General features: G+C 37.9%; 1 protein-coding gene and 1 pseudogene across 3 annotated transcripts; both read left to right on the forward strand.

Annotated features, from left to right (window-relative positions):
* The first annotated feature begins 21,480 nt into the window (after window positions 1-21,480).
* Window positions 21,481-86,114, forward strand: KLF8 (KLF transcription factor 8). 3 transcript variants are annotated; one of them, XM_065900496.1, is made up of 5 exons: window positions 21,481-21,546; window positions 56,267-56,831; window positions 59,693-59,798; window positions 60,421-60,560; window positions 85,933-86,114. In XM_065900496.1, the coding sequence occupies exons 1-5, from the start codon at window positions 21,481-21,483 to the stop codon at window positions 86,112-86,114; spliced, it is 1,059 nt and encodes a 352-aa protein (XP_065756568.1). The 3 variants fall into 3 exon arrangements, with proteins under 3 accessions (XP_065756568.1, XP_065756567.1, XP_065756569.1); XM_065900495.1 differs by lacking the exon at window positions 21,481-21,546 and adding an exon at window positions 39,048-39,119; XM_065900497.1 differs by lacking the exons at window positions 21,481-21,546; window positions 85,933-86,114 and adding exons at window positions 39,048-39,119; window positions 61,424-61,464.
* On the forward strand, window positions 26,644-27,389 carry LOC136143089 (transcription factor Spi-C pseudogene; annotated as a pseudogene).
* Window positions 86,115-144,179: the final 58,065 nt, after the last annotated feature.

A 144,179-nucleotide genomic window follows, 5' to 3' on the forward strand; every position in this document is an offset into this window, starting at 1 on the left:
CTCCGGAGGTACAGGCTCAGCAGCCATGGCTCATGGGCCCAGCCGCTCCGTGGCACAGGGGATCTTCCTGGGCCGAGGCATGAACCCACGTCCCCTGCATCGACAGGTGGATTGTCAACCACTGCGCCACCAGGGAAGCCCTGTATTTAATTTTTGACCATTGATTAATATGTGTCTTGACGTATTTCTCCTTGGCTTTATCCTGTATGGGACTCTCTGTGCTTCGTGGAATTGATTAACTATTTCCTTTCCCATACTGGTAAATTTTCAACTACAATCTCTTCAAATATTTTCTCAGTCCCTTTCTTTTTCTCTTCTTCTTCTGGAACCCCTATAATTCAAATGTTGGTGCGTTTAATGTTGTCCCAGAGGTCTCTGAGACTGTCCTCAGTTCTTTTCATTCTTTTTTCTTTATTCTGCTCTGCAGTAGTTATTTCCACTATTTTATCTTCCAGGTCACTTATCCGTTCTTCTGCCTCAGTTTTTCTGCTATTGATCCCATCTAGAGTCTTTTTCATTTCATTTATTGTGTTGTTCATCATTGTTTGTTTCATCTTTAGTTCTTCTAGGTCCTTGTTAACTGTTTCTTGCATTTTGTCCATTCTATTTCCAAGATTTTGGATCATCTTTACTATCATTATTCTGAATTCTTTTTCAGGTAGACTGCCTATTTCCTCTTCATTTGTTAGGTCTGGTGCATTTTTATCTTGCTCCTTCATCTGTGGTGTATTTATCTGTCTTCTCATTTTGCTTATCTTGCTGTGTTTGTGGTCTCCTTTTTGCAGGCTGCAGGTTCGTAGTTCCCGTTGTTTTTGATGTCTGTCCCAAGTGGCTAAGGTTGCTTCAGTGGGTTGTGTAGGCTTCCTGGTGGAGGGGACTAGTGCCTGTGTTGTGGTGGATGAGGCTGGATCTTGTTTCTCTAGTGGGCAGGTCCATGTCTGGTGGTGAGTTTGCGGGTGTCTGTGGACTTATTATGATTTTAGGCAGCCTCTCTGCTAATGGGTGGGGTTGTGTTACTGTTTTGCTAGTTGTTTGGCATAGGGTGTCCAGCACTGTAGCTTGCTGGTCGTTGAGTGAAGCTGGGTGCTCGTGTTGACATGGAGATCGCTGGGAGATTTTCGCCATTCTATATTATGTGGAGCTGGGATGTCTCTTGTTGACCAGTGTCCTGAAGTTGGCTCTCCCACCTCAGAGGCACAGCACTAACTCCTGTCTGCAGCACCAAGAGCCTTTCATCCACACGGCTCAGAATAAAAGTGAGAAAAAGTAGAGAGAAATAATTAGTAGAAGTAGGAAGAAAGAAAGAAAGAAAGAAAGAAAGAAAGAAAGAAAGAAAGAAAGAAAGAAAGAAAGAAAGAAAGAAAGAAAGAAAAGGAAAGGAGGGAAGGAAGAAAGAAAGAAAGAAGAAAAGAAGGAAAGAAAGGGAGGAGGGAGGAAAGAAGGAAGGAAGGAGGGAAGGAAGGAAGAAAGAAAGAAAGAAAGAAGATACAGTAAAATAAAATAAAGTATAATAAAGTTATTAAATTAAAAAATAATTATTATTAAAAAAAAGGGATGGATAGAACCTTAGGACAAATGGTGGAAGCAAAGCTATACAGACAAAATCTTTCACAGAAGCATACATATACACCCTCAGAAGAAGAGGTAAAGGGGAAAATATCATAAATCTTGCTCTCAAAGTCCACCTCCTCAATTTGGGATGATTCATTTTCTAAAGGAGGGAAGGAAGGAAAGAAAGAAAGAAAGAAATAAAGAAAGAAAGAAAGAAAGAAGGTAAAGTATATAAAGCTATTAAAATTAAAATTAATTTTTAAGAAAAAAATTAGGAAAAAAACGGACGGATAGAACCCTAGGACAAATGGTGGAAGCAAGGCTATACAGACAAAATCTTACAAAGAAGCATACGCATACACACTCACAAAAAGAGGAAAAGGGGAAAAAATCATAGATCTTGCTCTCAAAGTCTACCTCCTCAATTTGGGATGATTCGTTGTCTATTCATGTATTCCACAGATGCAGGGTACATCAAGTTGATTGTGGAGCTTTAATCCGCTGCTTCTGAGGCTGCTGGGAGAGATTTCCCTTTCTCTTCTTTGTTCTCACAGGGGCTCAGCTTTGGTTTTGGCCCCGCCTCTGCGTGTAGGTCGCTGGAGGGCGTCTGTTTTTTGCTCAGACAGGACGGGGTTAAAGGAGCCGCTGATTCGGGGGCTCTGGCGCACTCAGGCCAGGGGGAGGGAGGGGCACGGCGTACGGGGCAGGCCTGCGGCGGCAGAGGCCAGCGTGACGGTGCACCAGCCTGAGGCCCTCCGTGCGTTCTCCCAGGGAAGTTGTCCCTGGATCCCGGGAACCTGGCAGTGGCGGGCTGCACAGGCTCCCCAGAAGAGGGGTGTGGATAGTGACCTGTGCTTGCACACAGGCCCCTTGGTGGTGGCAGCAGCAGCCTTAGCATCTCCTGCCCATCTCTGGTGTCTGCAATTTTAGCCGTGGCTCACGCCCATCTCTGGAGCTCCTTTAAGCAGCGCTCTTAAACCTCTCTCCTCGCGCACTGGCAAACAAAGAGGGAAGAAAAAGTCTCTTGCCTCTTCGGCAGCTCCAGACCTTTTCCCGGACTCCTTCCCGGCTAGCCGTGGTGCACTAAACCCTTCAGGCTGTGTTCATGCAGCCAACCCCAGTCTTCTCCCTGCGCTCAGACCAAAGCCAGAGCCTCAGCTCACAGCCCCGCCCGCCCCGGCGGGTGAGCAGACAAGCCTCTTGGGCTGGTGAGTGCTGGTTAGCATCGATCCTCTGTGTGGGAATCTCTTCACTTTGACCTCCACACCCCTGTTGCTGTGCTCTCCTCTGTGGCACTGAAGCTCCCCCCTCTGCCTCCCACAGTCTCTGCCCGTGAAGGGCCTTCCTACTGTGTGGAAACCTTTCCTCCTTCACAGCTGCCTCCCATGGGTGCAGGTGCCGTCCCTATTCTTTTGTCTCTGTTTTTTCTTTTGCACGACCCAGGTACGTGGGGAATTTCTTGCCTTTTGGGAGGTCTGAGGTCTTCTGCCAGCGTTCAGTAGGTGTTCTGTAGGAGTTGTTCCACGTGTAGATGTACTTCTGGTGTATCTGTGGGGAGGAAGGTGATCTCCAAGTCTTACTCTTCTACCATCTTCCCCTCCACCCTTCCTGATCTTATCTTTATGATTTCTTTCCTTCTGCTAACTTATGGGGTTTTTTTTGTTCTTCTTTCTGTAATTGCTTTAGGTGTAAGATTAGGTTGTTTACTTGAGATTTTCTTGTTTCTTGAGGTAGGTTTGTATTGCTATAAACTCCCCTCTTAGAATTGCTTTTGTTGCATCCCACAGGTTTTGGGTTGTTATGCTTTAATTGTCATTTGTTTCTATGCATTTTTTGATTTCCTCTTTGATTTCTTCAGTGATTTCTTGGTTACATAATAGTGTATGGTTTATCCTCCATATATTTGTACTTTTTACAGATTTTTTTCCTGTTCCTGATATCTAGTCTTATGGCATTGCTGTCAGAAAAGATGCTTGCCATGATTTCAATTTTCTTTAATTTACAAGGGTTTGATTTGTGACCTGAGATATGATGTATCCTGGAGAATGTTCCATGAGCACTTGAGAAGAAAGTGTATTCTGTTGTTTTTGCATAAAATGTCCTATAAATATCAATTAAGTCCGTCTGTGTAATGTATCATTTATAGCTTGTGTTTCCGTATTTATTTTCATTTTGGATGATCTGTCCATTGGTGAATGTGGGGTATTAAATTTCCCTACTATGTTTGTGTTACTGTCAATTTCCCTTTTTATGGCTGCTAGCATTTGTCTTATGTATTGAGGTGCTGCTATGTTGGGTGCATAAATATTTACAATTGTTGTATCTTCTTCTTGGATTGATCTCTTGATAATTATGTAGTGTCCTACTTTGTCTCTTGTAATAGTCTTTGTTTTAAAGTCTCTGTTGTCTGATATGAGAAGTGCTACTCCAGCTTTCTTTTGATTTCCATTTGCATGGGATATCTTTTTCCATACCCTCATGTTCAGTCTGTATGTATCCCTGGGTCTGAAGTGTGTCTCTTGTAGACAGCATATATACTGGTCTTGTTTTTGAATCCATTCAGCCAGTCTATGTCTTTTGGTTGGAGCATTTAATCCATTTACATTTAAGGTAGTTATCGATATGTACATTCCTATTTCCATTTTCTTAATGTTTTGGGTTTGTTTTTGTTGGTCTTTTCCTTCTCTTGTGTTTCCTGTCTGGAGAATTTCCTTTAGCATTTGTTGTAAAGCTGGTTTGGTTATGCTGAATTCTCTTAGTTTTACCTCTCTGTAAAGTTTTTAATTTCTCCATCAAATCTGATTGAGATCCTTGTTGGGTAGAGTAATCATGGTTGTAGGTTTTTCTCTTTCATCAATTTAAATGTGTTCTTCCACTCCCTTCTGCCTTGCAGAGTTTCTGCTGAAAGATCAGCTGTTAACCTTATGGCGATTCCCTTGTATGTTATTTGTTGTTTTTCACTTGCTAAGTTTAATATTTTTACTTTGTATTTATTTTTTGATAGTTTGATTAATATGTGTCTTGGCATGTTTCTCCTTGGATTTATCCTGTATGGGACTCTCTGTGCTTCCTGGACTTGATTGACTATTTCCTTCCCCATATTAGGGAAGTTTTCAACTATAATCTCTTCTAATATTTTCTCAGTTTCTTTGTTTTTCTCTTCTTCTTCTGGGATTGCTATATTTCGAATATTGGTGCATTTAATGTTGTCTCAGATGTCTTTGAGACTGTCCTCAATTCTTTTCATTCTTTTTACTTTATTCTGTTCTGCAGCAGTTATTTCCACTCTTTTGTCTTCCAGGCTACTTATCCTTTCTTCTGCCTCAGTTATTCTGCTATTGATTCCTTCTGAAGTATTTTTAATTTCATTTATTGTGTTGTTCATCATTGTTTGTTTGCTGTTCAGTTCTTCTAGGTCATTGTTAAATGTTTCTTGTGTTTTCTCCATTCTACTTTCGAGATTTTGGATCATCTTTACTATTATTACTCTCAAATTCTTTTTCATGTAGACTCCCTAATTCTTCTTCTTTTGTTTGGCCTGGTGGCTTTTCCCTTTGCTCCTTCATCTGCTGCATATTTCTCTCTTTTCTCATTTTGTCTAACTTTCTGTGTTTGGGGTGTCCTTTTTGCTGTCTCAAGTTTGTATTTCCCGTTAGTTTTGGTGTGAGCCTCCAGTGTATGTGGTTGGTTTAGTGGGTTGTGTAGGCTTCCTGGTGGAGGGTACTTGTGTCTGTGTTCTGGTGGATGAGGCTGGATCTTGTCTTTCTGGTGGGCAGCACTGCATCCAGTGATGTGTTTTGAGGTGTCTGTGAACTCATTATGATCTTAGTCAGCCTCTCTGCTAATGAGTGGTGTTGTGTTCCTGTCCTGCTATTTGGCATGGGGTGTCCAGCTCTGAAGCTTGCTGGCCTTTGCTTGTAGCTGGGTCTTAGTGTTGAGACGACAATCTCTGGAAGATATCTTTCCTTTTGATTTTACATGGGCCTGGTTCTTTTCTTGTGGTCCATTGTTATGGACTTGGACCCCCACCTCAGAAGCTGAGGTCTGACACCCAGCCAGAGCACCAGGACCCTGCCAGCCACATTGCTCAGAAGAAAAGGAAGAGACAAAACTAAACAAAAAGAAAGACAAAACCAAAAAAAAAAAAAAAACCATGCAGACTGAACCCTAAGACATATGGTAAAAGCAAACCTATACAGACAAAATCACAAAAAGAAGCATACACATACACATACACACTCACAAAAAGAGAAAAGGAAAAAAAAAGAACAACAAAAATATATATAAAGAAGAGAGCAACCAAACCAATAAACAAATCCACCAATGATAATAAACACTAAATACTAAACTAAGATAAACATAAAACCAGAATCACATTAGACATAGAAAGTACACACCAAGTCCACAGTTGCTCTCAAAGTCTACCGCCTCAATTTTGGGAACATTCGTTGTCTATGTATTCTTCATTTGCAGCCTTTATCAAGTTGATTGTGTGGATTTTACCTGCTGCTCCTGAGGCTGCACGGAGAAATTACCCTTTTACTTCTTTGTTCGCACATCTCCTGGGGTTCAGCTTTGGTTTTGGCCCTGCCTCTGAGTGTAGGCTACCCTCAGGAGCCTGTTCCCTTCCTAGAGAGGAGGGGGTTAAAGTAGCGGCTGATTTGGGCACTTTTGCTCAATCAGTCTGGGGGTAGGTAGGCATATGGTAGTCATAATTGGAATGTGAGGCGAGCCTGAGGTGGCAGAGGCTGTTGTGATCTTGCAACAGCCTGAGGCATGCTGTGTGTTCTCCCAGGGTACTTGTCCCTGAATCACAGGACCCTGGCAGTGGCTTTCTTCACAGACTCCTGGGGGTGTGGATAGTGACCTGTCATTGCACACAGGATTCTTGCTGACAGTGGCAGCAGTGTTAGCGGTTCATGCCCATCTCTGGGGTCCAAAGTGATAGCCATGGCTCACACCTCTCTCTGGAGCTCACTTAGACAGTGCTCTGCCTTCTGTGGGCCCACAAGTAAGGCATCCCCTCTCTTTGAGCCCCCCAAAATAAAGATGTCTTGCCTCTCTGGCAGGTCCAGACTTTTTCCTGGACTCCCTCCCAGCTAGCCGTGACACACTAGCCCCCTTCAAGCTGTATTCACACAGCCCACCCCAGTCCTCTTCCTGGGGTCTGACCTCTGAAGTCCAAGCCTCAGCTCTCATCCCCCACCACCCTGGTGGATGAGCAGACAAGCCTCTCAGGCTGGTGAGTACTGGTCAGCACTGATCCTTTGTGTGGAATCTCCCAGCTTTGCCCTCTGCACCCCAGTTGCTGTGCTCTCCTTCATGGCTCTGAAGCTACCCCCTTACCCACCCCCCATCTTGACCAGTGAATGGGCTTCCTAGTGTGTGGAAACTTTTCCTCCTTCACAGCTCCCTCCCAGAGGTGCAGGTCCTGTCCCTATTCTTTTGTCCCTGTTTTTTCTTTTTTCTTTTGTCCTACCCAGGTACGTGGGGAGTTTCTTTACTTTTGGGAAGTCTGAAGTCTTCTGCCAGCATTCAGTAGGTGCTCTGTAGGAGTTGTTCCACATGTAGATGTATTTTTGATGTATTTATGGGGAGGAAGGTGATCTCCACGTCTTACTCCTCCACCATCTTGAAAGTCTCTACAAATAGACTTTTGAGGACCTAAATTTCTTCCCACATTGCTTAGGCCCTTATTTTCAATGGTACTGTTGTTAGCTTGGGTCGCCTAGTGATAGTGTTATCTTAGATGACAAAGTATATTATGACAAATGACTGCTGCTAATCAGAGACCCACAGACAGTGGGATCCTCACACTGATGCATGAAGTCATTGACCATATCTGAAAATATTTCTATGGCAGTTTCACAGAGACAACAACCTAGTCACCTGATGATGCCTCGTGGTATAGTGAAACGTACATTAAGTTTGAGATCAGTCAGAGCTAGGTTACAATCCTGGCTCTACCAAAAAATAGCTGTGTGACATTGAGTCTCAGTGTGCTAATCATTAAAAATTACCTTCTTAATATGGGCCATATGTATAAAGATTAAATGAAATAATATAGTTAACTTAATAGTTAACATTCATTGAGTGTGCACAATGTGCCAGGAGTTGTTTTAAGTAATTTATGGATGCTCTTTTTTTAATCTTTGCTATAATCCTATAATATAGTATTATTAGTTGAATTGTGTCTCCCCTTCAACTTCATATGTTGAAGTCCCAACCCCCAGTGTAGCAGATATAATTTCTTAAGATAAGGTCACTAGGGTGGACCCTAATCCAATGTGACTAGTGTCCTTATAAACAGGGAAATTTGTATATAGAGATGTGTGTAAAGGGAAGATGATGTGAAAAGACATAGAAAGAAATCACCCATTTACAAACTAAGGAGAGAGACCTGGAATAGATACTTCCTTCACAGCCCACAGAGGGAACCAACCCTGCTAACATCTTGATTTTGGACTCCCAGCCTCCAGAATTGTTAGACAATTAATTTATGTTATTTAAGCCAACAGTTGTGGCACTTTATTATGTCAGCCATAGCAAACTACTATACATAGGTACTACTGTTAGACTCATTTTACAGAGGAAGAAACAGAGGCACAGAGAGATTAAGTAACTTACTCAAGTCATAGAGCCAGGAGTGGAACTCAGGCAGTCTAACTCCAAAGTTTACCCTCTTTACTACTACCTTATACTGCCTTCCATGCACAAGTACATCTCAAATACCAGTTTCATATTTGACACATAACAGGTGCTCAGCACATGTCATTGGCCTTCCAATTTAGAAATATAACTATTGCTAAGTTATATGCTATAGGACAGAGGTAGGTGGCAAGTTTGATCAGTAGACTATGAGTCTCTTGCACACAATGAGCAAATCTTAATTCACTGTGGAATCTCCAGAGTCTATGAAATAAGATGTATCATATATTAAACCCTCAATAATTATTTGCTATTCTTGCTCTTATCAAGAAAACATAACTAACAAATTGAGACTACCACTATTACATTGGTGATATGTATGCTAAATGAACAAGTCCTCACTATTTTAGAGATGGCTAATTCAATAAGAGTTGGTTGGAGAATTCAAGAGAATTTGTTTTGAAAAAAGAAAGAAAAAATTGGCTGCAAACTAAACAAATCTCCCCTAATTAAATGCAAAATGCTGCTAGAAGAGAACCCCAAGTAGAAGCTCCGAAAAAATGCTTTTATATAAAGTAGAACAATACCTGAAGTCTGCAGAAGCAATCAGTGCTCTATAAGGTTTAAGTCCTCTACAGTGAGCATGCAACTCCTCAGAAACCCACATAGCCAATATCTTACTTGGCATTGCCACAAAGCACCTCAAACTCAACACATCCAAAACCAAACTCATTATCTTCCCTCCCTAAATATGGTTCTTTTACATTATTCCTCAGCGAATGACTTCACTATCCAGTTGCTCAAGTTAGAGTTCTAAGAATCATCTTGGACATTTCCCTCTCCCTCACCTCCAATATTAAGTCCCTTACCAAATTCTGTTGATAGGACCTCCTAAGTTTCTCTAAAATCAGTATAATTCTCTGCATCTTCACTGCCTCTACCTAGGGTATAATCTAAGCTATGATCTAAATTATAATAATTTATTGCTGAACTCCTGCACCTCCTAACTTGTTTCCCCTAATTTACCACAGCCCCCTCCAATCTGATCTCCATACTACAGCCAAAGATACATTTCAAAATACATATCTGATTATGTAGCTCCTCTGCTAAAAATATTTGGAGAAAAACAAAACTCTTTAGGATCTCTATGAACTCCTGTATAGTCTGGTCCCTTCCTGTATCTCCAGCCTCAACGTGTACTACTCTCACTCACTTTCCTCCAACCTCTCTGGCTTCTTGGGTTTTTGGACATATATAAAACCCTATATGTAAGACCCTAATGCTGCCAGGCCTTTGCCCATGATATTTCTTCTTCCTGTGTACTCCCTCTTGGCCTAGTTAGTGTTTACTGAACCTCAGGTAAGCTTTCTCTGATCTTCCTTGATACCTCAAATCTCTCTCCAATAACAAATAGTATATGCCAAACAAATATGAACTTGTGCACAATGGTTTTCACAATGGTAGCGAACGTATGTGTTGCCTATTTGAAGAGCATAACTAATAGCAAAAATTAGTACTTGATGATTTTCTGTCTTGGAGGCATACTCAAGGGTAGTAAGCTGCATCCTGGCAATGATTTCGTATGTAGAATGCCCGTTAGAAACCAGAACATCTCCACTACAACTCTGGTGCTCTGGAGGAATTTATTATTGGGAGTGTTTTCCTGATAGAATACATTAGAACTAAATTAGAGGCTAATAGCTCCAGGTTCTAACTAGCTGGGGTTGTAGAATCCAGGATTTTTCCATGTCATTTTCAATTGTACCTTTAAAAGGATGATGATATTCGGTGAACCCAAGAGTTAGAACAAAAGGTATTATGGAGGGGATTTCTGTCCCTCCCAGTAGCCTAGTAGACTCTGCTTCTGGGGATTTCACTGAACTTTCTGAACAGAGGGAATTATGCCTTCGAGATAAGAAAACAACATTGGAGTTAACAGATATTCTGAGAGGCAGAACATTGAAATGAAGAAGTAAATTAGGATTGGTAATATGGAGAGAGATTAATGAGAAAGGGACAGTACACTGAAGAAGGATGGATGGTGGGTAGGAGGTCCTAGCTTATAGGTCCTTGGCTGTAGCTGGGGTCACTTGCTGCAAACCAGGTGGGAATGAAATCACTGCTAGCGATGTAATTGGCAGACTCCCAACAACCAACTGGGTCTGAAATAAGACTACTGATCATCCATTGCAGCAGTTTTCCTAGGAAGAAGCAGAATCATCTGACTCCCATCATATACCAACGGCAGAAAGGAAAACCTGTACCAGTGCCTGTATCTGTAAAGAGAGGGTCCAAAGGGAACCTGTTTCCAGGGGCAGGGGTGAAGAATCTTGATGCTTTGATTAAATTAATTTAGAACTCTGTAAGTGTCTGAGGTACCAGATAGTGTCCAAACTCTCCTCTGTTAAAAACAGAAGTAGTGATTTAATATACCTAGGCTAGAGTTCTGGGACCTGAACCCAGAGTTTGGGTTAGAGCGATGGAAAGCAAAGTGTCCTGCTCAGTAGAAGATATATTTTGGGGTCTGATGAAAACAATCCTTTTTCTGGTTCAAAACATGTTCTGTGGTAAGAACTCATAAGTAAGTTGGCTGTGTCCTATATACAAAGCTAGCAATAAACATACTGCCAATGTCTCATCTTAAAACCAATAATCTTTCCCTTTTATTGCAAGCAGATCATCATTCTACCTGAGCAATATACTATGAAGATCAAAAAGACTCATAATGTTTTAGTAACATAATCAAACTAGAATGTAAAATTTAATCTAACATACGTTTACTGATACACATAGTTGCTATTTAGCCTCACTGTAATTAGGCATAAATACTAAGGAAAGTTGAAAGGCCAAGGAAATTTTTAATTCTTTTAATTTAACCCTAGATAAATTGGGTGGGGGAATCTCCTTTCCAGAAGCTCTCTATACAGGTTTGTAGAAATGCAAAAGGGTTTGTGAGGATTAGGTTAAGCTTTCACTTTAACAGAGTAAAGATGTGGGATAAGAGAATCTAGAGTCAGTTTAGGGAAGGGAGTATACATGGGGCCAAACCTCACAGTGGTCAAAGGAATCTGGTTTACTTCTTTTTGTTGAAATTCTCAGAATATTTTTAAATGAAATATCAGAAATGTCTGCAAAAGTGTGGTATGTTTTAAATTATCACATTAAAGAAAATGACATTTTTAATAAGCATGCATAATACAATGTTATTCACAAGATTTTTAAAAATTCTTACATATAAATATTAAAAATAGTGTATCACAGAAAGTGTGGTCCAATCATGGGCTCCACATTTGAATTTATATGATGAATCTTTCAATCCTGCAATTTGGCAATAAAGGCAAATTTGAAATTCGATGTCTTTAGGGAATGTGAAGCCTTGGCCAAGTGATTTTTTTTTAGGCTCTGCCTGTGATAGGCTATTGAAGGAATCTAAAGCTGTTTGGAGACCTCTCTGAAGAATGAGTATCATCAAACACAAATGATGAGTGGCCAGTTATTACAGCTTCTCCCACAGGAGGAATGGGTCTGCCAGGAGTTCTGTGCAGACAGACAGATGATTAATATTGAGTGGCTCTAAGCCCTAGGTATTAGCAACTGGGGAATGGACCATTGCTAAAACTACCAGAATCATTTTTTTCTCAGACTAAAAATAACCTCCAAAAAATATGATCCTTAGCTATCATAAGGCTAGAATCCATGGATATCCATGTTTAAACCAATGCTAGAGATGCCCACTGACCTCCAGCCTCTCTCCAGTACCTCTCCTTCTCCCATTTACATTGCTGTCTTCCCCATCCACCCAATTCACAATGGGTGAATTAAAAAGCCTGAGACTGAGCATTGGGAAGCAGTAGAGGTTAAGCACACACACGCACACTCTGGCATATACTTGGCTATAAGACTGGGATATTAACTCTGAGGGTGCTTGCATGGATTAAATAAAGTCAGTATTGGGCTTATCACAGTGCTCCACCAATGTTAGATGATGGTGATGATGATGATGATGATGATTTATTCTCTCCAGTTGTGTTCTTCAGAGCCACCTTTGTCTTCAGCTACCTTTTTCATCAGTGGGCCTTCAGCTCCTACCCAGGGCAAAAAAAGAATCTCAGTGATGTAGTGAGGAGTAAATGAGGTAATTTAAATGAGTAAATGACTAAGAAGTGCTTAGCAGTGCAGTAGGTACTCAGAATATGGTGGTCATTATTATTAGCTGCTTCTATAAAATGGAAAAAATTGATTAACTATAGAAAGCATTCTTTGTTCTGAAAATCAACAAAAAGTACTTCCTAAGGATCAATCAACTATTGATTTCTAATACCTGTAGAGCAATACGGGATAGCAGGATATTTGTTCCCATTACCCTAATGAGCAAAACTCAGACCATTAGTTTTCCAAGTATGGTCCCCAGAATAGCAGCATCAGCATAACCTGGGAACTTGCTAGAAATGAAAATTCTTAGGTCTCACCCACAACCTACTAAATCAGAAACCCTGGGGTTGGGGCCCTGCAATCTGTGTTTAACAAGACGTCCAGGTGATTCTAATGCACACTCAAATGTGAGAATCATGATATACTGGAGTTTTAAATGTTGTCACAAAATATTGATTCTGTGCAAGGCACTTTTTCACAAATACTGTGCATTTCTGATACGCTAAAATGAGAACGATAATATTGGCTGGAATTGTCCGGACTAATTTTAAAGCAAATTCATAATGCAAAAATAATTCCACAACAAATGGCCTTTTTGGTCACCATGGAATAGTGCCTCCTGCTTCATTCCTAGTGGGGTCATTAGATGAGACTTCCCTGTTCAAAACTTGTGCAGGTTTAAAACAGGTTCTTATTCATATCTCTAGAACCTATTCCTGAGGATACTGAGGCTTGTCCCATGTTCTTTGGATCCAGATAAAATCAGGATAACTAAAAGGGGTGATATGGTATGTGATCTTGGCAAAGTTACTTAAGTTCTCTCTGCCTTAATTTCCTCATCTGTAAAATAAGGATAATGGCACATATAGGATTGTTGCAGGAATTAAATGTCTTTCTACAGGTAAGGTGTTTGGAAGAGTGACTATACACAATTCATATGTGTTGTTATTATTATTATTACAGCGATGTAGACTAATTTCAGCCCTAAGCTCTTTACCCAATTATTATGAATGGGAAAAACCTACTCCACTTTACCCTACCCCCACTACTATGACCCCTTGCCATCCAGGCACATTCAGGACCTTTATAGAGGAGAGGAGTCAAAGATGAACACTTAGCAAAAAAAAAATTAAAAAAAAGAACAGATGAAGATATTATTCAGTTAACTTGTCAGTGAGGTAACAAATATTCATTGAGCATCTATTCTCTTCCAAGCAGTGGACTACATCTGAGAGTAAAATTGAACTGGATTTTGCCTTCACAAAAAAAGAAGTCTAGGGACTTCCCTGGTGGTCCAGTGGTTAAGATTCTGTGCTCCCAATGCAGGGGACATGGGTTTGATCCCTGGTCGGAGAACTAAGGTCCTGCATGCTGCATGGCATGGCCAAAAAAAAAAAGAGGTCTAGTGGGAGAGACAGGTAAAGAAAAAGTAATCACACAAATGCACAACATACCCGATTAAAAATTGTGGTTATTGCTACTAAGGAAAATTGTTCTGCCAAATGTATAAGGGGGGAAAGGAACATTCAACCAGAATTCCTGTACTTTGGCTTACAAAGCATTGTCCAGAGCAGGTGGCAACTCCTCTAGGGAAAATGTATGAAACATTTATGAAGGCCTTTCTTGTAGGTCACACTAAGAGGTTTTAGCTTTTACCTTGAGGGCAATAAGATACCTTTGAGAAATTTCTGATTTTGGAATAATCAATCCTAGCTGCAGTGCATGAGAGCAAAAGTAGAGACAGGGAGACTAATTAGGAGTTTATTTTGATAAGTTAGGTAAGAAATGATGTGAGTGGTTCCTATTACTAATATTACATATACATGCTACTTGAGTATCCTTTCTTTAAGCTGATGTGATTCAGGCAAGTGAGGGTTATGATAAGATGCTGATTTACAAACAATTCATCCAAGTTGTTTTATTCTAATTATAGAAATAGTAAAAATTTGTTATAGAAAATTTAGAAAACAAAGTATAAAAAAGGAAACAAACTTCCCATAATCCTTCAACTACCTACGACTTTAATTCGACACCCAACTCAAATATTTTTTCCAATTATAAAAGTAATACATGCTCATTATAGAAAAATTTAAAAAACAAAATTGTCTTATAATTCTATTGCTATCCTTTTTTAATACTAAAATGTGTTTATTTCTGTGGTAAAAATATGTGGCATGTATGTTGAACAAAAATGAAATGATAGTGTAAGTGTACTTTTGTGTCCTATTCTTACATTTAACATTATTATACAAATATTTTCCATGGTCAATGAGAGTATTTGAAAACCTTAAATTTGAATAACTCTGTAGTCATATGCATGCATTATAATTTAGCTACCCAACATCTTGTTGTGAACATTCAGGTCCTTTCCAACTTTTTATTGTTATATTTAAATCTAGGATGAGCTTCCTTTGTCCCCATCTCTGCTTTTTTGGTAATAGAGATATACTCATCCTTGCACTTGCTTACCTGGTAAACAATATGGGGAAGTACGTTGATCTCTGTGAGACAGCATCTCTAGCCTGGGAGTTCTGATCATTTTGCTGTAACCAACCAAGAAAACAGGTTGTTGAAAGTATGGAAACCATATTATACAGGGGATAGATTAAGCAATCAGGGATGTTTATGGGAGGGAAAAGAAGGTGAGACATTTCAGCGACCATGACATGGAAGAAGGAGTAGACTTGCTCTTTGTTTTTCCAGGGTCAGTCCCAGGATGCACAGGTAGAAATTTCAGAAAGCATATTTCAGTTCAACATAATAATAGCAAAAATTTGTATAGTGCTTAGTCTGTGCCAAGTTCTGTTCTAAGCATGTTATATGTATATGTACTAAATTACATAATCCTCTCAATATCCTATGAGATAGGTACTATTATTACTCCTATCTTACAGATGAGGACACCAAGGCCCAGATATGTTAAATAACTTGTTCAGGGTCACACAGCTAGCAAGTGGTGAAAGCAGAATTTACACTGAGACATGTGGCTCTAAATTATTCCATTCCACCAACTTTTATTGAGTACTTGTTATATGATAAGTACTGTGCAAAGAGCTAAAAATATAAAGATAATTGAACTACTGATGATTGAACTCCTAACCTCAAGGAACTGACACACAAATGAATGAAACTGCCATATAAAAAGATAGGTGTACTATAATGTGGTGAGTCTTATGAAATAATTATGTCAGCATGCTATAAGGGCTAGAAGAGACCCCCTTAGCCCAAACTAGAGGTTCAAGGAAAACTTGCTGTAGAAGTGTGTTCAGAAACAGTATAAGGTTTCATCCAAGCTCAGTGGAAAACTTCCATGTTATATTAGCAATTCTGTCATGGGTATAGGAGGAGGCAGGATTGCTATACATTTATTTATTTGGGGGTTAGACCCTCCTTTAAACCAAAGTGTCTAATAAAGGAGCTCCTGAATTGGGAAGATAATTGGGTTCAATCATTGTTTGCTAAAGTTCAGTTATTTACATTTCACCTTCATGATTTAGACCATATCTGAGTATTAGCTGTACTGCTATTTACTTAGTATGCTTTCTTAAATAAACTGACTTATTTTACTAAAAAATTGCATTGAAAATAACACTACCATAAGTAGAAAGCCAGTTTAACTCCCCATAAATAGAAGGCAACCATTAAAATACATGCATACTATTAGAAAATAGTTAACTCTGTACTGCCTAAGATAATCCTTCATAACACTAGGGGTATGCCTAAGACATGTTGAAAAATGCTGAATGAAATGATATCTTCAGGCCCTTCCTACAACAACATTCTGTGCTTGGGTGACTAACTTTTGCCTCTAGTGTATGCCTCCAGTGTTTTGTTTTCATCATATTTGTGTATATTTTTCCACCTGTTCTTCACATAGTTCTGATCATTTCAACTATGTGTTTACACCATGTAAACAGGTGTAGTTGCCTATATCCCCATGACATACTATAGATTCACTTCCCAGATCAAACCATTTATCTCACTTTATGAAGTGAGTTACCATTGCTAATCTGCCTGCCTTACACTTTTAAATTCACTACTAACCTGACCTGAAAAGGTAATGTCCTGTCATTGTGACTTAATGGTAGGCTGCTACAACTATATTTGTGATATTGACTTGAGAGGAAAGAGCTACCACAATACAGGGACATTTGGACAAACAAAGAGCAGAGAAAGGAAAGAATAAAGGTGCAATACCTCGATAGGTATGTTAGTGGAAAGGTTTTAAGAAAGCACTGAATACATACTCCCCATCTTCTTTCTTCTCTCCCTCTTACTTTCTCAGGGAAGTAATAAGACTACAATAGGCTGTAGGGTAAAAGCCATTCTCCCACTGGTTTGGGGGACAGTGGTAGATGGACACAACCCATCTGTTAGGAAAGTGAGAGCTACCTGTGGTAATGCAAGGATGATAATCATGAGTCTGCTTTGCGGGGGAGGGCTGCAGGGCCCTGGTGCCTCTCTGAATCCAGCTCAATGATAAAGAAGTTCCTGTTCTATTTATACATTTCCTTTGACAATCTTGTATATTTATTTGTTTAATATGAAAGCAAGAATGCAAGTCTTTTTCTTGTATACTCAGTAGAATCCTTCCCTGACTCAGGAATATACATTTTTGGGACCAGGCCAAGGATGTTATTCCTTTCCTGCAGATGAGGTTGAGGATCTCAGTTTTTCTGCTTTGGCTTTGTTGTTAATTATAAAGCCTCTTCCCTCCTCCAATTTATAGGTGTGGTAGCATCTATGGTCTAAATAGTGAGAAAAGTCCACACACACATACACACACACACACACACACACACACAGACACACACACACAAACCCCTAGTCAAGCTCTGCTCATAAAGTTAGCAGCCTGAGGTACAACTAAACTCGTGGATGGTAGCAGGCCTGTTGGAGCTTGCCTAGGATGGGGCTCTTCCAAGAGAATTTCAAAGCCTGGTCACCTGCTCCTGGCCCATTGGCCATTCCTAAAGTGAATTTAGTCATGCCTCTGAATGTCTCAAGCAAGCAGTTTAGTTATTAATTTTTATAAGTTATTCATATATACAAGTATGGGAGTTATGGGAAACATGGAGGCATGTTCCCAATATCTGTGTCCAGAAAGGGACGCAATCTAAAGCTAGTAGATTTAAGAACTGCCATTGCTAAGAATAATAGTTATCCTATCTTGAGTGCTTTCTTTGTGTGAGGTACTGTGCTTTGTAGGCTATAATCTCATTGCGGGCAGATCCAGGACTTGTGGGGCCTGAAGCTTATACAACGTTGGGGATCCTCTTTAAGAAAAACACAGTTTGATCACTCTCAGTGTCTTGGAAAGGCCATTCAAATGAGGGGCCTCGAAGCTCAAACTTCATTAATTTCACTGTAAAGCCACCTCTGCATCTTTTTAAATCTTTTGACAATTCTGAGAAGTACTAGCGGTATACTATTAAAAGAAATAGGTGAGGAAACTGACTTTTAGAGAAGTGAGGTCACTTGCCCAAGGTTGTACAGTTTGTGAGCTAAGTCACTGTTTTTCTCCCACAATCTCTTTCCAGGTTTTCTCTTCTCAGCTAACTGAATTTCCTTCTCTAAAATATCCTTATCCTTTGCTGGCAGAACTTAGCACTGTCTTCTGGCATGTGTGAGGAACTTAGCACTTGTTCAACATTAGCAGAGGGGCAAAAGGTCTCCTTTTAGCTGAGCTCACAGGGGGAATATTCCCTCTGGGGAACTGCAGAACAAGAAGAAAGTGGGTGAGGAGGGCAATATTTTTCCTATTAGATCTGAGCTATGCGCTACTTTCAGCTACACTTTTGTTGTTCCATGAACAACAGTGACTTAAGAATGCAGGCTTTTCTGTTTATATACAACTTGATTTCCCTAGACCAGCTCTACGCTGTTGGGCCCCTATCTCCCCATGCTCTCCCTTCCCTTCCTCACTTCACCCTATTCTACTCCACCTTCCTCTCAGCCCCAGCTCCCCAAGACTTCTCTTTTGTTGTTGTTCTACTGGGAGCAGGGAGGGTGGAGTCCTCTTACTGAGGCTTTTCCTCCCCTCCCTCCAGCCCTCAGACTGGGCTCCACCCTACTAGTTTGTCAGCTGGCTTTCAAGAAAAGAAGGAGGAGAGGCAAGAGGATGAAGAGGAGGAAGAGGGAAAGGGAAAAACAGTGTTTCTTGGGCCCTGACACCTGGGTTATCTGCATATTTCTTAGCTGTTGTTCATTGGGTCCCTGCTTAATTTAACTCTTACATTCCTCATATGACTCTGGTTATAAAGAGGAAAGCACAGGCTGCTACTTCAAGCAGACAGTCTCAAGCCTTCCGGTTTGATAGAAGGAGTTGAAGGTATTGCAGGTCGCTGTTTGGTTTATTTCTTAAGGAAGCTAATACAAAGGGGAGTCTGTGTTGCTTCCTGGAAGGAGAGGGAAATTGATCTCAATTTCTACTTCTCCATACGTGTTCCCCCATACCCTTTCCTGTGACTTACATGGCCACTTGCTGATTATTGATGTGTCAAAAGGCAAAGAATATAAAGGAAAAGTCCTGCCTTTGCAATTAGCTGTGATATATAAAACATATATATATATATATATATATATATACTCAATAAGTGTATATATGTATACACATATGGCTTAGAACAGTTTGGCACATAGTTAATGGTCAATAACTATTATTATTGTTAATAATAATACCTGGCACTCAGGTTACAGAGATGATAACATCTTGTGCCTAACTTCAGGGACTTTATAGTCTAGTGTGGGCAAGCAATTATATCAACAAATATGTGCCCTGAGGTAGAGAAGGGCACGGAGGAAGCGATGGTTAGTTCTGCCTGAAGGAATTAAGTAAGGAGGGGAGATGATCTTGAATTAGTCCTTTCAAGGAGGTAGACAGAGAGCTCAGGCCATTTGAGAAAGAGAAAGAAAAGTGAGCCAAAGCATAGAGGATGGAAATAACCTGGCATTCTCAGGGATATTTAATACAGGTAAGGCCCAGGAAATCAGCAAAAGCTCTGCTGCTTGAGAGGTAGGCAGGGTCCAGATCACAGCAGATTAAAGGATGAGTCCCAGAGTGTTGCCTTGGATTTTGGGGTACATGGTGATGTCATTCAGGTGAACTACAGGAGGAATAATTGAGTTTGGGGTGGAATAAGAAGAGATGAGATGATAAGAGATTCTGGCAGCAATATCAAGTGAGTGGTCATATATGTGTTGGGAAGTACTGGGCTGTGAACCTCAGTTTTCTTATTTTTAAAAGAGGGCTTGGGAATTCCCTGGTGGCCAAAAAAATAAAGGAGGGGCTTGGAGAATATAATAGCACCTATTCTCCAGGGTTGTTATCAGGAATAAATGAGAAATGATGAATGTAAAAACACCTGGCCCAGTGACTTGCCCATATTAGGTGCTGAATACACAGTAGCTATTATTATTTCTTCTGTCTCTCTGCTCCCTTCCTCTCTCTGCTTTGTTTCTTCTCTCTTCTTTCCTTCCCTTTAAAAGAACTGTGGTAGGAAAGAGGCACTGAAAAAGGCCTGTGGTTGCCTGTGACTTCCTGGCCTCCTATTAAATGGTTTAGAGAGGGACTTTTAAGCAAGGGCAAAGAAATCCTGGAAATGTGGCTGATTTGCTATGGATTCAGCTCCGCAGGGATCTTCCACAATGCCTGGAAGAGAGGTCATCTCAGGGGTTTGAGGACTCTATTCTTAGAGGTCTGGTATTTGGGAGACTAAAAAGAATCTTTCAGTATTCACAGTTCCTTCATCCCCTCCTTCTTACCCTCCCACCCTTTCACCCTCACCTTCTTCCCTTATATCTTGCTAGAAAATGCCCCCAGTTCCATTCTCCTTTGCTCTTAGTCTCCTCCCTGAGAAGATACTGTGACTTCGTTGTCCTTGCTAGTGTCACAGTGTTACCATGCAGAGCTAGGACTGTAAATATTTTTCAGTTGCCAGCTTTCTTGCTTTTCCCCTTCCTTATTCCTCCCTTCCTATACAGCCCCCACCCCCAATTCCCACATCCCTTTCACCCTCCCTCAGCTTAACACGCAAACGGATAGGTGACCAAACGGTGTGCTTGCAAGCCTCTTTAAGAATAAGGAACTGAATTTGTTTGAGTTGTACCTGCTGCTTCTGGAGACTGCCGCCAGGGAAAAGACCAGAGCTCTCCACACTGGGCCCCGCCCCACCCCCTCCCTTCTCCCTCCTTGGTCTCAGCACCCCCCTTCTCCACCTCCTTCCTCTCTTCACTCTCCTCTAGTGTCCGCCTGTTCCTTTTAAGTAACTCCACCCTCAGGATAGTCACACCACTTCTCTGGTTCTAGCCGGGCAGGAGGCAAGTCACCCCACCCACTCGGGTTGCCCAGCTAGCACTGTCGGTACTGACCCTCATGAACGTGAGGTCCCCAGTGGGGCAACTAGGTGCACCCAAGAAACCTCGCTCTAGAGTACTCGCACAAGTTCTTGACGTTTTTTGCTAAAGCCCCTGTCCTAGACTGGGGTGCCCCTATGTGTTTCCACCAATCGTAGGCATTTGCCCCTCCCTTCTTTCTTTTTAGGAAGGCTTTGGAGTGTGCAGCAGCAACAACGGCAGTAAAGGGATCTTTTTGTGGTATATTCTCCTGGGTTCCTGTCTTGAAGGAGTCCTCCGCCTCAACTTTGTATTCAAGTAGTGCTTTGGGGTTTGGGCTGGTTTTCTTAGCTCTTAGCCCCGGCACTCTCCTCAAGGGTGTGTGGAGTTCAGAGGATGGGTGGAGAGTGGGTTTGGCCGGAACTGAATTGGTAGAGGTGAAAGGGGAACGGAGGATCCTCAACCTTGGCCACTTGGGCCCAGCGAACCCACTTTATTTTTAGCCGAGGAAAAGAGCTAAAAGAGCATTGCAGCAAGGGGAAGATTCTATTTAGGAAGTCGGTTTTTCTGGCTCCCCAGTTTAGGGTTGGATGCTTGAGAGCTTTGTTTCCCTTGTTTCGAGGGTGGTCCAGCTGGGTCTGAATCGACTCTGTCGGCTCTGGCCCTCCTCCTCATTTCCAGCCAGGAGAAAAAGAGGAGGTGGGGGGCCGAGAAAGAGAAGGCAAGAGCGAGCCGCCTGGCGCGCTGTCAGACAGGGGCGGGTGTGAGGGAAACAGCTGTCTTGCGATCAGGAGTATGAGCCTCTCAGAGGACCGCATGAGCTCCGGACACTTCAGGAGTCTCCAGCTAGTGACATGGGCGGTAAGTGACTCCGGAATTAGAACCCACCCAATCCCATCTCCTCCCTCTAGATTCTATCTCCCATCCCACCCCCACTCCTCACTTCTATAGGTTTTAGTAGAGGGAGTGCGGCGGGGGCGGTGGGGAGAGAAGGGTACAAACATTATGTGGAATTAAATGAAACTCAAGGGAAAATGACTTTGCTAAAGGGCTGAGCAAAGAGGGGTTCGGAATGGGAGGAGTACTTTGGGGAGCCTCGTAGGAGAAATGAAGAGGGGCACAAATGGATGGATTTGTTTAATTTAATCCGCCCTGGTTTGGTGCTTTCATTTTTCCTTCAGGGGTAAGGTTTGTCTTGACTTAACCCCACACAGCCAAAGTTGCTACCAGAGAGAACGGGATTCGGAAGGCCAACGTTCCAAGGTAACCCCCCTAAATAGTAGCAGGTACCTAGATATGCTTCTAAAAGGAAGAAGAGCAGGGGCTTAAGGTTTGAGCCGAGGCTATTGAAAGGCGAGGCCCTGAAGGCAGCCGCCAGGGAGGAGCTGCTTTGGGCGTGCCGGCTCTTTAAGGAGGGGCTGGGCATGGTTGGAGGAGAAAGCATAGGCCCTGCCCTGGCTCTTTAAAACGTGGCTAAGGCGGTTGGTTTGTCTGTGTAGGTGGAAGATTGGGCCGAATTGCTGGGATTGCTAGAGAGTATCGATTTGCAATGGTCACTTAGAAGAGCTGCCTTTTTGTGGGCTTTTTATGTTTAACTCTAAGAATTTGGGGAAAAATAAATCACAAAATAAATAAAACTTATTCTTTGGAAAAATAAAAAGAAACAGATGGTCAAGGGAATGATCCTTTATTTCCTTTTGTTCTGTCTACATTGTAAAGAAAAGCGTTTATTAAGCAGCAGTCTGATGGCACTCAATGTGATAATAACTAGGCAAAGAGAATAATCTCCAAATTTGGATTTGAAGCTGATGGAGACTATGATGGTTGGGGTAACAGGCAGATCTGCTTTGAAATCCTAATGCCACCACTTACTAGCCGTGTAATCCTAGGCATTGCTTTTCTCTACTAGAGAATGTGGAGTAATAATCTTAAAGATATTTGGGTAGATTAAATACCTTAGTGTATGTGACAGAGGCTGCCACTCCATGTATATCTTAGTTTCACTTCCTTTTCCTACTCTGAGACTCTTTCTTTGGAATACCGCTGATAGAATTAGTGTTTTGCTGTCCTTAAACACCTTCCAGGGGGTGAAAGGAGACCTTGGAATATTGAATTAGTTTGCCCAAAGTCTGAAGCTAGAACATAGGTTTTGCTTGCTACTGGTTTAACATTGTTCCCACTGGACTTTAGCACCTCTGAGAGAAAGGGACACTAGCGTGCCTTTCCCCTCATTCTTTGGACAACTTAACTAGGATGATATAACCAACAGGACCTTTGGACAACAGAAATCAGTGACTTACAAATGACCTCATCCCATTCTTCAGATTTTGGGGGGGCACCCTTATATATGAAGGTTTTTCATTTTTGGTGACTGTTGGGAACACAGAGAATGGGCTGGGAACAGTGTCTTCAGGTTGGTTTGGGGGGCAGACAGGCAGAAAACATAGGAAGGGAAGAAATATAAACTCAAAAGTAAAAGTGATAGATGAATCTAGTCCATCCTCAAGACCGGACTAGTTAATGACTCTATTTTCAGAGCTCTGGGGAGCCATAGGTACCTCTCATTAGGGCTTTCAGGATACATTGGAAAGAAAACTGGGGAAAAAACATGAACTAGATTACCACCACCATTGTTTCAACTCCCCCCAACCCCTATCATCCTAGTATATGCATTTCTGAAATGGGGCCCTTGTTGGTTCAGTTAATTGAATTCCAATAACCAAGTCACCAAGCCTAGTCTAGTCATCTTTCACCTCTCCAGATTGTGTGTATCTGGTGGTGAGGGAGATCAACCTTTTCTCATTCTGGCAGGGGCATTATTATTATGTAACACATTTATATATTCACCCTTGCCTTGAGTCAGTTCTAGTTTATTGTCTCACTTACACTGATGACAATAAGATTGCCTTTGGATATATAATTCATTTAGCAAATATGTGTTGGCATACTGTGTCAGGCACTGATAAAATTGTTAAAAACTCATTTTCTATTCCTCCATCTTAAATAACTTCTTTTTGCCCACCCTCCCATTTAAACCTCAATCTTCCTTCAAGTCCTATTTTAGTCCTTAGCCCCCACATAAAGTTTTCCTTATCTCCTCAGCTATTCCTTAGAAATTGTACATCACTGTCTGTTCTGCTCAGTGGATACTTATAAGTGAACTGCTTTGTAATGTACTTGTTTTTATGATTTTTTCCTTAAAACAGTATTTATAATATTCCTCTCATTATTAATCCCAAATCAAATGCCATTTGTATGAAAATTTACCTGATCCTTGCATATAGAAATAAACTCTTTTGAGTTTCCGTATCACTTTACCCACATTATCTGGAACTTACACAACTCTCTTCCCTGTATTTTGGTCATTTCTGTACATATCTAAGCCCTTACCCCGTTTCTAGACAGAAAGGTGCTTGAGGATATTACTATGATTGTATCTTCAAAGTACTTACCCAATTAACTTTCCCATGTAAACACGGGGTACATATATTATAGATGATCTTCTAAGATTTAGCTCCAAAATGTCATGTTTTTGTCAGTGAAGGAAAACTTGATTGGGATGATTGACCTAGATGATCATCTAGTACAGTTGTCATCTCATTACTAAGTAGAGTGTGAATGAATAACATTGCCATATCAGGTTCATTAGTTTATCCAAAGATGATGTGAACCCTTGTCTGATGTACTTTCTGATTCTCATATAATAATGTGTTCAATTCAGGTTGTATACCTGAAGTTGGGTTTTTGTTGTATTTATTGTCCCTAACTCAGCTTTATCATCTAACCTCAGTTTTCTCACATCTAAAATAATACAGTATTTGTGATTATAAATAATGTAAGTAAAACATTGGACTCCGTACCTAACTTCTAATATGTATTTCTTAAGTGGAGGGTCTCATCATTTTGTTACTTAGTTTATTTTATTTAAACATTGTTTGGTTTTTGGAAAAAAAGAAGGTAATTCAGTGAGACAGCAAGCTGGATTTAAAAGTCTGTAACAAGCTTGATGCTTTGTATAAAAAATTAAAGATATCTGTGTACTTAGACAAAATAGATGTAATGTGGGCAAAGCAAACTCTGGAAGTATTAAACACTTTAAATTAAGGAACTATAACCTAACTCTAGAGCCAAATCCAGGTATTTGATACCAATCCAGGTATCAAATCACTAGCATTTTGATATTTTGTTGTAACCTCAAACTCATCATTTCTAAAAGAGAACCCATCATTACCCCTAGAGTATTCCCCCACCTCTCATTCAAGACTTCTCCTTTTCATTTACCTGGTCCCGCAATTTACCATCATCATAATCTTGGTGAAGTCATTTAAACTCTGAACTTGAGTTTTTTCATCTTTACACTGAGGATAATAATAGAAACTACCTCATAGGGTTGCAGTAAGGAATAAATGTGCTAATTTTGTAAAGCACTTAGAAGAATGCATGATAGTGTAGTAAGAAATGGGGAAACATAGTTGTTGTGGTTCCCATATTCCATGTTCAAAATGCTGGCATCAACCTCTTCCTCAGTTTCCCTGTCTACTTGGTTGCCAAGAGCTATGTTTTTTTTTTCCCTTTGTATCTGGCATCAGTTCCTTTCTTTTTATTCTAATTACCACCACTTTAATTTAGTCCAGAGGTACAGCCAATTAGCCTACAGGCCAAATACAGCCTACGCATGTGTTTTGTTCCCCTTAAATTGATAAAACTTTCATTTAAAAATGAATTTTAAATTAATAATGCATTATACATCCCTCAAAATTTGAAATATACAAAGTGATATACAATGAAGAGTCTCCCTCCTAGTCTTGTCCCCTAGTTGTCTCAGGCAACTAAAGTTATCTGTTTATTGGAAATTCTTCCACAGACTTTTTTTTTTTTTTTTTTGCGGTATGTGGGCCTCTCACTGTTGTGGCCTCTCCCGTTGTGGAGCACAGGCTCCGGACATGCAGGCTCAGTGGCCATGGCCCACGGGCCCAGCCACTCCGTGACATGTGGGGTCTTCCCGGACCGGGGCACGAACCCGTGTCCCCTGCATCGGCAGGTGGACTCTCAACCACTGCGCCACCAGGGAAGCCCCTTCCACAGGCATTTTATGCATATCAAACAAATGAGTATTTTTTCTCCCCCTTTCCTTTTATACACGGATAGTAACACTCTCTGCATATGGTTCTACACCTTGCTTTGTCTACTTAAAAATATACTTTGGAGACCTTTCCATATCTGTATGTAAATAAATATCTCATTCTCTTGTGTGACTGCATAGTTTCTCACTACATGGATGAGCCACAATTTATTTAAACAGTTTTCTATTGAATGTCATTTAAGATATTTACAAACTTTTGCAGTGTTGTTTGTAATAACAATAAACACTGTATAAGTATGTGTATTAGTCTGCTAGAGCTGCCATAACAAAACACTATATAGACTGGGTCGCTTAAACAACAGAAATTTATTTTCTTACAGTTCTGGGGGCTGAAAGTCAAAGATCAGGGTACCAGCATGATCAGGCTCTGGTGAGGGCCCTCTTCCTGGCATTCAGATGGCTGCCTTCTCCCTGTGTGCTCATATGACCTCTTCTTTGTGCTCCTGGAGAAAGAGAGTGAGCTCCCTGATGTCTCTTCTTATAAGGACACTAATCCCATTGGAGGAAGACCCTACCCTTATGACCTCATTTAACCTTAATTACTTCCATAAAGGCCTTATCTCCAAATACAGTCACACTGGGGGTTGGGAGTTCAACATATGAATTTGGGGAGGGACACAATTCAGTTTGTAGCAGTAGGTCAATTTGCCCAGACCCACACTTTTAAAAAATGGTTGATTGCCAACATTTGAAAAATCATACTTTGAAGGGTGTTGCCAACCTGCGCTTGAGAGGGGAAAGTTATTTCCACCTGGAGTATACCTAAATGTTAGATTGGCCTCAGATTGACAGAATTGTCAATTTATTAATGAAGCATGGCTTGTTTTGAACAAGACAAGCTGGGTCAAGCATTTGAAGATGCTTTTGAAGTACTGAGGCAACATTCAACTGGTGATCTTCAGTACTCCTCAGATTACAAAAATTACCTGGCTTTCATCAACCACTGTTCTCATGTCAGAGGAAATTCCAACAGCTATGGTGTGCTGCCCACAGAGGAACCAGTCTACAATTGGAGAACAGTAATAAACAGTGCTGTGGACCTCTATTTTGAAAGAAATATTCATCAGTTTCTGTAGAACGTCCCTGAAAACCAGCTGGTGCAACCTACTCTTCTCCAACAAAAGGGAGGAAAAGGCAGGAAGAAGTTCTGACTGTTTGAATACCTTCATGAATCCCTGTGTAATCCCGAGATGGGTCTTGTATTCAATGGATAGATCAAACCAAAGGTATCTTTCAGTTTGTATCAAAAAACAAAGAAAAACTTGCCCAAATTTGGGGGAAAAGAAAAGGCAACCAGAAGACCATGACTTACCAGAAAATGGCCAGAGCACTGAGGAATTATGGAAGAAGTGGGGAGGTCATCAAAATCCGGAGAAAGTTAACTTACCAATTCAGTAAGGCCATTCTCCAAAGACTGTCTCCATCTTATTTCTTGGAAGAAGAGATCTTCTACTCACAGTATGTTCAACCTGATCAAGGATACCTCAGTTTGAATAACTGGAATACATATTATAATTATACATGCGCCATTTACCATGATCTAAGTCACCCCAATTGCTAAATATACTCTTATATATCAAAATTTTCTGGCATCAGAAATCCCTACAAGTTTTAAGAGTTTTCTCTGAAAGCAAATACTGAAAAACAAAACAAAAAAACCCAAACTTAATTATTGCTATCTTTTATGAAGTAGCATATAATCTATACTAACTTGGTGAAAAATTTTGCCAGTGAACAACTTTAAAATGATCAAGTCCCATTTGAAAATATAGACTAAATGTCCTTCCTTTTACTATTGTCTATGTAATACTTCCTTCTAGATTAATAATGCTAGTGGAGAGGCTTTGATTTACATATTGATGTAAACATTATTTTCCTGTCATACACACAGACAAAAAAAATCATTCTAACATGTATCCAACAGCTTTTGCAACAAAACAAAAAATGATTGCCTGTGATGGTGTTCCTGCTAAATTACATTCATGGCTTTAAAATTTTCAGTGACTAAAACTAGAACTACTATATGATCCAGCAATTCCACTCCTGGGTATACATCCAAAGAAAATGAAAACACTAATTTTAAAAGATATATGCACCCCAATGTTCACAGCTGCATTTTTTTTTTTTTTTTGGCCACACTGCTCAACTTGCAGGATCTCAGTTCCCCAACCAGGGATTGAACCCAGGTCTCTGCAGTGAAAGCGCAGAATCCTAACCACTAGACTACCAGGGAACTCCCATAGCAGCATTATTTATAATAGCCAAGATATGGAAGCAACCTAAGTGTCCACCAACAGATGAATGGATAAAGAAGATGTGGTATATGTACACAATGGAGTACTACGCAGCCATAAAAAAGAGTGAAATTTTGCCATTTGCAACAACATGGATGGACCTGGAGGGTATTTTGCTTAGTGAAATAAGTCAGGGAGAGAAAGACAAATACTGTATGTTATCATTTATATGTGGAATCTAAAAATTGAAACAAACGAATATAACAAAATAGAAACAGACTTAAAGATATAGAGAACAAATTAGTTACCAGTGAGGGGAAGGAAGGAGGGAGAGGGCAAGATAGCGGTGGAGGATTAAATGGTACAGACTACTATGTATAAAATAAATAAGATACAAGTATGTAATGTACAGCACAGGGAATATAGCCAATATTTTATAATAGCTTTGAATAGAGTATAATCTAGAAAAATATTGAATCACTATGTAGTACACCTAAAACTAATATAATATTGTACATCTGAAACTAATATTGTAAATCAACTATATTTCTATAAAATAAATAAATAAAGTAAACACTTTAAAAAAATTAAACATCATACTTTACTTAAAACTCTAGAATTCCAGCTTCTCTTAAATAATCAGAAGATACCAACCCGTATTCCCTCTTGTCAACAACTGCCTGGAGTTGGTGAACTGCTTCCTCCTTTCCCTTTTAGACAGGACATGTGTTCTCAGTTCACCATATTTCCTATCTGGCCTAGGTGATCTTAACCTGCCTGACCCCTCTAGGTATTGAGTTTGTGACACCTATGTAAGCTCTTACCATGATACACATAAAGTATTCCAATAGTTTCTAGTTCTACCTTGGTTCTTTGGCCTTCTCTATTCTGTAGACCACTGCCTGAATATGTCCTCTAAAACACATTTTAAAAATTATGCCACTTTCCTTTGCTCCACAATCATTTACTGGGTGCCTACAAAGTTCCAGGCATTATGCTAGAAGCTGGGGTTAGAGTAGTGAACAATTTAGATGGGACCCTTGCCTTCACAGAGTGTATAGTCTACTCTTCCTCTCTTCTGGATTTCCTTTCTGTCTCTTCTTGATCAAGCTTAGTTCCTCAAGGCTGACCTCACCACAGACCATTTCTTTGGAATTTTTTCTGACTATTCTACTTTCAGTTATCTCCTCTTGTAATTAGTGTTCCTAGCTTCAAATCATAATTAATCACTTTAGCATCTATTATCTTATAATATTTAGTTGTTATTGTTTTATGCATAGTTATGTCTCACTACATAGACTTGGCAGCTCAGATCTCTACAGGGCCCAATAAAATGACAGAAGCATGTCCTGTATAAAGGGGGCAGCCATTTATCAACTCCAGGTAATTTTTCTCTTGTGCCAATGTAGATTCCATGTTGTAAGATCTCTCAACTTTTTCAGAAATGAAATTTAAAAAAAAATATTTATTTATTTATTTGGCTGTGTCGGGTCTTAGTTGTGGCATGTGGGATCTTTCGTTTTGGTGTGCAGGCTCTTAGTTGCAGTGTGTGGGCTTCTCTCTAGTTGTGGCACATGGGCTCAGTAGTTGCAGTGCACAGGCTCCAGAGCACGAGGGCTCAGTAGCTGTGGCACGTGGGCTCTCTAGTTGTGGTGCACGGGCTCTAGAGCGTGTGGGCTTAGTTGCCCTGAGGCATGTGGGATCTTAGTTCCCTGACCAGGGATCTTACCCATGTCCCCTGCATTGGAAGGTAGATTCTTAACCACTGGGCCACCAGGGAGGTCCCAAGAAATGGAGTTTTTTAAAATAGAAATCTGCTTTTAAAGGAGAATGTAAAAAAAGAGAAAAGAATATATATATATATAAAGAATATATATATAATATATATATAACTGAATCAGTTTGCTGTACACCTGAAACTAACACAACATTGTAAATCAACTATATTTCAATAAAAAATTAAAAATAAATAAATATAGGGGTGAGGGAAAATAAAAGATTATCAGCTAATTTGATTTTATTTTTTTAACATCACAGTGAGAACCAGGCCAGCATCTGCAGTGGGCTGCCAATTTTCTCTATCTGACCTACACTGCAAAACTCCCAGAATGTAGAGACCAGGTGGAAGCTTGGTACTATCTGCTCCCCCTCTTGTATATATACACCGTATCTACTACAGCGTTGACTATTTAATAAGTTATCTATAAAGACTTGGTTATCATCAGTAAGTTCCTCTTTAAGTCAACTGTAATCTCCAATAATAATATAGCAGTTCTGTTTTCTCCTAATACCTAACATGTGCCTTTGAAGGCAATTATCAGGACAGCCTTCCTTTCCCTTACTTCCTTTTTTCCAAATGTAACCATCCAAATTCCTTGACCTAGCTCCATTTTTTTCTTTTAAAAAATTATCATTTATTTCTCTAGAGTTTCTTTCATTCTTTTCTGCAATTCTCTTCCATTTCATTTCCCTTGAAATACAAACACAAACAAGGTACAATATCCTCAGAAAGGTCTTCACAATACTGAAGAGAGACTTAACTTTTATTTATTTGAGGCTGATTATTCCAGCTCTGTTGTCTCTTTCTGTGCTGTCAATGATTTAGCTGTTTCATCTTCAATTAGAATAAGAATGTGTGATATGAATCTATTCATTTTCTTTTTTAAAAAACTAGTTCTGATAAATATGTACAATATAGCTCCTCCAGTTTTTTGTAGCGAGATCCTAGAATCAATATGGAGCCTTGAAAATAACAATAATGATTATTGTTATTGGTACCTTCATTTACATGACCTCTGTAGGTCCTATAAATTGAGATGGTCCAGGATTCTTATAAGACTTGGTGCTCTTGAGCCAGGTAGCTCAGGCAGTGAGTGGAGAGACCATTCAAAAGAGAAAGTCTCTGCCCTTAAGCACTGTACTAAGCATGGGCAAAGACCACTGTGTTGTACATTCTTTTTGGTTGCTGGAGTGGCACCATGTTTAATTTGTTGGAGGAGACTGTTGCATGAAACAATAGTATAAAGTAATGAAGTGGATTGCATGAGATTTTACATGATGGTGCAGAGCAGTGAGCTGTATTGCTGTGGCTTTTTGTCCTTTTTCTAAACCAATGCCTCAGTGACAAGCTGGAGCTCTGTATTCCTAGAGATTTTGTCTGATGATTAACATCACAGTTAGTGGGAATCTTTTAATATTCTTTTCAGATGTTCAATAGTAGAGCATACTGCTAATGTGTAAAAAATATCCAGTATTATTATTTTCAACATCATCAAACTATTTCAAAGTGCAGGATAGTAGCAATTACTTTAAGGGAGAAAAAGAGTGTTGCTATCAGACATCATCCCTGGATTCAAATCCCAGTAATTTACCAGCTATGTGACCTTGAGATTACATAATTTCTCTGAGTCTGTATTTATTCATGTGCATAATGGAATCAACAGTAGTACCTACCTCACAGAGATTGTGAAAATTAAATATGTCCCTTTGGAAATGCCATAGGAATGAAATGATATCTGGGATTTGCCTAAAAGTAGCTATTGAGGTGGAGAAGTGAGTTGGGAGTACACATGAAACAAGATTTTCCATGAGCTGAAAATCACTGAAACTGGGAATAGGTGGGAACAGGTACGTGGGATTCATCTTTACTTTTGTACGCATTTGTGATCATACAAAATAAAAAGTTTTTTTTTTAATGTTGTAGGAGTGAACTCAATTTTGCTTAATGGTTTGTGGAGAACTTAATTGTCTTTCTTGATATCAGCTTCACAGATTAAGCAGAAACTTGAAAAACTATAGCTCTTTCATAGATGTCCTCTGTCGTATATCATAGAATGTTATGGAAGAGATCTGAAAAGGGCTAAGTAGTTTACTCAAAATGACATTCCTAGATAACAGTGAACTAGAACCCAGGTCTCCAGCTCCTAGGTAAAAGATTTTCCCATTGTTCATGCTGCTTTCTTTAACTATAGCACTTTTAACATAAGTTCTATCAGTTTCTTGCATGTAAGATTATTTAAAAAAAATAAATTTACCTGTTTGATGGAAGACAAGGGAACTAGTTCTAGAAATCTGAGGTTAATTTATACAATACTTTTAAATCTGTTCTTTCAGTTGATCCTCTCAATGATCCTGTGAGGTTCACAGTGACCTTGTGAGCAAGAATTATTTCTACTGTCTGTATTAAGTGATGGGACTTGTCCAAAGTTATTCAACAATTTGGTAATTAAACTAGAACTAAAACTCAGGCCTGGAGTTCATTGAACCTCAAATCCACTAGTTTTAGACATTTATATAATTCCCTTTAGCTTTCTTCTTTTCCAGAATCAAGAATCTTAATCTCTAGCACATTCCAGGATGATTTTTCTTTCATGCATATTTGGGTTTCTCTGTGGAAAAGAAAATGGAGCTTAACATCAGCATCTGGGGGGAATGAAAGTGGCTGAAAGCACTGGAAGGCTTGCAGGTGATCCTGTAGATCATGAACTCATGTGAGAATGGAGATAAACATATAAAAATTCATAAGATTAAGTATTGTTATTGTGAGTGGTTTGGATCTTTAAAATGTGACTGTATGTATTGTACATATTTTTATGTACTTTAGTTTTGGATTTTCTGACAAAAGTATTCCTAAAAACTTATATGGAGATTTCACATTTACACCTTATAAAGAAATTTTATATGTGTTATCACGATGGTCTTCATAACAACCCTCTGAGGGGTAGGGCCAAGCTGATATATCTCTATTTTGCAGATGAGAAAATTGAGGTATGGAAAAGTCAAATGGCTTGCCCAAAGTCATACAGCTCTTTTCTGGTGTTTCTTATCACCTTATCTTTTTATTACCTCACATTACTTCACTGCTTCAAGCTTAGCTGGCTATTGTAGTAATGATGCAATACTGTTTCTTTCTTTCACATGGTATGTGCTGTCAGTCTTCAGTTTTTTTTGTGGTAATATGTTATTTCCTCTTAAATTCATGTTGTTGTTTTTTTAAAACATTTCAGTTGCCCCTACTGAAATCTTGCTCAGGAAAGCTGAGAAAACAAGCTGCAGGCATTTCTTGTCTTGGAGCCACTTCTGAGTACCTGCTCTGGTGGTGATTCCTATACTTTGGACTAAGTACCTCAGACACCCTCCAGATTTTGTGTATGTTGAGTCTCTTGAATAGAAAACTCATAGTGAGCTACCGGCTGAGATGCCACAAGTGGAGATTCTTTGAGTTTGGGTTGTCCAGTCGTTCCTATGGTGATAGGTATGACCCTGTTTGGAAGAAATGAGAGAAAATGGAGGATCTTGCAATCTCCTTTTATTAAGTATTTATTTTTCTAGCAACCATTTACCCCCTCCCCCATTATGTAATCTTCAAGCAGAGGTTGGCAGATCTCACTGGCACCCAGGTCATGGAGCATTATAGCTTCATTATAGCTCTAGACTGCTGAGGTTCATATCTCAGTTCTACCATTTACTAGCTGGGTGATTTGGGGATAAGCTACCTCATCTTTCTGTCTCAGTTTCCTCATTTTAAAGATGGGGAAATAATGTGCCCATTCCTAGAATTATGAGCATTAAATGAGCTAATATAAGTATTTGTTCTTTTAGCAGCACTGTACCTAGCACATAGTAAGTACTCAGTGACTGTTGGTAATTATTGTTCTTTTATCACCATTCTATTGTTAATGTCATGCTCAGAGTAGCCTCAATCTTGAAGGTTTTCCCAGAGACCCATTGTAAAACTTTTTATTCCCCTGGAAGTTATATAATTAAACTGTCTGAAAATATATGTGTATCTAGTTGTCCTTTAGTTACCTTTTTCTAATATAAAAGACATAAGAAATACTATTTTAAAAATACCTTGGGCTTCCCTGGTGGCACAATGGTTGAGAGTCCGCCTGCTGATGCAAGGACACGGGTTCGTGCCCCAGTATGGGAAGATCCCGCATGCCGCAGAGCGGCTAGGCCCGAGAGCCATGGCTGCTGAGCCTGCGCGTCCAGAGCCTGTGCTCTGCAATGGGAGAGGCCACAACAGTGAGAGGCCCGCATACCAAAAAATAAAAATAAATAAATAAAAATTAAAAAAATAAAAATACCTATAATCTCAAAACCCTAAAACATTGATTTTCATTTTTCAAGCAATTTCAGAATTTCTTATGGGTCAGAGGCTGAAAGTGCATGATTTCTCAAGATCTTCCAAAATAATTGACTTGTTGTCCTTAAACTTGTTTTTCTTTTAGCAAGCAGTTTTCTAGAAATAAGGTGCTCACCAGATTTGGGATATTAGAAAGTAGTTTGGGAGCACTGTAATTTGAGTTAGAGGATAAGAGTTCTGGTTCTGACTCCATCACTGCTAAAATATGTGACCTTGGTCCTCCAAATTCATTATCTGTAAAATGGGAATGATATATGAAAGTTGTCCATTTCCCTAAAGCTATGTAGATGCACATGAGGGATTATTATTTGTATTGTCAACATGCTCTGTCTTGTTAAGTACTAGGTACCTTCATAGGTCAGTGTCAGGATTCCCAAAGCTTTGCTTTCTTTTTTATTGATAGTTGTAGGCTCCAGTGACTCTGCTCTGCTTCCCTCCTTAGAGGCTTAACTTCTCACTTCATCCCTAGACACTTTTTTCCTCCTCAGTGCTGGCCAAAGAGTGGGATGCGTTCTTACTAATCAGTCACCTGCTCCTGTCCCTTGGAGGCACTGTTCACTTTCATAAAACAAGCAGCTCACTGTGGAAAACAGTGGGTAACAAAATAAACTTTGAACATGACAAAGGTAGTATAATCTTATGAAATTTCTATGGTCATGGTCCCTGAAGCATCGTTTGTGAGGTTCTACATATATGAGATGTTGACCTGCTGTGGATAGGGCTCAGTCCTCGCTCTCGCCTCCTTTATTTCCTCCTCCAGTACTCCCTTCCTTAGAAGAAGGACCAAAAAGTCCAGCTTCTAGACCTTTTTTGGGTTTTTCTGGCAATGCCACTCGGCATGTGGGGTCTTAGTTCCCCAACCAGGGATTGAACCCCGTGGCCCCACCACCACCACCGCCCTGCAATGGAAGCATGGAGGCTTAACTACTAGACTGCCAGGAAAGTCCAAGAAAGTCCAGCTTCTAGACACAAAGGCTTGAAGAGACAACTCAAGCAGAATAATGGTTATTATCTTAAGTAGGTAACTTGCATTTCTGAAGCTCTCCTGCCTGTGTGATTCACACCTCAGTGGCCCAGGACATACCCTAACCCCGTTTGGGTATTTCCTGACCAATTATCTCACAGTTTCTGAGCAGCTGTCTAGTCTCAGACACTTAGAATAGCAACTCCAACTCTAGAGGAAAGCAAAAGGTTTATAAAGCCCTTTAAAAATATCCCTGAGCTTTCTTTAACTGTTCTGTAAGCCCTAATTTCCTTCTGTTTTACATTTTGTCTGGCAAAATATTAAAGTAAACATTTTTTTTTAAAAAAGAGAAGCTTATACACCTTCCTGATAGCTTTCCCTTTACTCATTTTTTACCAACATTTAAAGTGTTATCCTGGGTTATCTAATGGCTATTCCAATTGGCTGTTCTATGGAGAGTACGTTAACCAGAAATGGCTGAGACATTCCTAATTGTCAGCTATCCTCCTTGTGCAATTTGACTAAAATATTTGTGATATGGGTGGGACAAAAAGTATTTTTCAGACTCCTTGATTATTGCTATTAAATAATATTATTTTATATTATAGTATTTTGCCATTAAATAACCACTCTTATTCCCATGATCATTCATTCACTGGACATTAGCACATTGTATGGAGGAAGTACTCTGCTAAAAGAAAGGGATACAGAGAAGAACAAGATGAGGTAACTATTGTGGAGCTCACCTTATGGTAAGGGAAACAGACAATGCCTGTGTGCCAGGTACTGTTTTAAACATTTGAACACATATTAAATTGATAAATCCTATGAGCTGGTACTATTATTATTCCCATTTTACAGTTAAGGGAACAAAGGAAAACTTGCCCAAAATCTTATTGTTAAGAAGTTGCAGAACCAGGATATGACCCTAGGCAATGTGATATATGGACTAGAAGGGGAAGTGGCTGCGAGTTGAAGGTCTAGGTTTAAGAGATATTTCTGAAGTAGAATTTATGCTGCTGATAACCAATTGGCTGGAGATGGAGAGAGAAGGGTCAAAGGTGACTGACCCTCAGTCACTGAGACTGAGAATGTGTTGACAGTGGTGCTAAACAATTTAGATTGTAAATGTAGGAGGTGGAGAAGGTTTGTAAGCACGTTGAGTATAAACAACCTGTCTGATTCCTAGGAGCTATTCTTCTGGGCCAGAGAGAAAGAGAGATTCTGGCCATCAACAATAATAATTGTGGTGATGATAACAATAGCTAATTATATTGAAAACTTTTTATATGCCAAGAACTATTTTAGGTGAGTTTACATGTACTAATCCATAGAATCCTCTCATTTACCCCATTAAATCAATGTCATTTCCCCTACCTCTACGCAGGTAGAGAAACTGAGGTTCACAGGGGCTAAACATCTTGTCAAAGTCACTCTGCTTCCTCAACCCTGTTGTTTCATAATCCATAGGAATTGAGGAAGACCAGATAGGAGAGGGCTCTTGTAAGTTGTCCTGGCTAGAAATAACAAGGCTTGGTTGAACCCACGTCCCCTGCATTGGAAGGTGGATTCTTAACCACTGAACCACCACCAGGGAAGTCCCCTCCCCTCCTTCTTAAAATCAGAAAAGGCTGCCCTCTCTGGCATCTCATACTTCACAGTTAATTACACTTCAAACATCTCTCATATATAACCTCTCTAATTTTCTTTTATTCTTTCCCACTCTTGTCCAACTCCTGTACTTGAGAAAACACACTTCATTTTCCTTTTCTGTCATTCATCAAAAACTTTCAGAAATGTATTGAACACCTACCATGTGCCAGACACTATTCTAAGCCCTTGAAATACATCACTGAAAAAACAATCAAAGATGAAAATCTCTGACTTCAAAGAGCTTACAGTCTAATGGAAATTAGAGTTTTCTGCATCTGACTTCTAGTGTGCTTATGCCTTACTATGCTTCTTCCTTCATTAACCCTAACCCCTACCCCTAAAAAGGCTTCATAGAAGCCTTAGGACTCTGCAGAGAACAATTTTAAATCTTTTAATTTTAAGTTGAGGCTTAGAAAAAAAATGCCTTGACAAAGATTATAGGATATAATTCCTGGGCATCTAACTCCCAGGTCAGTGCTCTCTGCTATACTTGCTGACTCTCCATGTCTGGTTGACCCAGATTTAAAACTGATAACAATGTGCCTAGTATAAACTCTGACATGTAGTAATATGCATAAATATTTAGTGAATGATGAATGTATATGTGAGCAGTTCTACTCATATACTTAGATCGAAGAAAAGAAATTGTTTTGAGATAAAATTGGAGATATTTTAGAGTGTCAGAATTCTCCAAATTCTTTGATTGTGGTTCAGAAATTTTCCTCATAATCTCAATAGAAGATTCATTGTGTGTTATTGCCTATCTAATTATCTAATTAGAACTGGTTTCCTCAATTCCTGACAGTTAATAAATAAAGGAATTATTTATAAGTTCATCTTTTACTTTTTTGTGTGACTGTATTATAATTTGTATCCTTGCAGGTTGTTCATTTGCTGTATTTTAACTACATTAGGTCTTAAAAAGGATATTGTGAAGTGACCTGTAAAATGAACATTTCTATGGGTAAATGTAGTTGACATCCAAAACAATTAACTGATTTATGGACTGTCTTTTGAAATGCAACCAAGGCATAAATGAGGAAACTAATTGTAATTGACTTGGAGACAGTGTAATCTGAAATCTGACCAATTAAGTCAAAAGCAAGCTATGAATTCATCTTTCTTACCCAATGTTTTCATCTCTGATGAATGTAGATAAATCAAAGGAAATCTGGTTGAAGAGGTGCTGGTAGCTACTAATGATGGAAATGATTGTGATGGTGTAGGGCAGCTGAATGAAGCCACCAAGTGTTTACTTTCATAAGAGGAAAAAGTAAACACTTGGTGGCTTCATTCAACTGCTCTATGCCATCACAATCATTTCCTTAACTTGGGATTTCTGGTTTTCTTTAATTAACAGTAATCTTTTGATGTTCCAACTACCTGCCCTTTGTTGCAAAGCTCCTATATATCCTAGCTCCCCCCTCACCTCCTCAGAGCAGTTCTCTCAGGGTTACTTGAGATACTGCATCCTGGGCTTGAAGTCCTAAAATTTCCTGCCAAATAAAACGTAACTATCAACTTTTAGGTTGTGAGTATTGTTTTAGTTGACTATATATATATATATATATATATGGATAGAGAGAGAGAGAGAAAACTGAATCACTGTGCTGTACACCTGAAACTAACATGACATTGTAAATGAACTATACTTCAATTTAAAAAAACCTAAAAAACAGAAAAGAAAAACAAAATAAAAAAGAGGAAGAAGTATCTAAAAAGGAAATTAAAAATTGCTTATATTAACCCCACTTGGCTTGTATGTTTAAGAGAAATAGGAAGATAAAATGCTTCTTTAGAGAGATTCGGCGCTGATGTGTAAGCAAGTTCATTAGGGTAAATATCCACACAGGAGCATGGAACTCTTTAGAATGAGAACTAGGCCAGGAAGGGGAGGATTCTGGAAACTATGTAGCTATGATGATATTCCTGTGAAGGTAGTACTAGTTGGACAGGTTGGAAGAAACAGATTCACATGCATACAGGATGTGAAAGGAGGAGGCAGCTAGTATTGCTGGGGACCAGTCAGAGCTATCTTGGTGAGTAGAATATGTAAATTAGAGCGTTGTCCAAATACTGACTTCTCAGTATCTAGTAAGTCCTGAAAAATAATGTTCATAGAATACAAACAAGAGTAACCAGGCGTAAATGGCATACTGTATGTGTATAGTGGGTTAGATTTTATTTTTAAATTATCTTTCCCTTGATTCTTTTCCAGATATGGATCAACTCATAAACAACTTGGAGGTCCAACTTAATTCAGAAGGTGGCTCAAAGCATATATTCAAACAGGTCAGTTATCAAGAAAATGAGATACTAATATTGAGCCATAATAGTGTTGAGTATCTGGTAACTGTCATAGAGCTGAAGCTCATTTTTCTTTCTAACAACATGTTGGGAGCTGAGAAGGGGTGAATGAAGGGAGGTTTCCAGGAGGTACCTGGATGCCTGGGTTTCTGGTTCAAATAGGGAGTAAATCTGGCGTAAAAGAAGCATAGCCTTTGGGATCAAGGCTATAGGGACAAGATTACACACTTCGTAGACAACAGCAGTCATTTATCTAGCACTAGTTCATATTTGGGGCACTCTGAAGACTAAATGCAATGTCTTATTTAATCCTCACAATAACTGTTGGGTAGTGTGTTAGTCAGGGATCTCTAGATAAACAGAACCACCAGAATGTGTATTTCTCAATTTCTCTCTATCTATAGATATACATAAACTATGTATCTATCTATATCTATCTACTGTATCTATATCTATCTGTCTATATATATAATTAATATATATATATTATATAAATATATATCTTTACATATAAAATAAAAATATATCTATATCTATAGATCTATCCAAATATATCTATATCTATCTACCTATCTATAGAGAAAGAATGTTTAAATATTTATTTTATTGAAGTATAGCTGATTTACAATGCTGTATTAATTTCTACTGTACAGCAAAGTGATTCAGTTATACATACATATATATATATATATATATATATATATATATATATATATTCTTTTTCATATTCTTTTCCATTATGGTTTATCACAGGATACTGAATATAGTTCCCTGTGCTATACAGTCTTTGTTGTTTATTCCTGCTATATATAATAGTTTCCATCTGCTAATCCCAAACTCCCAATCCATCCCTCCCCCACCCTCTCCCCCTTAGCAACCACAAGTCTGTTCTCTATGTCCCGGATTGATGCCCAGGAGTGGGATTGCAGGATCATATGGCAACTCTATTTTTAGTTTTTTTGAGGAACCTCCATACTGTTTTCCATAGTGACTGCATCAGTTTACACTCCCACCAACAATGTAGGAGGGTTCCCTTTTCTCCACACCCCAGAGAGAGAAAGATTTTAAGAAATTGGGCTCACATGATTATGGAATCCTAGTGTATCCAAAATCTGATGGGGTAGGCTGCCAAGCTGGAGAGCCATAGAAGTTTTACAGTTCTAGTCCAAAGGCAGACTGTTGGAAGAATTTGTTCTTCCTTGGAGATCAGTCTTTGTTTATTGAAGCCTTCAAGTGATTGGATGAGGCCAACCCACATTATGGAGGGTAATCTGCTTTATTCAAAATTCAATGATTTAAACGTTAATCTCACCCAAAAAAACTTCTTCACAGAAACATTCAGAATAATGTTTGACCAAATATCTGGGCACCTGGCCCAGCCAAGTTGACACATAAAATTAACCATCACAGATATGTATTCTTAATGTTCCCATTTTACAGATAAGAAAGTTGTGACCTTGGTCATTCCCGAACAAGGATTCAAAGCAGATTACCTGGTTTTTACAGCTAAGCACTCTGTGTTAGATGTTGAAGTCCCATCTTGCTCACGGTTGAGTTCTAATGTTATTGCATAAGTGAAAACCAAATACAGTCAAAATTATCCTTGAAAATCCCTTAAATTGCCTGTAAAATTGAGCATACAATTTTGTGTATCCAGTACTGATCTGTTTCTTTACTTAAGTCACCAGATAAAGTATCTGGCTGATATTTAGGGGTCATATTTTAGAAAAAAAATGTTTTTAATCATTAAATGCTTTGCCTTTGGTGTACAATTGAATTTGTTTGTTACATGTGCATATGGATGAGATGCCCTTATACTGTTTTAATGACATTAAATCCAATGCAATGTCTTATTTACCTTACTTGTAGCTGTTGCCATTTAGGAACTATTAGCACATCAAAAGTTGCTAATTATTGCAAAACTTCTGCTGGTTGCGGGTGCTTTGTTGTAGTAAATACTAAGAGGAAGCTGAGTATAAGTGTTAGATAAAAATCGATTAAACTTGTAATAAAAAATTCAGTGAAATGTTGTCAAGCATGTATAGCTATCTTATTTTGAAATCTCAGTACACCTAAATACAATTCAAAAAATGTTTTTCCATGTGTTAAGTAGAGTAAGGTTCCAAAATTTGAGGTCACTTTGAAATTAGTGCAATGTATAGAAAATTCTGGATAGTAGATGATCTAAGCATTTTTTGTTTTGTTTGTTTCTTGACATTTCCAAGATATCTTGTTTTTAGTAAAACTGGGGTACTTGTGGTACATGACCAGAAAACACTAACCATGTCCCAGGGCCAGAGCTTGTGTTCTATAACAGTACAATGTTATATTGTACTGGCAACATCTTAGTGGGCAGAAGCCTCCTAGTTTGGTTCATTACATGATTTGTTTATGTCATGAGGTAGGATTGGTGGATGGGTGTCCAGCTCAGTACACACATCCTGCTCTCACTTCTTTGAATTCCTACATCACCATACCATATAATGAATGAGTACTTGCTTGTCACCTGCCCTTTGTTTATGGTTTCTGATTATTTCCCAGAAGTAGGATTTCTTGGAAAAAATGTACGAGCATATTTAAGGTTCATATTGTATCATACATATCTTCCCCCCTCCAACTTCATATTGTTAACATTTTGGCACATATTTTCACATAGTTGAATATGTTCTCTCTCTTTCTCTGCCTCTCTCTCTGTGATTCTCTCCCTCTCTCTCTCTCTTTTTCACTTATTACCTTTGAAAGTAACTTGCATCAAGAAACTTCAAGCCTAAATAATTCATCATGCATCACTTACAAATAATGACATTCTCCTACATAATTACATCAATACTAATATACCCAGGAAAATTAACAATGTTTCTATAATATTACATAAATGGGTCATTCATTTCTCAATGGTTCTCAGTGCCACATTTTCCCATACCATTCTTTCTTTCTGGAATGTGTTTCATTCAGCCTGTTTAATTTACCATATCGCACACTTTCTGTAGGACCCAAATTCTAATTTCATCTCTTCCATAAAAAACTTTCATTGATAACCCCAACTCTCACTAATCTCTAGTGCCCTGAACTCCTGGAATGCTAAATTATCTGTATCAGTCACTCAACGTGGCTCTGTTTATTACTTGTTTTCTAATTGTCAAGAGCTTCATGTAAATATCTCATTTACACAGTGATATTCTTTGTCTCCCAAACTTCAGTTACTTGTGTACCACTTTCACAATTTCTGCCATATCTTTATCATCAATATTATTTACTTACTTAAAAAATTAGATCAGTAAAAATAAATAAATACCTATATTAGTTTTGTCCTAAGCAGTCTGGAGAATTTTGGGTTTGATGTGGGGTATTAGTTTCCTAGGGCTGCCACAACAAATTACTGCAAATTGGGTGGCTAAAAACAACAGAAATTTACAGTTCTAGAGGCCAGAGGTTCAAAATCAAGGTGTTTTGAGTGCCTCAAACCATCCCAAGGCTCTAGGGAAGAATCTGTTCCTTGCCTTTTCCACCTTCTGGTGGATGCAGATGTTCTTTGACTTGTGGCCTCAGCACTCCAATGTCTGCATGTTTCTTCATATTGATTTCTTCTCTGAGTTTCTATGCGTGTCTCCTCTGTGTGTTTTTTTTTTTTTTACATCTTTATTGGAGTATAATTGCTTTACAATGGTGTGTTAGTTTCTGCTTTATAACAAAGTGAATCAGTTATACATATACATATGTTCCCATATCTCTTCCCTCTCGCATCTTGCTCCCTCCCACCCTCCCTATCCCACCCCTCTAGGTGGTCACAAAGCACTGAGCTGATCTCCCTGTGCTATGCGGCTGCTTCCCACTAGCTATCTATTTTACATTTGGTAGTGTATATATGTCCATGCCACTCTCTCACTTTGTCACAGCTTACCCTTCCCCCTCCCCATATCCTCAAGTCCATTCTCTAGTAGGTCTGTGTCTTTATTCCTGTCTTACCCCTAGGTTCTTCATGACAATTTTTTTTCTTAAATTCCACATATATGTTTTAGCATATGGTATTCATCTTTCACTTTCTGACTTACTTCACTCTGTATGACAGACTCTAGGTCCATCCACCTCATTACAAATAGGTCAATTTCGTTTCTTTTTATGGCTGAGTAATATTCCATTGTATATACGTGCCACATCTTCTTTATCCATTCATCCAATGATGGACACTTAGGTTGTTTCCATCTCCTGGCTATTGTAAATAGAGCTGCAATGAACATTTTGGTACATGACTCTTTTTGAATTATGGTTTTCTCAGGGTATATGCCCAGTAGTGGGATTGCTGGGTCATATGGTAGTTCTATTTGTAGTTGTGTGTCTTTTATAAGGTTATTTATTATTGAATTTAGGGCCTGCCCGAATAATCCAGGAGAATCCCCTAATCTGGGGATTAGGACATGAACATATCTTTTAGGGGAACCATTCAGCCCACTACAATGTGTTATGTATATACTTTTTCTAATATGTAATAAATAAATATATAACTATTTAAATAAAATAATTTATCTATGCACCAACCAAAAACAATCTTAGATGCTCTGAGGAAGAAAAAATGTTTCATCTTATTATCAAATACCTAATACACATATGCATACATGCATACATATGTATATACCTATATATATGCATTTCTGACCTCATTTTGCCTGGATGTAGCTGCTACTATGCTTGATACTTTTTCCCAGTCCCTTAGGATTGCCTACTTCATTAGTTTGTACAAATTGATTAATTCTTTTGTCTTATAGTGTTTAATTTCCTGATGCTATTGTGATGGTGGGACGTAAAATTTGAATTCCCTCTAGGTTTAGATGAGACCTAACTTTCTAATAATATCCAACTCCATCCACCTCTCCTTTCTCTAATACCCAAACACATGATGTCCTTATTGGAGAAGGACTGGAGATTCAGAGGGTTAAAGTGACTTTTTATTTAAACAATGAATGTGCACATATATGTGCATACATGTGTACCTGGGCATGAAAATGATTAGTCTAAACCCAGAGCAAAGCTAGAAGAGACCTGTGTACAAGAGCAACTTTCCTCTTTCTATTTGGGAGGAGCCTGAGCTTTATCTTTTTTTTTGGCTGCGTTGGGTCTTCGTTGCTGTGCGCAGGCTTTTCTCGGCGAGCGGGGGCTACTCTTCGTTGCGGAGGACGGGCTTCTCATTGCGGTGGCTTCTCTTGTTGTGGAGCATGGGCTCTAGGCGCATGGGCTTCGGTAGTTGTGGTACGTGGGCTCAGTAGTTGTGTCTTGCGGGCTCTAGAGCACAAGCTTAGTAGTTGTGGCACACGGGCTTAGTTGCTCCGTGGCATGTGGAATCTTCCTGGACCAGGGCTCAAACCTGTGTCCCCTACCTTGGCAGGCGGAATCTTAACCGCTGTGCCACCAGGGAAGCCCTCTGAGCTTTATCTTATTACCGTCACAATACTCCTTCCTCTCCTTTCCACCTGCTGTGCTGTCTGGAGTATTTTATTCTTTCATTTTCTTTCTAGCCTTGCCTTCCCACTTTCAAGCTCTAAATCAGAGCTGTTTTAAGCAATGGATTTCCCTGACCCTCCACCTCCCAAGGCCTTTCTACCTATCTTCATCAAATGCTCAAGAGCTTAGGTAATTGTGAAATTAACCACCTTTTCTCTGGGTTTCTTTCTAGAATTGAAGGCAGTAGGTGCCTTTATCCAACCTCTGTGGTGATATATCAATAAATAACTCTTTTTTGTCAACTCAAATTGCCTTAAAGTCTGATTAGAATTCTGGACATTTGAGAGGAAGGACTGTGGAAATTAAAACTTCTCTGCAAATTACCCCCAAGTTTCTGTATTTTTCCCATACCTAAGCTCCTTCATATACTCAGAAATCTTTGAAAGCTGCAGCCTGAAGTTTTAAAATATCTAATGGGTAAAGTATTCTCTTTATTTGAAGAGGGAGAGAGAGTTCTGTACTGACTGACTACAGAACACTTGAAACCTGAAGTCATCACACAATACTGAAAATTAAAAAAGTTGATTTAAAGAGAAAAATCTGATGACACAGCTTTAGATCAATCCTCAAATGAGTTTTCAAAGCTGTGGTAATTTTATTCAATGAAAAGTGGAATGGGGAGCCATCTTGAGTCATCTTAGTGAGAATTCTTAAAAATCTCTGAAAGTCTAGGGCTGAAAACATACTCACTTCTTATGTTATATCTTTTTCAGAACCTTCAAGTATAGTATGCTATGTACAAGGAGAAGGTAAACCAGATAGTCTGTGTTTTTTCTTTAACCATAAGGATAGCTATATTCAAAATATGAAAGAATTCAGACAGTATATTGAAATTCTTATTAAAATTACTTTGACCGTATTTAAAGAGAAATCTCAGTGCACACAAAAATCATTCACTATAGTAATATGTAGATATGGAATGCTTATCCTATTATGTTTTCATGTCACAAAGCAAGTAACGGTAAGGTAAACCTTGAGAGCCGCTTTCAAGCACAGTCTGTTCTCTTGAGGGAGCATACGTGCAGAATACAGTATTCACAAGCCGGAGAATCCTTGCTACAGGCTGGATTCACTTAGGCATAACAGGTACACTTGAAAGTGATATGGACAGAACGAAATATGTGATGATATGATTTGAGGAAGTTACCATTAAAACAATACAACCCAAACAACTGGTCTTCCAACATTTCTTTTAAAGTCATGTGGACCTAGAGTCTGTCATACAGAGTGAAGTAAGTCAGAAAGAGAAAAACAAATACTGTATGCTAACACATATATATGGAATCTAAGAAAAAAAAAGGTCATGAAGAACCTAGGGGTAAGACAGGAATAAAGATACAGACCTACTAGAGAATGGATTTGAGGATATGGGGAGGGGGAAGGGTAAGCTGTGACAAAGTGAGAGAGTGGCATGGACATATATACACTACCAAACGTAAAATAGATAGCTAGTGGGAAGCAGCCGCATAGCACAGGGAGATCAGCTCAGTGCTTTGTGACCACCTAGAGGGGTGGGATAGGGCAGGTGGGAGGGAGTAAGACGCAAGAGGGAAGAGATATGGGAACATATGTATATGTATAACTGATTCACTTTGTTATAAAGCAGAAACTAACACACCATTGTAAAGCAATTGTACTCCAATAAAGATGTTAAAAAAAATTTAAAAATATAAAGTCCTGTGATGATGGCAGAAGAAGAGTAATGACTGAAGCCCTATTGTGGACAGGGTTTTTGTTAGACCACAGGGCAGACTTGGTCTACAGAAGGACAACTCATGATGGTTTGCTGAAGCAGGACCCTGCAACATCTTATCTCGTCAAGGCAATAAGAATAGCTTATATGTTCTTCAAGTTCTATACTTTCATCAGTCAGTTTCCATTTTGGATTTTCCTGAATAATATGTTTGTCAATATAATGAATAACTGTGGATTGAGTACTAGCTAATCACAAGGCCTTGAACCCATGACATTATTCCGGGCAACACTCAAGATCTAGGAGATGGCCTCTATTTAGCAAAAGATAGTGAGGTTGACAAAGTAATCTCCATTTTATATTTAACATTCAGAACTTCAGCTTCCTTAGGTTTCTGGGACTAAAGCCGAGAGTGCAGAAAGTCCCTGAAAATGTAACTAGATCTTTCCTTAATGTATACTGGCAGACTGTTTATTTCTATATCTGCACCCACAGTCTATATACTTCTAGAAAAACAATATTATACCTAACCTCTTCTTTTGTTTTTGTTTTTTGTTTTGTTTTGTTTTTTTGGCCATGCCCCACTGCTTGCTGGATCTTAGTTCCCTGACCAGGGATTGAAGCCAGGCCACAGCAGTGAAAGCCCCAAGTCCTAAACACTGGACCACCAGGGAATTCCCAACCGAACCTCTTCTTATGCTTTCTGTTGTAACTCTATTTCTCAGTGTTATCAGGATAATCTCTGTTATCCCAGATATTCCTGGGAGTCTGCCTCTTTAATCTGGGAAAGGAGCTAGTTAGGTGAAGGGACAAGTAGGAAATATGGGAAAAATAGGAGCTTAAGTTTATATGAGGGATTCAGAGGAGAAGGAATTTTTAAGCTCAGCACAGCCATTCTTGACAACTTCTCCACATCCTCCCCCTCCCCACCAACAGAATTCTACTGCTTACCTTACCTGGATGGAGTGAATCCACCCATGAATGAATCCACCCATTACATTAGAAGTATGTCAAACAGTGGGACAAATCACAGAAGACATGTCTTAGAGGGGAAGATTGAAGCAATATGTGGACCACAAACAAGGCGTGAGTTGGGTTGAGGTCTTGTAAATCGAGAAACCAAAAATATCATAGCATAGCAGAGGGAGAAAGCAGATGGCTGTCTGGCTAAATTCTGTGAGTAAAATGTGGGTACTTCTTGGTGCGTTTATTCATGCTCAGCATGCTCTGAGGGTATTTTAAAGAAAGTCAGAACAAGAGAACACTGCCTACTCTTGCCCGTCATCATTCTCTGAGTTTAGGCCCATATTATCTTTCATCTAAAATTTTAAAATCATAACCATAATACCACTTGATAATGATATTGTGGATAATGATATTATGGATTGAGTACTTTAAAAATTACCAATAATTCTTTAATATCATCCAATATGCAGTTAATATTCAAATTTATCCAATTGTCTCATAAATGTCTTACCAAGATTTTTCCTTGTGCTTCCATTTTGACCTCTTTAAATCCTGTCTTATTCCTTCTTTAATCTATCCTTCATTAAGGAGCTAGTTAAATATCACAGAAATAGCTCTGTCCATGTCACTCCCCTCCTCAAAACAATTATCTTTTATCTCACCCAGCCTTTCCTTGAAATTCACTTTCTCTCATATTCCAAAAATAAAGCATAGTCATATTTTGTGTAAGGGCTGCATTCCTGAACATCTCTCATAATTCAGAACTCCTACAGCTCAGTATGATCCTGATAGAGAATGGAGTCTTGCTTGTTTACTGGCTAAGTAGCACTACTATCTCCAAAGCCATCTTCAAGGTCCAGATATTGCTTGGCAACGGCAGTAAACAGTCCACAATATCCTTGACCTTTTTTTATTAATTGAAGCATAGTTGACTTACAATATTATATTAGTTTCAGGTGTACAGCATAGTGATTCAGCATTTTTACATATTATACTCCATTAGAAGTTATTAAAAGATAATAGCTATAATTCCCTGTGCTATACAATATATCCTTGTTGCTTATCTATTTTATACATAGTAGTTTTTATCTCTTAATCCCCTACCCCTAATTTGTCTACTCCCCTTTGGTAGCCACTAGTTTGTTTTCTATATCTGTAAATCTGTTTCTGTTTTGCATATACATTTGATAGTATTATTTATTTATTTTTTTTGGCTGTGCCATGCAGCATGCAAGATCTTATTTCCCCGACCAGCGATTGAACCTGCAGTGAAAGTGCTGGGTACTAACCACCGGCCAAACAGGGAATTCCCTGTATTATATATTAGATTCCTTATATAAGTGATATCATACAGTATCTTTCTGTCTGACTTATTTCACTAAGCATAATATTCTCCAGGACCATCCACGTTGCTGCAAAAGGCAGAATTCCATTTTTTTATGGCTGAGTAATATTCCATTGTGTGTATATGTGTGTGTATGTATGTGTATATATACATATATATATATATATATATATATATATATATATATACCACATCTTCTTTATCTATTCGTCTATTGATGGACATGGGTTGCTTCGATATTTGACTGTTATGAATAGTGCTACTGTGAACATTGTGGTGCATGTATCTTTTTGAATTAGTGTTTTTTTTTGTTGTTGTTGTTTTTCCTGATGCATATCCAGGAGTGGAATTGCTGGAGCATATGATAGTTGTATTTTTAACTTTTTGAGGAATCTCCATACTGTTTTCCATAGTGGCTACACCAGTTGATATTCACAACAGTGCAGAAGGGTTCCTTTTACTCCACATCCTCTCCAACATTTGTTATTTGTAGACTTTTTGATGATAGCCATTCTGACAGGTGTGAGGTGATATCTCTTTGTTGTTTTTTTTTTTGCGGTACGCGGGCCTCTCACTCTTGTGGCCTCTCCCATTGCGGAGCACAGGCTCCGGACACGCAGGCTCAGCGGACATGGCTCACGGGCCCAGCCGCTCCGCGGCATGTGGGATCTTCCCGGACCGGGGCACGAACCCGTGTCCCCTGCATCGGCAGGCGGACTCTCAACCACTGCGCCACCAGGGAAGCCCCTCTTTGTTGTTTTGATCTGCATTTCTCTGAAAATTAACAACGTTGAACATCTTTTCATATGCTTGTTGGCCACCTGTATGTCTTCTTTGGACAATGTCTATTCATCTTCTATCCAATTTTTTTTAATTTTTAAATTTTATTTTATTTTATTTTTTACACAACAGGTTCTTATTAGTTATCCATTTCATACACATCAGTGAATACATGTCAATCCCAATCTCCCAATTCATCACAGCACCACCACCCCACCTGCCGATTTCCCCCCTTGGTGTCCATACATTTGTCCTCTACATCTGTGTCTCAATTTCTGCCCTGCAACACGGTTCATCTGTACCATTTTTCTAGGTTCCACATATATGCGTTAATATACGATATTTGTTTTGCTCTTTCTGACTTACTTCACTCTGTATGACAGTCTCTAGATTCATCCATGTCTCTACAAATGACCCAATTTCTTTCCTTTATATGGCTGAGTAATATTCCCTTCTATATATGTACCACAACTTCTTTATCCATTCATCTGTCGATGGGCATTTAGGTTGCTTCCATGACCTGCCTATTGTAAATAGTGCTGCAATGAACATTGGGGTTCCTGTGTGTTTTTGAATTATGGTTTTCTCAGGGTATATGTCTAGTACTGGGATTGCTGGGTGATATGGTAATTCTATTTTTAGTTTTTTAAGGAACCTCCATACTGTTCTCCATAGTGGCTGTATCAATTTACATTCCTACCAACAGTACAAGAGGGTTCCCTTTTATCCACACTCTCTCCAGCATTTGTTGTTTGTAGATTTTCTCATGATGCCCATTCTAACTGGTGTGAGGTGATACCTCATTGTAGTTTTGATTTGCATTTCTCTAATAATTAGTGATGTTGAGCAGCTTGTCATGTGCTTCTTGGCCATCTGTATGTCTTCTTTGGAGAAATGTCTATTTAGGTATTCTGCCCATTTTTGGATTGGGTTCTCTGCTTTTCTTAATATTGAGCTGCATGAGCTGTTCATATATTTTGGAGGTTAATTCTTTGTCTGTTGATTCATTGGCAAATATTTTCTCCCATTCTGAGGGTTGTCTTTTCATCTTGTTTGTAGTTTCCTTTGCTTTGCAACAGATTTTAAGTTTCATTAGGTCCCATCTGTTTATGTTTGGTTTTATTTCCATTACTCTAGGACACAGATCAAAAAAGATCATGCTGTGATTTATATCAAAGAGTGTTCCTCCAATGTTATCCTCTAAGAGTTTTATAGTGTCCGGTCTTACATTTAGGTCTCGATTCAATTTTGAGTTAATTTTTGTGTATGGTGTTAGGGAGTGTTCTAATTTCATTCTTTTACATGTAGCTGTACAGTTTTCCTAGTATCACTTATTGAAGAGACTGTCTTTTCTCCATTGTATACCTTTAACTCCTTTGTCATAGATTAGTTGACTATAGGTGCATGGGTTTATCTCTGGGCTTTCTATCCTGTTCCATTGATCTATGTTTCTGTTTTTTTGCCAGTACCATATTGTCTTGATTACTGTAGCTTTGTAGTATAGTCTGAAGTCAGGGAGTCTGATTCCTCCAGCTCCGTTTTCTTTCCCTCAAGACTTCTTTGGCTATTTGGGGTCTATTGTGTCTCCATAAATATTTTAAGGTTTTTTTGTTCTAATTCTGTAAAAAATGCCATTGGTAATTTGATAGGGATTGCATGGAATCTATAGATTGCTGTGGGTAGTATAGTCATTTTCACAGTATTGATTCTTCCAATCCAAGAACATTGTATATCACTCCATCTCTTTGTATCATCTTTAATTTCTTTCATCAGTGTCATAATTTTCTGCATGCAGGTCTTTTTTCTTCCTAGGTAGGTTTATTCTTAGGTATTTTATTCTTTTTGTTGCAGTGATAAATGGGAGCGTTTCCTTAATTTCTCTTTCAGATTTTTCACCATTAATGTATAGCAATGCAACAGACTTCTGTTCATTAATTTTCTATCCTGAAACTTTACTAAATTCATTGATTACTTCTATTAGTTTTCTGGTGGCATCTTTAGGATTCTCTATGTATAGTATCATGTCATCTGCAGAGAGTGACAGTTTTACTTCTTCTTTTCCAATTTGTATTCCTTTTATTTCTTTTTCTTCTCTGATTGCCGTGGCTAGGACTTCCAAAACTATGTTGAATAATAGTGGTGAGAGTGGACATCCTCGTCTTATTCCTGAGCTTAGAGGAAATGCTTTCAGGTTTTCACCATTGAGAATGAACTTTGCTGTGGGTTTGTCGTATATGGCCTTTATTTGTAGAGGTAATTTCCCTCTATGCCCACTTTCTGGAGAGTTTTTATCATAAATGGGTGTTGAATTTTGTCAAAAGCTTTTTCTGCATCTATTGAGATAATCATATGGTTTTTCTTCTTCAGTTTGTTAATATGGTGTATCACATTGATTGATTTGTGTATATTGAAGAATCCTTGCATCCCTGGGATAAATCTCACTTGATCATGGTGTATCATCCTTTTAATGTGCTGTTGGATTCTGTTTACTAGTATTTTGTTGAGGATATTTGCATGTACATTCATCAGTGATATTGGTCTGTAATTTTCTTTTTTTGTAGTATCTTTGTCTGGTTTTTGTATCAGGGTGATGGTGGCTTCATAGAATCAGTTTGGGAGTTTTCCTTCCTCTGCAATTTTTTGGATGAGTTTGAGAAGGAAGGGTGTTAGGTCTCCACTAAGTGATAGAATTCACCTGTGAAGCCATCTGGTCCTGGAGTTTTATATTTTGGAAAATTTTTAATCACAGGTTCAATTTCATTACTTGTCATTGGTCTATTCATATTTTCTATTTCTTCCTAGTTCAGTCTTGGAAGGTTATACCTTTCTAAGAATTTGTCCATTTCTTCCTGGTTGTCCATTTTATTAGCATAGATTTACTTGTAGTAGTCTCTTAGGATGCTTTGTATCTCTGTGGTGTCTGTTGTAACTTCTCCTATTTTCATTTCTAATTTTATTGATTTAAAGCCTCTTCCTCTTTTTCTTGATGAGTCTGACTAATGGTTTATCAATTGGTTTATCTTCTCAAAGAACCAGCTTTTAGTTTTATTGATCTTTGATATTGTTTTCTTTGTTTCTATTTCATTTATTTCTCTCTGATCCTTATGATTTCTTTCCTTCTGCTAACTTTGTGTTTTGTTTGTTCTTCTTTCTCTAGTTCCTTTAGGTTTAAGTTTAGGTTGTTTATTTGAGATTTTTCTTGTTTCTTGAGGTAGGCTTGTATTGCTATAACCTTCCCTCTTAGAACTGCTTTTTCTGCATCCCATAGGTTTTGGATCATCGTGCTTGTGTTGCCAGTTGTCTCTAGGTATTTTTTGATTTCCTCTTTGATTTCTTCAGTGATCTCTTGGTTATTTAGTAACATATTGTTTAGACTCCATGTGTTTGTGTTTTTTATGGTTTTTTCCCCTGTAACTGATTTCTAATCTCATAGTGTTGTGGTTAGAACAGATGCTTGATATGATTTCAATTTTCTTAAATTTACTGTGGTTTCATTTGTAACCCAAGATGTGATATATCCTGGAGAATGTTCTGTGTGCACTTGAGAAGAAAATGTAATCTGCTGTTTTTGGATGGAATGTCCTATTAATATCAACTAAATCTAGCAGGTCTATGTGTCATTTAAATTTTATGTTTCCTTATTAATTTTCTGTTTGGGTGATCTGTCCATTGGTGTTAGTTAGGTGTTAAAGTCACCCACTATTATTGTGTTAGTGTTGATTTCCTCTTTTATAGCTGTTAGCTGTTGCCTTATGTATTGATGTGCTCCTATATTAGGTGCATATATATTTATATTTGTTATATTTTCTTGGATTGCTCCCTTGATGATTATGTAGTGTCCTTCCTTTTCTCTTCTAACATTCTTTACTTTAAAGTCTATTTTGTCTGATATGAGAATTGCTTCCAGGTTTCTGTTGATATTTACATGGAATATCTTTTTCCATCCCCTCACTTTCACTCTGTATGTGTCACTCGGTCTGAAGTGGGTCTCTGGTAGACAGTATACATATGGGTCTTGTTTTTGTAACCATTCAATGAGCCTGTGTCTTTTGGTTGGAGCATTTAATCCATTCACGTTTAAGGTAATTATTGATATGTATGTTCCTATTACCATTTTCTTAATTGTTTTGGGTTTGTTTTTATAGATCCTTTTCTTCTCTTGTCTTTCCCACTTAGAGAAGTTCCTTTAACATTTGCTGTAGAGATGGTTTGGTGGTGCTGAATTCTCTTAGTTTTTGCTTGTCTGTAAAGCTTTTGATTTCTCCATCAAATCTGAATGAGGTCCTTGCCAGGTAGAGTAATCTTGGTTGTAGGTTCTTCCCTTTCATCACTTTAAGTATGTCATGCCATTCCCTCTGGCTTGGAGAGTTTCCTCTGAGAAATCAGCTGCTAACCTTATGGGAATTCCCTTGTATGTTAACCTTATGGGAGTTCCCTTGTATGTTATTTGTCATTTTTCCCTTTCTGCTTTCAATAATTTTTCTTTGTATTTAATTTTTGCCAATTTGATTACTATGTGTCTCAGCTTGTTTCTCCTTGGGTTTATCCTTTATGGGACTCTGTGCACTTCCTGGACTTGGGTGCCTATTTCCTTCGCACATTAGGGAAGTTTTCGACTATAATCTCTTCAAATATTTTCTCAGTTCCTTCTCTCTCTCTTTTCCTTCTGGGATCCCTATAATGCAAATGCTGTTGCATTTTATATTGTCCCAGAGGTCTCTTAGGCTGTCTTCATTTCTTTTCATTCTTTATTCTTTATTCTGTTCCTCAGCAGTGAATTCCACCATTCTCTCTTCCACGTCAATTATCCGTTCTTCTGCCTCAGTTATCCTGCTATTGATTCCTTCTAGTGTATTTTTCATTTCAGTTATTGCATTTTTCATCTCTGTTTGTTCTTTAATTCTTCTAGTTCTTTGTTAAACATTTCTAGCGTCTTGTCTATCTTTGCCTCCATTCTTTTTCCACAGTCCTGGATTATCTTTTCTATCATTAATCTGAATTCTTTTTCTGGAAGGTTGCCTATCTCTACTTCATTGAGTTGTTTTTCTGGGGTTTTATATTGTTTCTTCATCTGGTACATAGTCCTCTGCCTTTTCATTTTGTCTATCTTTCTGTGAATGTGAGTTTTGTTCCACGGGCTGTAGGACTGTAGTTCTTTTTGCTTCCACTGTCTGCTCTCTGGTGGGTGAGGCTATCTAAGAGGCTTGTGCAAATTTCCTGATGGAAGGGACTGGTGGTGGGTAGAGCTGGCTGTTGCTCTGGTAGGCAGAGCTCAGTAAAACGTTATTCTACTTGTCTGCTGATGGGTGGGGCTAGATTCCCTCCCTGTTGGTTGTTTGGCCTGATGCGACCAAACACTGGAGCCTACCCGGACTCTTTGTTGGGGCTAATGGCGGATCCTGTGAGGGCTCACACCAAGGAGTATTTCCCAGAACTTCTGCTGCCAGTGTCCTTGTCCTCACGGTGAGACACAGCCACCCCCTGCCTCTAGCACCAGCAGGCAGGTCTGGTTCTCTCTCCCATGGCATCACTGCTCCCTTGTTTGGGTCACAATGCACACACCACCCTGTGTGTGCCCTCCAAGAGTGGAGTCTCTCTTTCCCCCAGTCCTGTCAAAGTTCTGCAATCAAATCCCACTAGCCTTCAAAGTCTGATTCTCTAGGAAGTCCTCCTCTTCTTGCCAGACCCCCAGGTTGGGAAGTCTGACATGGGCTCAGAACCTCCATTCCAGTTGGTGGACTTCTGTGGTATAAATGTTCTCTGGTTTGTTAGTCACCCATCAAGCAACTATTGGATTTGATTTTATTGTGATTGTGCCCCTCCTACTGTCTCACTGGGGCTTCTCCTTTGTCTTTGGATGTGGGATATCTTTTTTGGTGAGTTCCAATGTCTTCCTGTTGGTGATTGTTCCCGTCTACCCATTTTTTAATTGGGGATATCCTTGATCTTTGAATTCATTCAACTCAGAAAAATTGTAATTAGGTTGAGGTTTTATGTTATTTTATATATTACCTATAAAGTGATCATTTAATTAGTATTTATTTTTTGGCCACGCTGCATGTGGGATCTTAGTTCCCTGACCAGGAATCAAACCTGCGCCCCCTGCATTGGAAGCACAGAGTCTTAACCACTGGACCACCAGGGAAGTCCCTTAATTGGTATTTTTAAATTTAAAAGTTGCACAGATATATTTTTCATTTGATAAAACTGACTGTACTGCATCATTATTACCTAAGCATATTGTCTGTTGGTATGTCTCTGTAGATGGAAATTTTTTTTTACCCTTTCTCTTCTTACAGAACTTCTATTAATTCTCTAAGACTCATCTGAAATATCACTTCCTCCTTGAAACCTTCCCTGATCTTCTAGACAGAATGAATCATTCCCTTTTCTTTTTCTAAAATACCTTGCTTGCATATCTACTGCATCACTTATTATGGTGTGACTTATAAGCTACTCATATTATTCTATCATTGTAGTTGGTATGTTAGTATGTACTTCGTGGCTATACCTTATTCATTTGTGCCCTCACTGGGCTTAACACAGTACTAATAGTGGATACTCAGATGTGTTGATTCTAATTAATCTTGCAGAATTATTGTAAAGTTTAAATGAAATAATTTGTATTAATTGCCTTATACAGTGCCTGATGCTGGTACTCAATAGTTTCCCTCTTTTTTCCTCTTTACTCTTGTTTTACTTTTTCCTCTTGCCTCATTTTTCTCAACTCCCTGTATATTCTGTCCATGACAACAGAATAGAGATTTCTTTCTTTCGTTGCTCACATCTCTCTTCTTCAGGATACTAACACTCACTGTTTGCACCTCTCATTTGTTTATGTATTTATTTTAGGTCACTGGCCCTGTTAAAATTAGAGATTCCCTTAAGGCAGCAGACAGAGGTAATATGACATCTCCACCACTCCTGGATGCCAACCCCATGGAGAACCCAGCACTGTTAAATGACATCAAGATTGAGCCCCCAGAAGAACTTCTGGCTAATGATTTCAACCTGCCCCAGGTGGAACCAGTTGACCTCTCCTTTCACAAGCCAAAGTCTCCTCTTCAGCCTGCCAGTATGCTGCAAGCTCCAATACGTCCTCCCAAGCCACAGTCTGCTTCCCAGACACTTGTAGTATCCACTTCAACATCAGACACAGGCACTTCAGCAAACATCCCTACTATTCTGACCCCAGGCTCTATCCTGGCCTCCTCTCAGGGCACTGGTGGTCAGCAGATCTTACATGTGATTCACAGCATCCCCTCAGTCAATCTGCCAAATAAGATGGGTAGCCTGAAGGCCATCCCAGTGATGGTGCAGTCACTGCCCATGGTGTATACTACTTTGCCTGCAGATGGGAGCCCTGCAGCCATTACAGTCCCACTCATTGGAGGAGATGGCAAAAATGCTGGATCAGGTGAGCATCAATCTGCCCCTTTGCTGGACTTTACCTTCCTTCATCTATTCCCTTTTTGAATATTGTATCTCCTATTTCTTTTCCAATTATTCTTGCATACAGCTTTAAGAGCAATTTTTCATAAATACTGTTTTTATCATGTCTCTTCAATGCTTACAAATGTACAAAGAATATTTTTCATTTAGCCCATGTTTCTCAAACTGGGGTATACATATCTTTGAGTGAAATACTATGTATCTTCCTGGAACCTCTATATTATTTGACAGTAAGTAATTTAAAACATTTTATATTTTTAAAATATGATTTTATTAAAGAGAAAATATAATATTTGAATAATATTTTAAAACATGACCTTCAAAAATAGTTTTAAACTACTAAAGCAACTACACTGGGACTTTCCAGGAGGATGTGTTTAGTCTTCTATGCCATTAAGAATGCTTTGGTAGAAAAGTTGAGAATGTTTCTAGCCCTACATACATAGCCAGCCTTATCTCCCAGCCTCTCCCAGCACTGTACCTTTTCTCTTCCCTACAGGTAAAATAGTCTTCTTTGAAATTTTGCCATCTTTCCTGTGTTCCACCTCATTTAGCATCTATCACCTTCCACGTTATTTTTTACATGTCTGTATCACAAGTGTATGGGCATTCTTCCCAATTGAATTGTAAATTTCTCGAGGACAAGACTCCATCTTATTTTTCTTTGTGCATCTCCAGAGAGGACAGTGGTAGATAGTAGTTTTCTTATAAAAAATAATGTGATGAACAAACTTGAAAATTTTTCCAGGAGAGAGTTCATATGCTGTAATCTTACCTTTTATTTATTTTTAAAATAAGTTCAGAATTCATAAAGGTATGTTTATCTCCCTTTCACCACTATCCCCCAGCCACCCAGTTCCCCTCCTAGAGACATATCTAGTTTGTAATAGAGAATGATGGAAGAAAATTATATGGCTTCTTGAAGTGGTTCAAGATATTTACCTTCACCACATCTGTAGAATTACAAGCAGTTTTGGATGTTCAGCTTTAGGAAGGATGTTGGGAAATTGGAGTATAATCAGAGGAGAAAGATTAAGATGGTGAGAGGACTAAAACCCATGTCAGAAAGGAGATGATAAATGTTTAGCATGAATTAAAAAAACCAAAGGGGAGATATGCGGGTGGAAATGACTAGGAACCAGATTTCAGCTTAGTGTAAAAAAAAACTTTCTAAGAGTTTTCTACCTTTGAAATTCAATGCCTTGTGATCTTTCCATCACTAAATGTAGGAGAATGACATACTAAGCATCAAGTTGCTGAGACTCCGCTGTGTTCTTTTGAATAAAAATGCCGTTATCGATTAGTGGTTAGTTGTGGTAATGATAAGTATTCATAACAATCTTGTTTTTGAGATCCCCTGAGGGGTTTATTTAAAATACAATTATAAATTTTCATATAGGGAGAGAGCCAAACAAAACAGGAGATGGGAAAATAAAATCCTTTGTGTGAGAATTTACTGATATCAAGGCAGTGGTAACACCAAGGGATGGTTTGATGGGCTTTGAATTCCCCCCATCATAATATCCATCAGTCCATCAGAACCATTTTATTTATTTTTTTTGTTTTCTGGTTTTTTTGTGGTATGCAGGCCTCACTGTTGTGGCCTCTCCCGTTGCAGAACACAGACTCCGGACACACAGGCTCAACGGCCATGGCTCACGGGCCCAGCCGCTCTGCGGCATGTGGGATCTTCCCGGACCGTGGCACGAACCCGTGTCCCCTGCATCAGCAGGCAGACTCTCAACCACTGCGCCACCAGGGAAGCCCTGTCAGAACCATTTTAAATAAATGGAATAAATTGTAAGGTGTTCAACGTAGTTTCAAGCTAAGACCATTAGCACAGTGGTCTCCAAATGGTATGCTTACACCTTGGTGGGGGGCAAAGGGGGTATTGCACAAAGTATTTGGAGCACAAAAAGAAAGCATCAAAACTTCTATTTGTATTGTCTCACCCTTTACATGATATTTTGTTTATTTTTCATAATGTACACAAAATTTTAGGATGCTAGTACATTTATATCATAAACACACACATACGCATGCAGAGACACAGACACAGATATATGCTTAAAACGTTTTAGTGAATGATACACAATGTATGGAGGTGACTGCTCTAGCCAAATACTCCCCATCCCCAACTTTATTGCCACGCTTAAGTTTCTTCTATATAGAAATTTTGAAGCTTTCACTAGATCTAGATGTCTGACCATATAACTGAGTTTTGTTAGGCGTCAGAAACACCATTGGTTGACAATAAAGATTTAACGGCTTCTGCCAACATAGGTGGAAGGGAAGGACGTTAACATGTATCAAGCACCTGCTAGACATGCATTATGTGTCTCATCTCAATGACTCGTTTCCATTAAGGAACACAAAAGCCAAAGGGGATTTTCTCATCTCTAGCATGAGCCTAGGCATTGATCTGAGGACAGTCAGGGAACTATTTAGAGTTTGATTCAACAAATACAAATTGAACCTGACTTTTCAACAGACACTGTCTTGGGTCCTGGAGATAGGGAGTTGAATCATACCCAGACCTTATTCTAGAGAAACCCACTATCTTATCTTGCTCACTATCCTAGAGAAGCTCATTCTAGTGACAATGCTCCACACTACCCTTCCCTCAAAGGAATTTCTTTATCCTGCTCTGCTAAAATTTTAAATGCTCTTCTTTTCCTTCCATACAAATATACTTCTTCCATCTTTGCTTTTTCTTTATTTCTCTATCTTGCTGCTACTTTTCATTGTGGGCCAAACTGGGAATCCTGAAAATGATTAGAGGTTCATACATTTGTAGCCCACACTGCTCCTTTTCTTTGCTTTTAGTTAAAGTTGACCCCACCTCCATGTCTCCACTGGAGATCCCAAGTGACAGTGAGGAGAGTGCAATTGAGAGTGGATCCTCAGCCTTACAGGGTATTCAGGTACAAGAGTAAGTACTTTTATCTTTACTTCAGGTCTGTCTCTGTGTATATATGTGTGTGTCTGTGGTAAAAGTGGAACAAATTCTCAGACACAATAGTAAGAATTCGAGGACAACAAAATATAAGTAAACTGCCTTTTCAGCGAAGGTATGAGCTTGTATGCACACATGTGCATGGACATGGATGTTATGACACAGTAATGTTTTAATTGTAGATCATCATTTTTTACCCTTGGAAAATATACAAATTTCCTATAAAGTACAGTTGCATTCTGTTTCTCTCTGTAAGTTTAAAGCAACCTTATCATTGGCTTGTGTTTTAGCAACCATGTTGGATGAAAAATACATTGCTTTAAACCTAAGAATGAAGCTTATTAGAGTGAAATGCTCATATTGCTTGGGAACAGAAACCACCCAAAGAAACATTACCACCTTCTGGGACCTGCATTTACTGAGCAGAATGGCTTAGTTGAGGGAATTGCTTGAGCTATTTCAATTATTGGGGGGGGGGCTGGTATTAAATTTGCATAAATTAAATGCATGTATGAGGTGATCCCATTATATGTAAGTCCATTTATTTAGCCTCCACTTTAAAATCACTATTTGGCCTTATCTCTCTTTCTTTGCTCAGGCCAGCAGCAATGAGCCAAATGCAGGGAGAAGAGTCCCTTGACTTGAAGAGAAGACGGATTCACCAGTGTGACTTTGCGGGATGCAGCAAAGTGTACACCAAAAGCTCTCACCTGAAAGCCCACCGAAGAATCCATACAGGTCTGCCCACCTCCACTCTACCCCCAACACACAAACACACACACACACACACACAGTCTCTGAGAGACAGGAAGAGAAGAAAGTCTTGAAACAAAGGTTGATCTAGTTATACTCATGGGCACAGGTTCCATTCATGGCTTTTACCCCTATGTCTTGTTTCTACTCTACGGTAGCTTTCATGAAACCAGCCTAAGAAAACACTAAACCTGGTGTCTTCTGAATAGTTATCATTCCCATTGAGCACCTGTAGGTCTTTCTAATTGGGAAGTCATAACATTTATAAGAAGATTAAGGCAGATAAGACTCCCTCCCTTGCTACCAGAGCCACACAAGTTTTATTAAGTATTGAAAAGTACAGTGAAATTAAAGCAGGCTTTTGGAGCTCAGCATCATTTACCAACCTATAACATATCTTTGTTCTCATTAGAAATGAAAGGTGGACATTAGAAAGAATAAGTAAAGCAGACCTGGGGGCTGAGGGTGGTGCTGAGGGAGTGAGCAAATTGCCCCATCTGAAGGAGAACTATCACTCAACTCCAAATAAGTATTACCAAATCTCCCAAATTAAAACGAATCATGATTTTTTTTTTTTTGTGGTATGTGGGCCTCTCAATGTTGTGGTCTCTCCCGTTGTGGAGCACAGGCTCCGGACACGCAGGGTCAGCGGCCATGGCTCATGGGCCCAGCCGCTCCGTGACATGTGGGATCTTCCCGGACCGGGGCACGAACCCGCGTCCCCTGCATCGGCAGGCAGACTCTCAAGCACTGCACCACCAGGGAAGCCCAAGAATCATGATTTTTATGTGAAACATCCTAGATTTTGAATGTTGTCATGTAATTAAACAAATTTTATAACACCATAGATTCAAAGAAACCTGCCTATGGGCCAGAAATAGCTTTTTAGTCATCAGTTTGTACCCTCTCCTTGAAGACTTCTCATCCCCAATCATCTCCAGCTCAGAAGTGAGATTTGGACACCCTGGACTAGGAAGGGGGCCTCTTTTCTTGTAAACATATACTGTGTTAGAGTTTGTATAGAACCCAACCTTGGTATGCAACCTGGGTATACTTTTTTTCTATTACTGATATTCCACAGGTTCTTTGGAACTGAGACAGCTGAAGAAATGCCTGCTTTATTGCACTCTAAAGATTGGGGTTCATTGCAAGGTGTTCCAGAGAGTGATATCCTTGTCTCTGGTAGATATTCTCAGCAGAGAGCCATGAGGTTCTAGCTTATCTGGATACCACCTCTAGTATGCAATGCAGCCCTTCATCTGCTTTGAGCTTACAATCATGCAAAGCAGAAAGTACAGATACAACAATTTCCATTTAACATACAGTTAAGCCCCAGTTTTTAATAACAGCATCACCCATTCACTCAGGCTCAAAATTAATGATTGATTCTTAACATTCTCTGTGCCCCCAGTTATGTGTTTCTAAACTTCTATTATTTCTTTCTTCAAATAGCTCATTTATTGAGGATGCAAACATAATAGCCAAGAGCATGCACTGTGAAACTACACTGCCTGAATTTGACATCCCAGTCTATCACTCATTAGCTGGAAGTTACTTCACCTTTCTTTGCCTCAGTTTCCTTATCTGGGAATATTAATAGTTTAAACACTTAGAATACTGTCTGACATATAGTAAACTCTCAATATATGTGAGCTATTATTTGTATCCTTTCAATTCCAGTCTCACTTCCACACAGTTAGGCTTTTTGCCTTAATTTATTCTTTTTCTCCTCCAACTTTATAGTTGAAAATTGTTCATATTCAAGATGTAAAAATGGGTGATTTGATATGTATACATTCTGAAATATTCATCACAAACAAACTGATTATCCCATCCATCACCTCACAAAGTTACGTTGTGTGTATGTGTGTGTGTCTCATGAGAGCACCTAAGATACACCCTCTTAGCAAATTTCAAGTATACAATATTGTTAACTACAGTCACATTGTTGTACATTAGACTTCTAGGACTTATTTATCTTGCAGAACTGAAATTTGTACCCACCATTCCTCTTCCCGTTGGTAACCACTAGTTTATTCTCTATATCTGTGATTCTCTTTCTGTTTTGTTATATTTATTCATTTGTTTTCTTCTTTTAGATTCTACATGTAAGTGAAAACTTATACTTGTCTTTCTCTGTCTGACTTATTTCACTAAGCATAATACTGTCCAGGTCCATCTACTTTGTTTCATATGGCAAGATTTTAATTTTTTTATGGCTGAGTAATATTCCACTGTGTGTGTGTGTATTTGTGTGTGTGTGGTGTGTGTGTGTGTGTACCACATCTTTTTTTATTGACGTATAGTTGATTTACAATATTATATCATTTTCAGGTATAAAGCATAGTGATTTAGTATTTTTGCAGATTATACTCCATTATAAATTATTACAAGATAAAGGCTATAATTTTCTGTGCTATACAATATATCCTTGTTGCTTATCTATTTTATACATAGTAGTTTATATTTCTTCATTTCATTCTCCTAATTTACCCCTTCCCCATTTCCTTTTCTGCTTTGGTAACCACAAGTTTGTGTTCTACACGTGTGAGTCTGTTTCTATTTTGCATATACACTCATTTATATTATTTTTAGATTCCACATGTAAGTGATATCATAAAATATTTGTCTTTCTCTGTTTGACTTATTTCACTAAACATAATACTCGTTAGGGCCGTCCAAGCTGCTGCAAATTTCATTCTTTTTTATGCCTAGTAATATTTCATTGAGTATATATATACACTTCTCTATCCATTCTTCTGTGGATGGACACTTAAGTTGCTTCCATATTTTGGTTATTGTAAATAATGCTGCTATGAACGTTGGGGTGCTATTCCAACGTTGAAAATACTAGTCTTTTCAAACTAGCATTTTCATTTTCTTCAGATATATACCCAGAAGTGGAATTGCTTGGATCATATGGTAGTTCTATTTATGTTTTTTCAGAAACCTCCATATTGTTTTCCATAATGGTTACACCAATTTACATTCCCACCAAAAGTGTACTAGGATTTGTTTTTCTCCACATTTTATCCAACATTTGTTATTTGCAGACATTTTGATATTAGCCATTCTGAAGGGTATGAGGTGATACCTCTTTGTGGTTTTGATTTGCATTTCCCTGATGTTTAGTGATGTTGAGCATTTTTTTCATGTGCCTGTTGGCCATGTATATGTCTTTAGAAAAATATGTCTGCAGGTCTTCTACCCATTTTTTCATTAGGTTCTTCTTTTTTTATATGAAGTTTTCATGATACATATATATATATATATATATATATATATATATATATATATATATATATGATTTTACACCTTATTGGACATACTGTTTGAAGATATTTTCTCCCATTCAGTAGGTTGCCTTTTCATTTTGTAGATGGTTTCCTTGGCTGTGCAAAAGCTGCTAAGTTTAATTAGGTCCCATCTATTTATTTTTGTTTTGTTTCCTTTGCCTGGGGAGACAGATCCAAAAAAAATATTGCTACAAATTGTGTCAAAGAGTGTCCCCCATATGCTTTCTTCTAGACATTTTATGGTTTATGGTATTAAATTTAGGTCTTTAATATATTTTGATTTTATTTTTTATATGGTTTTAGAAAATGCTTTATTTCATTCTTTTATATGTAGCTGTCCAGTTTTCCCAGCACCACTTACTGAAGAGACTGTCTTTTCCTCATTGTACATTTTTGTGCCTTTTGTCACAGATTAATTGGCTATATGTATATGGGTTAATTTCTGGGCTCTCTGTTCTGTTCCACTGATATATGTGTCTGTTTTTGTGCCAGTACCAATCTGTTTGGATTACTGTAGCTTTGTAGTATAGTCTAAAGTCAGGGAGCATGACACTTTCAGTTTCATTCTTTTTTTCTGATGATTGCTTTTGCTATTCAGAGTCTTTTGTGGTTCCATATAAATTTTAGGATTACTAGTTCTAGATCAGTGAAAAATGTCATGGGTATTTGGATAGGGATTGCATTAAATCTGTAGATTGCTTTGGGTGGTATGGATATTTTAACAATATTAATTCTTCAAATCCAAGAACATGGAATATATTTCCATTTTTTGTATTATTTTCAAATTTCTTTATCAATGTTTTATAGTTTTAGAGTAGAGGTCTTTCATCTCCTTGGTTAAGTTTATTCCTAGGTATTTTATTCTTTTTGATGTGATTATAAATGGGATGGTTTCCTTAATTTATATTTCTTCTAGTTCATTATTAGTGTATAGAAAATCTACAGATTTCTGTATATTAATCTTGTATCCTGTAACTTTACTGAAATCATTTATCAGTTCTAATAGCTTTTTGGTATAAACCTCAGGTTTTCTATGTCATCTGCAAATAGTGACAGTTTTACTTCCTCCCTTCCAATTTGGATGCCTTTTACTTCTTTTTCTTGTTTAACTTCTCTAACATGAATTTCCAATACTATGTTGAGAAAAAGTGGCAATAATGGGCATCCTAGTCTTGTTCTTTGTATTAGAGCAGGGGTCCCCACCCCCGGGCCACTGACTGGTACTGGTCTGTGGCCTGTTAGGAACCAAACTGCACAGCAGGAGGCGAGCAGTGGGCAAGCGAGTGAAGCTTCATCTGTATTTACAGCTGCTCCCCATCACTTGCATTACTGCCTGAGCTCCTTCTCCTGTCATATCAGTGGTGGCCTTAGAGTCTCATAAGAGCACGAACCCTACTGTGAACTGTGCATACAAGGGCACACTCCTTATGAGAATCTAATGCCTGGTGATCTGAGGTAGAGCTGAGGAAATGATGCTAGTGCTGGGGAGTGGCTGCAAATACAGATTATCATTAGCAGAATGGTTTGACTGCACAGAGACCATGATAAATCAATTGCTTGCAGACTCATATCAAAACCCTATCAATGAGTGGCAAGTGAAAACAAGCTCAGGGCTCCTACTGATTCTGCATTATGGTGAGCTGCATAATTATTTCATTATATATTACAATGTTATAATAATAGAAATAAAGTGCACAATAAATGTAATGCACTTGAATCATCCCGAAACCATCTCCACCACCCCAGTCCATGGAAAAGTTGTCTTCCATGAAACTGGTCCCTGGTGCCAAAAAGGTTGGGGACCACTGTATTAGAGGAAAAGCTTTTATCTTTTCATCATTGAGTATGATGTTAACTGTAGGCTTGCCTTTATTATGGTGAGGTATATTCCCTCTATGCTCACTTTTTGAGAGTTTTTATTATAAACATGCTGAATTTTGTCAAGTGCTTCTTCAGTGCTTATTGAGATTATCTCATGATTTTTATTCTTCTTTTTGTTAATCTGTTTTGATTGATTTGCAAATATTGAACCATTCTTGCAACCCTGGAATAAGTCCCACTAAACCATAGATCCTTTTTTGTACTTTTGGATTCCGTTTGCTAATATTTTGTTCAGGATTTTTACATCTATATTCATCAGAGATATTGGTGCATAATTTTGATTTTATAGTTTCTTTTTCTGGTTTTGGTATCAGGGTAATGGTGGCCTCGTATAATGAATTTGAGAATACTCCATCCTCTATAATTTCTTTGTATGGTTTGAGAAGAATAGGTATTAACTCTTCTTTATTTTTAAAAAATTTATTGTACTTATTTTATTGTTGGCTGCATTGGGTCTTCATTGATTGCGTGAGGGCTTTCTCTAATTGCAGCGAGCAGGAGCTACTCTTCATTGTGGTGCACGGGCTTCTCATTGCAGTGGCTTCCTTGTTGCAGAGCATGGGCTCTAGGCACATGGGCTTCAGTAGTTGCAGCACATGGGCTTAGGAGTTGTGGCTCACAGGCTCTAGAGTGCAGGCTGAGTAGTTGTGATGCATGGGCTTAGTTGCTCTGTGGCATGTGGGATCTTCCCGGACCAGGGTTTGAACCTATGCCCCCTATGTTGGCAGGCAGATTCTTAACCACTGCACCACCAGGGAAACTCTAACTCTTCTTTAAATGTTTGGTAGAATTTCCCTTTGAATTCAACAGACCTTGAAATTTTGTTTGCTGGGAAATTTTTTTGTTTTTTTGGTAACAAATTTAATTTCACTACTAGTGATCATTCTGACTAGGTTGTCTATTGCTTTCTAGTTCAGTTTTGGAAGGTTGTATGTTTCTAGAAATTTGTCCATTTCTTCTAGGTTTTCCATTTTGTTGACATATAACTATTGATAATTTTCTTTTAATTTTTTTATCTCTGTGTAATTCATTGTTATTTCCTCCTCTTTCATTTGTTTTCTTTATTTGTATCCTCTCTCTTTTCTTTTTGATGAGCCTGCATAAAGATTGATCAATTTTGTTTATCTTCTCAAAAAATCTAGGTCTTAGTTTCATTGACCATTTCTATTGTTTTGTTTTTGTTTGATCTCCATGTTATTTATTTCCTCGCTGATCTTTATGATTTCCTTTCTTCTGCTGACTTTGGGCTTTCTTTGTCCATCTTTTTCCAATTCTTTTAGATGGAAGTTTAGATTGTTTATTTGAGATTTTTCTTGTTTCTTCTGGTAGGACTGTATTGACAAAACTTCCCTCTTAGAACTGCTTTTGCTGCATCCCATAGATTTTGGAAACTTGTGTTTCCATTTTCATCTACCTGGAGGTATTTTCTGATTTCCTCCTTGATTTCTTCATTGAACCATTGGTTTTTGTAGAAGCCTGTTGTTTGGTCTCCATGTGTTCGTGCTTTTCCCATTTTTCTTCTTGTAATTGATTTCTAGTTTTATACCATTGTTGTTGGGAAAAAGTACATGATATTATTTCTATCCTCTTAAATTTATTGAGGCTTCTTTTGTGGCCTAGCACGTGATCTATCCTGGAGAATGTTCCATGTGCACTTGAAAAAAATGTATATTTTGCTGTTTTGTGATCGTCCTATAGATATCTATTAAGTCCAACTGGACTATTGTGTCATTTACGACCACTGTTGCCTTATTGATTTTCTGTACAAATGGTCTGTCAATTGCTATAAGTAGAGTGTTAAAGTCCCCTACTATTATTGAATTATTGTCATTTTGTTTTATGTATTTAGGTGCTCCCATATTGGGTTCTTATATGTTAACAAAATATCATCTTCTTGTATTGATTCCTTTATCATTATATAATGCCTTTGTTTGTCTTTGGTTATGGCCTTTGTTTTAAAGTCTATTTTGTCTTTGAGTATTGTTACCTCTACTTTCATATTTATTTCATTTGTATGAAATATCTTTTTCCAACCCCTCAGTTTCCTTCTGTGTGTGTGTTTAACTCTGAAGTGAGTCTCTTGTAAGTAACATACACATGGGTCTTGTTTTGGTATTCAGTCACCATATTTTTTTATTGGAGCATTTAGTCCATTGACATCTGAAGTAGTTATTGATAGGTATGTACTTATTCCCATCTTATTACTTGTTTTCTGATTGTTTTTGTAGTTCTTCTCTGTTCATTTCTTCTTCTGTTTTTCTTCCCTTGTGGTTTGATGATTTTTTTAAAAGTAGTATTATTGTATTCCCTTATTTTTATTTTTTGGGTCTCTACATAGGTTTCTGATTTGTGGTTAGCATGGGGGTCATATATGTTGATCTATAACTATATCTACTCTTTTAAACTCATAGTCGTTTAAGTTCAAACACATTCTAAAAAATCCGCATTTTATACTTCCCTCCCCAATGTTTTGGTTTTTTTGACATCATATTTTACATCTTCATGTTTATCTCTTAACTGTTTATGTAGTTATAGTTGCTTTTATAATATGTTGTCTTTTTAATCTTTGTACTGGCTTAGTTAATTGGTTGATCTTTAATCCTTACTATATATTTGCCTTTCCTGGTGGGATTTTCCCTTTACCATAGATTCTTACTTCTTTTCCACTTAGAGAAGACCCTTTAACATCTCTTTTATGGTAGGATTAGTATTGATGAACTCTTTTAGTTTTTTCTTGTCTGAGAAGTTCTTTATCTCTCTGATTCTGAATGATAATCTTGCTGGGTAGAGTATCATAGTTTGCAGGGGTTTTTTCCCTTTCAACCCTTTGAATATATTATACCATTTTCTTCTTGCTTACAAAGTTTCTGCAGAGAAATTAGCTGATAATCTTATGGATGTTCCCTTGTATATGACTTTGTTTTTCTATTGATTCCTGTATAATTCTGTCTTTAACTTTTGTTATTTGTAAAAATATGGTATGTCTTGGTGTAGATCTGTTTGGGTTAATCTAGTTTGGTACCCTCTGTGCTTCCTGTACTTGTATATCTGTTTCCATCTTTAAGTTTGGGAAGTTTTCAGCCATAATTTACTCAAATACATCTTCAATCCCCTTCTCTCTCTCTCTTCTTCTGAGACCCCTATAATGTGAACGTTGGTATGTTTAATGTTATCCCAGATATCTTATACTGCTTTTATTTTTAAATTTGTTTTTCTTTTTGCTGTTCTGATTGGGTGATTTCCAGTATTCTACCTTCCATATCACTTATATGTTCTTATGCATCACTTAATTTGCTATTCATTCCTTCTAGTGTGTTTTTTATTTCACTTATTTAATTCTTCATTTCTTAATGGGGCTTTTTAAATGTTTTCTACTTGTTAAAATTTTTACTGTGTTCATCTATAGTCTTCCCTAATTTACTTAACATTTTTGTTACCAATGCTTTGAATTCTTTATTTGTCAAATTGTTTATTTCTGTTTCATTATTCATTTTCTTCAGGTATATTCTCTTGCTCTTTTGATTGAGAGCAGTTCCTCTGCCTTTTCATTTTGCTTAAATTTCTCTGTCTCTATTAATTTAGGTGAAACAGTTACCTATTACTTTCTTGAAGGGTTGTTCTTATGTGGGAGTGCCCTGTACAGAATGTGTGTGCCCAATGCCTTTGCTTGGAGAGCTGGATTTGATGTGGATACAAGTCATTTCTTTCCCCAGGGTGTGCTGGCAGCTATCACTTTGGTGGGGTTGGAGATGGAGAAGCTAGAGATGGAGCTGGGTGTGAGGTGGAACTTCCCCTCTGCTCAGTAGCCATCATGACCCTATCAGAGGTGGGGTCTAATCCCATGTTGCTGGAGCAGAAACCCTGAGGGTCAGGCCTGAGCTGTCTCTGTTTAAGTGTGTGTTTTCCCTTCTCCCAGGATTGGGGTCCTTGCCCCAGAGTGGCAGAGTGCTGAAGCAATGTGACTCTGTGCAAGCTCTAGACTCATGTCAGCTACAGACAGAGGATGAAGCTATCTCCATTTCACTGCCTGTGGAGGCACCCACAATTGTTTTCCTTGCTTGGCTCAGACACAGCATTGGATGGAAGTCCCTTTTGTCCCTCACAGCTGATTTAGTCCTTAGCTTCTGCTGCACCCACCCAGTTGTGGAATCATAATGCAGGGCAGGTGGGAGTCCTGTGGGGATTCTCAGCATATACAGGCCATGAGCTGTGGTAGAGTGGCCACTGTCAGAGTTTTGGGCTACATCTGATGCACTGATTGAGTAAGCACTAACAATAGCTACCACCACTCTACCCAGGCTCTCCTCTGGGAATCAGTATCCTCTGCATTCTACAGCCAAGTCTTCTTCCTGGTCATGGCAACCCTAGATCCAGTGTGGCACTGTGGCAAGAAGTGAGCAGGCCAAAGCATTTGCTGGGCTCAGGCTGGAATGCATGCAGAGAAGGCCATGGAAATCTAGCAATCATTAGATCAGTCTTCTCTCCATCCTGCCTCAGAGGCAAGCCAACATACACACGTGCTTATCACTAGTGAAGTCCAGGCTTCCCACAGCCCTCCTGTTAGTCCAATCATTCCTCCAACCAACCAAGTGAGCTCATCTCCCCCGCTCAGGGGTCCAGGACTTGGGTGCCCAATCTGTGGCTCTCATGGCTCATTTCCAAGGGCTGGTGTCTGCCTGTGCATTCTCCTCTTCCTTCTGAGGCCCCTCCCAGGGGCACAGATCCTGACCCAATCACTTTTCTTTCCTTCCTACCACATTACATGTGGATCTTTCTAACAGCCTTAACCAAGGCTGTATACGAGTATACATGTATACGAGTCTTTCTGCCAGTTTTCAGCTAGCTTTCTGTGTGACTTGTTCCATGTATAGTTGAATTTTTGCTGTGTTCATGGGGAAGATGAGCTCGATGTCCTCTTACCCCTCCATCTTGATCAATCCCCCTCTTGCTGCATTTAGAATTCTCTCTTTGTGTTTAATTTTTGCCATTTTCATTATGAAATGTCTTGGTATGGATCTGTTTGCATTCATCTCGTTTAGGACTCTCTGTGCTTTCTGCACCTGGATATCTGTTTCCTTCTTCACATTTGGGAAGTTTTCAGCTGCAATTTCATCAAATTCATTTTTGACACTTTCTCTCTCTTTTCCCCTTCTGGAATCCCTATAATGTGAATGTTAGAACATTTGATATTGTCTCAAAGGTCCCTTAAACTACCTTAATTTTTTAAATTGTTTTTCTTTTTGCTGTCCTGATTGGGTGATATCCATTATTCTACTTTGCAGATCACTTATGCATTTTTCTGTATCACTTAGTCTTCTGTTATTTTTTTCTAGTGAATTTTTAATTTCAGTTATTATATTCTTCAGTCCTGACTGTTTTTTAAAATATTTTCTAGTTTCTAGTGAAATTCTAAAGTGTTCAACTGTTCTTTTTAACTGTTCAACTGTTATTATTATTTTTTAAATATTATTATTTTTTAAATAAAATGTGTACATGTCAATCCCAAACTCCTTAAATATCCCTCCCTGCTACCTTTCCCCCTTGACAACCAAAAATTCATTCTCTAAATCTGTGAGTCTGTTCCTGTTTTGTAAATAAGTTCATTTGTATCATTTTTTTTATTCTGCATATAAGTGATGTAATATAATATTTGTCTTTCTCTGACTTACTTCACTTAGTGTGATAATCTCCAGGTCTATCCATGTTGCTGCATTATTTTATTATTTTTAATGGCTGAGTAATATTCCATTGCTTATATGTACCACATCTTCTTTATCCAGTCCTCTTTTGAAAGACATTTAGGTTGCTTCCATGTCATAGCTATTGTAAATACTGCTTCAATGAATATTGGGGTGCATGTATCTTTTTGAATTATGGTATTCTCTGGGTATATGTCCAGGAGTGGGATTGCTGGGTCATATGGTAGTTTTATTTTTATTTATTTATTTATTTATTTTTGCAGTACGTGGGCCTCTCACTGTTGTGGCCTCTCCCGCTGTGGAGCACAGGCTCTGGATGCACAGGCTCAGAGGCCATGGCTCATGGGCCCAGCCGCTCCACGGCACACGGGATCCTCCCGGACCGGGGCACGAACCCGTGTCCCCTGCATTGGCAGGCAGACTCCCAACCACTGCGCCACCAGGGAAGCCCTATTTTTAGTTTTTTAAGGAATCTCTGTACTGTTCTCATAGTGGCTGTACCAATTTACATTCCCACCAACAGTGTAGGAGGCTTATATTTTCTCCACATCTTCTCCAGCATTTATTGTTTGTAGATTTTTTGATGATGGCCATTCTGAATGGTGTGAGTTGATACCTCATTATAGTTTTGATTTGCATTTCTCTAATAATTACTGATGTTGAGCATCTTTTTTAATGTGCATTTTGGCCATTTGTATGTCTTCTTTAGAGAAATGTCTATTTAGATATTCTGCCCATTTTTTGTTTGGGTTATTTGTTTTTTTGATATTGAGCTCTATGACCTGTTTGTATATTTTGGAGATTAATCTCTTGTCAGTTGTTTCATTTGCAAAATTTTTCTCCCATTCTGTGGGTTGTCTTTTCAGTTTTTTTTTGTTTCCTTTGCTATGCAAAAGTTTTATGTTAAATTAGATCCCATTTGTTTATTTTTCTTTTTATTTTCATTACTCTAAGAGGTAGATGAAAAAAGGTCATGCAGCAATTTATGTCGAAGAGTGTTCTGCCTAAGTTTTCCTCTAAGACTTTTATAGTGTCCAGCCTTTCATTCAGGTCTTTAATCCATTTTGAGTTTATTTTTCTGTATGGTGTTATGGAGTGTTCTAATTTCATTCTTTTACAGGTAGCTGTCCAGTTTTCCCAGCACCATTTATTGAAGAGACTGTCTTTTCTTCATTGTTTTTTCTTGCCTCCTTTGTTATAGATTAGATGACCATAGGTTCATGGGTTTATCTCTTGGCTTTATATCCTATTCCCTTGATCTATAATACTGTTTTTGCACCAATACCATACTGTCGTGATTACTGTAGCTTTGTAGTATAGTCTGAAGACAGGGAGCTGGATTCCTCCAGATCTGTTTTTCTTTCTCAAGATTGCTTTGGCTATTTGTGCTCTTTTGTGTTTCCATACAAACTGTAAACTTTTTGTTCTAATTCTGTGAAAAATGCCCTTGGTAATTTACAAGGAATTGCACTGAATCTGTAGATTGCTTTGAGTAGTATAGTCATTTTAACAATATTGACTCTTCCAATCCAAGAATATCTTATATATCTCCATCTGTTTGTGCCATCTTTGATTTCTTTCATCAGTATCTTATAGTTTTCTGAGGACAGGTCTTTTGTCTCCTTAGGTAGGTTTATTCCTAGATATTTTATTCTTTTTGCTGTAATGGTAAATGGGATTGTTTTCTTAATTTCTCTTTTTGATCTTTCATCGTTAATGTATAAGGATGCAAGAGATTTTTGTGTATCAATTTTGTAACCTGCAACTTTACCAAATTCATTGATTAGCTCTAGAAGTTTTCTGGTGGCATCTTTAGGATTTTCCATGTATAGTATCATGTCATCTGCAAACAGTGACATTTTTACTTCTTTTCCAGTTTGGATTCCTTCTATTTATTTTTCTTCTCTGATTTCCATGGCTAGGACTTCCAAAACTATGATGAATAATAATGGTGAGAGTGGACATCCTTGTCTTGTTCTTGGTCTTAGAGGAAATGCTTTCAGCTTTTCACCATTGAGAATGATGTTTGCTATGGGTTTGTCACATATGGCCTTTATTATGTTGAGATAGGTTCCCTCTATGCTCACTTTCTGGAGAGTTTTTATCATAAATCGTTGTTGAATTTTGTCAAAAGCTTTTTCTGAATCTATTGAGATGATCATATGGGTTTTATTCATCAGTTTGTTAATGTGGTGTATCACATTGATTGTTTTGCATATATTGAAGAATCCTTGCATCTCTGGGATAAATCCCACTTGATCAGGATGTATGATTCATTTAATGTGTTGTTGGATTCTGTTTGCTTGTATTTTTTTGAGGATCTTTGTGTCTATGTTCATCAGTGATACTGGCCTGTAATTTTCTTTTTTTGTGATATCTTTGTCTGGTTTTGGTATCAGGGTAATATTGGCCTGATAGAATGAGCTGGGGAATGTTCCTTCCTCTGCAATTTTTGGAAGAGTTTGGGAAGGATAAGTGTTTCTTCTCTAAATGTTTGATAGAATTCACCTGTGAAGCCATCTGGTCCTGGACATTGGTTTGTTGGAATATTTTTAATCACAGTTTCAATTTCATTACTTGTGATTGGTCTGTTCATACTTCCTATTTCTTCCTGGTTCAGTCTTGGAAGGTTTTACCTTTCTAAGAATTTGTCCATTTCTTTCAGGTTGTCCATTTTATGGACATATAGTTGCTTGTAGTAGTATGTTATGATCCTTCGTATTTCCGTGGTGCCAGTAACATCTCCCTTTTTATTTCCAATTTTATTGATTTAAATTATCTCCCTTTTTTCTTGGTGAGTCTGGATAAAATTTTTTCAATTTTGTTTATATTCTCAAAGAACTAGCTTTTAGTTTCATTGATCTTTGCTATTTTATTTCTATTTCATTTATTTCTGCTCTGATCTTTATGATTTCTTTCCTTCTAAGTTTGAGTTTCGTTTATTCTTCTTTCTCTAATTGCTTTAGGTGTAAGGTCAGATTGTTTATTTGTGATTTTTCTCGTTTCTTGAGGTAGGGTTGTATTGCTATTAACTTCCTTCTTAAACTGCTTTTGCTGCATCACATAGGTTTTGGGTCATCATGTTTCCATTGTCATTTGTTTCCAGGTATTTTTTGATTTCCTCTTTGATTTCTTCAGTGATCCATTGGTTATTTAGTAGCATATTGTTTAGCCTCCATGTGTTTGTGGTTTTTAAAGATTTTTTTTCTGTAATTGATTTTTAATCTCATATCATTGTGGTTGGAAAAGATGTTTGGTATAATTTCAATTTTCTTAAATTTACCAAGACTTCATTTTTGACCCAAGGTGTGGTCTATTCTGCAGAATGTTCCACATGCACTTGAGAAGAAAGTGTATTCTGCTGCTTTTGGATGAAATGTCCTATAAATATCAATTAAGTCTATCTGGTCTAATGTGTCATTTAAGGCATGCGTTTCCTGATTAATTTTCTGTCTGCATAATCTGTCCATTGGTGTAAGTATGGTGTTAAAGCCCCCCCACTATTATTGTGTTACTGTTGATTTCCCTTTTTATGGTTGTTAGTATTTGCTTTATGTATTGATATTCTGCTATGTTGGGTGCATAAATATATACAAATATTATATCTTCTCCTTGGATTGATCCCTTGATCATTATGTAGTGTCCTTCCTTGTCTCTTGCAACAGCCTCTTTTTAAAGTCTATTTTGTCTGATATGGGTATTGCTACCCCAGCTTTCTTTTGGTTTCCATTTGCCCAGAATATTTTTTCCATCCCCTCACTTTCAGTCTATATATGTCACTAGGTCTGATGTGGGTCTCTTGTAGATAGCATACATATAACTCTTGTTTTTGTATCCATTCAGCCAGTCTATGTCTCTTGGTTGGAGCATTTAATTTATTTACATTTGAGGTAATTATCAATATGTATGTTCCTATTGCCATTTTCCTAATTGTTTTGGGTTTGTTTTTGTAGGCCTTTTTTCTTCCTTTCCTCTTTTGTTCTGTTCTCTTGTCTTTCTTGCCTAGAGAAGTTCCTTTAGCAATTGTTGTATAGTGCTTTGGTGGTGCTGAATCCTCTTAGCTTTTGCTTGTCTGTAATGCTTTTGATTTCTCCATCGAATGTGAATGAGAGCCTTGCTTGTTAGAGTATTCTTGGTTGTAGGTTTTTTAAACAAATGCCATAAAGAAAGAAAAAGAAAGACATCATAAATTATAAAGGGATCAATACAAGAACACAATATTACACTTGTTAAATTTATGCACCCTATATTGGAGCACCTAAATATATAAAATAAATACTAAGGGACATAAAGGGAGAAAGGGATAGTAATACAACCATAGTAGGGGCCTTTAATAACCACTGACATCAATGGAAATATCATTTAGACAGAAAATTCAATAAGGCACCAGAGGTCCTAAATGACACAGTAGACCAGTTGAACTTAATTTATATCTACAAGACACAATATCCAAAAAACAAAACTAAGCAAAACATCAAAATACACATTCTTTTCAAGTGTGCATGGAATGTTCTCTAAGGTAGACCATATAGTAGGTAACAAAACAAGCCTCATAAATTTAAGAGGATGGAGATAATTTCAAGCATCTTTATGACAACAGCAGTGTGAATCTAGAAATTAAACACAGAAAGAAAAACAGAAACAGAACAAACATGAGGAAAATAAACATGCTACTAAAATAACCAATGGGTCAAAGATGAAATCAAAGAAGAAATCAGAAAATACCTAAAGACAAACAAAAATGAAAACACAACCTTACAAAAGTTATGGGATGCAGCAGAAGCAGTTCTAAGAGGCAAGTTCATAGCAATACAGGACCTCCTCAAGAAACAGGAATAATCAAATAAACAACCTAACCTACAACCTAAAAGAATTTCAAAAAAGAAGAACAAACAAAACCAATGGTCAGCAGAAGGAACGAAATAATGAAGACTGGAGGGTAAATAAATAAAATAGATTTTTTTAAATAACAGAAAAGGTCAATAAAACCAAGAGCTGTTTTGGGGGGGGGGTTGTTTGTTTTTTAAGATAAACAAAATCAACAAATTCTAGACAGGCTCACCAAGAAGAAAAGAGAGAGGACCCAAATACATAAAATAAGGAATAAAAGAGGAGAAATATCTGATAACACAGACATAAAAAACATTATAAGAAAATACTATGAAAAGTTATGTACCAAAAAGGTGGACAACCTGGAGGAAATGAACAAGTTTCTAGAAACATACAGCTTGCCAAGAGTGATTCAAAAAGAAACAGATAATATGAATAGACTAATCACTAAAAGTGGAATAGAATTTGTAATTTTAAAAACTCCCTTCAAACAAAAGTTGGGGAACAGAGGACTTCACTGGGGAATTCTATCAAACATACAAAGAAGAGATTATATCTATCCCTCTAAAACCATTCCAAAAAAATTTAAGAGGATGGAACACTCCCAAATTCATTCTATGAAGCCACCCTCACCCTGATACCAAAACCAGACACTACAAAAAAGAAAAAGAAAATTACAGGCCAATGTCTTTGATGAATATTCAGGCAAAAGTCCTTAACAAAATACTAGCAAACCAAATACAACAGTGCCTAAAAAGGATCATACACCATAATCATTCCAGATGATTCAACATTTGCAAATCAATCAGTGTGATACCCCACATTAACAAAAGGAAAGACAAAAAACACATGATCATATCAATAGAGGCAGAGAAAGCATGTGACAAAATTCAACATCCATTCATGATAAAAACTCACAAAAGTGGGTATAGGGAGAATGTTTCTCAACATATTAAAAACCATTTATAACAAACTCACAGCCAATGCAATACTCAATGGTGAAAAGCTGAAAGCCTTCAATCTAAATTCAGGAATAAGACAAGGACGCTGACTTTCACCAATTCTATCCAACATAGTTTTGGAATTTCTAGCCACCACAATCGGACAAGAAAAGGAAATAAAAAGTATCTAACTTGGAAGAGAAGAGGTAAAACTCTCACTATTTGCAGATGAAATGATCGTCTATATATAGAGAGAACCCTATAGTCTCCACACAAAATCTATTAGAACTAACAAAAGAATTAAGAAAGTTAGCAGGAGACAAGATTAATATACAGAAATCTGTTGCATTTCTTTACACTAACAATAAAGAATACCATTTAAAGTCACATCAAAAATCTTTAAGAATAATCTAAACCTAGGAGGTGAAAACTATAAAACATTCATAAAGGAAATTGAAGAGGATTCAAAGAAATGGAAATATAACCCATGCTCTTAGATTAGAAGAATTAATATTGTTAAAATGGCCATACTACCCAAAGCAATCTACAAATTTAATTCAATCTTTCTCAAAGTACCCATGTGACATTTTTCACAGAACTAGAGAAAATAATCCTAAAATTTGTATGGAACTACAGAAAAACAGAATTGGCACAGTAATCCTGAGGAAAATGAATAGAGCTGGAGGTATAGCCCTTCCAGAATTCAGACTATGCTAAAAAGCTACAGGAATCCAAACATTGTGGTATTGGCACAAAAACAGACATATAGCTCAGTGGAACAGAATAGAGAGCCCAGCAATACACCCACACACCTATGGTCAATTAATCTATGACAAAGGAGGCAAGAACGTACAATGGAGAAAAGACAGTCTCTTCAACAAGTGGTGTTGGGAAAGTTGGACAGTTTAATGTAAATCAATGAAATTAGAACACTGCCTCACACCATATACAAAAATAAACTCAAAATGGTTTAAAGACCTAAATATAAGACATGACACCATACAACTCCTAGGGGAGAATATAGGGAAAACATTCTTGGACATAAATCATAGGAACATTTTCTTACATCAGTCTCCCAATGCAAGAGGGAAAAAAGCAAAAATAAGTTGGACCTAATAAAACTTAAACTCTTTTGCACAGCAATGAAAATCATAAAGAAAATGAAAAGACAACCTATGGAATTGAAGAAAATATTTGCAAATGATGCAACCAACAATGGGTTAATTTCCAAAATACACAAACAGTTCATATAACTCAATATTAAAAGAACAAACAACTCAATCAAGAAATAGGCAGAAGACTTAAACAGACATTTCTCCAAAGAAGACATACAGTTGGACATGAGGGACATGAAAAGATGCTCAACATTGCTAATTATTAGAGGAAATGCAAATCAAAACCACAATGAGGTACCATCTCACACTAGTCAAAATGGCTATCATCAAAATCTACAAATAGTAAATGTTGGAGAGGGTGTGGAGAAAAGGGAACCCTCGTATATTGTTCGTGGGAATGTAAATTGGTGCAGCCACTGTTGAAAACAGTATGGAGATTCCTTTAAAAACTAAAAGTAAAGCTACTATATGATCCAGCAATCCCATTCCTGGTTATATATACAGAAAATATAAAAACTCTAATTTGAAAAGATACGTGCACCCCATGTTCATAGCAGCACTATTTAAAACAGCCAAGACACGGAAAAAAAAACAGTTACCCATCAACAGAGGATTGATTTGAGAAGATGTGGTATATATATAATGGAATATTACTCAGCCATAAAAAAAGAATGAAATATTGCCATTTACAGCAACATGGATGGACCTAGAGAATATTATACTTAGTGAAGTAAGTCAGACAAAGACAAATATATGATATCACTTACATGTGGAATCTAAAAAGTAATACAAAGGAATCTCTATACAAAATAGAAACAGACTCATAGACATAGAAAACAAACTTATGGTTACCAAAGGGGAAAGGATTACGGGAGGGATTATGGGATTAACAGATACAAACTATTATACTTAAAATAGATAAGAAACAAGGATATACTGCATAACATAGGGAGTTATATTCAGTATCTTGTAATAACTTGTAACGGAAAATAATCTGGTAAGAAATATACATGTATAAATATAACTTCAAATATATATATATATATATTTATATTTACAATGTTGTATTAGTTTCAGGTATACAGTGAAATGATTCAGTTCATTTTGCTCTACACCTGAAACTAACACAACATTGTAAATCAATTATACTTCAATAAAAGAAGCTTCCCCCTATGTTTACTTCTGTAATTTTATGGTTTCTGGTTTTACATTTTAGATGTTAATCCATTTTGAGCTTATTTTTGTATATGATATAAGGGTCCAATTTCATTCTTCTGTATGTGGATATCCAGTTTTTCCAACACTATTCATCAAAGACATTATTCTCTCATTGTTTGTTATAGACACATTGTTGAAGATCAATTGACTATAGATGCATGTATTTCTATCTGAGCTCTCTATTCCATTGGTCTATATCTCTATTTTCATGTCAGTACTTAACTATTTTGATTACTGTAGCTTTGTAATATATTTTGAAATCAGGACTTGGAATGCCTCCAACCTTATTATTTTTTATCAAAATTGCTTTGACTATTCAGGGTCCTTTGCAGTTCCACATGAACTTTAGAATTCTTTTTTCTATTACTGTAAAGAACACCATTGGGGTTTTGATAGGAGTCACATTGAATCTGTAGGTCATTTTGAGTTATGGATATCTTAACAATTTTAATTTTACCAATCCACGAACATGCGATATCTTTCCATATGGAAAGATGTCTACCTTCTTTAATTTCCTTCATTGGTGTTGTATAATTTTCTGTGTACAAGTCTCTAACCTCATTGGTTAAATTTATTCCTAACTGTTTTATTCTTTTTGTAGCTATTTTGAATTGTATTGTTTCCTTCATTTCTGTTTCAGATACTTTGTTGTTTGTGTTTAGAAACATGAGTGATTTTTCTCTTTTGATTTTGTGTATTGCAAGTTTACTGAATTCTTTAATTAATTCTAAATCCTTTAATTAGGTCAGTTTTTGTTTGTTTAAAATTTGGTGTTGAAGTAAGTTCAGAAAGAGAAAAACAAATACTGTATGTTAACACATATATATGGAATCTAAGAAAAAAAAAAGTCGTGAAGAACCTAAGGGTAAGACGGGAATAAAGACACAGACCTACTGGAGAATGGACTTGAGGATATGGGGAGGGGGAAGGGTAAGCTGTGACAAAGTGAGAGAGTGGCATGGACATATATACACTACCAAACATAAAATAGATAGCTAGTGGGAAGCAACCATATAACAAAGGGAGATCAGCTCAGTGGTTTGTGACCACCTAGAGGGGTGGGATAGGGAGGGTGGGAGGGAGGGAGACTCAAGAGGAAGGAGATATGGGAACATATGTATATGTATAACTGATTCACTTTGTTATAAAGCAGAAACTAACACACCATTGTAAAGGAATTATACTCCAATAAAGATGTTAAAAAAATTGGTGTTTATATATGATCATATCATCTGCAAATGAAGGTAACTTTTTTCTTCCTTTCTGTTTTGGGTGCCTTTCTTTTACTGAAGTGTAGTTGATTTACAATGTTGCATTAATTTCTGTTGTAGAGCAAAGTGATTCAGTTATACATACGTATACATTACATTCTTTTTTATATTCTTTTCCATTATGGTTTATCACAGGATATTTAATATAGTTCCCTGTGCTATACAGTAGGACCTTGTTTATCTACTCTATATATAATAGTTTGCATCTGCTAACACTAAACTCCCAATCCATCCCTCCCCCACACTCCCTCCCCTTTGGCCATAAGTCTGATCTCTATGTCTGTGAATCTATTTTTGTTTCACAGATGGGTTCATTTCTGTCACATTTTAGATTCCACATATAAATGATATCGTATGGTATTTGTCTTTCTCTTGCTTACTTCACTTAGTATGATAATCTCCAGGTCCATCCATATTGCTGTAAATGGCATTATTTCATTCTTTTTTATGGCTGAGTAATATTCCATTGTATATATGTACCACATCTTCTTTATCCATTCATCTGGCTATGGACATTTAGGTTGTTTCCATGTCTTGGCTATCATGAATAGTGCTGCTATGAACATAGGGGTTGCATGTATCTTTTTGAATTTTAGTTTTGTCCAGATATATGCCAAGGAATGGGATTGCAGGATCATATGGCAACTTTCCTTTAAGTTTTTTAAGGAAACTCCATACTGTTTTCCATAGTGGCTGTACCAACTTACATTCCCACCAATAGTGTAGGAGGATTCCCTTTTCTCCACATCCTCTCCAACATTTGTTGTTTGTAGACTTTTTAATGATGGCCATTCTGACCAGTGTGAGGTAGTACCTCATTGTAGTTTTGATTTGCATTTCTCTAATAATTAGTGATGTTGAGCATCTTGGGTGACTTTTGTTTCCTTTTCTTGTATAATGCTATGGCTACGAGTTCCAGTACTATGAAGAAAAGAAAGGGGAAGAGTCAGCTTCCTTACCTTGTGCTGGATCTTAGGACAAAAGCTTTTAGTTTTTTGCTATTGATTGTGATGTTAGTTGTTATCATGCATGTCTTGTGTTGAAGTAAGTTCTTATATACCTACTTTGTTGAGCATTTTAATTATGAATGGATACTGAACTTTTTCAAGTGCTTTTACTCCATCTATTAAGATGATCATACAGATTTTTTCTTAAATTTGTTAATGTGTTTTATCACGTTCATTGATTTAAGTATATCGAACCATCCTTGCATCATCCCAGGGATAAGTCCAACTTGATCATGGTGTATAATCTTTTTTTTTTTTTTTTTTTTGTGGTATGTGAGCCTCTCACTGTCGTGGCCTCTCCCGTTGCAAAGCACAGGCTCCAGACGCGCAGGCTCAGCGGCCATGGCTCATGGGCCCAGTCGCTCCGCGGCATGTGTGATCTTCCCAGACCGGGGCACGAACCCGTGTCCCCTGCATCGGCAGGCAGACTCTCAACCACTGCGCCACCAGGGAAGCCCCCTATAATCTTTTTAATGTACAGTTGAATTCAGTTTGCTAGGATTTTATTGAGGATTTTTGCATGTATATTCATCAAGGATATTGGCCTATAGTTTTCTTATCTTGTGCTTTGTTTGGTTTTGATATCAGGGTGATGCTGTTCTCATGGAATGAGTTTGGAAGTGTTCCTTCCTCTCCCATTTTTTGGGAAGATTTAAGGAGAATTAATATAAATTCTTTGGATGTAGAATTCACTTGTGAAGACCTCTGGTCCTGGGGTTTTCTTTGTTTAGAGATTTTTGATTACTGATTCAATTTCCTTATTTTTTATTGATCTATTCAAGCTTACTATGTTTTAATTCAGTTTTTGTAGGTTATGTTTCTAGGAATTTATCCATTTCTTATAAGTTGTCTAGTTTTTGGCATATAACTGTTTATAATTGTCCCTTATAATCCTTTTTATTTTTGTGGCATCCATTGTAATGTTTCTTCTCTTATTTCTGATTTTATTTACTTCAATCTTCTGTGACATTTATTATTGATTCCTTCATCAAATCAATAAATGATTTGAGTACCAGTATGTGCCAGACAATAGATTACACCAGTAGCCTTGTATTCATTGTAATCCATCTTGCATATCATGGCTAGATCATTTCAACATTCAGATTTGATCAAGTCACTCTCGAGTTCAAAAGGTGTTTAGTGTTGCACACTCCCCCCACCCCCCAACCACTGCCTTCTGGCAGTGGTGTACCAAGAGGAACAGGGCAGTGGGAGATGTCATAGCCAGAAGGAGTATCTTATCATTGACTTACAACTGGAACATGATGATAACAAAGATCAAACTTTTAGTTTATTTTGTTTTAAAATTCTTTATAGTCAATGCATCCCCCTTATTGCCTATATCTGAGGCAGACTACTCTCACTGCCCCCCTCTTTGGTATGTCACTACATTTCATGCTAAAATCCAAATTCTTTAGTCTGGCCTTTGTAATAGGGACCATCTCATGGAAATTCTATAAAGATTTTTACAGAATTCAGGATGGCTGATCCCATGCCCCATGCATAATTTATGGTACTTCCTACCGGCCCATGCCCCCAACTGACTGGGTTGCTTTTCACCTACTGTTCTACACATCTAAACCTACCCATGTTTCAAGCTTAATGCCTTCACACTAGCGCACAGATTATTAAGCCTTGGAACTTATATCATACTTTGTCACATAGCTAATATGTACATTTTTTTTTTGCGGTACGTGGACTTCTCACTGTTGTGGCCTCTCCCGTTGCGGAGCACAGGCTCGGGACGCGCAGGCTCAGCGGCCATGGCTCACGGGCCCAGCCGCTCCGCGGCATGTGGGATCCTCCCGGACCAGGGCACGAACCCGCGTCCCCTGCACCGGCAGGCGGACTCTCAACCACTGTGCCACCAGGGAAGCCCCTAATATGTACATTTTATATTATTATTTTCCTTTTGTATGTTTTGTTTTTCAATATCGATGATGTATTGATGAAGGTCATGAGTTGAGTTGTGCCACATGAAGTGCATTAGCACAAACAGGAGCCTGTTCAATGATAATAAAAGGTAACAGCTTTTGCAATAGGAAAAATTGGTCTCCTTGCTGAATTGTGTAATCTGTGTATTCTAGCAATGAGCTCTTATCACCACAGGGTGTCACTGCTTTACAAGTCAAATTTTCTTCATTTGATTGTAGAGAAGATAGAAGTAGGAGAAATTCTTGAGAGATTGCAACAAAATATATAGCAGTGTTTGGAGGTGTGGAAATGGAATGGAATTATATAGACCAAACTGAAAAATCCCAGTTACACACTAAACACCATCTACAGTCTCATTCTCCTTTCCACTGGTAATTTGCTGTGTAGTCTTCCAGATCTTTTCTCTTTGTTTGGGGGTTGTGTGTGTGTGAGAGAGGGAGAGAGAGAGAAACAGAGAGACAGACACAGAGACACAGAGGTAGAGGAGTTTAGAGAACATAAATGGGATCCTACTCTGTGTGTGTGTATGTGTGTGGTGCATAGCCATTCAGTAGCTTTTTCTTTTCATTTTATAACATTTCATTGGCCATCTTTTGTTCTCACTACATCCAACTCTATCTCATTCTTCTTAGCAGCTAATGCAGCAATTTCTGTATATTGAAATGATCAGTAATTGGCATATTTAATCCTCAAAATAGTTGCCTTGGTATTGTCCACAACTGTGAGTCAGAGTGAATTCCATTCTGTTGCCCATTGTTTGAAAGCTGTACAGTTAATTAGTAAGCACTTAGGAGGATTGATAAGTGTTGAGCAGTAAGTTGAAAAACAGCATATGCAAACCAGATTGCCACCAGAATTTACAACAACATAAAATAAAATGCACTGGAGTATTTATAAGAAGAGGAGAAAGAGCCAAAGTAAGAAAGACCATTAAAATACCAATACATTTTGTACAGGTTGGCTAAAACGTTCGTTCGAGTTTTTCCATAAGATGTTACAGAAAAACCCAAACGAACTTTTTGGCCAACCCAATACCTACATTATCTCTTATTTATGATTATAAGATTATACATGCTCATCATAGAAGATGGGAAGTAGAGAAGCACATTAAAAAGAAAACAATCGTTACCCTAACCCCATAATCTTAACTTAACCATAGTTAATATTTATTTTTTGCTCATACCGTCTTACCTTTTTACGTTTAAATTTTTATTATAAGATACAGCTACATGATTTTTAAAACATTCCAACAATACAGGAAGGTGAAAAGTAAAAATCCTCTTCTCACCTGATTCTCCTCTTCTCTTCTCATTCTCATCCTCACTTTTCAGATATTCACTCACTGTTAATAATTTCTCTCATAATTTATATTTAAGTGTGTTGATATTGCCTTTATTCTGAGTATATAAATATGTGTTATGTGACATATACACCATTATGGGGTTATACTGTGTTAATGTTTTTTATATTACTTTTTTTTCACATAGTTTTCTACCCAAAGCATACATATTCCATATATAACCCAGGTGCAACCTGGGGGTACTGAGCAAGCATGTAACTATTTCAAAAAGTTTGACTTGACACTTCCCCTCACCCCACTCCATGCCACTGAGTTTCTGATCTTTTACAGAAAAAGGCCTGTAGTCTTAACTGAAGACCCATTCCAGTGAACCACACATTCTTCCTGTGTGTATGGCTCTATTTTAGACTATTATTTTTGGGGAGCTATTAGAGGAGAAAATACAGTTACTACCGTGTGGTATAGTGGAAAATGTCAAAGATTTGGGTTTTGATCCCAGCTTTATCATTTATTGGCTGTGTTTAAAGGATAAAATGTTTCATACAACCTTGTGAGATATTTTTATCCCTCTTTAGAGATGAAAAAAGAGATCCAGCCAGGGAGAAGTGACTTATTTAAGGTCACACAACTACTATGTACTAGAGCCAGGATTCAAGCAAAGGCCTGTTTGAGGCACAGCCTATGTGTTTTCCATTCAACCATCGTGGCTTCTCTTTGGGACTTCAGTAAAGGTGAAAGAGAACATGTCTTTAAAGTGATTGCTTAATTTTTTGACTTTATAAAAGGTTATGTACTCTGTTATCTTTTCGGGATCCAAACGTCTCTTTTCTGACTCCCTTTGTTTTGTCATATTCCCTTTTTTAGGAGAGAAGCCTTATAAATGCACCTGGGATGGCTGCTCCTGGAAATTTGCTCGCTCAGATGAGCTAACCCGCCATTTCCGCAAGCACACAGGCATCAAGCCTTTCCGGTGCACAGACTGCAATCGTAGCTTTTCTCGCTCTGACCACCTGTCTCTGCACCGCCGGCGCCATGACACCATGTGAGCAGCACAGACTGCACTAGAAGAGCTGCACTGGTCTCTTTCTTGTGTGTGTGTGTGTGTGTGTGTGTGTGTGTGTGTGTGTGTGTGTGTGCGCGCAATGGAATCATGACCATCTTTTCCTCTTTGACTCAGCTTGCCTCTGGGATGGGATTGGAACAGTTCACTGAGCCAGGCTGACGAAACTGGAGGAAAATATAGCTGATCTTCCATAGGGACTCTTTATATTCCACGTTCATTTCTCCACTGACTAGTCCCCAGTTTTTTCAACCTCCGCATGGGTTGAATTCCAGTGCGGCACCCATGGTTGCCCCCCTCCCGTCCCTGTTATGAGATAGGACATTTTTCCTACAATAAGAAAACAGGAATCAAATTCAAGGCTGTGAACAAACATACGCTGCTTTTTGTTCTTATTTTCCTCTTGTTTTATAGAATTCTTATCATATTTCTGAATCAGTACATCAAAGTTGTTGGTAGTGTCCTAAATTGACTTTTTTCAAGTTCCTAGACAGAAGAGGGCATAACATTGTAGTTGGCTGGTAAGATTTACAGGGATTTGGGTCCTGAGTATAGGGCACATTCTCAGTGAATAAGCTGAGTCCCATACCAAGTTCCAAGGTTTTGTAAAGCCAATCCTATTTGTTCTTACAGTTTGGTTTTCAGACAGTGCTGGTGCTTCTTGCTTCTTTAGTCCATCAAAGGGAATGAAAGGATCTTTTTGTTCTTCTTTTCCTCCTCTTCTTCCTCCTCCTCCTTCAGGATTAAAGATTTTGCTGCACAATTACATTCTTTGTTTTGTTAAATTTGAACAAAAATTCAAAGCACACATCGACGTGCCAGTAGGGTAAAAAGTGTTCCAGGAGAGTAAGTTGGGCAGTGACAGGAACAAGTAGACCCAGGATGATCCTGAAAACAAATAGAGGAGGACTTTTTATGGATAGGATATCAAAAGTGCTATAATCACAAGTCTCATTCAAATGGCAATCTGTTGAGACAATGTCTTGAGGGGCTACACTGTACTGTTTATTCTTCTGTTTACATAAAGCAACTGTTATGTGCATATTGCATGATGAGAAATTACACACTGGGGCCATGTTATACAGAGGTGAGGGGTTGGAAGAAAAAAATGTGTTAAGTACATGGCATTATTAGCATGCATTCCTATGTTTCAAATGGAACTATAAGAGGCATTTAGTGAAAACTGACAAACAGAAAGCAATTTGATGTTCTGCAACTGCTATGAATATCTAAGCCATTTATTTTAGCCATTATAGCATGTTGCATAATATACACACTTGTTTACCCAATCAATGTTTTATAATAGTCTCTGGGACATAAAACCCTCTGTTCCAGGCCCTGGACCTCAGATCTACCTCCACATGGCATATTTCCTGTCCTGGGGTCAGGGAGGGGAGGTTTGCATCACTTAATTGTGGACACAGCCTCTCTCCTGGAAAAGGTTGTCTTCATACGGTACCCCTTTTCCTTGGCAGATATTCAACCAGTCTCTCTTGAATACTTCAGGTCATTGCTTCCCAAGGCCACCTAGTCTGACTAAATCATAGAATTCTAGCACCAAGAAGGGATCCTATTAGCTATCTAGCCCTACCCATCATTAATATTTTACAGATGAGACAAATACGGGTCAGATTCCTTCCCCAGATGTTTCCTTGAGGCCTTACAGACCTGCACACCCATTCTCCCAGGGATCACATTATTAAGCCAAATTAAAGAAAATTTTACATGATTGGTTGCAGTATTTGCCCAAGTTTATATGTTAGGCTTCAGAAAAATTTAGACCACTCACAAAATCATTTACAGTTGACTAAATTGTAAGTAAAATGTGCTTGTGGTCGTTGATATATAACATTAGGAACACAGTTTTTCTATTCTAACACTTTCTATAATATCTCAGGTTTGCTTTACCTCATTTCAAGTTACAGTGTCTTTTCAGACCATAAACCCTCATAAATTTAAGGACTACCTGTATTTTTCCAAATGATATGTAGATTTTTACTATTTTAGCCTTGTTATTTTGATATGTTTTACCCTGACTTTAAGTGTGCAAGTTCCACATTGTAGACTAATTGTTAGAGCACTAGGAAATATCTAGGGCCAATCTGTTAAAGGGGACTTCTATGCAGGTGTAAGACAGGTTGTTAAAGGTGAATTGCCATCATACATAAGTTAAGCTTATAATTGAGTAGTTGATATGGTATTTCACAGTAGAGTGTAAGGGCTTACCCATTTTCTCCAGAGTTTGGATTTTAGACTCCTTTTCCAGAGTTCATAACTGACCTGTGCCCATCAGGATCTTTTGCATTGGAGCATATGATCTATTTATAAATAAAGACTATAAAACATAGTGTTGTACTAACTCGGATAATCAAATTAGAATTCCAAATATTGGTATCTCTAAGCCTTTATTCAAATTTTTTCCTGCAAAGTAATGAGGGACTTTGTTAATGCTTTATTAATTGTCTATGGTCAGGAAACAATTCTAACCCTATTTTCATTGCCCTCTTCCCTCCAAATAATGATAAAATCTTTACAAATTATTTCCATATTCTTTAAGAAATATATCAACATTCATTAAGAGTATTTCATGGAGCACAGGTACTCGAATACAGTATAATACTGTACCACACCAAAAGCACATAGAACTTTGCTAAATAGACAGTGAGATGGAAAATAATTGTCTCTCTTAGGTAGCATTTGGAATTAATTGAATTTGCTGTGCTCACACCAGCTAACCACCATTATGTGGACAGTTGCCTAGGGCATGGAAAATGGCCTTGATCGATAGGGTTGAATAATATCTTGGAATTTATTGCAGTGCAATTCCTCCATTTGTAGATGATTGGCAATTGAACATTACTATTGATAATTATGATTGGAAAATTCAGGAAAAACTATGAAGAATATGAACTGCTGAGTACATTAGGTGGAGTGCATTATAGGCAAGACAGAAAGGTTTGTGAGAATAAATTCTTAAATTCTTTTTAAATAAAGTTTTTATTTTAAGACAGTTTTAGATTTACAGAAAAATTCTGAAGATAGTACAGAGTTTCCCTATATCTCAAACCCAGTTTTCCCTATTACTAACATCTTTCATTAGATGTACATTTGTTGCAATTAATGAAGTAATGATACATTATTATTAATTAAAGTCCAAACATTATTCAGATTTTCTTAGTTTTTACCTAATATCCTTTTTCTTTTCCAGCATCCTGTTCAGGATACCACATCACATTTAGTAGTCATATATCCTTAGGCTTCTCTTGGTTGTGACAGTTTCTCAGACTTTCCTTGTTTCCTATGACCTTGGCAGTTTCAAGGGGTCCCTCAATTAATATCTGTCTGATGTTTTTCTCATGATTAAACTGAGCTTATGGGTTTGGGGGAGGAAGACCACAGAGGTGAACTGCCATTTTCATCACATCATATTAACATGACTTATACCCTTGATGTTAATCTTGATCACCTGGTTGAGATAGTGTTTGTCAGGTTTCTCCTCTGTATTCCACCCCACCTTCCATAAGGTGGAAGGAAATCACTTGCATAAGGTGGAAGGAAACCGTTTGGAAGGAAATCACTATGTGCAGCCCACACTTAAGGAGTGGTTAGCTATGCACTACATGCCTGAGGGTGAGTATCTACATAAATTATTTGGAATTCTGCGTGGTAGAGTTGTCTTTTCTCCCTCATTTATTTATTTATGCAATCATTTTCTTGTATCAGTATGGACTCATGGATATTTATTTAGTACTTTGGGTTATAGTCCAATGCAACTTATTTTGTTACTCAAATTGTTCCAGCGTTGGTCATTGGGCACTCTTTTGGGTTGATTTCCATGTTCTTTTGACAGACCCCCATCTTTTTTTTAGCACACCTTTATTTTCCAGCACCACAAGATGCTGCAAGCTCATCCTGTATATTTTTTTTGCTGAATCCTGTAATCAACCATTTCTTTAAGGAGTCCTGGTTTCTTTTAATGGAGAATTGTATTAGAAATGAAGATCTGGGCATTAGGTATGCTTGTTGCTACCTGTATTTTTGCTTCTAAGCCATCTCAGCTAACAGAGCAAGGAAATATATGTGTGTGCACTAACCCATGTATATCTATACATACATATCTACAAATATTTCTGTATGTAGTCATCCATATCTTTATTAAGCTAAACATGAGTTCATGCTGATGTCTCCTACTCCAATCCCTTACCACATGGATCATCTTATCCTAGCCTTTTGCCTTTGTTCACTCTAACCTTCCACTCCAACAGTGAGAAACCTGGCTCCCACACGTTGCCATCTACTTACTTACTTGTTCAGTTCCAGAGTACCTGTATAGTGGTATCTGAATTGTTAGCCTGTACACCTGTGGGAACACTTAGAACACAGTGCTTATGTACATGATAGTAACAGTTTTAGAACTCTAACAGCTCTTTGAAACAAAGTGATCTGCAAAATTCAGGAGTCGATGACCTGAGTTCCAGGAACTTGGGGTGTATCCTACCCTCAAAAGGTTTTCCGAAGAGCAAAACCATTGGGAATTGATCTAATCTTTAATAAGCCAAGGGAAATTATTGATCCTCCCTAGTGTGTTAATAGCTATATAGAAATAGGTATACTGAAGAAAGTAGGTGTGCCCAATTTAAAGAAACACTTAGCACTGTCTTTTCTCACTGGTAAATATGGCTCTCTGACAATAGAGGTGCTACCCTAAGTTACCTCTCTTCCATATTTTCCCATCTCTCACTTTATTGATCTTAGGCAAGTCACATCGCCTCTCTGTGCCTCAGTTAACCCATCTGTAAAATGGGGATCCAAATACCTACCTCACAGGATTGTTGTGAGGATTCTCATTAATGGATGTTGGCAAAAATTACAAGTGATCCTTAAATGAACGACAAAGTATTATGATTACCATTATGATGATAATTATAGTACTCTATATTTACCCTAGAAAAAGGAGAGGATTAGGCTTCCTGGATGATAAAGAGCTAAATTTGAGTAAGTAACAAGGATAATTGAAGAGTGGTCACTGGAAGCAATATTATCTCTTCCTCTCACTTTCCCTACATTCTCTTCATTGCTAACTATAAGATTCTCACCTGTTTTTATACTCAAAGCATATTAGGGTCTAAAGGAATAAGTAGGCAAAATCCATTGCTGTAAAAGCTGTATTCTTCCCCTTTCCTCACTCTGCCTGGACCACATTACATGTCACCCTGTCAGAAGCACAGAGGCAATCTCCCACAGCCCTTCAAACTTTGGCCAGTCCAGCATCACCAGTTACATTGTGTCTTTCCACTTATTATATTCTGAACAGTATAGGTAGAAGGGAAGTGGGGTGGGGTGGTTGGGGTGGGAGTGGGACGGAAGAGAATAGAACTTATACTAGTGGCAGGATATTTCTTTGATTCTCAAATACTGGTTTTACCTCCCATTTCTTTTTCTGGTGGTGGGTTGGGGACAGGGGGAGAGACACTATTTTGTTTATTAAGAAACTCTCCTTCCTTTCCAGTAGATGTTTCCCAGGATCAGTATAAGTAGTTGTTTTGGACATTATAACTATGTTGTATGCAGTGCTGTTTTCATTGTATTTCCGAATAAAAAGAGGAAGAGAATCCCTAGTGGTGTCCATCCTTGTTTTTTGACAGGAGGACACAGTGGGAAAACAGTGCCAGAAATTGACTGTTCATTTTTGTGTTGGGGAAAGGAGCCTGCAGTGAAATGATTGATTGTTTTTTGTCATTGTTTGTTTAAAGAAGTTATAGAACAGTATATTAAGCTTTAGTATTTATAACTCATGTCTCTGCCTTGTTATTTCAGTACTTTAGAGCAGCACCCTGTTTTTTCTCTATTTTATACTAGTTCTTGCTCCAGCGACATGGCTGCGAGACTAAGATTGTGAGCAATCTCTCATATTCAAGCCTGCTAGGTCCCTGGAGATACTCAAAAACTGCCTCAGTTAGCATGGTCACTTATAGATTACTACGTTCTCGCTCAATGGGACATTTCCTCTGTGGCATCCAGGCAGGGTGTATGTTTGGGAACTAAACAATCTTGTTACGTTTGATTATTGTACTTTTTATTAATAAAAAAAATTTGAAACTTCAGAATCCATGGCTGTTATCTTGAGTTTGTCTTCATTTACGTTTCCACAACATTGCATGGCACCAGTAAATCGTTTTCATTTTCCTTCCCTTAACTGGGTAAAGTTATGGTGAAACTACTTTATACTAGCATGGGGCAAGAAAGGAAGCTGGACTGTCTTAAAAACAATAATTTCTCTAAGTACATGAGGCCCTCCCCATTCTTGGAAATCTATTCAGCATGTCCCTGAATGGGACTGCATGGAGACTGTGCTTCTTTTGCATATTTCTTACAGAGAATCACCCTGTATGATACAGGCTCAGCTGGTAAGGTTTCCCTGCCTATTCCTGTTCCCTTCACCATCTTGTTTTTTTCCTGAGAAGGAATTCAAGAGAGTAGGGTATTGGGACAGCTTTAAACTTCAAAGCTACCTCAGTACAAATACCACCCCTGGGTGGGGATCTAGGAAGCTGATTCTGCTTTGGGAAACTTCATCTCTCAGAGAGATGCTGGGGAAAAAGGTAAAAGGGAGAAATACTGTGAGAGATTTAGACCAAGAGCTAGAAGAACAGATTGAAGATTAACTTTTCTTGGAGCTGACAGAAAGGGATTATTACTACAAATTATATAAAACAAGGAATCTCAAGCTTTATAAGTTTCCCCCAAATTTCTTTTTACTCATTTATTTATTCTGAGAGTCACTGTCATCCCTTTGGGTTAAAAGCATCATCAACTCGATGCTACAAATACATTGACTGAAAAGCTACCAATAATCCAGGCTTTTTGCTGGTTGCTATGGACATGAATAAAACACAGCTGCTCTCAAGAAATTCACTCTTTAAGAGGGGATACCAGCATGAAAAAAAAAAAACAGTAATCTCTTAAGTCTCATAATAGGTATATGTTCCATATTACTGAAAATTAAAACCATTTAAACAGTAAAAGATAACATAAAAAGCTAAGGTAGCCACATATAACACAAGATTTATGTCTAGTACACATAAAAATCATACAAATAATTTTAAAATGCAACATGAACTAAAATTTAACAATTCACAGATGGATTTTATATAGGCAATAAACCTATAAAAAGATGTTTGACCTCACTACTAATCATGGAAATTCAATTTAAAAATAACAAAATAATGTCATTTGCAGCAATATGAATGGACCTAGAGATTGTCATACTGAGTGAAGTAAGTTAGACAGAGAAAAGCAAATATGATATTGCTTACATGTGGAATCTAAAAAAAAAAAATAGGACAAATGAACTTATTTATAAACAGAAATAGAGTCACATATGTAGAAAACAAACATCGTTACCAGAGGGGAAAAGGGGGGAGGGATAAATTGGGAGATTGGGATTGACATATATACACACTACTATATATAAAATAGATAACTAATAAGGACCTACTGTATAGCACAGGGAACTCTTCTCAGTACTCTGTAATGACCTATATGGGGAAATAATCTTAGAAAGGGTGTATATATGTATATGTATAACTGATTCACTTAGCTGTACAGCACAAACTAACGCAATATTTTAAATAAACTATACTCCAATAAAAATTTAAAAGTAAATAATAAAAAGTAAAATGAGAACAATTTTCCACTCATTTGACTGGAAAATATTTACAAGTTTCATAAGAACAAGTGTTGGCAGAATATATGGAAATGGGTAATTATTATACACTACTGGCTGAAGATAAAAAATGGTAGTCATACTGGAGGGAACTTTTTCTTTGTTTATTGTTATCAAATACTCTATGTCCCTGAAATTTCACTTTTGAGTGTCTACAGAGAGGTTGGTGCATATACAGTAAAGATGTTTATTTCAGCATTGATTATAATCATTAAAAAATATAAATAACCTAAACATCTATCAAAAGGGGAATGACAGTAAACTATGGTATAAGTTATACTGTGGAACATAATGCAGCAGTCAATGGGAATGGGGTAGATCCATATTAACCTGTATGGAAAGATCTTCAAACAATATTGTTTTGGAAGGATCCAGACCAACCAGATTACTGTGCCTTTGTATTAAGAGAAATGAAGAGCCTCGGCTTGAGGGTTTAAAATAAATCTGTAAGAATTCAGGAGGGAAGCATCTTGTAGGGCTGTCAGAGAATATGATTAAAGGAACAGTGAACCCAAAGGCACTTCTCTTCTGAAATATGTTAAAAAAAATACACAGGAGTTACTTGGGACAGTTAATATGTATATTCATATTTGAACACCTACAATTACATTACCCTGATTCATTTATCAGGTTAGCTACAGTCACTGGGCAGAGAGTGAGTGGGGATAGAAGAGAATGGGACCAGGTACATTTTTAGAAGAATGAGTAGGTCAGCAAGGGTTAAGGTGCATATCCTGGTGAAACCACAGCAAGTAACTATTGCATCTTGGACAAGGGATCATAAGAAGCCAGAATAGCTAAGAATGAGAGACCCAGAACACAGGTTTTTTGCACTTTTCAAGAGGTGAGGGGTGAAATGAGAACTCACCTGAAGGTTTGGCTCCTAATGCTGACTATCTGGATCTGTTGCTATAATCTTATTTGTAGATGGGATATTTTTCCTCAACATTTTCTTCAAATTATATTTTCTTTTCCCTTAACCCAGCTATATTCAGATAAAATTGACAAATAATATTGTGTAAGTTTAATGTATACAATGTGGCGGTTTGATACACATATATTGTGAAATTTTTACCACAATAAGGTTACTTAACATGTCGTTCACCTAACATAATTACCATTTTGTTGTTGTTATACTGAGAATATTAAAGTTCTACTCTTATAGCAACTCTCAAGTGTACAATACAGTATTATTAACTATACTCACCATGCTATTTATTAGGTCCCCAGAATCTGTTCATCTTATAACTGAAAGTTTATAATCTTAGACCAACATCTTTGTATTTTGCCCATGACTCAGGCCTTGGCAAACACAATTCTACTCTCTGTTTCTATGTGTTTGATGTTTTTAGATTTCACATATAAGTAAGAACATAGAATATGTGTCTTTGACTTATTTCACTTAACAATATGGCTAAAAGGTCCATCCGTTATTGAAAATGTCAGGATTTCCTTCTTGTTGATAGCTGAATAATATTCAACTATATATATGTGTGTGTGTGTATATGTATGTGTGTATATATATATATATATATATATATATATATATATATATATATATATATATAACATTTTTATTATCCATTCATCTGTCGAAGGAAACTTAGGTTGTTTCTATGTCTTGGTTATTGTGAATAATGCTGAATTGAATGTGGAAAAACATATACCTGTTCAAGAGAGTGAATTCACCTCTTTCAGAAATGGGATTGCTTCTACAGATTCAATGCAATCCCTATCAAATTACCAATGGCATTTTTTAGAGAACTAGAACAAAAAAAAAATCTTAAAATTTGTATGGAGACACAAAAGACCCCGAATAGCCAAAGCAGTCTTGAGGGAAAAAAACAGAGCTGGAGGAATGAGAGTCCCTGATTCAGACTATACTACAAAGCTACAGTAATCAAGACAATATGGTACTGGCAAAAAACGAAATATAGATCAATGGAACAGGATAGAACACCCAGAGATAAACCCACACACCTATAGTCAACTAACCTATTACAAAGGAGGCAAGTATATACAATGGAGAAAAGAGAGCCTCTTCAATAAGTGGTGCTGGGAAAACTGGACGGTTACATGTAAAAGAATGAAATTAGAACACTCCCTAACACCATATACAAAAATGAACTCAAAATGGATTAAAGACCTAAATGTAAGACCAGACACCAAAAAACCCTTAGAGGAAAACATAGGAAGAACACTCTTTGACATAAATTACAGCAAGATGTTTTTTGATCCACCTCCTAGAGTAATGGAAATAAAAACAAAAATAAACAAATGGGACCTAATGAAACTTAAAAGCTCTTGCAAAGCAAAAGAAACCACAAACGAGATGAAAAGACAACCCTCAGAATGGGAAAAAATATTTGCTAGTGAATCAACGGACAAAGGGTTAATCTCCAACATATATAAACCGCTCATGCAGCTCAATATTAAAAAAAAAAAACCTAATCAAACAATGGGCAGAAGACCTAAATAGACATTTCTCCAAAGAGGACATACAGATGACCAAGAAGCACATGAAAAGCTGCTCAATGTCACTAATTATCAGAAAAATGCAAATCAAAACTACAGTGATGTATCACCTCACACCAGGTAGAATGGGCATCATCAGAAAATTTACAAACAACAAATTCTGGAGACGGTGTGGAGAAAAGTGAATGTTCTTCCACTGTTGGTGGGAATGTAAATTGATACAGCCAGTATGGAGAACAGTATGGAGGTTCCTTAAAAAACTAAAAATAGGATTACCATATGACTCAGCAATCCCACTACTGGGCATATACCCAGAAAAAATATATATTTCAAAAAGACATATGCAGCCCAATGTTCATTGCAGCACTATTTACAATAGCCAGATCATGGAAGCAACCTAAATGCCCATCGACAGACAAATGGATAAAGAAGATGTGGTACATATATATGATGGAATATTACTCAACCATAAAATGGAATGAAATTGGGTCATTTGTAGAGACGTAGATGAATCTAGAGACTGTCATACAGAGTGAAGTAAGTCAGAAAGAGAAAAACAAATATCATATATTAACATATATGTAGAACCTAAAAAAATGGTACAGATGAACTGGTTTGCAGGGCAGAAATTGAAACACAGATATAAAGAACAAACGTATGGACCCCAAGGGGAGAAAGTGCTGGTGGTGGTGGGGGTGTGATGAATTGGGGGAATGGGATTGACATATATATACTAATATGTATAAAATTGATAATTAATAAGAACCTGCTGTATAAAAAATAAATTAAATAAAATTCAAAAAGAAAAGAAGTGGGATTTCTGGATCATATGGTAATTCTATTTTAAATTTTTAAGAAAACTCCATATTGTTTTCCAGGAGAATATACCAATTTACATTCCCATCAATAGTGTACCATGGTTATGTTTTATCCACATCCACACCCGCGTTTGTTATCTCTTGACTTCTTGATAATAGCCACTCTAAGAGGTGAGAAGTGATCATGGTTAGATTTTCATTTCCCAGATGATTAGTGATGTTGAGCACATTTTTACATACTTGTTGGCCACTTGTATGTTTCTTTGGTAAAATGTCTACTCAAGTCCTCTGCCAATCTTTAACTGGATTTTTGTTTGTTTTGCTATTCACATTGTAGGATTATTTTTTCTGTTTCTGTGAAAAATGACATTGGAATTTTGATAGAGATTACATAGATTCTATAGATGTTTCAGGTGGTACAGACAGTTTAACAATATTAACTATTCTGATCCATGTACACAGAATAACTTTCTATACGTTTGTGTTTTCTTCAATGTATTTCATCAAAATCTTGTAATTGTCATTGTACAGATCTTTCACTTCCTTTGTTAAATTTATTCCCAAGTATTTTATTATTTTCAGTGCTATTGTAAATAGATGTTTAAAATTTTTTCAGCTATTTCACTTTTAATGTATAAAAACACAATTGATTTCTGCATGTTGATTTCATATACTGCAACTGTATTGAATTCATTGATTAGTTCCAACAGTTTTTTGTTACGTCTTAAGAATATTTTATATATCATATCATCTTCAACAATTTTACTTCTTCCTTTCCAATTTAGATAATTTTTATTTATTTATCTTGACTGAATTGCTCTAGATAGGACTTCCTGTAATATGTTGAATAGAAGCAGGGATAGTGGGCACCCTTTTCTTGTTTCTCATCGTAGAGGAAACCTTTCAACATTTCACTGTTGAGTATACTGTTATCTGTGGCTTTGTCAGATATGGCCTTTATGATTTTGAGGTATATTCTTTCTATACCCAATTTGTTGAGGGATTTATCACGAAAGGATCTTGTACTTTGTCAAAATCTTTTTCTGCACTCATTGAGATGACCATATTTTTGTCTTTCATATAAATTAATGTGGTGTATCATATCTGTTGATTTTTGTATATTGAACAAATAATTGCATCTCTATAAAGCACACTTTTTCATAATGTAAGATCCTTATAATAAGGTATTGAATTTTGTTTGCCAGTATTTCGTTGATAGTTTTGTATACAATTTAACCAGAGATATTGTTTTCTTGTAATATCCTTATATGACCATGGTATCATTGTAGTGCTGGGCTTGTAAAATGAGTTTGAGACTGTTCCTTCCTCTTCTATTTCTTGGAAGAGTTTGAAAAGGGTTGACATTAATTCTTATTTAGGTGATTGGTAAAATTTACCCATGAAGCCATCTGGTCCTGGGCTTTTCTTTGTTGGGAAGATTTTGATTACTGATTCAATATCCTTAACTTGTTATTGCTGTGTTTAGATTTCCTACTTCTTCATGATTCACAATTGGTAGGTTGTATGTTTCTCGGGATTTATCCATTTATTCTAATTTGTCCAATTTGTTGGCATATAATTGTTCATAGTGGTCTCATTATCCTTTTATTTATTTTTTTAGTATGCTCAAATTTTTTCTTTCCTTTATTCTTTCCTAGCTTTCTATCTTTCTTTCCTTTGTTCTTTCCATCCTTCCTTCTTTTGTTCCATTCTTCCTTCCTTTCTATAATTTTTTCTTTCCTTCCCTCTTTTTCTTTATTGAGATATAATTGGCATACAGAACTGTATAAGTTTAAGACATACAGCATAATGCAGTTGACTTAAATGTATTGTGAAATATTTCCAAAAATATTAGTTAAATCCATTATCATATATAGATAGAAAAAAGAAAAAAAAGGGTTTTTTTCTTATAATGAGAGCTCTTAGGATCAACACCCTTAAAAATTTTCAAATATACCACACAGCACTATTACCTACAGTCATTATGTTGTACATTGTATCCCTAGTATTATCTTATAAGTGGATATTTGTTTGTTTTGACTGCCTTCATCCAATTCCCCCACACCTTAGGCCCCAACTCTGGTAAACTGGAAACCACAAATCTGATCTCTTTATCTGTGAGCTTGATTTCTCATTCCAGGGGAATTCCCTGGTTGTACAGTGTTTAGAACTCCATGCTTTCACTGACAAGGGCATGGGTTCAATACCTGGTCAGGAAACTAAAATCCCACAAGCTGTGCCAAGCGGCCAAAAATAAAATAAATAGTGTTAAAAAAAAGATTCCATAAGTGAGATAAGTGAGATAATAGAGTATTTGTCTTTCTGTGTCTGACTTATTTCACTTAACATAGTGCCCTCAAATTCCATCTATGTTATTGCAAATAGCAGAATTTCCTTCTTTTATTTAAGTAAAGTTGATTTACAATATTATATTAGTATCAAGTGTACAACAGAGAAGAATTTCCTTTATAATAGCATTCTCTTATAATTGAAAAGATGCTCAACAATGCTAATTATTAGAGAAATGCGAATCAAAAAAAGAGATATCACCTCACATCTGTCAGAATGACTATCATCAAAAAGTCTACAAATAACAAATATTGGAGAGGATGTGGAGAAAACTGAACCCTCATGCACTCTTGGTAGGAATGTAAATTGGTGCAACCATTGTGGAAAACAGTTACGGAGGTTTCTCAAAAGACTAAAAATAGAACTACCATAGGACCCAGCAATTCTACTTCTGGGTATATATCCAAAAAACCAAAAACACTAATTTGAAAAGATACATGCATGCCAATGTTTATAACAACACTATTTAAAATAACCAAGACATGAAATCAACTCAAGTGCCCAATGACCCAGGCCACTAGTGAGTAGCACCAGCACTGAAGCACCCTGGCCCTGTACTCAGCCATGCCAGGATATAGCCCCACTCACCAATGGGTAGACACCAGGCCCTGAACACTTGTTCTTCACAGCCAGCTTCCCTGGGAGCCAGCCATCCCCACAAGTGGGCCAGACCAGCCCTAAGTCCCAAAATACACCACACCTAGCAGCCCCAGGACCCAGCTCTGCCAACAGGTAGGTTAGGACCAGTCCTGGAACTCTTAAGGTTCTGGCCCCACTCACTAGTGGATAGACACCAGCCCCAGGAACCCCCATGTGTCACACTGAACCATGCCAGGACATGGTCCAACCCATGAGTGGGCCAGAGCCAGACTCAGGAATACTAAGGGTGCAGATTCAACCTTGCCAGGATGCAGCCTTGCCCACCAGCAACTAGCAGCCTCCACAAGACACAGGGCCTGGCAGTCAACAGGCCAAGGAACAGCCCCACCTACAAGCATTTCCACAGTAGTCAGCCCCTCCACAACAGAAGGGTCAACTCAGCCAACATAGGGGACATGCCAAGATCATATAGCTCTGGTCACATGTGGAGAATGTGCTTCTGGGCCCCATAGGACCTCTCTTACATAATGCCACTTCTCTAAGATTGGGAAATGTAACTGACCTACAAATACATACAAATAAACGCAGAAAATTAAGCAAGATGAGATGACAAAGGAATGTGCTTCAAGTGAATTAGTAAGATAAAACACCAGAAGAAGAACTAAGAAAACAGGAGATAAGGAATCTACCTGATAAAGAGTTCAAGATAATGATCATTAAGATGGTCAGTGAACTTGGGAGAAAAATGGATGATCACAGTGGGAAGTTTAACAAAGAGTTAGAATATATGAAGAAGAACAAAACAGCTGAAGAATACAATAACTGAAATTTAAAATTTACTAGAAGAAGTCAACAGTAGATTAGAAGTTACAGAGCAATGGACCAGCAAACTGGAAGACTGAGTGGTGGAAATAACCCAAGCTTTACAGCTAAAAAAAAGGATTAAAAACATGAGAAATGTTTAAGAGACCTATGGGACAATGTCAAACATACTAACAAACATCTGCTTTATAGGGATCCCAGGAGGAGAAGAAAGACAGAAAGAGGAAGAAAACCTAGTTGAAGAAATAGTAGCTAAAAATTTCCCTAAGCTGGGAAAAGAAACAGATATCCAAGTCCAAGAAGCACAGAGAGTCTCAAAAATGATCAACACAAAGAAGGCCACAGAAAAACACATTGTAATTAAAATAGCAAAATTTAAAGATAAAGAGAAAATATTAAAAGCATCAAGGGTAAAGCAACTAGTTACAAGAAGGAAACATTTAGACTGTCAGCTGACTTTTCAGCAGAAAATTTACAGGACAGATTAGAGTGGCACAATACATTAGACAGGACGAAAGGAAAAAACTTACAAACAAGAATACACTACATGGCAAGGCTATCATTCAAAATTGAAAGCGAGATAAAGAGTGTTACAGACAAGCAAAAGCTAAAAGAGATCAGCACCACTAAACTGGCTTTATAAAAAAAAAATGTTAAAGGGACTTCTCTAAGTGGAGAAGAAAAGATCACAGGTAGAAATATAAAAATTACAAAAGGAAAAACCTCACTGATACAGGCAAATATATAGTAAATATATAAAGCTAAGCGGAATGTTAAAATACAAAAGTAGTAAAAGCAGGGAGTTCCCTGGTGGCCTAGTGTTTAGGATTCCAGGCTTTCATTGCCAGGGCCCAGGTTCAATCCCTCGTTGGGGAACAGAGATCACCCAAGCCACATGACACAGCCAAAAACAAACAAACAAGCATAAACAAAAACATGATTCTCAAAAGCATCTATAACCACAATAAGTAGTTAATGGATATTTAAGGGATACACAAAACAAAAAGAATTAAAATGAAGTATCAAAAACATAAAAGTGGGAATAAAAAGTCAGGGCTGTTAGAATGGATTTGACTTCATACATCATCAATTTAAAATAATCATATATATATTATTTACAATATATAAACTGCAGGGTAACAACAAACAAAAAAATTATAATTTATACACAAATAAAAAAGAGAAAGGAATCCAAACATAACACTAATGGTATTCATCAAATCACAAGGGAAGGGGGGGACCTTGAAGATGGTGGAAGAGTAAGACGGGGAGATTGCCTTCCTCCCCACGGATACACCAGAAATACATCCACACGTGGAACAACTCCTACAGAACTCCTACTGAAGGCTGGCAGAAGACCTCAGACCTCCCAAAAGGCAAGAAACTCCCCACGTACCTGGGTAGGGCAAAAGAAAAAAAGAAAAAACAGAGACAAAAGAATAAGGACGGCACCTGCACCAGTGGGAGGGAGCTGTGAAGGAGGAAAAGTTTCCACACACTAGGAAGCCCCTCCGCGGGCGGAGACTGCGGGAGGCAGAGGGGGGAGTTTCGGGACCACGGAGTAGTGCACAGCGACGGGTGCGGAGGGCAAAGCGGGGAGATTCCTGCACAGACGATCAGTGCCGACCAGCACTCACCAACCCGAGAGGCTTGTCTGCTCACCCACCGGAGCGGGCGGGGCTGCGAGCTGAGGCTCGGGTTTTGGTTTTGGACGGAGCTCAGGGAGAGGACTGGGGTTGGTGGCTTGAACATAGCCTGAAGGGGTTAGTGCACCACGACTAGCCGGGAGGGAGTTCGGGGAAAAGCCTGCACCGGCCGAAGAGGCAAGAGACTTTTTCTTCCCTCTTTGTTTCCTGGTGCGCGAGGAGAGGGGATTAAGAGCGCTGCTTAAAGGATCTCCAGAGACGGGCGCGAGCCGCGGCTAAAAGCGCGACCCCCAGAGACGGGCGCGAGCCGCGGCTGAAAGCGCAAACCCCAGAGACGGGCGCGAGCCATGGCTAAAACCGCGGACCCCAGAGACGGGCGGGAGACGCTAAGGCTGCTGCTGCCGCCACCAAGGGGCCTGTGTGCGAGCACAGGTCACTCTCAACACCCCTCTTCCGCGGACCCTGTGCAGCCCGCCACTGCCAGGTTCCCGGGATCCAGGGACAACTTCCCCGGGACAACGCACGGCGGGCCTCAGGCTGGTGCAACTTCACGCCGGCCTCTGCCGCAACGTCATGTTGCCTCTGCCGCCGCAGGCCCGCCCTGCACACAGTGCCCCTCCTTCCCCCATCCCCCAACCCCCGGCCTGAGTGAGCCGGAGCCCCCGAATCAGCGGCTCCTTTAACCCCGTCCTGTCTGAGCGAAAAAACAGATGCCCTCCAGCGACCTACACGCAGAGGCAGGGCCAAATCCAAAGCTGAGCTCCTGTGAGCTGTGAGAACAAAGAAGAGAAAGGGAAATCTCTCCCAGCAGCCACAGAAGCAGCGGATTAAAGCTCCACAATCAACTTGATATACCCTGCATCTGTGGAATACCTGAATAGACAAGGAATGATCCCAAATTGAAGAGGTGGAATTTAGGAGCGAGATCTATGATTTTTTTTCCCTTTTCCTCTTTTTGTGAATGTGTACGTGTATGCTTCTGTGTGAGATCTTGTCTGTATACTCTTGCTTCCACCATTTGTCCTAGGGCTCTATCCGTCCATGATTTTTTTAAAAAAATTCTTTTTCTTAATAATTAAGTTTAATTGTAATAACTTTATTATACTTTACCTTCGTTCTTTCTTTCTTTCCTTCCTTCCTTCCCTCCTTTAGACAACGAATCACCCCAAATTGAGGAGGTGGTCTCTGAGAGCAAGATTTATGATTTTTCCCCATTTACCTCTTTTTGTGAAGGTGTATGTGTATGCTTCTGTGTAAGATTTTCTCTGTATAGCTTTGCTTCCAACATTTGTCCTAAGGTTCTATCCGTCCCTTTTTTAAATTTTATCTAGATATTTTTTAATTCAATAACTATATTATACTTTATTTTATTTTTACTCTATCTTCTTTCTTTCTCTTTTTTCCTTCTTTCCCTCCTTCCTTCCTTCCTCCCTCCCTCCTTTCTTTCCTTCTTTGCTTCTTTCTTCCTTCCTTCCTTTCCTCCTTTCCTTCTTTCTTTACTCATACTTCTACTAATTCTCTCTACTTTTTCTCCCTTTTATTCTGAGCTGTGTGGATGAAAGGCTCTTGGTGCTCCAGCCAGGAATCAGGGCTCTGCCTCTGAGGTAGGAGAGCCAACTTCAGGACACTGGTCAACAAGAGACCTCCCAGCTCCACATAAAATTAAACGGTGGAAATCTCCCAGAGACCTCCATCTTAACATAAGCACCCAGCTTCACTCAACGACCAGCAAGCCACAGTGCTGGACAACCTATGCCAAACAACTAGCAAAACAGGAACACAACCCCACCCATTAGCAGAGAGGCTGCCTAAAATCATAATAAGGCCACAGACACCCCAAAACACACCACCAGACGTGAACCTGCGCACTAGAGAGACAAGATCCAGCCTCATCCAGCACAACACAGGCACTAGTCCCCTCCACCAGGAAGCCTGCACAACCCACTGAAACAGCCTTAGCCACTGGAGACAGACATCAAAAACAACGGGAACTACGAAGGTTCAGGCTGCAAAAAGGAGACCCCAAACACAGTAAGATAAGCAAAATGAGAAGACAGAAAAACACACAGCAGATGAAGGAGCAAGATAAAAACCCACCAGACCTAACAAATGAAGAGGAAATAGGCAATCTACCTGAAACAGAATTCAGAATAATGATAGTAAGGATGATCCGAAATCTTGAAGTAGAATGGACAAAATGCAAGAAACAGTTAACAAGGACCTACAAGAACTAAAGATGAAACAGGCAACGATGAACAATGCAATAAATGAAATTAAAATCACTCTAGATAGGATCAATAGCAGAATAACTGAGGCAGAAGAACGGATAAGTGACCTGGAAGATAAAGTAGTGGAAATAACTACTGCAGAGCAGAATAAAGAAAAAAGAATGAAAAGAACTGAGGACAGTCTCAGAGACCTCTGGGACAACATGAAACGCACCAACATTCGAATTATAGGGGTTCCAGAAGAAGAAGAAAGAAAGAAAGGGACTGAGAAAATATTTGAAGAGATTATAGTTGAAAACTTCCCTAATATGGGAAAGGAAATAGTTAATCAAGTCCAGGAAGCACAGAGAGTCCCATACAGGATAAATACAAGGAGAAACACGCCAAGACATATATTAATCAAACTGTCAAAAATTAAATACAAAGAAAGCATATTAAAAGCAGCAAGGGAAAAACAACAAATAACACACAGGGGAATCCCCATAAGGTTAACAGCTGATCTCTCAGCAGAAACCCTACAAGCCAGAAGGGAGTGGCAAGACATACTGAAAGTGATGAAGGAGAAAAACCAGCAACCAAGACTACTCTACCCAGCAAGGATCTCATTCAGATATGATGGAGAAATTAAAACCTTTACAGACAAGCAAAAGCTGAGAGAGTTCAGCACCACCAAACCAGCTTTACAACAAATGCTAAAGGAATTTCTCTAGACAAGAAACACAAGAGAGGAAACGACCTATAGTAGCGAACCCAAAACAATATAGAAAATGGGAATAGGAACATACATATCGATAATTACCTTAAATGTAAATGGACTAAATGCTCCCACCAAAAGACACAGATTGGCTGAATGGATACAAAAACAAGACCCTTATATATGCTGTCTACAAGAGACCCACTTCAGACCTAGCGACACATACAGACTGAAAGTAAGGGGATGGAAAAAGATATTCCATACAAATGGAAACCAAAAGAAAGCTGGAGTAGCAATTCTCATATCAGACAAAATAGACTTTAAAATAAGGACTATTAAAAGGGACAAAGAAGGACACTACATAATGATCAAGGGATCGATCCAAGAAGAAGATATAACAATTGTAAATATTTATGCACCCAACATAGGAGCACCACAATACATAAGGCAAATATTAACAGCCATAAAAGGGGAGATCGACAGTAACACATTCATAGTAGGGGACTTTAACACCCCACTTTCACCCATGGACAGATCATCCACAATGAAAATAAATAAGGAAACACAAGCTTTAAATGATACATTAAACAAGATGGACTTAATTGATATTTATAGGACACTCCATCCAAAAACAACAGAATACACATTTTTCTCAAGTGCTCATGGAACATTCTCCAGGATAGATCATATCTTGGGTCACAAATCAAGCCTTGGTAAATTTAAGAAAACTGAAATTGTATCAAGTATCTTTTCTGACCACAACGCCATGAGACTAGATATCAATTACAGGAAAATATCTGTTAAAAAATACAAACACATAGAGGCTAAACAATACACTACTTAATAATGAAGTGATCACTGAAGAAATCAAAGAGGAAATAAAAAAATATCTAGAAACAAATGACAATGGAGACACAACGACCCAAAACCTATGGGATGCAGCAAAAGCAGTTCTAATGGGGAAGTTTATAGCAATACAAGCCCACCTTAAGAAGCAGGAAACATCTCGAATAAACAACCTAACCTTGCACCTCAAGCAATTAGAGAAAGAAGAACAAAAAAACCCCAAAGCTAGCAGAAGGAAAGAAATCATAAAAATCAGATCAGAAATAAATGAAAAAGAAATGAAGGAAACGATAGCAAAGATCAATAAAACTAAAAGCTGGTTCTTTGAGAAGATAAACAAAATACATAAACCACTAGCCAGACTCATCAAGAAAAAAAGGGAGAAGACTCAAATCAATAGAATTAGAAATGAAAAAGGAGAAGTAACAACTGACACTGCAGAAATAAAAAAATCATGAGAGATTACTACAAGCAACTCTACGCCAAGAAAATGGACAATCTGGAAGAAATGGACAAATTCTTAGAAATGCACAACCTGCCAAGACTGAATCAGGAAGAAATAGAAAATATGAACAGACCAATCACAAGCACTGAAATTGAGATTAAACATCTTCCAACAAACAAAAGCCCAGGACCAGATGGCTTCACAGCTGAATTCTATCAAATGTTTAGAGAAGAGCTGACACCTATCCTTCTCGAACTCTTCCAAAATATAGCAGAGGGAGGAACACTCCCAAATTCCTTCTACGAGGCCACCATCACCTGGATACCAAAACCAGACAAGGATGTCACAAAGAAAGAAAACTACAGGCCAATATCACTGATGAACATAGATAAAAAAATCCTCAACAAAATACTAGCAAACAGAATCCAACAGCACATTAAAAGGATCATACACCATGATCAAGTGGGGTTTATTCCAGGAATGCGAGGATTCCTCAATATACGCAAATCTATCAATGTGATAAACCATATTAACAAATTGAAGGAGAAAAACCATATGATCATCTCAATAGATGCATAGAAAGCTTTTGACAAAATTCAACACCCATTTATGATAAAAACCCTCCAGAAAGTAGGCATAGAAGGAACTTTCCTCAATATAATAAGGGCCATATATGAGAAGTCCACAGCAAACATCATCCTCAATGGTGAAAAACTGAAAGCATTTCCACTAAGATCAGGAACAAGACAAGGTTGCCCACTCTCACCACGCTTATTCAACATAGTTTTGGAAGTTTTATCCACAGCAATCAGAGAAGAAAAGGAAATAAAAGGAATCCAAATCGGAAAAGAAGAAGTAAAGCTGTCACTGTTTGCAGATGACATGATACTATACATAGAGAATCCTAAAGATGCTACCAGAAAACTACTAGAGCTAATCAATGAATTTGGTAAAGTAGCAGGATACAAAATTAATGCACAGAAATCTCTGGCATTCCTGTATACTAATGATGAAAAATCTGAAAGTGAAATCAAGAAAGCACTCCCATTTACCATTGCAACAAAAAGAATAAAATATCTAGGAATAAACCTACCTAAGGAGACGAAAGACCTGTATACAGAAAATTATAAGACACTGATGAAAGAAATTAAAGATGATACAAATAGATGGAGAGATATACCATATTCTTGGATAGGAAGAATCAACATTGTGAAAATGACTCTACTACCCAAAGCAATCTACAGATTCAGTGCAATCCGTATCAAACTACCACTGGCATTTTTCACAGAACTAGAACAAAAAATTTCGCAATTTTTATGGAAAGACAAAAGACCCCGAATAGCCAAAGCAATCTTGAGAACGAAAAAAGGAGCTGGAGGAATCAGGCTCCCTGACTTCAGACTATATTACAAAGCAACAGTAATCAAGACAGTATGGTACTGGCACAAAAACAGAAAGATAGATCAGTGGAACAGGATAGAAAGCCCAGAGATAAACCCACGCACATATGGGCACCTTATCTTTGATAAAGGAGGCAGGAATGTACAGTGGAGAAAGGACAGCCTCTTCAATAAATGGTGCTGGGAAAACTGGACAGGTACATGTAAAAGTATGAGATTAGATCACTCCCTAACACCATACACAAAAATAAGCTCAAAATGGATTAAAGACCTAAATATAAGGCCAGAAACTATCAAACTCTTAGATGAAAACATAGGAAAAATATTCTATGACATAAATCACAGCAAGATCCTTTCTGACCCACCTCCTAGAGTAATGGAAATAAAAACAAAAATAAACAAATGGGACCCAATGAAACTTCAAAGCTTTTGCACAGCAAAGGAAACCATAATCAAGACCAGAAGACAACCCTCAGAATGGGAGAAAACCTTTGCAAATGAAGCAACTGACAAAGGATTAATCTCCAAAATTTACAAGCAGCTCATGCAGCTCAATAACAAAAAAACAAACAACCCCATCCAAAAATGGGCAGAAGACCTAAATAGACATTTCTCCAGAGAAGATATACAGAATGCCAACAAGCACATGAAAGAATGCTCAACATCATTAATCATTAGAGAAATGCAAATCAAAACTACAATGAGATATCATCTCACACCAGTCAGAATGGCCATCATCAAAAAATCTAGAAACAATACATGCTGGAGAGGGTGTGGAGAAAAGGGGACACTCTTGCACTGCTGGTGGGAATGTGAATTGGTTCAGCCACTATGGAGAACAGTATGGAGGTTCCTTAAAAAACTACAAATAGAATTACCATATGACCCAGCAATCCCACTACTGGGCATATACCCTGAGAAAACCAAAATTCAAAAAGAGTCATGTACCAAAATGTTCATTGCAGCTCTATTTACAATAGCCAGGACATGGAAACAACCTAAGCGCCCATCATCGGATGAATGGATAAAGAAGATGTGGCACATATACAAAATGGAATATTACTCAGCCTTAAAAAGAAATGAAATTGAGTTATTTGTAATGAGATGGATAGACCTAGAGTCTGTCATACAGAGTGAAGTAAGTCAGAAAGAAAAAGACAAATACCGTATGCTAACACATATATATGGAATTTAAGTGGGAAAAAATGCCATGAAGAACCTAGGGGTAAAACAGGAATAAAGACGCAGACCTACTGGAGAACGGACTTGAGGATATGGGGAGGGGGAAGGGTGAGTTTTGACAGGGCGAGAGAGAGTCATGGACATATACACACTAACAAACGTAGTAAGGTAGATAGCTGGGGGGAAGCAGCCGCAAGGCACAGGGATATTAGCTCGGTGCTTTGTGACGGCTTGGAGGGGTGGGATGGGGAGAGTGGGAGGGAGGGAGACGCAAGAGGGAAGACATATGGGAACATATGTATATGTATAGCTGATTCACTTTGTTGTAAAGCAGAAACTAACACACCATTGTAAAGCAATTATACCCCAATAAAGATGAAAAAAATAAAATGAAAAAGGAGAAGTAACAACTGACACTGCAGAAATAAAAAAAATCATGAAACATTACTACAAGCAACTCTGCCAATAAAATGGACAATCTGGCAGAAATGGACAAATTCTTAGAAATGCACAACCTGCCAAGACTGAATCAGGAAGAAATAGAAAATATGAACAGACCAATCACAAGCACTGAAATTGAAACTGTGATTAAAAACCTTCCAACAAACAAAAGCCCAGGACCAGTTGGCTTCGCAGATGAATTCTATCAAACGTTTAGAGAAGAGCTAACACCTATCCTTCTCAAACTCTTCCAAAATATAGCAGAGGGAGGAACACTCCCAAATTCCTTCTATGAGGCCACCATCACCTTGATACCAAAACCAGACAAGGATGTCACAAAGAAAGAAAACTACAGGCCAATATCACTGATGAACATAGATGCAAAAATCCTCAACAAAATACTAGCAAACAGAATCCAACAGCACATTAAAAGGACCATACACCATGATCAAGTGGGGTTTATTCCAGGAATGCAAGGATTCTTCAATATACACAAATCTATCAATGTGATAAACCATATTAACAAATTGAAGGAGAAAAACCATATGATCATCTCAATAGATGCAGAGAAAGCTTTCGACAAAATTCAACACCCATATATGATAAAAACCCTCCAGAAAGTAGGCATAGAGGGAACTTTCCTCAACATAATAAAGGCCATATATGACAAGCCCACAGCCAACATCATCCTCAATGGTGAAAAACTGAAAGCATTTCCACTAAGATCAGGAACAAGACAAGGTTGCCCACTCTCACCACGCTTATTCAACATAGTTTTGGAAGTTTTATCCACAGCAATCAGAGAAGAAAAGGAAATAAAAGGAATCCAAATCGGAAAAGAAGAAGTAAAGCTGTCACTGTTTGCAGATGACATGATACTATACATAGAGAATCCTAAAGATGCTACCAGAAAACTACTAGAGCTAATCAATGAATTTGGTAAAGTAGCAGGATACAAAATTAATGCACAGAAATCTCTGGCATTCCTGTATACTAATGATGAAAAATCTGAAAGTGAAATCAAGAAAGCACTCCCATTTACCATTGCAACAAAAAGAATAAAATATCTAGGAATAAACCTACGTAAGGATACGAAAGACCTGTATGCAGAAAATTATAAGACACTGATGAAAGAAATTAAAGATGATACAAATAGATGGAGAGATATACCATGTTCTTGGATGGGAAGAATCAACATTGTGAAAATGACTCTACTACCCAAAGCAATCTACAGATTCAATGCAATCCCTATCAAGCTACCACTGACATTTTTCACAGAACTAGAACAAAAAATTCGCAATTTTTATGGAAACACAAAAGACCCCGAATAGCCAAAGCAATCTTGAGAACGAAAAAAGGAGCCTGAGGAACCAGGCTCCCTGACTTCTGACTATACTACAAAGCAACAGTAATCAAGACAGTATGGTACTGGCACAAAAACAGAAAGATAGATCAGTGGAACAGGATAGAAAGCCCAGAGATAAACCCACGCACATATGGACACCTTATCTTTGATAAAGGAGGCAGGAATGTACAGTGGAGAAAGGACAGCCTCTTCAATAAATGGTGCTGGGAAAACTGGACAGCTACATGTAAAAGTATGAGATTAGATCACTCCCTAACACCATACACAAAAATAAGCTCAAAATGGATTAAAGACCTAAATGTAAGGCCAGAAACTATCAAACTCTTAGATGAAAACATAGGAAGAACACTCTATGACATAAATCACAGCAAGATCCTTTCTGACCCACCTCCTAGAGTAATGGAAATAAAAACAAAAATAAACAAATGGGACCCAATGAAACTTCAAAGCTTTTGCACAGCAAAGGAAACCATAATCAAGACCAAAAGACAACCCTCAGAATGGGAGAAAACCTTTGCAAATGAAGCAACTGACAAAGGATTAATCTCCAAAATTTACAAGCAGCTCATGCAGCTCAATAACAAAAAAACAAACAACCCCATCCAAAAATGGGCAGAAGACCTAAACAGACATTTCTCCAAAGAAGATATACAGAATGCCAACAAGCACATGAAAGAATGCTCAACATCATTAATCATTAGAGAAATGCAAATCAAAACTACAATGAGATATCATCTCACACCAGTCAGAATGGCCATCATCAAAAAATCTAGAAACAATACATGCTGGAGAGGGTGTGGAGAAAAGGGGACACTCTTGCACTGCTGGTGGGAATGTGAATTGGTTCAGCCACTATGGAGAACAGTATGGAGGTTCCTTAAAAAACTACAAATAGAATTACCATATGACCCAGCAATCCCACTACTGGGCATATACCCTGAGAAAACCAAAATTCAAAAAGAGTCATGTACCAAAATGTTCAATGCAGCTCTATTTACAATAGCCCGGAGATGGAAAGAACCTAAGAGCCCATCATCGGACGAATGGATAAAGAAGATGTGGCACATATACACAATGGAATATTAGTCAGCCTTAAAAAGAAATGAAATTGAGTTATTTGTAATGAGATGGATAGACCTAGAGTCTGTCATACAGAGTGAAGTAAGTCAGAAAGAAAAAGACAATTACCGTATGCTAACACATATATATGGAATTTAAGGGAAAAAAATGTCATGAAGAACCTAGGGATAAGACAGGAATAAAGACGCAGACCTACTGGAGAACGGACTTGAGGATATGGGGAGGGGGAAGGGTGAGTTTTGACAGGGCGAGAGATAGTCATGGACATATACACACTAACAAACGTAGTAAGGTAGGTAGCTAGGGGGAAGCAGCCGCAAGGCACAGGGATATTAGCTCGGGGCTTTGGGACAGCCTGGAGGGGTGGGATGGGGAGAGTGGGAGGGAGGGAGACGCAAGAGGGAAGACACATGGGAGCATATGTATATGTATAGATGATTCACTTTGTTATAAAGCAGAAACTAACACACCATTGTAAAGCAATTATACCCCAATAAAGATGTTAAAAAAAAAAAAGAAATCTCTTGTGTTTCTATACACTAACAATGACCTAACAGAAGAAGAAATTGAGAAAACAATCTCATTTATATTCACTTCAAAAATTAAAAAAATGTTGAGGAACAAATCAAATGAGGTATAAGACCTGCACTCGGAAAACTGTAAGACATTGATCCATAAAAAAATATAAGACACAAATGAATGGAAAGATATACCATGCTAACAGATTAGAAAAATTATATTGTTAAAATAACCTTACTGAGGAGAGATCAAGATGACAGAGTAGAAGACGTGGAGCTCACTTTCCACTACAAACATATCAAAAATACATCTACATGTGGAACATTTCTCACTGAAAACTAACTGGAAACTGTCAAAAGTACTCCTGTACAACCAAGCCTGTAAGAAAGATACAAACATAATCAGGTAGGATGGGAAGCAAAGCATTGAGTTGGGACCTGTGTCCCTGGGAAGGGACTCAGAGGAGAAAGGTGATCACACAGGTGGACACTCATTCTGGGGAGTGAGTGGGTCAAGCCACAGACTGGGGGTCCCAGTCCTGGGGTCCTAAATGTAGGACACAAGACCCCTTGTCTACTTGGAGAATCACTGGGACAAAGAAAACGGCTGGAGAAGCCTAGACTCCATTCATGAGGATTGTTTGGGTTCTAGCTTGTCTCCAGGCAGGGCAGTGAGAGGTCTTCCCTAGGGAATTCCACATTGCTTTGCTCCCCATGCCCCAGCTCCACTCACTACATGCCACAGCTTGGCACTGGACCTAGGGCAACCAGAACTTGGGAATATTCTTGACCTAGGGATGTAGAAATGGCCCAGGGGCCTGGGGCATAGCCCAGGTTGGGAGGCGATGGCTCCTGTTGGCACCTACTCAAGCAACACCCCAGAAGCAGTCCAGACTTCTTATGGCAGTGAGGATACCAGAATTTCCCTGACCATCTCACTACGCGCCTGAGCACTAGCCAATCAAATGCTCCAACCGTACTCACTCCACACCACTGCTATCATTACATCTGGGGCAGCCATGAAAGGGAAAATATGTAACCATGGGCTGCAACTGAGTGGAGCTGCAGACCCCTACAGAGTCAAAGCATTGGACCTCAGTAGGTACGTGAACCACACTTGCTTCAGTACTGCCCTCCCTTGGAGCAAATTTCCCAGTGCAAGGAGAAGGAAAAACACTCAATTAAACATAAAAGAGTCAGCTCGAGCCTGACTCCAGGGCTTCTGCTCCAGCAACTTGGGAGCAGACACAACCTCTGACAGGGCACTGATGGCCAATGAGCAGAGAGGAAGACCTTTCCCACCTCCTAAGCAGGCTCTAGCTCCTCCATTATCAACCACACCCCATGCCAAGGTGATAGCTGCTAGCACACCCTGAGGAAAGATGTGACTGTCATTCAGGTCAAATCCAGCCTTCTGACCAAAGGTTTTGGACACACACACCCTACATGGGGTAGTCCCGCATAAGAACACCACTTCAAGAGCACAATAGGTAACTGTTTAATGTAAATTCATATAGACAGAGAAAGTTAAGTAACATGAAAAGACAGAGGAACTACTCTCAATTGAAAGAGCAAGAGAAAAACCCTGAAAAAATTAATAAACAGAAATTGACAATATACCAGATAAAGAATTCAAAACATTTGTAATAAAAAATGCTAGCTTTAATAATAAGGGGTTAATTTCCAAAAATATAAAAACAGCTCAATATCAGAAAACAAACAAATAAACAAACAAAATAAAAGAACACAATCAAAAAATAAGAAGGAGGTCTAAATAGGCACTTCCCCAAAGAAGACACACAGATGGCCAACAGGCACATGAAAAAATGCTCAACATCGCTAATTATTAGAGGAATGCAAATCGAAACCAAAATGAGGTACCACCTCACACCAGTAGGATGGATATTATCAAAAAGTCTACAAATAATCAATGCTGGAGAAGTTGTGGAGAAAAGGGAACCCTCCTACACTGTCTTGTGGGAATGTAAATTGGTGTAACCACCATGAGAAAGAGTATGGAGGTTCCTTTAAAAACAAAAATATAGCTGCCATATCATCCAATAATCCTACTCCTGGGCATATATCTGGAAAAGACAAAAACTCTAATTTGAAAAGATGTATGCACCCTCATATTCAGAAGAGCCTATTTACAATAGCTAAGACATGGAAGCAACATAAGTGTCCATAAACAGATGAATGGCTTAAGATATATATAGCTATAGCTACAGCTATACATAGCTATGGACCATTATAACTATATTTGCTGTCATTTGCAGCAACATGGATGGACCTAGAGAATATTATACTTACTGAAGTAAGTCAGACAGAGAAAGACCAATATTATATCACTTATATGTGGAACCTCAAAAATAATACAAATGAATTTATTTACAAAACAGAAACAGACGCACAGACATAGAAAACAAATTTATGGTTACCAAAGGGGAAAGGGAGAGGGGAGGGATAAATTAGGAGTATGGGATTAACAGATACACACTACTACATATAATATAGATAAGCAATAAGAATTTACTATATAACACAAGGAACACTATTCAGTATTGTGTAATAACTACTAAGGACAATAATCAGAAATTATACATATATATGTGTGTGTGTGTGTGTGTGCGTGTGTGTATCTGTATCACTTTGCTGTACCCCTGAAACAACCACAATATTGTAAACCAATTATACTTCAATAAAAAATAAATACAAATTTAAAACTTTTTAAATGGTAACTGAATTAGGGAAGTGAATTCATCTAAACACATATCTTTTTAACAAGAAAAAAGGAAATAAAAAAGTACTCAATCAAAAATAGATAATTCAATATCTGAGATTAAAAAATATACACCAGAAGGGAGTGGCATAATATATTCAAAGTGCTGAAATGAAAAACCTACAAACCATGATACACAGCAACATTATCATTTAGAATAGAAATAAAGAACTTCTCAAATGAGCAAAAACTAAATAATTCAGCAATACTAAACCTACACTCAAAACAATGTTTAACAGTATTCTCTAAATGGAAAATAAGTAAGGATCTATAGGAATAAGAAAAGCCCACTAGGAAAGGAAAATGTATAGTAAGAATTTAAGCTCACTTAAACACCAGCACATAGATTAATAGATAAAAAATTGTAAAACCAATTATAACTAGAATGAATGGTAAATGGATAAGCACAAAGGTGTAAAATATTACATCAAAAACACAAAATGGGTGGGAGAGGAGTAAAAAAGTTGAAGATATTGTGTTTGAGCTTAAGTGACTATCAGTTTAAATCAAGTAGATATAATGATGGATGAACATATATGAACCCCATGGTAGCCACTAATCAAAAACCTACAATAGATACGAGAGAGAGAGAGAGAGCGAGAGATTCAAGCATACTACTAAAGAAAATCATCAAACCACAGTGGTAGAACCAAAAACAGGAAGAAATGAAGAGAGAAAAACTACAAAAACAACTGGAACACAAGTAGTGAAACAGGAATAAGTACACACCTATCAATAATTACTTTAAATATCAATGGAGTAAATGTTCCAATCAAAAGACATAGGGTTGCTCATTGGATAAAAAACAAAAAACAATACCTTTCAACATGCTGCCTACATGAGATTCATTTTGGGACTAAAGACACACAGTATGAAAGTGACGGGATAGAAAATATTTCATGCAAATGGAAATGACAAGAAAGTGGGGGGGAGCAATACTCTTATTAGATAAACTATTTTTTTTAATGATTTGTGTGATTTTATTCAAGGGATGGAACACATTTAACATTCAAATTCCTCACTTTAAAAACAGAAATAGAGAGGAGCTTCAAGATGGTGGAAGAGTAAGACGTGGAGATCACCTTCCTCCCCACAAATACATCAGAAATATATCTACATGTGGAACAACTCCTACAGAACACCTACTGAATGTTGGCATAAGATCTCAGAGCTCCCAAAAGGCAAGAAACTCCCCCACGTACCTAGGTAGGGCAAAAGTAAAAAGAAAAAAACAGACAAAACAATAGGGATGTGACCTGCAACTAGGGGAGGGAACTGTGAAGGAGGAAATGTTCCAACACACTAGGAAGCCCCTTCGTGGGCAGAGACTGTGGGCGGCAGAGGGGGAAAGCTTCGGAGCTGCAGAGGAGAGCACAGCATCAGGGGTGCAGAGGGCAGAGCAGAGAGATTCCCACAGAGAGGATCGGTGCCAACCAGGACTCACCAGCCGGAGAGGATTGTCTGCTCACCCGTCAGGACGGGTGGGGGCTTGGAGCTGAGGCTCGGGCTTCTGAGGTCAGATTGCAGGGAGAGGATTAGGGTTGGCTGCATGAACACAGCCTGAAGGTGCTAGTGCACCACAGCTAGCTGGGAGGGAGTCCGGGTAGAAGACTGGAGCTGCTGAAGTGAGAAGAGACTTTTTCTTGCTGCTTTGTTTCCTGGTGTGCGAGGAGAGGGGATTAAGAGCACCGCTTAAAGAAGCTCCAGAGACGGGCGTGAGCTGCGGTTATCAGTGCAGACCACAAAGTCGGGCATTAGATACTAAGGCTGCTGCTACAGCCACCAAGAAACCTGTGTGCGAGCACAGGTCACTATCCACACCTCCCATCCCGGGAGTCTGTGCAGCCCGCTACTACCAGGGTCCCATGATCCAGGAACAAATTACACGGGAGAACACACGGCATGCCTCAGGCTGGTGCAACGTCAAGCCAGCCTCTGCCACCGTGGGCTTGTCACACATTCCATACCCCTCACTCCCACGAGGCTGAGTGAGCCAGAGCCCCTGAATCACCTGCTACTTTAACCCCATCCTTTCTGGGAGGGGAACAGACACCCTCAGGTGACCAACACTCAGAGGCAGGGGCAAATCCAAGGTGAACACCAGGAGCTGTGCAAACAAAGAAGTGAAAGGGAAATCTCACCCAGCAGCCTAGAGGGAGTGGAGTATATCTCCACAATCATCTTGATGTGCACTGCATCTGTGAAATAACTGAATACACAACGAATCATCCCAAATTGAGGAGGTGGAATTAGGGAGAAACAATATATATACAATTTTCCCTTTTTCTCTTTTTCTGAATGTGTATGTGTATGCTTCTGTGTGTGATTTTGTCTATACAGCTTTGCTTTTACCACTTGTCCGACGGTTCTGGCTCTCCACTTCTGTTTGTTTGCTTTTAGTGCTTCTTATCATTGGTGGATTTGTTTTATGGTTTCGTGACTCTCTTTCTTTCTTTCTATTTTAATAATCATTTTTCATTTTAATAACTTTATTTTAATTTTTTATCTTCTTTCTTTCATTTTTTCTCCCTTTTTTTCTGAGCTGTGTGGATGACAGGCTCTTGATGCTCCAGCCAGGCATCAGAGCTATGCCTCTGAAGTGACAGAGCCAACCTCAGGACATTGGTCCACAAGAGTTCTCCCAGCTACACGTAATTTTAAATGGAGAAAATCTCACAGAGATCTCCATCTCAATGGCAAGACCCAGCTCCACTCAATGATCAGCAAGCTACAGTGCTGGACACCCTATGCCAAACAAATAGCAAGACAGGAACACAACCCCACCCACTAGCAGAGAGGCTGCCTAAAATCATAATGAGGCAAAAAACACCCCAAAACACACCACAAGTCGTGAACCTGCTCAACAGAAAGAAAAGATACAGCCTCATACTCCAAAACACAGGCACTAGTCCCCTCAAACAGGAAGCCTACAAAACCCACTGAACCAACCTTAGCCACTGGGGGCAGACACAAAAAACAAAGGGATTTACAAACCTGCAGCATGTGAATAGGAGACCCCAAACACATTAAGCTAAGCAAAATGAGAAGAAAAAGAAACACTCAGCAGATGAAGGAGTAAGATAAAACCCCACCAGACCTAACAAATGAAGAGGAAATAGGCAGTCTACCTAAAAAACAATTCAGAATAAAGATAGTAAAGATGATCCAAAATCTTGGAAATAAAATGTAGAAAATACAAGAAACTTTTAACAAGGAGCTAGAAGAACTAAACAGCAAACAAACAGTGATGAACAACACTTTAAATGAAATTAAAAATTCTGTGGAATGAATGAAGAGCAGAATAACTGAGGCAGAAGAACGGATAAGTGACCTGAAAGATAAGATAGTGGAAATAACTACTGCAGAGTAGAATAAAGAAAAAAGAATGAAAAGAACTGAGGACAGTCTCAGAGACCTCTGGGACAACATTAAATGCACCAACATTCGAATTATAGGGGTCCCAGAAGAAGAAAAGAAATTGAAAGCAGCTGAGAAAATATTTGAAAAGATTATAGTTGAAAACTTCCATAATATGGGAAAGGAAATCGTTAATCAAGTCCAGGAAGCACAGAGAGCCCATATAGGATAAATCCAAGGAGAAACACGCAAAGACACATATTAATCAAACTATCAAAAATTAAACACAAAGAAAAAATACTAAAAGCAGCAAGGGAAAAACAACAAATAACATACAAGGGAATCCCCATAAGATTAATAGCTGATCTTTCAGCAGAAATTCTGCATGCTTGAAGAGAATGGCAAGACATATTTAAAGTGATGAAAGGGAAACACCTACTACAAAGATTACAGTATCCAAGAACGATCGCATTCGGATTTCACAAAGAAACTAAAACCTTTACAGACAAGGAAAAGCTAAGAGAATTCAGCACCACCAAACCAGCTTTACAACAAATTCTAAAGGAACTTCTCTAGGCAGGAAACGCAAGATGAAGAAAAGACCTAAATTGACAAACCAAAACAATTAGGAAAATTGTAATAAGAACATACATATCGATAATTACCTTAAATGTAAATGGATTAAATGCTCCCACCAAAAGACATACATTGGCTGAATGGATACAAAAACAAGACCCATATATATGCTGTCTAAAAGGGACCCACTTCAGATGTACAGACACATACAGACTGAAAGTGAAGTGATGGAAAAAGATATTCCACACAAATGGTAATCAAAAGAAAGCTGGAATACCAATTCTCATATCAGGGAAAATAGACTTTAAAATAAATGCTATTACAAGAGACAAAGAAGGACACTACATAATGATCAAGGGATCGATCCAAGAAGAAGATATAACAATTGTAAATATTTATGCACCCAACAGAGGAGCACCTCAATACATAAGGTAAATACTAACAGCCATAAAAGGGGAAATCGACTGAAAAACAATCAGAGTAGGGGAAGTTAACACCCCATTTTCACCAATGGACAGATCATCCAAAATGAAAATAAATAAGGAAACACAAGCTTTAAATGAAACATTAAACAAGATGAGCTTAATTGATATTTATAGGACATTCCATCCAAAAACAACAGAATAGAGTTTTTCTCAAGTGCTCATGGAATATTCTCCAGGATAGATCATATCTTGGGTCACAAATCAAGCCTTGGTAAATTTAAGAAAATTGAAATCGTATCAAGTATCTTTTCTGAACACAATGCTATGAGACTAGATATCAATTACAGGAACAAATCTGGAAAAATACAAACACACAGAGGCTAAACAATACACTAATTAATAAACAAGATATCTCTGAAGAAATCAAACAGGAAATCAAAAAATACCTATAAACAGTAGACAATTACACCGGATGACCCAAAACCTATGGGATTCAGCAAAAGCAGTTCTAAGAGGGAAGTTTATAGCAATAAACTCCTACTTTAAGAAACAAGAAACATCTCAAATGAACAACCAAACATTACACCTAATGCAGAGAAAGAAGAAGAAAAAAAACCCCAAAATTAGCAGAAGGGAAGAAATCATAAAGATCAGAAAAGAAATAAATGGAAAAGAACCTAAGGAAACAAAAGCAAGATCAATAAATATAAAATCTGGTTCTTTGAGAAGACCAACAAAATTGATAAACCATTAGCCAGACTCATCAAGAAAAAAAGGGAGAAGACTGAAATCAATAGAATTAGAAATGAAAAAGGAGAAGTAACAACTGACATGGCAGAAATACAAAGGATCAGGAGAGATTACTATAAGAAACTAAATGCCAAATAAATGGACAACATGGAAGAAATGGACAAATTCTTAGAAATGCACAACATTCAGAGACTGAAATAGAAAATGTAAACAGACCGATCACAAGCACTAAAATTGAAACTGTGATTAAAAATCTTCCAACAAAAAAATGCCCAGGACAGGATGGCTTCACAGATTAATTCTATCAAGCATTTATATAAGAGCTAACACCTATCCTTCTCAAACTCTTCCAAAATATAGCAGAGGGAGGAACACACCAAAATGCACTCAACGAGGTCACCATTATCCTGGTACCAAACCCAGACAAAGATGTCACAAAGAAAGAAAACTGCAGGCCAATATCACTGATGAACATAGATGCAAAAATCCTCAACAAAATACTAGCAAACAGAATCCAACAGCACGTTAAAAGGCTCATACACAATGATCAAGTGGGGTTTATCGCAGTTATGGAATGATTCTTCAGTATATACAAATCAATCAATGTAATACACCATATTAAAAAATTGAAGGAAAAAAACCATATGATCATCTCAGTAGATGCAGAGAAATCTTTAGGCAAAATTCAAAACCCAGTTATGATAAAAACCCTCCAGAAAGTAGGCATAGAGGGAACTTTCCTCAACATAAGAAAGACCATATATGACAAACCACAGTCAACCTGATACTCAATGGTGAAAAAATGAAACCATTTCCACAAAGATCAGGAACAACACAGTGGTACCCACTCTCACTACTATTATTCAACACAGTTTTGGAAGTTTTAGCCACAGCAATCAGAGAAGAAAAAGAAATAAAAGGAATCCAAATCAGAAAAAAAGTAAGCAGTCATTGTTTGCAGATGACATGATACTATTCATAGAGAATCCTAAAGATGGTACCAGAAAACTGCTAGAGCTAATCAATGAATTTGGTAAGGTAGCATGATACAAAATTAAGGCACATAAATCTCTTGCATTCGTATACACTAAAGATGAAAAATCTGAAAGTGAAATTAAGGAAACACGCCCATTTACCATTGCAGCAAGAAGAATAAAACATCTAGGAATAAACCTACCTAAGGAGACAAAAGACCTGTATGCAGAAAACTATAAGGCACTGATGAAAGAAATAAAAGATGATACAAATAGATGGAGAGATATACCATGTTCTCGGATTGGAAGAATCAACATTGTAAAATGACTCCACTACCCAAAGCAGTCTACATATTCAACGTAATCCCTATCAAACTAGCACTGACATTTTTCACAGAACGAGAACAAAAAATTTCACAATTTGTATGGAAACACAAAAGACAGTGAATAGCCAAAGCAATCTTGAGAATGAAAAACGGAGCTGAAGCTATCAGTCTCCCGGACTTCAGACTATACTAAAAAGCTACAGTAATCAATAGATTATGTACTGGCACAAAAAAGGAAATATAGATAAATGGAACAGCATAGAAAGACCAGAAGTAAACCCACACACACATGGTCACCTTATCTTTTATAAAGGAGACAGGAATATACAGTGGAGAAAAGACTGCCTCTTCAATAATTGGTGCTGGGAAAACTGGACAGCTACATGTAAAACAATGAATTAGAACACTCCCTAACACCATACACAAAAGTAAACTCAAAATGGATTAAAGTCCTAAATGTATGGTCAGACACTATAAAACTCTTAGAGGAAAACATAAGCAAAACACTCTATGACATAAATCACAGCAAGATCCTTTTTGACCCACCTCCTAGAGAAATGGAAATAAAAACAGAAATAGATAAATGCGACTTAATGAAACGTAAACCTTTTGCACAGCAAAGGAAACCATAAACAAGACAAAAAGACAACCTTCAGAATGGGAGGACATATTTGCAAATGAAGCAACTGACAAAAGATTAATCTCCAAAATTTACAAGCAGCTCATGCAGCTCAATATCAATAAAACAAACAATACAATCCAAAAATGGGCTGAAAACCTAAATAGACACTTCTCCAAAGAAGACATATAGATTGCCAACAAACACATGAAAGAATTCTCAACATCATTAATCATTAGAGAAATGCAAATCAAAACTACAATGAGATATCATCTCACACCTGTCAGAATGGCCATCATCATAAAAACTACAAGCAATAAATGCTGAAGAGGGTGTGGATAAAAGAGAATCCTCTTGTACTATTGGTGGGAATGTAATTTGATACAGCCACTACAGAGAAGAGTATGGAGGTTCCATAAAAAATAAAAATAGAACTACCATATGATCCAGCAATTCCACTACTGGGCGTAAGCCCTGAGAGAACCATAATTCAAATAGAGTCATGTACTACAATGTTCATTGCAACTCTATTTACAATAGGCAGGACATGGAAGCAAACTAAGTGTCCATCAACAGATGAATGGATAAAGAAGATGTTGCATATATACAATGGAATGTTACTCAGCCATAAAAAGAAACGAAATTGAGTCATTTTTTGTGAGGTGGGTGGACATAGGGTCTTTCATACAGAGTGTAGTAAGTCAGAAAGAGAAAAACAAATACTTTATGCTAACACATATATGTGGAATCTAAAAAAAAAAAAAGATCATGAAAACCTAGGGGCAAGACAGGAATAAAGATGCAAACCTACTAGAGAATGTACTTGATCATATGGGGATGGGGAAGGGTAAGTTGGGACAAAGTGAGAGAGTATAATGGACATATGTACACTACCAAATATAAAATAGCTAGTGGGAAGCAGCTGCATAACAGTGAGATCAGCTCGGTGCTTTGTGACCACTGAGAAGGGTGGGATAGGGAGGGTGGGAGGGAGGGAGATGCAAGATGGAAGAGATATGGAGACATATGTATATGTATAACTGATTCATTTTGTTATAAAGCAGAAACAAACACACCATTGTAAAGCAATTATACTCCAATAGAGATGTTAAATGACATTAAAACAGAAATAATAGTATCTACGTCATAGTACAGTTGTATTGAGCAAGGTAATGCCTATAACGGGCTCAGCATTAGCAGGCCAATAGAAATAAAATACACTTTAAAACAAGGGCTATAACAAAAGACAAAGAAAAGCATTATATAATGATATATACATATATATCAAATACTAAGATACATGAAGGGAGAAATTGAAAATAATACAATAATAATAGGAGACTTCAACACCCTAATTACATCAATGAACTGATGACCCAGGAAGAAAAATTAATACGTCAACAGTGGTTTTAAATGACACAGTAGACCAGTTGGTCTTAATATGTATCTACAGGACATTACATACAAAAACAGGAGAATACACATTCTTTTCAAGGGCACATGGAATTTTCTCCAGGATAGATTACACATGAGGCCACAAAACAAGTCTCAATGAAAAAGAACCAAAAGAAAATTATAGGCCAATATCTTTGATGAATTTAGATGAAAAAGTCCTCAACAAAATATTAGCAAACTGGATCCAACAATACATGTAAAAGATCATACACTATGATAAAATTGGATTTATTCCAGGGGTGCAAGGGTGTTTCAGCATTTGCAAATAAATTAATGTGATACACCTCATTAACAAAAGGAAGGATAAAATCGCATGATAAACTCAATAGATTCAAAAAAAGAAATTGACAAGTCAATATACATTCATAAAAATAAAAATAAACTCATCAAACTGGGTATGGGGGGAACATAACTCAATATAATGAAGGCCAATTATGGCAAGCCTACAGCCAACATAATATTCAATGGTGAAAAGCTGAAAGTTTTTACTCTAAATTCAGGAATGATACAAGGATGCCTACCCTTGCCACCTCTATTTAACATAGTATTGAAAGTACTAACCACAGCAATAAGGCAAGAAAAAGAAATGAAAAATATCCAACTTGGAAGGAAAGAGGTAAAAATGTCACTATTGATAGATGATATACGTTATATAGAGAACCCTAAAGTCTCCATAGAAAACCTATTAGAAATAATAAATGAATTTAGCAAGATTGCAGGATACAAGATTAATATACAGAAATCTGTTGCATTTCTATATACAAAAAAAATAAAATATAAGTAAGATAAAGTTAAAAGAAAACCACAATCCCATTTACAGTCACATCAAAAAGAATAAAATACCTTGGGGTAAACTTAACCAAGGAGGTGAAACACCTATACTCTGATAATTATAAAACATTGATGAAGGCAATGGAAGATGATAAAAAGAAATGGAAAGTTATCCCATGCCCTTAGATTGGAAAAGTTAATATTGGTAAAATGGCCCTACTACCCAAAACACTTGGGCGTGAAATATTTTATTCCATCCCTTCACTTTCAGTGTGTGTGTGTGTCTTAAGCACTGAAGTGAGGTTCTTATAAGAAGCATATAGGTGGGTCTTGTTTTTGTATCTAATCAGCCACTCTGTTTTTTGTTGGAACACTTAAGCTGTTTACATTTAAAATGATTATTTATAGGTATGTGCTTATTACCACTTTGTTGTTTTGTTTTCTGGTTGTTTTGTAGTTATCTGTTCTTTTCTTCTAGTTTCTTCTGTTATGTTTTGATGATTTTCTTTAGTGGTATGCTTGTGTTCCTTCCTCTCTATTTTTTATGTACCTGTTTTAGCTTTTGTATTTGTGGTTACAAGGAGGTTTATATATGTTGAGCTATATCTATATTTACTTGTTTTAAACTGATAGTCATTTAAGTTCAATTGCATCCTAAAATATATACATATTTTACTTCCCTTTCCCAGATTGTGTTTTTTAATAATTTTCATTTTTGTAGATTTATTTATTTTTAATTATTTATTATTTTGGCTGTGTTGGGTCTTTGTTGCTGCTCATGGGCTTTCTCTAGTTGCAGTGAGCAGGGGCTACTCTTTGTTGTGGTGCACATGCTTCTCATTGCAGTGGCTTCTCTTGCTGTGGACCACGGCTCTAGGCGAATGGGCCTCAGTAGTTATGGTTCACCAGCCCTACAGTGAAGGCTCAGGAGTTGTGGCACATGGGATTAGTTGATCTGCAGTATGTGGGATCTTCTCGGACCAGGGATCAAACCTGTGTCCCCTGCATTGGCAGGCAGATTCTTAACCACTGCACCACAAGGGAAGTCCTCCCACGTTGTGCTTTTGATGTCATATGTTACATCTTAATGTTTATTGTAGTGACAGGTAATTTTACAATTTTGCCTTTAATCTTAATACTAGATTATTTAATTGGTCGATCCACAGCCTTTACTATATATTTGCCTTTACTTGGGATTTATCCTTTCCTATAAATTCTTACTTCTTGTTGTACCTTTTTCTTTTCCACTTAGAGAAAACCCTTTAACACTTACTTTAGAATCAATTTAGTATTGAAGAACTCTGTTAATTTTTGTTGCCTGAGATAACCTTGCTAGTTACAATCCTAGATTGTAGACTTTTCCCTTTCAGCATTTTAAATGTATTATACCACTCCCTTGTAGTCTGCAGAATTTCGGTAAAAATTGGCTGAGAGCTCTATGGGAATTCCCTTGTATGTGACCATTATTTTCTCATGCTACCTTTAGAATTTTCTCTTTATCTTTAACTTTTGCCATTTTAAATTATGCTATATCTTGGTGTGAGTATCTTTGACTTAATCTAGTTTGGGACCCTCTGCTTTCTTGAACCTAGATATCCATTTTCTGCTTCAGGTTTGGAAAGTTTTCATCCATAATTTCATCAAACACAATTTTTAAACGTTTTTATTGGAGTATAATTGCTTTACAATGGTGTGTTAGTTTCTGATTTATAACAAAGTGAATCAGTTATACATACATATATCCCCATATCTCTTCCCTGTTGCATCTCCCTCCCTCCCAACCACCTTATCACACACTTCTACTGCTCACAAAGCACCAAGGTGATCTCCTTGTGCTATAGAACTGCTTCCCAATAGCTACCTATTTTACATTTGGTAGTGTATATATGTCCATATATACAATACCACTCTCACACTTTCTCCCAGTTTATCATTCCCCCTACCTGTGTCCTCAAGTCCATTTTCTAGTAGGTCTGCATCTTTATTCCCGTCTTACCCCTGGTTCTTCATAACCTTATTTTTTTAAATTTTTGATTCCATATATATGTGTTAGCATAAGGTATTTGTCTTTCTATTTCTGACTTACTTCATTCTGTATGACAGACTCTAGGTCCATCCACCTCACTGCAAATAACTCAATTTGGTTTCCTTCTATGACTGAGGAATATTCCATTGTATATATGTGACACATCTTCGTTATTCATTCATCTGTCAATGGACAGTTAGATTGCTTCCATGTCCTGGGTATTGTAAATAGAGCTGCAATGAATATTCTGGTACATGACACGTTTTGAATTATGGTTTTCTCAGGGTATATGCCCAGAAATGGGATTGCAGGGTCGTATGATAGTTCTATTTGTACTTTTATAAGGAACCTTCGTACTGTTCTCCATAGTGGATGTATCAATTTACATTCCCACAAGCAATGCAAATGGTTCCCTTTTCTCCACACCCTCTCCAGCATTTATTGTTAGTAGATGTTTTCATGATGGCCATTCTGACCTATGTGAGTTGATATTGCATTGAACTTTTCATTTGCATTTCTCTAATGATTAATGATGAACATTCTTTCATGTGTTTGTTGGAAATATATATATCTTCTTTGAAGAAATGTGTTTTAAGTTTTCTGCCCATTTTTGGATTGGGCTGTTTGTTTTTTTGATACTGAACTGCATGAGCTACTTGTAAATTTGGAGATTAATCCTTTGACAGTTGCCTCATTTGAAAATATTTTCTCCCATTCTGAGAGTTGCCTTTTTGTCTTGTTTATGGTCTCCTTTGCTGTGCAAAAGCTTTTAAGTTTCATTAGATTCCACCTCTTTATTTGTGTTTTTATTTCCATTTCACTAGGAGGTGGGTCAAAAAAGATCTTACTGTGATTTATGTCATAGAGTATTCTGCCTATGCTTTCCTCTAACAGTTTGATGGTTTCTGGCCTTACATTTAGGTCTTTAAACCATTTTTAGTTTATTTTTGTGTATGGTGTTAGGGAGTATTCTAATTTCATTCTTTTACATGTAGCTGTCCGATTTTCCCAGCACCACTTATTGAAGAGGCTGTCTTTTCTCCACTGTATATTCTTGCATCCTTTATCAAAGATAAGGTGACCATAGGTGTGTGGGTTCATCTCTGGGTTTTCTATCCTGTTCCATTGACCTATATTTCTGTTTTTCTGCCAGTACCACACTGTCTTGATTACTGTAGCTTTGTAGTATAGTCTGAAGTCTGGGAGCCTGATTCCTCCAGCTCCGTTTCTCTTTCTCAAGATTGTTTTTGCTATTCGGGGTCTTTTGTGTTTCCATACAAATTGTGAAATGCTTTGTTCTAGTTCTGTGATAAATGCCAGTGCTGGTTTGTACAGGGATTGCATTGAATCTGTAAATTGCATTGGATAGTAGAGTCATTTTCACAAGGTTGATTCTTCCAATCGAAGAACATGGTATATCTCTCCTTCTATTTGTATCATCTTTAATTTCCTTAATCAGTGTCTTATAATTTTCTGCATACAGGTGTTTTGGATACTTATGTAGGTTTATTCCTAGGTATTTTATTCTTTTTGGTGCAGTGGAAAATGGGAGTGTTTTCTTATTTTCACTTTCAGATTTTTCGTCATTAGTGTATTGGAATGCCAGAGATTTCTGTGCATTAATTTTGTATCCTGATACTTAACCAAATGCATTGATTAGCTCTAGCAGTTTCTGGTAGCATCTTTAGGATTCTCTATATATAGTATGTCATCTGCAAACAGTGACAGCTTTACTTCTTTTCTGATTTGGATTCCATTTATTTCTTTTTCTTCTCTGATTGCTGTGGCTAAAACTTCCAAAACTATGTTGAATAAGAGTGGTGAGAGTGGGCAACCTTGTCTTGTTCCTTATCTTGGTGGAAATTGTTTCAGTTTTTCACCACTGAGGACCCTGTTGGCTATTGGTTTGTCATATATGACCTTTATTATATTGAGATAAGTTCCCTCTATGTCTAGTTTCTGGAGGATTTTTTAAATAAATGGGTGTTGAATTTGTCAAAAGCTTTCTCAGCATCTATTGAGATGATCATAAGGTTTTTCTCCTTCAGTTCATTAATATGGTGTGTCACATTGATTGCATTGTATATATTGAAGAATCCTTGCATTCCTCGGATAAACCCTACCAGATCATGGTGTTTCATTCTTTTAATGTGCTTTTGGATTCTGTTTGCTAGTATTTTGTTGAGGATTTTTGCATCTATATTCAACAGTGATATTGGTTTGTAGTTTTCTTTTTTTTGTGACATCTTTGTCTGGTTTTGGTATCAGGGTGATGGTGGCCTCGTAGTATGAGATTGGGAGTGTTCCGCCCTTTGCTATATTTTGGAAGAGTTTGAGAAGGATAGGTGTTAGCTCTTCTCTAAATGTTTGAAAAGAATTCGCCTGTGAAGCCATCTGGTCCTGGGCTTTTGTTTGTTGGAAGACTTTTAATTAAAGTTTCAATTTCAGTGCTTGTGATTGGTCTGTTCATATTTTGTATTTCTTCCTGGTTCAATCTCGGATGTTGTGCATTTCTAAGAATATGTCCATTTCTTCCAGGTTGTCCAATTTATTGGCATATACTTGCTTGTAGTAATCTCTCATGATCCTTTGTATTTCTGCAGTGTCAGTTGTTACTTCCCTTTTTCATTTCTAATTCTGTTGAGTTGAGTCTTCTCCCCTTTTTTCTTGGTGAGTCTGGCTAATGTTTTATCAATTTTGTTTCTCTTCTCAAAGAACCAGCTTTTAGTTTTATTGATCTTTGCTATCGTTTCCTTCCTTTCTTTTCCATTTATTTATCTGATCTTTATGATTTCTTACCTTTTGCTAACATTGGGGTTTTTTGTTCTTCTTTCTCTAATTGCTTTAGGTGTAAGGTTAGGTGGTTTATTTGAGATGTTTCTTAAGTTACGATTGTTTTGCTATAAATTTCCCTCTTAGAACCACTTTGGCTGCATCCCATAGGTTTTGGGTCATCATGTTTTCATTGTCATTTGTTTCTAGGTATTTTTTTTATTTCCTCTTTGATTTCTTTAGTGACCTCTTGTTTATTAAGTATTGTATTGTTTAGCCTAAATGTTTTTTTTTTATCTTTTACAGATTTCTTCCTGTAATTGATATCTAGTCTCACACTGTTGTGTTGCAGGAAAGATACTTGTTGCAATTTCAATTTTCTTAAAGGTACGAAGGCTTGACTTGTGACCCAAGAGATGACCTATCCTGGAGAACTTTCTATATGCACTTGAGAATAAAGTGTATTCTGTTGTTTTTGAATGGAATGTCCTACAAATATCTATTAAGTTCATGTTGTTTAATGTATTATTTAATGTTTGTGTTTCCTTATTTATTTTCATTTTGGATGATCTGTCCTTTGGTGAAAATGGGGTGTTAAATCCCCTACTATGGTTGTGTTACTGTCGATTTCCCTTTTATTGCTGTTAGTATTGCCTTATGCATTGAGGGACTCCTATGTTGGGTGCATAAATATTTTAAATGGCTATATCTTCTTCTTGGATTAATCCGTGATCATTATGTTGTGTCCTTCTTTCTCTCTGGTAATAGTCTTTGTTTTAAAATCTATTTTCCTGGATATGATAATTGCTACTCCAGCTTTCTTTTGATTCCCATTTGCATGGAATATCATTTTCCATCCCCTCACCTTCAGTCTGTATGTGTCCCTAGGTCTGAAGTGGGTCTCTTGTAGAGAGCATATACGGTTCTTGTTTTTGTATCCATTCAGCCAGTCTATGTCTTTTGGTTGTAGCATTTAATCCGTTTACATTTAAGGCAATTATCGATATATATTTTCCACTTACCATTTTCTTAATTGTTTTGAGTTTGTTATTGTAGGTGTTTTCCTTCTCTTGTGTTTCCTGCCTAGAGAATTTCCTTTAGCATTTGTTGTAAAGCTGGTTTGGTGGTGCTGAATTCTCTTAGCTTTTTCTTGTCTGTAAAGCTCTTAATTTTTCCATCAAATCTGAATGAAATCCTTGCTGGGTAGAGTAATCTTGGTTGCAGTTTTTTCCCCTTCATCACCTTAAATATGTCCTACCACTACCTTCTGGCTTGCAGAGATTCTCCTGAAACTTCAGTTGTTAAACTTATGAGGATTCCCTTGTATGTTATTTGTTGTATTTCCCTTGCTGCGTTTAATATTTTCTCTTTGTATTTAATATTTGATAGTTTGATTAATATGTGTCTTGGCGTGTTTCTCCTTGGATTTATCCTGAATGGGGCTCTCTGTCCTTCCTGGACTTGTGTAACTATTTCCTTTCCCACATTAGGGAAGTTTTCAACTATAATCTCTTCAAATATTTTCTCAGTCCCTTTCTTTTTCTCTTCTTCTTCTGGGACCCCTATAATTTGAATGTTGGTGTACTTAATATTGTCCCAGAGGTCTCTGAGACTGTCCTCAATTCTTTTCATTATTTTTTCTTTATTCTGCTCTGTAGTACTTATTTCCGCTATTTTATCTTCCAGGTCACATATATGTTCTTCTGCCTCAGTTATTCTGCTATTGATTCCTTTTAGAGAATTTTTAATTTCATTGTTTGTGGTGTTCGTCACTGCTTGCACTTTAGTTCTTCTAGGTCCTTGTATATATTTCTCGTATTTTCTACATTCTGTTTCTAAGATTTTTGATCATCTTTACTATCATTATTCTGAAATAGTTTTCATGTAGACTGCCTATTTCCTCTTCATTTGTTAGGTCTGGTGGGTTTTGCCTTGCTCCTTCATCTGCTACGTGTTTCTCTGTTTTCTCAATTTGCTTAACTTACTGTGTTTGGGGTCTCCTTTTTGCAGGTTGCAGGTTCGTAGTTTCCATTGTTTTTGGTGTCTTCCCTCAGTGGCTAAAGTTGGTTCAGCGTGTTGTGTAGTCTTCCTGGTGCAGGGGACTAGTACCTGTGTTCTGGTGGGTGAGGCTGGATCTTTTCTGTCTGGTGGGTAGGTCCACGTCTTGTGGTGTGTTTTCGAGTGTCTGTGACCTTAGTATGATTTTAGGCAGCCTCTCTGCTAATGGGTGTGGTTGTACTCTTCTCTTGCCTGTTGCTTGGCATAAGGTTTCCAGCACTGTAGCTTGCTTATCGTTGAGTGGAGCTGCGTCTTTGCGTTGAGATGGAGATCTCTGGGTGATTTTCACTGTTTGGTATTACGTGGAACTGGTAGGTCTCTGGTGGACCAATATCCTGAACTTGGCTCTCCCACCTCAGAGGCACAGCCCTCACTCCTTGCTGGAAAACCAAGAGCCTGTCATCCACATGGCTCAGAAGAAAAGGGAGAAAAAATGATAGAAAGAAAGAAAAAAATATAAAATAAAATAGAATACAATAAAAAATTATTAAAATTTAAAAATCATTATTAAAAAAATTAAATTATAAAAAAAGAAAGAGTGAAGGAACAACTGAACCAAAAAACAAATCCACCAATAATAACAAGCACTGAAAACTATACTTAAAAAAAAAAAAAGTAAAACACGGACAGAAAGAACCCTAAGACAAATGGTAAAAGCAAAGCTATACAGACAAAATCAGACACAGAAGCATACGCATACACACTCACAAATAGAGAAAAAGGGAATATATATATACCATTGCTCCCAAAGTCCACCTCCTCAATTTGGCGTAATTCATTGTCTATTCAGGTATTCCACAGATGCAGTGTACATTAAGTTGATTGTGGAGATTTAATCCACTGCTCCTGAGGCTGCTTGGAGAGATTTCCCTTTCTCTTCCTTCTTTGCACAGCTAAGGGCATCTCTTCTTCACTTACAGAGTACAGGGTTAAAAGAGCAGCTGTTTCAGAAGCTCTGGATCACTCAGGCCAGGGGAAGGAAGGGGTATGGAATAAGGGGCAAGCCTGCGGTGGCAGAGGCTGGTGTGACGTTGCACCAGCCTTAGGTGTGCCGTGTGTTCTCCTGTGGAAGCTGTCCCTGCATCAGGGGACCCTGGCAGTGGCGGGCTGCACAGGCTCCCAGGAGGGGAGTGTGGATAGTGACCTGTGCTTGCACACAGGCTTCTTGGTAACTACAGCAGCAGCCTTAGAGTCTCATGCCCGTCTTTGTGGTCTGTGCTGATAGCCGTGGCTTGTGCCCATCTCTGGATCTCCTTTAAGTGGCTCTCTTAATCCCCTCTCCTCGTGAACCAAGAAACAAAGAGGCAAGAAAAAGTCTCTTGCCTCTTTGGCAGTTCGAGACATTTTCCGAGACTCCCTCCCAGCTAGCTGTATCACACTAGCCCCCTTCAGGCTGTGTTCACTCAGCCAACACCAGTCCTCTCCCTGGGATCTGACCGAATCCGTAGCCTCAGCTCCCAGTCTCCAACCGTCCTGGTGGGTGAGCAGAAAAGCCTCTCGTGTTGGTGAGTGCTGGTCTGCACCAATCCTCTGTGCGCGAATCTCTCCACTTTGCCCTCTGTACTCCTGTTGCTGCATTTTCCTCCGTGGTTCTGAACCTTCCCCCCCGCACCACTCACAGTCTCCACCCACGAAGTGGCTTCCTAGTGTGTGGAAACCTTTCCTCCTTCACAGCTTCCTCCCCTAGTTGCAGGTCCCATCTCTATTCTTTTGTCTCTGTTTTTTCTTTTCTTCTTTTGCCTTACCCAGGTACGTGGGGTAATTTTTTGCCTTTTGGGGTGTCTTAGGTCTTCTGCCAGCATTCAGTAGGTGTTCCGTAGGAGTTGTTCCACATTTAGATGTATTTCTTATGTATTTGTGGGGAGGAAGGTGATCTCCACGTCTTACTCTTCAACCGTCTTGAAGCTCCTCCCTCAAACACATTTTTGACCATTTTTATTTCTTTCTTCTCCTTTCAGGACCCATATAATGCAAATGTTCCTATGCTTGATGTTGTCTTAAAGTTACCCTAAACTGTGCTCATTTTTGTAAATTTGCTTTTACTTTTACTCTTCTGTTTGGATGACTTTCACTACTTTATCTTCTAGGTCACTTATATGTTCTGTATAACCTAGTCTGCTATTAATTCCTTCTAGTGTGTTTTTCATTTCACTTATGGTATTATTCTGTTCCGACTGATCCTTTTTAATATTTTCTAGTTCATTAATTCATATTTTCTAGTTAAAATTCTCACTGTGTTCATCTACATTTTACCTAGTTCAGTTAGCATTCTGATTGCTAATGCTTTGAACTCTATCTCTGGTAAATTATCTCTGTCTCATTAGGTTTTTTGTTTATTTGTTGTTGTTGTTTTGCAGTACATGGGCCTCTCACTCTTGTGGCCTCTCCCATTGTGGAGCACAGGCTCCAGATGCTCAGGCTCAGCGGCCATGGCTCATGGGCCCAGTCACTCCATGGCATGTGGGATCTTCCCGGCCAGGGGCATGAACCATTGTCCCCTGTATCGGCAGGCGGACTCTCAACCACTGCACCACCAGGGAAGCCCTCCTTAGTTGTTTCTTACATTCTTTTCTTTCATTTGAAACAACTTTCTCTGTCTTCTCATATTTCTTAACTTTCTCTGTCTCTATGAAGTTAGGTGAAACAGTTACCTATTCCATCCTTGTGTGGGTATGTCCCTATGCAATCTATGTGTGCTCAGTAGCTTTGGTGAGGGAGATGGATATCAAGTGAGTATGGATCATGTCTGACTCTAGTATGTACTGGCAGCTATCTATTTGCTTGGAAGGTAGGGCTGGAGATGAAGGGGCTAGAGGAGGTAGAGTCAGAGCCAGATGTGACCCAGGGATTCTCCTATTCTCAGTGGCTGTTACCACCTTATCAGGGGGAAGGGATTGTGTCCTAATGTGTTGGAGCAGCTCTGAGGATCAGTCCTACTGATTCCATTCCCTTCAAATTTGTGCTCTCCCTTCTCCCACCAATGGCATCTTTGCCCCAGAGGGTAACAGTGCTGGAGCAAGAGTGGACAGATCTGGCTCACAATGTAGGGAAAGATGCAGGCTGGGACTGTTGGGTTACACCACACAGAGCTCAAAATAGTGACCAATCTGCTGCATCCATGAACACCATTAATGGCTGCCCTCGTCCCATTCAGATGCAGTTCCATCCCCCTCAACCATGCACCCTCCTCATCAATGGCAACTTTTGGGCTTCTGAGGAGCTGAACTGGAGCAAAAATGGCCATAATGGGCAATCAGCATCTGCTGGGGCACATGCTGGGGCAGTTCCTGCACACCAGTCAGAGCTCCAGACTGCTCTTGATCTGCGTCCTCCATGAATGCCAGTAATGGCTGCTCTCACCCAGTTCAGATTCTGTGCAGTGTCTGAGCCAGCTCTCTGCCTCACAATTGGGCACTTTTCTTGGCAACAGAAGCTATCTCCCTAGTAGGAAGCTGATAGTTAGAGGGGCTGGAGCTGGTGCTTGGTGTGTACTGGATGCACACTGGGAGGCTGCAAGAAACTGGGAGGTACAGCTTCAATCTGTTTCCTCCACCTTGTTCCTGAGAGTAAGCAAGCTTGTGGTCACTCTTCATGAATGTAGTCTGTTTCTTAGGGCCCCCGTGTTAGTTCCACTCATTTTCAAACCAGCTAAGTGGACTCATCTTTCCCATGTCAGACCCCTAGGAGGACCTCTGCACCCATGATATTCCCCACTTATTCTGTGTCGTCTCCTAGGGCTGTGTGTCCTGACCTGATTGCTATTCCTCCCTTACTGCCTGAGTCAATGTGGATCTTCCTTTACAGCCTTGGCTGTACAGGAGTTTTTCTGTCAGTCTCCAGTTTGTTTTCAGTGAGAATTGTTCCAGATGTAGATGTATTTTTGATGTGTTTGTGGAGAGATGTAAGTTCTATGTCCTCCTTTTTTGCCATCTTGATCTCCTCTGGAAATGGTACATTTAAAGTGCTTAAATAAAACTGTTAACTGGGAATTCTATGAACAGTCAAACAGCCTTTCAAAAATAAGGGAGAGCCTAAAAAACTAAAAATAGAACTACCATATGACCCAGCAATACCACTACTGGGCATATACCCTGAGAAAACCGTAATTCAAAAAGAGTCATGTACCAAAATGTTCATTGCAGCTCTATTTACAATAGGCTGGAGACGGAAACAACCTAAGTGCCCATCATTGGATGAATGGATAAAGAAGATGTGGCACATATATACAATGGAATATTACTCAGCCATAAAAAGAAACGAAATTGAGCTATTTGTAATGAGGCGGATAGACCTAGAGTCTGTCATACAGAGTGAAGTAAGTCAGAAAGAGAAAGACAAATACTGTATGCTAACACATATATATGGAATTTAAGGAAAAAATGTCATGAAAAACCTAGGGGTAAGACAGGAATAAAGACACAGACCTACTAGAGAACGGACTTGAGGATATGGGGAGGGGAAGGGTGAGCTGTGACAAAGCGAGAGAGAGGCATGGACATATATACACTACTAAACGTAGGGTAGATAGCTAGTGGGAAGCAGCCGCATAGCACAGGGAGATCAGCTCAGTGCTTTGTGACCGCCTGGCGGGATGGGATAGAGAGGATGGGAGGGAGGGAGACGCAAGAGGGAAGAGATATGGGAACATATGTATATGTATAACTGATTCACTTTGTTATAAAGCAGAAACGGACACACCATTGTAAAGTAATTATACCCAAATAAAGATGTTAAAAAAAATAAAATAAGGGAGAGGGGCTTCCCTGGTGGCGCAGTGGTTGAGTATCTGCCTGCTAATGCAGGGGATATGTGTTCGAGCCCTGGTCTGAGAGGATCCCACATGCCATTAAGCAACTAGACCCGTGAGCCACAGTTACTGAGCCTGCGCGTCTGGAGCCTGTGCTCCACAACAAGAGAAGCCGGGATAGTGAGAGGCCCATGTACCGCGATGAAGAGTGGCTCCCGCTTGCCACAACTAGAGATAGCCCTCACACAGAAACGAAGACCCAACACAGCAAAAATAAATAAATTAATTAATTAACTCCTACCCCAAACATCTTCTTTAAATAAATAAATAAGGGAGAAATTAAGACATTCTCAGATAAACAGAAGCTAAGGGAATTACTACAAGACTTGCCTTGAAAGAAATGCAAAAGGGGATTATTCAGGTTGAAACAAAAGGTTGCTCGACACTAACTTGAAGTATTATGAAGATATAAAAATATGTAGTAGAGGTAAATACATGTGCAAATATGAAAGCCATTATTACTATATTTGGTTCTTAATTCCACTTTTTACTTTCTACATAATTTAAAAGACATTTCAAACTATAGATCTTACACCTCTTTGGTGAAGTTTACTGCTAGGTATTTTACTATATTTGGTGTGATTTTAAATGGGATTTTAAAAACTTTTTCTGATATTTAATTAATAGTGTATACAAACACAACAGATTTTTCTTCCTTCTTTCCTTCCTTCCTTCCTTCCTTCCTTCCTTCCTTCCTTCCTTCCTTCCTTCCTTCCTTTCTCTCTTTCTTTTTCTTTCTTTCTTTCTTTCTTTTTTCTTTCTTTCTTTTCTTTTCCTCTCTCTCCCTCCCTCCCTCCCTCTCTCCCTCCCTCCATCCCTTCCTTCCTTCCTTCCTTCCTTTCTTTCTGTTATACAACAGGTTCCATTTACTTATCTATTTTATACATATTAGTGTATATAGGTCAACCCCAATATCACAGTTCATCCCACCATCACCACCCCACGCTTTCCCCCCTTGATGTCCATAAGATTGTTCTCTACATCTGTGTCTCTATTTCTGCCTTGCAAACCACTTCATCTGTATCATGTTTCTACATTCCACGTATATGCGTTAACATATGATATTTGTTTTTCTCTTTCTGACTTACTTCACTCTGTATGACAGTATCTAGGTCCATCCACATCTCTACAAATGACCCAATTTCGTTCCTTTTTATGGCTGAGTAATATTCCATTACATATATGTACCACAACTCCTTTATCTATTTATCTGTCGATGGGCATTTACATTGTTACCATGACCTGGATATTGTAAATAGTGTTACAATGAACATTGGGGTGCATGTGTCTTTTTGAATTATGTTATTCTCTGGGTATATGCTCAGTAGTGCTATTGCTGGGTCATATGGTAGCTCTATTTTTAGTTTTTTAAAGAACCCCCATGTTGTTCTCCATAGTGGCTGTATCAATTTACATTCCCACCAACTGTGCAATACGGTTCCCTTTTCTCTGCATCCTCTCCAGCATTTGTTGTTTGTAGATTTTCTGATGATGCCTATTCTAACTGGTGTGAGGTGATACCTCATTGTAGTTTTGATTTACATTTCTCTAGTGATTAGTGATATTGTGCATCCTTTCATGTGTTTGTTGGCAATCTGTATATCTTGTTAGGAGAAATGTCTATTTAGGTCTTCTGCCCATTTTTGGATTGGGTTGTTTGCTTTCTAAATAATGAGCTACATGGGCTGCTTGTATATTTTGGAGATTAATCCTTTGTCTGTTGATTCATTTGCAAATATTTTCTCCCCTTCAGAGGGTTGTCTTTTCGTCTTGTTTATGGTTTCCTTTGCTGTGCAAAAACTTTTAAGTTTCATTAGGTCCCATTTGTTTATTTTTGGTTTTATTTCAATTACTCTAGGAGGTGAGTCAAAAAAGATCTTGCTGGGATTTATGTCAAAGAGAGTTTTTTCTTTGTATTCTTCTAAGAGTATTATAGTGTCTAGTCTTACATTTAGATGTTTAATCCATTTTGAATTTATTTTTTGTGTTTGCTGTTAGGGAGTTTTCTAATTTCATTATTTTACATGTAGGTGTCCAGTTTTCCCAGCACCATTTATTGAAGAGACTGACACTTCTCCATTATATATCCTTGCCTCCTTTGTCATAGATTAGTTGACAGTAGGTGCATAGATTTATCTCTAAGCTTTCTATAGAGTTCCATTGATCTATATTTTTGTTTTAGTGCCAATACCATAATGTTGTCATCACCGTAGCTTTGTAGTACAATCAGAAGTCAGGGAATGTGATTCCTCCAGCTCTGTTTTTTTCACTCCAGATTGCTTTGGCTATTCAGGATCTTTTACCTCTCCATACAAATTTTAAGATTTTTGGTTCTAGTTCTTTAAAAAATGTCATCAGTAATTTGACAGGGATTGCATTTAATCTGTAGATTGCTTTGTGTAGTATATTTATTTTCAAAATGTTGATTCTTCCAATCCAAGGACATCGTGTATCTCTCCATCTGTTTGCGTCATCTTTGATTTCTTTCATCATTGTCTTATGGTTTTCTGCATACAGGTCTTTTGTCTCCCTAGGTAGGTTTATTCCTAGGTATTTTATTCTTTCTGTTGCAATGGTAAATGGGAGTGTTTCCTTAATTTCTCTTCCAGATTTTTCATCATTAGGGTATATGAATGCAAGAGATTTCTGTGCATTAATTTTGTATCCTGCTACTTAACCAAATTCATTGATTAGCTCTAGTGGTTTTCTGGTGGTATCTTTAGGATTATCTATGTATAGTATCATTTCATCTGCAAAGAGTGACAGTTTCACTTCTTCTTTTCCAATTTGTATTCCGTTTATTTGTTTTCATTCTCTGATTGCCGTGGCTAAGACTTCCAAAACTATGTAAAATAATAGTGGCAAGAGTGGACATCCTTGTTTTTTGTTCCTGATCTTAGAGGAAATGCTTTCAGTTTTCACCATTGAATATGATCTTTGCTGTGGGTTTGTTCTATAAGGCCTTTATAATGTTTAGCCAGGCTCCCTCTATGCCTACTTTCTGTAGTGTTTTTATCATAAATGGTTGTTGAATATTGTTAAAAGTTTTTCTCCATCTATTGAGATGATCATATGTAGTTTATTCTTCAGTTTGTTAATATGGTGCATGACATAGATTGATTTGTGTATATTGAAGAATCTTTGCATCCCTGGGATAAATCCCACCTGACCATGGTGTATGACCCTTTTAATGTGATTTTGGATTCTGTTTGCTAGTATTTTGTTGAGAATTTTTGCATCTATGTTCATCAGTGATATTTGTCTGTAATTTTCTTTTTTTATAGTATATTTTTCTGATTTTGGTATTAGGGTGATTGTAGCTTCATAGAATTAGTTTTGGAGTGTTTCTTCCTATGCAAATATTTGGAAGGGTTTGAGAAGGATGGTTGATAACTCTTCTATAAATGTTTGATAGAATTCACTTTGAAGGCATCTGGTCCTGGACTTAGTGTTTTGCAAGGTTTTTAATCACAGTTTCAATTTCATTACTTGTGATTGGTCTGTTCACTTTTGCTATTTTTTTCTTGTTCAGTCTTTGAAGTTTAAACCTTTCTAAGAATTTGTCCATTTTATTTATGAGTTGCTTGTACTAGTCTCTATTTTTTTTAACATCCTTATTGGAGTATAGTTGCTTTACAATGATGTCCTAGTTTCTGCTTTATAACAAAGTGAATCAGTTATACATATATATATTCCCATATCTCTTTGCTCTTGCATCTCCCGCCCTCCCACCCTCCATATGCCACCCTTTTAGCAGGTCAAAAAGAACTGAGCTGATCTTCTTGTGCAATGCAACAGCTTCCCACTAGCTATCGATTTTACATTTGGTAGTGCAAATATGTCCATGCCACTCTCTCACTTTCTCACAGCTTACCCTTCCTCCTCTCTGTATCCTCAAGTCCATTCTCTACTAGGTCTGCGTCTTTATCCCCAAAGTGCCCGTAGGCTCTTCATGACCTTTTTTTTCTTCCAGACTCCACCTATATGTGTTAGCATACAGTATTTATTTTTCTATTTCTGACTTACTTCACTCTGTATGACAGATTCTATGTGCATCCACCTCACCACAAATAAATCAATTTCGTTTCTTTCTGTGGCTGAGTAATATTCCATTGTATATATGTGCCAAACCTCTTTTATCCATTCATCTGTCAATGAACACTTACGTTGTTTCCATGTCCTGGCTATTATAAATAGAGCTGCAATGAACATTCTGGTACATGACCCTTTTTAAATTATGGTTATCTCAGGGTATAAACCCAGTAGTGAGATTGCTGGGTCATATGGTAGTTGTTTTTTAGTTTCTTAAGGAATCACCATGCTGTTCTCCATAGTGGCTGTATCAATTTACATTCCCAACAACAGTGCAAGAAGGTCCCCTTTTCTCCACAACCACTCCAGCATTTATTGTTTGTAGATTTTTTGATGATGGCCATTCTGACCGGTGTGAGGTGATATCTCACTGTAGTTTTGATTTGCATGTCCCTAATGATTAATGATGTTGAGCATTCTTTCATGTGTTTGTTGGCAATCTTTATATCTTCTTTGGGGAAATGTCTATTTAGGTCTTATGCCCATTTTTGGATTGGGTTGTTTGATTTTTTGTATTCAGCTGCATGAACTGCTTGTAAATTTTGGAGATTAATCCTTTAGCAGTTCCTTCATTTACAAATATTTTCTCCGATCCTAAGAGTTGTCTCTTTGTCTTGTATATGGTTTCCTTTGCTTTGCAAAATCCTTTAAGTTTCATTAGGTCCCATTTTTTAATTTTTGTTTTTATTTCCATTTCTCTAGGAGGTGGGCCAAAAAGATCTTGCTGTGATTTATGTCATAGGGTGTTCTGCCTATGTTTTCCTCTAAGAGTTTGATAGTGTCTGGTCTTACATTTAGGTCTTTAATCCATTTTAAGTTTATTTTTCTGTATAGTCTTAAGGAGTGTTCTAATTTCATTCTTTTACTTATAGCTGTCCAGTTTTCCCAGCACCACTTTTTGAAGAGGCTGTCTTTTCTCCATTGTATATTCTTGCCTCCTTTATCAAAGATAAGGTGACCATATGTGATAGGGTTTACTTCTGGCTTTCTATCCTGTTCCATTGATCTATATTTCTGTTTTTGTGCCAGTACCATACTGCCTTGATTACTGTAGCTTTGTAGTAGAGTCAGAAGTCAGGGAGCCTGATTCCTGACTCCGTTTTTCCTTCTCAACATTGCTTTCACTATTCAAAGTCTTTTGTGTTTCCATACAAATGGTGAAATTTTTGTTCTAGTTCTGTGAAAAATGCCACTGGGAGCTTGATAGGGATTGCATTGAAACTGTAGATTGCTTCGGGTAGTACAATTATTTTCACGATGTTCATTCTTCCAATGCAAGAACATTTGTATCATCTTTAGTTTCTTTCATCAGTGTGTTATAGTTTTCTGCATACAGGACTTTTGTCCCCTTAGGTAGGTTTATTCCTAGGTATTTTATTATTTTGTTGCAGTGGTAAATGGGAGTGTTTTCTTAATTTTACGTTCAGATTTTTCATCATTAGTGTATAGGAACAGAAGAGATTTCTGTGCATTAATTTTGTATCCTGCTATTTTACCAAATTCATTGATTAGCTCTAGTAGTTTTCTGGTAACATCTTTAGGATTTTCTATGTATAGAATCGTGTCATCTGCGAACAGTGACAGCTTTAATTCTTGTTTTCTGATTGGATTTCCTTTTATTTCTTTTTCTTCTATGATTGCTGTGGCTAAAACTTGCAAATCTAAGTTGAATAATAGTGGTGAGCATGGGCAACCTTGTCTTGTTCCTGATCTTATTGGAAATGGTTTCAGTTTTTCACCATTAAGGAGGATGTTGCCTGTGAGTTTGTCATATATGGCCTTTATTATGTTTACATAAGTTCCCTCTATGCCTACTTTCCCTCTATGTTTTTATCATAAATGTTGTTGAACATTGTTGAAAGCTCTTTCTGAATCTATTGAGATGATCATATGGTTTATATTTTTTAATTTGTTAATATGGTGTATCACATTGATTGATTTGCATATATTGTATTATTCTTGCATTCCTGGGTTAAACCCCACTTGACCATGGTGTATGATCCTTTGAACATGCTGCTAGATTCTGTTTGATAGTATTTTGTTGAGGATTTTTGCATCTATGTTCATCAGTGATATTGGCCTTTAGATTTCTTTCTTCGTGACATCTTTGTCTGATTTTTGATATCAGGGTCACAGTGGCCTCATAGAATGTTTTGGGGAGTGTGCTTCCCTCTGCTATATTTTGGAAGAGTTTGAGAAGGATAGATGTTAGCTCTTCTGTAAATCTTTGATAGAATTCGCCTGTGAAGCCATCTGGTCCTGGGCTTTTCTTTTTTGGAAGATGTTTATCACAGTTTCAATTTCAGTGCTTGTGATTTGCCTGTTTAAATATTCTATTCCTTCCTGGTTCAGTCCCGGAAGATTGTGCATTTGTAAGAATTTATCCATTTCTTCCAGGTTTTCCATTTTATTGGCATCGTGTTACTTGTAGTAATCTCTCATTATCCTTTGTATTTCTGCAGTGTCAGTTATTATTTCTCCTTTTTCATTTCTAATTCTATTGTTTGAGTCTTCTCCCTTATTTTCTTGTTGAGTCTGACTAATGGTTTATCAATATTGTTTATCTTCTCAAAAAAAACAGCTTTTAGTTTTATTGATCTTTAATATTGTTTCCTTCATTTCTTTTTCATTTATTTCTGATCTGATCTTTATTAATTCTTTCCTTATGCTAACTATGGGATTTTTTTTGTTCTTGTTTCTCTAAGTGATTTAGTTGTAAGATTAGATTGTTTATTTGAGATTTTTCTTGTTTCTTAAGGTGTTCTTGTTTCTTAAGGTAGGATTGCATTGCTCTAAACTTCCTTCTTAGAACTGCTTTCTCTGCATCCCATAGTTTTGGGGTCATCATGATTTCATTGTCATTTGTTTCTAGGAAATTTTTTATTTCATCTTTGATTTCTTCAGTGATCTCTTGGTTATTAAGTAGTGTATTGTTTAGCCTCCATGTGTTCGTATTTTTTACAGTTTTTTTTCCCTGTAATTGATACCTAGTCTCATAGCGTTGTGGTCAGAAAAGATACTTGATATGATTTCAATTTTCCTAAATTTACCAAGGCTCGATTTGTGACCCAGTATATGATCTATCCTGGAGAATGTTCCATGAGCACTTGAGAAGAAAAGGAATTCTGTTGTTTTCAGATGGCATGTCCTATAAATTTCAATTAAGTCCATATTGTTTAATGTATCAATAAAGCTTGTGTTTCCTTACTTATTTTCATTTTGGATGATCTGCCCATTGGTGAAAGTGGGTTGTTAAAGTCCCCTACTATGATTGTGTTACTGTTGATTTCCCCTTTGATGACTGTTAGTATTTGCCTATGTATTGAGGTGCTCTGATGTAGGTTCATAAATATTTACAATTCTTATATCTTCTTCTTGGATTGATCCCTTGATCGTTATATAGTGTCCTTCTTTGTTCCTTGCAATAGTCTTTATTTTAAAGTATATATTTTCTGATATGAGAATTGCTACTCCAGCTTTCTTTTGATTTCCATTTGCATGGAATATCATTTTCCATCCCCTCACTTTCAGTCTACATCTGTCACTAGTTCTGAAGTGTGTCTCACGTAGGCAGGATATATATGGGTCTTGTTTTTATATCCTTTCAGCCAGTGTATGTCTTTTGGTT

Source organism: Phocoena phocoena, chromosome X (assembly GCF_963924675.1).
Source record: "Phocoena phocoena chromosome X, mPhoPho1.1, whole genome shotgun sequence".
In the NCBI taxonomy this organism is placed as follows: Eukaryota; Metazoa; Chordata; class Mammalia; order Artiodactyla; family Phocoenidae; genus Phocoena; species Phocoena phocoena.

What these genes read in the sequence shown, in the direction of transcription:
- KLF8 (XM_065900495.1), top strand. Translation starts at nt 39,048, where the DNA reads ATGGATCAACTCATAAACAACTTGGAGGTCCAACTTAATTCAGAAGGT. An exon ending in CAAAGCATATATTCAAACAG is followed by an intron (nt 39,120 to 56,266) that starts GTCAGTTATCAA and finishes TATTTATTTTAG; the next exon opens with GTCACTGGCCCTGTTAAAAT. An exon ending in TGGCAAAAATGCTGGATCAG is followed by an intron (nt 56,832 to 59,692) that starts GTGAGCATCAAT and finishes CTTTGCTTTTAG; the next exon opens with TTAAAGTTGACCCCACCTCC.